The sequence below is a fragment of the Metopolophium dirhodum genome, chromosome 9 (genome assembly GCF_019925205.1).
Source record: "Metopolophium dirhodum isolate CAU chromosome 9, ASM1992520v1, whole genome shotgun sequence".
NCBI lineage: Eukaryota > Metazoa > Arthropoda > Insecta > Hemiptera > Aphididae > Metopolophium > Metopolophium dirhodum.
Window position 1 is genome coordinate 24,081,447 of NC_083568.1, and position 144,179 is coordinate 24,225,625.

General features: G+C 30.7%; 2 protein-coding genes across 6 annotated transcripts in view; one reads left to right on the top strand and one right to left on the bottom strand.

The window, feature by feature from the left end:
• Positions 1-23,796: 23,796 nt before the first annotated feature.
• Positions 23,797-98,227, bottom strand: LOC132951649 (calcium-activated potassium channel slowpoke). Of its 4 annotated transcripts, none has more exons than XM_061023470.1 (28): positions 96,902-98,226; positions 73,877-73,938; positions 73,699-73,795; positions 71,601-71,712; positions 71,290-71,441; positions 70,553-70,720; positions 63,347-63,438; positions 62,020-62,130; positions 61,657-61,762; positions 58,409-58,561; positions 57,715-57,870; positions 53,060-53,244; positions 47,810-47,965; positions 46,923-46,999; positions 45,703-45,759; positions 44,223-44,273; positions 40,636-40,698; positions 39,813-39,842; positions 37,260-37,386; positions 36,854-36,916; positions 35,955-36,126; positions 35,619-35,843; positions 35,293-35,476; positions 33,657-33,907; positions 32,909-33,021; positions 30,561-30,722; positions 27,312-27,405; positions 23,797-26,116 (listed from the first exon to the last, which is right to left on the bottom strand). In XM_061023470.1, the coding sequence occupies exons 1-28, from the start codon at positions 97,244-97,246 to the stop codon at positions 26,030-26,032; spliced, it is 3,651 nt and encodes a 1,216-aa protein (XP_060879453.1). In that variant the 5' UTR covers positions 97,247-98,226; the 3' UTR covers positions 23,797-26,029. The 4 variants fall into 4 exon arrangements, with proteins under 4 accessions (XP_060879453.1, XP_060879456.1, XP_060879455.1 ...); XM_061023473.1 differs by lacking the exons at positions 61,657-61,762; positions 63,347-63,438 and adding exons at positions 59,828-59,933; positions 68,490-68,581 and having other exon boundaries at positions 53,060-53,172; XM_061023472.1 differs by lacking the exons at positions 45,703-45,759; positions 53,060-53,244; positions 61,657-61,762 and adding exons at positions 57,012-57,145; positions 59,828-59,933.
• Positions 98,228-132,477: 34,250 nt separating this feature from the next.
• LOC132952329 (mediator of RNA polymerase II transcription subunit 15) overlaps positions 132,478-144,179 on the top strand; it is a 13,119-nt gene continuing 1,417 nt past the window's right edge. The window contains exons 1-9 of one of the 2 annotated variants that reach the window (XM_061024610.1): positions 132,478-132,926; positions 132,997-133,084; positions 135,341-135,398; positions 135,476-135,535; positions 135,597-135,940; positions 136,826-136,983; positions 141,238-141,314; positions 143,779-143,955; positions 144,046-144,167. In XM_061024610.1, coding sequence (XP_060880593.1) covers positions 132,868-132,926; positions 132,997-133,084; positions 135,341-135,398; positions 135,476-135,535; positions 135,597-135,940; positions 136,826-136,983; positions 141,238-141,314; positions 143,779-143,955; positions 144,046-144,167 — 1,143 coding nt within the window. In that variant the 5' untranslated portion in view covers positions 132,478-132,867. Of the gene's footprint in view, positions 132,927-132,996; positions 133,085-134,794; positions 134,878-135,340; positions 135,399-135,475; positions 135,536-135,596; positions 135,941-136,825; positions 136,984-141,237; positions 141,315-143,778; positions 143,956-144,045; positions 144,168-144,179 lie in introns of those variants that run through there. The other variant, XM_061024611.1, reaches the window with a different exon arrangement.

Genomic DNA, 144,179 nt, shown 5'->3' on the forward strand with positions numbered 1-144,179 from the left:
GAAATATAGTAAGGTAATCATAACTGGTGTGGATTCTCGGTATTTTCAGTCTGAACGTTACTAACATATTCTAAGAAATATTCTATATTTCTGATTAAATTAGTATTGCTATTATAATGGAAACATTAATTTAATTTTTAAACATCATAGTCCACAATATTATACGTCATACTTGTACATCAGTAATAAGTAGGGCAGTGAAGTTGTTGCATTTGCATGTTTTTTGTAAATGCTTATATTTATTGCTGAGTGAGATTAAAATATTTTTCGTTTACCTCTTAATTTAAACAACAAAAAACTATATTGCAATAAACGCGATTTTGGCGATTATTTTAACTATTTTTTATAATTTTTGTTTATATTTAAGATTATATAACTTAATATATGAAATAAAAGTAAGTAAACGTAGCAGTGAACAAATTTCTATATTTGTTGTAATACTTATTATTTAATTAATATTTCTATACAGCGATTTTAATATAGTTATCATATTTCTATGAAGCGATTATCGCATTAAGGTCGCTAAGAAAACGTAAAAAAAATCATTTGCTTCGAATGCAATAATGTAAGCAATATTCATATTTAATTTTTACTATTATTATTTATTAATATGTTTGATTTAATTAATTATAACTAAATTTTTTCTATGCAATTTTTAATATATTTTAATGCAATAAATCAATTTAGTGAGTTTTTTAATGCAATAACTTCACTGCCCTAGTAATAAGTATGTTTTTTTATTATTATTATTTCGAAAACGGAACAGAGTTACTGCTCATTTTACAACAATGATTGTAATATATAATGTTGATGAAAAAAAACTCATTTTGGTTCATTTCTATGTTATATATAATATCGTAAGATACGCATTGATTGTACTTTAGTTATGCAACTTCTCGGAGTTCTTCTATTTCACTCATCACTTTCGTAGGTACCCGCCGTTTTCCCGAATCGAAATTCTCGAATGAACTTTTTCTCGAATAGTATTTTGCCCAAAAATCCGAGAACCCGAAACCTTTTTTCCAGAATGCGTTTTTCCCGACGGTTATTGTTCCCGAAATAAAAAATTTCAAAATTTGATTAATAGCATATTGTCACGGTCCATTACTTCTGATTTTAGAACATACCAAGAGCTACAATTTATTTCTGAGGGCGATCGCGCATAATATTGTTTTCTAAGTAATAAATATTATATTGTTTATTTTATTTTTTAAATGTATTTATTATTTGTATACAACATAGGCAATTGGCCGCTTTATACGTACTTATTATAAATTATCGATTTTTAAATATTTAATTATCACACTATATAATTTTCCTTACGACAATAGTAACACTTATAGCATAATCATATTATTCACATAGTAACGACGATATTCGACGGTCATCAAATAATTGCCATTGATACATGACGGCTGTGTATTATTTTGTTAATTTTAGACACGTTTTTTTTTTTTTTATTGTAAGTAATATAGATGGGCGTTAGGTTTGGTTTATCATAGACAGAATACTACGTGTGCTTTATTTAATCATGAAATACATTTAAGACCCTCGTGACTTTTACTATTATCGGGAACTATACTTTTGGAAAACTTTGGCCGACTAATCTTCAACAGCAAACGTGGTCTCAATACACAATGAAAACCAAGAGGCCTAAGAAAATAATCTTTCGAACAATACAATTTCATTTATATATGGAGACGTCATCTTCTTTGTGTAGGTAGATAATATGTAAAATAGACGATGAATAACATTCGTTAGGGAAACAAACTTAATTCTACTGTGATCTTGAACACGACAACGAGCCAAGAGAGAGAGAGAAATGACGAATCACAAAACACACAGTGAAATTTGGTGGAACAATACAATTTAAAATTTAAGCTACTACGCGCCACCCCTAAAGGCGATATGACTTCCCGGAAAGGAATGATGATTGATGCTAGAAACCTGGGCAGGTCTTCGAAGGATTGGTACAGCATTGCAAGAAAACGTAACTAATCAGCTTTGTAGGCTAAAGGCCAATTTTACAGGGTGGTTAGAGGCCCCCTTTAATGTATAATACATTTCTCTGTTAATATCCATGTACATAATTGGTAAATAAATGATATGGGGCCGGGAGGCTGTATTGTGACAAACAGTCACCCTCCACTTTTTGAATGAGAATAAAATAAAAGATCTATGAATGATTGAAACATGACTTAGGGGAACCAAACACACTTTTTTGCACCACCTATTAGAATCGAAACCAGCGCTTCCACTTCAATTTTATGATGCTCCTTAAAAGGATCTATTGATATCGTAATATTAAAGTTACACTTTAAAGGTTAATCCCGAAACAGCTTATAAAACCAACCAAATGCGGGGCCATTTAGCTGTCTAAAACAGACTGCAGTCTACTACCTAATTATTTTTAATAAATGTTTATTAACTATTTTTAGACACTAAATATTATGAAATGTTGGTTTGCTATTGTTGCAGCTGGTGTGCTGTTGTCTGTACACCTTCTGATAAAACACTGTTTTCTTGGTCCCGACATATACCGATAATAACATTCATGCCAAAAGCACTTGATACGTTTTTGTATAAATTGTTGTTTCCGATAAAAATAGTGAAAAACGGAATAATACTTTTGCATTATTTCCCTTTAGGGAAAAAAAATAATACAATTCTACTGCGAATTCCAACTACTACATTATTATCTATACAAATAGCATGATGGTTGATTTTTCACATACGAATCACATAACATCGTATGGTTGAATTCGTTATTTTGACGTTCGAGTCCACCCATATTTTCTTTTAAATTTAATTATGCATACAATTTTTTTTTGTATAATAATATTAAGTTCGTTTTTAAGTCTTCACGACGGCGTACGTCGGTATCGGAGCATTCATACAAGAGTCCGTATTGTTTCAATTGTATAGCTTTATTGGTTATTCACACGTTCATGTGCAGTCAATTTTAGTAATGGTTATATTTTATATTTTAAGTCAAAGTTCATTTTTTTTTTCACAAATCATTATATTGATACGAGTTAGAACAACCACTTTTTGTACGTTACAGAATTATGATTATGTTATTGTATATTCGATATCCCTTGCGGCATAGAGTATCGACTGTTTGTGGACATTGGTGAAGAATAACGGACGTCAAACATGAAATCAGTACAAATCGATTATAATTTAATATATTGTACAGACATAATAAAAATATAATATAGTAATCTAAACACGTTGACGCGTTGTCAAATACCAATTTGTTGAGTATTTTTTTTTTTTTTATTTACATAAGCCGCAACAGCAAAGGTTATTGGCATTAAAACATTAATATTTTTTAACAAAAAGAAACATTAATAGTGATATGTACAGAGAAATAGAATATGAAAATAACAATAGATAGATACAAAGATAAATAGAAAAATGAGTACATAATAATGAACAGTATGTTTGAGAAATATCTAGGTTATATTAAGTGATATAATCCCGTTAATTTTAAAAAGTTAATTATTTGCTTTATGTTGATAGACTGTGGGCTAAGGGCTTCTTCCAGGTTGTCTGATATGTTGAGGTTAATTCTGATGTCGGCGAATTTACGGCAGTGACATATTATGTGTTCAACCGTGGAGGTTTCACCGCAAGTTTGGCATTGTTCGGGTTCGGATCTGTCCATAAGATGTTTGTGAGTCACCCATGTGTGGCCTATCCGAAGTCTGTTTAATATTACTTCCTGGCGTCTAGGTAATAAGAAGGATGGCCATGGGGAGACTGTGGGCTTTATTTTATTGAGCTTGGTGTGTAGAGTTGACCATAGGATCTGCCATTGGGCTAGAATGTGGTTGTCGATGGTAGTTTTGAGGTCCTGAAAAGTACAGGTGTGGATTTGTCGGGAGAGGTGGGAGGAGATGGCTTCTTTGGCAAAAGTATCGGCCAATTCATTACCTCGGATTCCGACGTGGCTAGGAACCCAACAGAAAATGATGGTCTGTGTATTGGATTTGAGGCGGTGTATCTGGTTGTGGATTTTTCCGGATATACTGTTGGGTTGGTGGATATTTAGGATACTGGTTAAGGTGCTGAGAGAGTCGCTAAAGATCATAATTATTCTATTTTCATATATTATGTCGAGAGCTAGGGAAATCGCAGTTGCTTCGGCTGTAAAGACTGAGCAGAAATCTGGTAGCTTGAACATTTGTTTTGTTTCGTTATATACCACTGCTGCTCCTACACCCAAGTTTGTTTTAGAACCGTCGGTGAAAAACTTAGTATGCTCTTGGTGATTTTCCGAGATTGAAAGAAATTCTTTTCTGTATATGCTGGGCAAAGTATCGGTTTTGGGGAGTGAGGATAATGTGGTGTTTATATTGAAATCCATGATCCACGGGGGAGTGAGGGGACCTTCATGTCTGATAATTCCGGAAATATCAATATTTGTGTTTTGAAGGAGGTTTTCGATACCTTGATGTATGGGGAGGTTGTTTTGTGTACGCCTGGCGGCTAGAAGCATGGCATTCTTTTTCCTTATTAGGCAAATGGGGGGGGGTTTGAGTAATGTTAAGTAGGCTGGGGATTGGGCTCGAACGAAATGCTCCAGAGACTAATCTTAGGCCCGAATTGTGCACTGTTTCGATCATTTTTAAGTTCGAAGAACTCGCATTTATGAAGAGGAAGGACCCATATTCTAGTTTTGAAAGTATGATGGATTTGTATATCATTTTGAGTGAGGACGAATTTGCGCCCCAAGATGTGTGGGCCAACATCTTGAGGATGTTTATTCTTGTTATTGTTGTTTTTCTAAGTTCTTTCAGGTGGGCGCACCAATTATTTCTTGTGTCGAATACGATTCCTAATATTTTTAAAAGTCTTGTGTTGTGTATAGGGGTATTGTTTATTTTTATGTTTAATGTCTGGTATTTTTTTTGAAGGGTGAAAATGATGCTCTGAGATTTTGGGGCGGAGAAACGGTAACCGGATTTTGATGACCATTTTTCTAGAGATAAGAGTGCGTCTTGTAATACGGGTTGTATATTTTGGGTGTTTTTACCGCAGCACCATATGTTTAAGTCATCTGCAAAAAGTGATGATTTCACGGGAAATTTGATTTCTTCACAAAGGTCGTTGATTGCAACTAGAAATAATGAGACGGATAGAGTGGAGCCCTGAGGCACACCGTTTTCTTGTTTGAATACCTGAGAGAGGTGGCCATTGACTTTAACCTGGAAGGTTCTGTCTGATAAAAAGTTTTTAATAAAGTTGAGCATGTTACCTTCGCACAGTATTTTGTGTAGTTTTTGTGTTATGCGTGGACGCCATGTGGTGTCATATGCTTTTGCTAAATCTAGTGCTACTAGGCCTAGGGATTGTTTGGTTTCAAAAGTTTTTATTATATCATTTTGTAGATCATGTAAGTTGTTGTATGTGCTTTTATTTTTGCGAAAACCGTTTTGGTGTGGGGAGAGATAGTTGATTTTTTCAAGGAACCATCTCAATCGTGTGTCTATGATCTTCTCGAGTATTTTGCACATTGTATTTAACAAGGATATTGGTCTATAGCTATTTGAGTCAAATTTATTCTTTTCGGGCTTTAAAATTGGGATAACATAAGCATGTTTCCAAAGCTTAGGGATTTGTCCGTTGTCCCAAATTTTGTTGAATAAGCGAAGCATGAACTGGATTGCTGACAGAGGCAAATTGTGTATGAAGATATATGGAATTTCGTCGGGACCGGGGGAGAGACTGGAACTATTGGTTATGACCCAGTTTAATTCGTTTAAGCTGATTGGGGAGTTTAAATATTTTTGTTCCTGGTCTGTAGGGTTAATGTTGGAATGAAGTTCGTGGGAGTCAATTATGTTGTTCATATTTATAAATGACTCATCATAGTTGGTGTCAGAGCTGTTTGCATAGAAAATATTTCCGATGAGGTTAGCAACCTCGGTCGGGTTGGTGTGAAGGGTGTTATCTTTTATAATGTGGAGTTCTTTTTCCTTGCTGAGACCACGCAAGGATCTGACTTTAGACCAAACTAGGCTTGGGTCGCTTTTGGGTCCTATGGTTGATGTAAACAACTTCCATGAATTTTCTTTGCTTCTTTTTACTAAATAGCGCGTTTTTGCTCGAAGTTGTTTCAGAAGGATATGGTCGTCGATATTGCCTGTTTTTATGAATTTTTTTAATGCTTTGTTCTTGTTTTGGATAGCAAGTTTGATTTCCTGGTTCCACCAGGGAACTTTGGAGTTTTTTGAGTTGGGGTTTGTTTTGCCTACTGATAAGTTAGCTGCAGTTATAATTGTGTTTGTTATGTGAGAGGCATCATTGCTGATATGATCGTCTGGAGGTGGGGGATTTGAATTTAGGTATATTTCAACCATCTGTGAAAAGAGATTCCAATTGGTGTTTTTGAGTTTCCATCTGGGGGGCGATTTATTTAAAGGAGCTTTACTGGTGAATAAGTCAATTTTTATTGGAATGTGGTCACTATCGTAAATTTCAGGTAAGGTTGACCAACTTATACGTTGGGCCAAGGAGGTGCTACACATAGATAAGTCGATCGTAGAGAATTTACCATTGGCTGAATTTAGTCGGGTGGGCTCTCCATTGTTGAGCAGGGTAATGTTGTCCATTTCGGCAATTTTTTCAATTTGTTTCCCTCTGCCATCGGTTATATCAGATCCCCAGTATGCACTGTGACTGTTGAAATCCCCGGTTAGTATGAAGGGGGTTGGAAGTTGATGAATTATGTTTTCAATGTCGGATGCATCAAATTTTTTTCGGTTTGGTATGTAAATATTGCAGAGGGTAATTTTGGTCTCTAGTTGAATGGATATAGCGACCACTTCCAGCGTAGATTGAACTGGTACCCGTGAGCTTGGATATTCTGAACGAGCCAAAATAGCGACCCCTCCACTGGCTCGGAGACAGTCTGTCCTGTTAGTGGTGTAATTGTTAAAGTTATTAATGTTGGGGGTAAAGTTGTCATTAAGGTTCGTTTCTTGGAGACATATAATAGTTGGATTGTGGTTTTGGATGATTATTTTAATGTCATTTAGCTTCTTTACGAAGCCGTTTATATTCCATTGAATTATGTTTATACTCATTATGGGTTTCAATTCTGGGAGGGTGGAGGTGAGGGTGCTGCTTGAAACAGAAGGTTACATAATTTTGTAAGTCTAGCTTTAGTGGTCCGATCCTTTACTTCTTTTTTGACTTCTTCAATTAGGTCCATAAGTACAATATTATCTATATTGGCTTCTTCACATAGTGAGTTTATATTGATCGATTTGTTTGTAAAATTTTCGAGAATATATTTGAACTGGATAAAAGTTATAGGTGTTTCTAGTTTGGAAGTGAAAAACTCCTCTGCTGGTTGTAACGCTATATCTATTTTACTGGCCTCAGTCTGAGTTATTATCAGTGAGTTAGATCTAGAGGCGACTTTTGGTTTTTTTTTATCGGGCTGCGTGATAGGGAAATTACCACTTGAGGCCGTTGGAGAAGTGGGGGACATTGGTGAATTTGTGTCTGATAAAGGTCTCTTTATATGGTTGTAAGTTGGGTTTTCGATTGGAGTTTGGGTTATTATATTACAATTGGAAATATTTTCGTAGTCGGGGGTTATGGTTTCATCTTGTTTTCTTTCATGCTGGTCCGAGTAATTTTGGAGGTTGGTTTCATCAAAAGTTGGAGAATTTGGAGGTTGTACTTCTTCCAGAAAGGAGGTAGGGTGTTCATCAAATGTGATATCTTGATTTGACATCGTTTGGGGCGGTTTGTGTGGTTGTATGAATTGCGGGTTGTCTGGAGATGTGTGTTTTTTGCAAGATGCAGTAGTGTGTCCCACTCCTTTACATAAGAAGCAGATGATCTTGTCGTCAGTGAAAAATATTCGAAACAATGTTTGGTTGTTATTGATGACTAAAGAGCCGGGTAGTTTGTTTAGGTCTTCTTGTTTGATAAACATTTGTCGACGAAAGCTCCGTATGTGTTCGAAGCCTTCAATATTTATTCCGGCTTTTATGTGATTAATTTGAGATACTGGGATTATGTCGATTTTTTTTAACTCATTAAGAATTGTCTGGTTTGGAATAGAGGGGCAAACGTTAGATAGAGTGATTTAGAGGGCCGGGAGGCTGTATTGTGACAAACAGTCACCCTCCACTTTTTGAATGAGAATAAAATAAAAGATCTATGAATGATTGAAACATGACTTAGGGGAACCAAACACACTTTTTTGCACCACCTATTAGAATCGAAACCAGCGCTTCCACTTCAATTTTATGATGCTCCTTAAAAGGATCTATTGATATCGTAATATTAAAGTTACACTTTAAAGGTTAATCCCGAAACAGCTTATAAAACCAACCAAATGCGGGGCCATTTAGCTGTCTAAAACAGACTGCAGTCTACTACCTAATTATTTTTAATAAATGTTTATTAACTATTTTTAGACACTAAATATTATGAAATGTTGGTTTGCTATTGTTGCAGCTGGTGTGCTGTTGTCTGTACACCTTCTGATAAAACACTGTTTTCTTGGTCCCGACATATACCGATAATAACATTCATGCCAAAAGCACTTGATACGTTTTTGTATAAATTGTTGTTTCCGATAAAAATAGTGAAAAACGGAATAATACTTTTGCATTATTTCCCTTTAGGGAAAAAAAATAATACAATTCTACTGCGAATTCCAACTACTACATTATTATCTATACAAATAGCATGATGGTTGATTTTTCACATACGAATCACATAACATCGTATGGTTGAATTCGTTATTTTGACGTTCGAGTCCACCCATATTTTCTTTTAAATTTAATTATGCATACAATTTTTTTTTGTATAATAATATTAAGTTCGTTTTTAAGTCTTCACGACGGCGTACGTCGGTATCGGAGCATTCATACAAGAGTCCGTATTGTTTCAATTGTATAGCTTTATTGGTTATTCACACGTTCATGTGCAGTCAATTTTAGTAATGGTTATATTTTATATTTTAAGTCAAAGTTCATTTTTTTTTTCACAAATCATTATATTGATACGAGTTAGAACAACCACTTTTTGTACGTTACAGAATTATGATTATGTTATTGTATATTCGATATCCCTTGCGGCATAGAGTATCGACTGTTTGTGGACATTGGTGAAGAATAACGGACGTCAAACATGAAATCAGTACAAATCGATTATAATTTAATATATTGTACAGACATAATAAAAATATAATATAGTAATCTAAACACGTTGACGCGTTGTCAAATACCAATTTGTTGAGTATTATCCATCTATATAATATTATCATGCATGTTACCGTCAATGAAGTAATTTATGTAATAACGTAAATGCCTATGATATATGTAATACAGCTATTATAGTAATAATGTAATGATGTGATAATGTAATGTGTAGGTACGTACATTTTTATGAACGAACGAGTTGTTTTTTTTTGTACACAGGCGGATACGTGCCGACTTGCAGTTAGGTTAGGTTTTTTACGCCATGCAAATTTATACACACAATTTTTTTATTATTCATACTATTAAACACATTTTTATTTTTTGTTCTCATTTCGTACCCGAACTTTGTAACGTACCAACAACGCGAGACAAGCAGTTAACTTACTGTACATAGCTCTCTGGTGGCTAAACTATGCTTTTTAATATGTATATATTTATATATCTTACTGTTTACACGACTTTCACTTGGTGAAAATGAAGAAAAAAATTAAAACAAGGCGAGAACTCAAAAAAAAAGTCATTAAAGCAGGGTAGAAACGCGTTTTTCTGCATAAAGACTTGTTGTTAGGGCTGCGTCGGAATTAAGGTTCGGTTTTTTTTATATACTTGAGAGTATAATATACCTATGGAGAGTTCATTGTAAATTTTTAATTAACCGATTGTGTTCCGTTAGTAATTATAATAATCCGACATTATTTTCATCCACTATCCTCGCTCTTAACTCTTGTCATATTCTTTAAATTTAACGTCATTCTCGAAATAATAGCTCCATAAATATTATTTTTATTATTATTTTTGTTTTTTTTTTATCGTCGTCAAGTCTTACAAGACATTCAAGATAAATTAATGATAATTTTGTTATTCGTTGAAAATATTATTATTATCAACATCAAACCAATAACTTTATTTGTTGCAGAACATGTGTTAACCTTCGTCATTATGATTGTTAATTTTCTGTCACTAAACCTTTAGTGGCCTACATATTATTATAATTAATTTAAATTTCATCTAGTGCAAACTGTCTGATACACATAGTATCAGTTTAACTAAGAAATCAGTTAACATAAACAATAATATGAATAACAATTGTTTTTGAGTTATTTCAATTATTTTTTTTGACTAAGTGGTGCATCACATTTATCTAATTTATAAATTTATCGAATCAAATTATGGTTGCAAAATTAACATATTTTTTTACTTGTGTCTTATAAACACTAAGAAGGTAATTATGTATTACAAAATAGTATCAACAATCGTGTATTGTTTATAACTAATAATAAGTACCTATATAGTTGTCAGCAATTTATAATTTGTGGTAATTACATTTTCGCCATAAAATGTTTTGAAAAGTAAATCAAACATAAGCATAATAATCATTATTATACGTACAAAATATAATCATTTGTACATTTTTTTTTACTTAAAAACATTCCATATCGTTTAATATGTCCTGCACTCTTTTATCTGTTAATTTTATGATTTTTATAAAATAAAAACCATTAACCGTTTGCATAGATATTATATAAGATAGCAATGCGTAGAACAACATTTTAAATTAATATTGATTCATTAAATTCAACATTTACAATCGTAAATTAATGTTTAAGACGGTGAACATTACTATTTGAATCATTGCGGACAGGTGAGATGCTGAAAGCATAAACTGAAAATGCCAGTAACTGCCTCTAAATCTTACCAACATTTTATCATTTAACGTTGTATTGTATAATATAATTAAATAAGTATTGGTAAGCTCTAATAGATTAACTGTGACACGTTGGAAATATTGCGGCAAGTTTGCCTTATTTTTTTTTGTCTTATAAACATAAATAATTATAATATTATCATATTTATTATCTGCGTTGTCGAAATCATTTCATCGTCAGGTCGTATATTTTATCAAACTTTGTCATTATAATGAACAGTTACCTAATGTTTCTACTAGAAGAAAGTTGTAGTAATCAAATACATCACAACTTTAGCTTCGGCGCCGAGATGGGATGTTTCAATTTCTTTTCTCGGGGAAGCTCTAAAGATTTCTAAATTTCCTTAGTTGTCGGAATACGATTAAACGTTTTCTCTGTGTTGGCTGTAGAAGAGCTACGGCCTGCGGTCACTTGATGGCAACGTCTCTTTTGACTCACCTGCACATCCACAAATGTTGGTGTACCTGTCGTCATCGGTGGCAGTGGTTTATGAATACTATCCTACCGGGATAGCCGAGTGTACGACTGCTGGACTGGGCTTGCCAGTTGAACTAAAAGTTCCGATTGAGCTACGAGTCCCAAAGTTGGGCTGCAAAGCATCTCGAGTTAAGGTTTGGACTTGACGGTGACGTGGCGAATGTGGGTCTGTGGAAACGCGAGTACATTGCAGCTATTGTCATATCGCAAGGTCAGACCTCTTATTGGAATGTTCTGTTCCAATCACGTGAGATGAATATTATTTATTACTTCTCATGCACACGAAAAATATACTGCAGTTATTTTTTAATTCCATTAATTATAATAGCTTAAACAAAAATATTTTATTTCAAACAATTAGTTAGTTCTAATAATTAAAAATATAATAAACATTAAAACTTTTATCTCAAAACATTTTTAATAATGAAGTAACAACAGAGTTATTATACTATTATATGTATAACTTTAGTAAATATGTTTTTCTTTTGTTTTAAAAAGAAATAATAAAGTATAAACCTAAGCATAATTTCATTGAATTATTCGTTGTATATGTTAACTATTATTTGTAACTTACTACTTAAACTTACTTAGAAATTTCCAATAGTAATAATTATTATGTAAATTCAATATATGTGTTAAATGCATATTGTGTTATAATTTATTCGTATTATTATGATATTAAATTCTAAAAATTATGTATATTATATTATTAATTAATAGAACGATTTGTATGGCTGTATAATATACGTAATATAACATAGTCAACAAATTATATCTATTTTTTAATTATTTAAATGTATATAATATCTTTGATTAGGCACCTAACAATGTTATATTTTTTAGTACAATAATCGTAAATATCAACAATTTCGCCGATGTTTGGTTTTCAACCTAAAATTATGAAAAATCCGTTGGGTTATTTAATATCAGAAGTAATAAATTAAGTAAACAACGTTAAATAATTCGGTTAGTATTAATAACCCCAGAAACACGAGCTATGACCGAAAAAAAAGTTCAAGTTTTAATAAAAGTTATTATTTTAATCAACCGTAATTAAAAATGATTATCTAAAAGCCTTGTCCTATATTATATTCTTAAAATATTTTTGAGCGTTGAAAAACGAAGCACTGAAATGTTATTTCGTCTGGGCCTATGTATATGTATATTATTATAATCCTTACTTTTTTCAATTTATAGAGTATAAGTGAAAATAAAATGGTTCTTCGTAAACATTATTCGTACATCTAAAAGGAAAAAAAAGTAATATTAAGTAGGTCAATTTAATGAACGTCCGTTGTTTCTTTTATTTTCAATCCCATCAACTGTATGTTCCGATTATTATTTCTTAGGTAATCGTATTACTAGCTGTAGGCTCATAATTTCGGATTTTAATCAAACCGCGTGTGGGTAGTAATTGAATGATATAAACAAGTGTTGTTGAATGGGTGTTATGGGTACACAGGTTGTGTAAACAATAAGTAGCTAGTCGAGAATTTTCTTTTTCTATTTGCAAAAATAAATGGCTAGAGTTTTAAATGCAAATTTCATAAGAGAATGAAAACCCGAATTGCAAAATACTCTTGTTTTAAATAATTCGCTTCGGTTCTTGAACAAGGGTATTTGAACAAAAGATCCTAACAATCTTGATTTTCCTCTCGAGGCAGTAAATGACTTTGTACTGGATTTCCAAGCCTTCTTATCGGCACAAAAGAGTTTTCGTCATAAACGACGGAAACAGGAAACTTGAATAATTAATATTCTCCACTGAAATATTAATAGAATATCTCTTCTCCTTTAATTATAAAAAAAGAAAAATCACAACATAGTAAAAGATGATTCAAAATACTGAAAATAGATCATACTGACTCGGTATTGCGATAAAAGACTTCACACGTATAGTAACAGAAATTTACTTACCACGGCCATTTAAAACGTATTTTTTGAACTTTTAACTATTACATTTTCCATGACCTATCATTCGAAATATTAATGTTAATCAACTGAAAGTGCTCTTTCTTTATTAAGGCAATAAACTGTGGAAAGGATTTTTAACGAAAAAAAATATAATATTAATACAGAAAAATATGCGAAATGAAAAAATTATATCACGTTTTTAATTATAAGTAGTGAATTTCCAACTAAGGAAATGAGTTTTGTTTCATTTCAATAATTAAAAAAGGTACCTTAAATATTTAATTTTTGAAGTCCCATAGAAATACAACTCGTTTTTCAAATGAAGTTGAAATAAATTAATTTATGTTTTCGAGAAATTATATAAAATTGTATCCGAGGAAAAAATATTAAGTGTAAATTATAATCAAGGTGTATAAAAATAAAAATACATTTTATCGGATAATTATTTAATTTGAATATTCCATAATTAAAAATATTTGTTAGAACAGTAAAACAAGAATAAAGATACATTTTTAAATTCTCAGAGATGCAATAAATGTATTTGTGAATTTTTTATTTTTGTGTCTGTGACCTGTGTACCCGAATAATTAATAATTTAAGTATAAAAAATACTTAAATCATTATTCGTTAACTTTTTGGGTGGTTTCTGGTAGGAAAATGTAACTAGTTGGTAAGCAAAAACCAAAACTCCCAGTACTTTTCAAAATAATCAGGAAAAACCAAAAAAAGAATTGGTGAAAAACTGCAGAACCAGTTTTATTTTTTTGCTCCACCTCAAATATAGATGACCCATAGAGTCAAAAAATGAGACTTTTTACCGAATATTTATACTAGAATTTTCTTGAAATGATATCAATTTCAAAAGGCTTTAACACGTTTTATGCCTTCTATAGATATTTTGAAATTATTAGTTCTTTTTCGTTTTAACTAGGATAAAATTGTTATTTTTGCATACAAACTCAAAAATTTAATACGAGATTCCTCATAAGTTAATCTCACCGAATATAAAATATTCCGACAGTAGGTACGTTATAGTCACACATTTTATAGCGTTTGAAGTTACAATTTTTAAGGTAATTCATAGGATTCATGACAATTTTCAAATAATGTTGTAGTTATTTATTAATAAAACACCTATGACTTGAAACTATGATACAAGATTTGTCAATTAGTTTATTCAATGAAAATTTAAAAGAAAATTGTAGTTAACTAAACGGTTAAAGTACACATTTTGATGACAATGAATATTCCAACGTATAATAACGATTTAGCATCTACCAATATTAATTATTATTTAGTAATTATTTAAAAACAGTGGCCGTAGATACTTGAAATATTTCAACATAACTCATATTATAATTTTCTTTACTCAGTGAAATTTCCAAAATATTCAGACAAATTATAAGCTATTTATACCCATAGGCATTTGTTTTTTTTTTTAATTGATTTAAAATACAACATAACATTATTTCTATTAAATAATATACTACACATGTATATATTAATTATCCGTAAATATCTGTACCTTAAATACCAACAAAATGGAAGTATTTATTATAGATATGTGTATTACGCTGTAAATAATAATTATATTATCCACGATAACATATATATATATTGCATAATTTGCAGCAGAGGTATTTTTTACGAGTAGGCCATAATTTTTTTTGTGGTAGAATAAAAACCAAGTAAAAAGAGGTAGGGGGATATAAGTTATACGGGGAGTGTGTTGAATGTAATAAGGATAAGATCAAGAGAAAAATAGCGGAAGTGGTCTTTGTGTTGGATGTTGATTTAATAGTATATTAAATTGTTGGAACAAAAAACATAATTGGGGTATAATATGTGTAAATGATTTTTATTCCACTACAAGATATTATTATTGTTTATGATGGGGAATGGAATTTCGTTTTGACTTAGGTGCTAATAAGTGTGGAGTCACTTACCTTGGTTGTCGCAGCAGTGTACTCGTCGATCTGGATGCCTTTGAAGTCGTTTCTACTGTTCGTGGTTCGATACGCACTATTACTACAATATAATATGATTCACTTCTACAGTTACACGTTTGATTTTTATGTGATTTGAGATTTATGTAGCGATATAATTATTGTATTATTATTTTATACTATGATTTATATTTTTATTTTCACTTATTGATTTTTACCCAACACCCCAGTGTTTGTTTATAATGATTTTTTTTAATAATTGGTTGATATACACAATATCTTAGTACTTATTTGTAATGGACACGCATATAATGTTTGTCGGCCGTGGATACAATTTTAGGACGTTTGTTAAGTATATAAATGTTATAATATATTCAGAATATAGACACTTCAAATAATTCCCTCACATACGTTTTCTTTCGAATAGTATCAAGCGATAACTACTATCAATGCTATATTACAACTATATTATAAGTTCAATACTTAGGATTTTGTTGAGTATGTGTCTTTCCTTATGATGTATTTAGAACCCAAATACTTCAAAGAGTTCCCTCACATACGTGTTCCAGTATCGAGCGATGGACCCTATTAGTATTGTATTATAAATATATCATAAATCAGATACACTTGATAGATGGAATTTTGAACTGTTCTCTTTAAAGGAAGACATGCGATAAGATATTGTCTATATCATAAAAAGATTTTGTATAGGTTTAGCATAAATAATGAAACAATTTATTTTGTTTTAAAATATCATAAAATATGAATTTCGAACCAATAAGACCATACGTGGTATTTTAATTTAATACAATATTTAAATTTGATTTTTGAATAAATAATATCGAATGATAGAATGGACATTTGTGTGTGTCTTCGATGTTGAATGGCGTAGGTTTTGTGTACTGCTCCTTGCAGAAAAGCATCGTGCCAGTAGAGGTACACACTGCTCTGATTGTAGAGAAGGAGTGCTCTCGAGATGGACTGGACTCGAGATAGACTGAACGATTTTCCGATGTTACTTTGCCGTTATATAACTGGTTTTGTCCCCTCTTAGATCATCACAGCACAGCATCACGTGTGCTAGCCGCCTGGGCTTAAAGTTTAGATGTTGACGTGCGTCTTACACGCTCGTATTGAAATTTGCACTTTGACGAATATCTATTGTTGTTTATTATTACTGAGGTAAGGACATACTGCTTGTGCTTGTGATTTGCTTAAGAAATGTATGTGTTTGTGATTTTATGTTTTTGTAACTTTGAGTTAAACATATTTACTCATACGTGGTTGTTCTGTGACTCGTTGGTTGACAAGGATTCTTTTGAATGGTATTTAAAGTAAGTTGTGTGTAACATGGCGGGGAATACGATGAAGTAGTTATAAGTTATTAAGTTTGTAAGTTAATATTTTTGACTTTTGATATTTGGTCTGTATGCTTATTTTTTCAATTATTATTTGTGTGTCAATATTATATTAAGTTTTGTGGGTATGTAGAATTGGATGCTGGCTAGGTGATAAGTCTGGAATGTGTAGTTGTTTTAATTGCCTTATTATTGTCGACGATTGCGTCATGTGGTACATATCGGTATCGTTTTTTTCGATATCTACTGTGAAATGGTGATTTCCGTATATGGGCATCATTAATTTGTTGATGGTTGTGAATTATAATATTTTGATATTAATGAAGAGTTCTATTTTTAAATTGCATTCTGATAATCTGCATCCGTTTGTGATTATTGTTTTGGGTATTTTCCTTTTAAGTGGCTGTGAGATGCCGGGGAATGATGCAATCGAATTCCTTCTGGGTGGTCAGAATTTATATTGATTTAAGTTATGTAAATAGTTTATTTTATAATTTTGAATTGCGTTTTTAAATTTTCTACCCCGATGTATGATCGTTATTGGTTCCAAATCATTTTATGTGTTTATTAACGTAGAAGGTAATTTGTTTCTCACTTTTAAAAAGCCTCTAGTTCGTCTTTTTTTGTAGCATTTCTTATAGGTCATAGAAATCATTGTATATAGATAATAATAGACGCATTTCTCCTCCTACGAAACGAATCTTTTTTTACAATCGTCCACTGTACCGGCGACTTTTCAACGCACGGGATGAATATTGTAGGTACATTTCAGCTATAATATATTAAGTGTGTGTGTGTGTGTGTGTGAGTGTGTGTGTTCCCATTATAATAAGAGCTTTTATTTGAAACGGTGAACGTTAAAATATGTAAACAATTTTTACTCAAATATCTAAGCTACACGTTTTTCATTCGTATTGAAATCTGAAATGATAACAATTCTAAGGAAAAAAAATTATAATATAGAAATAATAAATAATTTTTTCTGTGTACCTACCTGGCTACCTACCTATATAATATTTTATATTTTTGTTTAATTGTTATTCGGCAACAACCACTATTGATGTTTCAGTATAATTATATCTATATATGCATAAGTAATAAGTTCTAAATAGTACCCTATACGTAAACTGAATATTTTACCGTAGTTTTTTATTTAAATTATTTATTTATTTCACTGTTTAAATGCATGCTTAATTATTTACAGTGTATTTTTCATGAATTACTTGAATAAAAGAAAAATTATATTTTCAAAAATTATTACATTTTGAATTTAAATGTACAAAACTATTCAAAGTTAAGTTGATGATGACCACACGAGTTCTCTAAACGATGTTTTTTTACATGCCGTTTCGGTGGTCACTGTAGATAATATCCTTAAATTCGAGGAAACCTCTTAAAAGAGGTTCACGCACTCCGCTCAATTTGGATATAAACGCGAATCCCTCGTGAAATTTCGAAAAACTTGCAACTCCAGAATGCGTACACCGCCGCCACGCCGTAGGGGTGTTAAATACAAAGGTCACGGGGACAAGGACGACCACGACTGCTGTCGCGACGAAACGGCAGACGTGTTCAATCATGCCATCGTGCGTAGTCGACCATGGTACCGAAAGTCACTGTGGCCCACCCTGACGAGGAATCGCGCCTCATACCGGAACGCTGGCGGATAAGGGTGTTTGTAACCGACGGCGCCGTCAGCATCCCCGAGAGCTGCTCGCCGGGTGATCCGTCTGGACCGGATATAGGGGGAGACTGTGCGACCCTGGTGTAGTGTGGTTCCGGTCGGGTGCAGTGTACTGCCAGCAGTCGGGTGCGTACGACGGCGACTCGAAAAAGGGGGCGGCGACGACCACCGTAAATCTAATCTGGTCGCGTGGTACGCGCACACAATCGGTCCGCTGCGGCGGAGGAAGCGGCAATATAATAATAATAGTAATAGTAATAAATAGTAATAATAATAATAATAATAATGATAATATAATACGAGAGGGTATTGTAATATAATGCTGCTTTGAAAGTCTTAGACTCGGCTCCGCGATCCATTGTCAGCGAGCCCGCGGCCGTTGACGACTTTACAACGAAATAATAAATCCAACTCTTAGCTTTGTCCCGTATTCGATACGCGTATATATATATTTTCAGTAGAATAATATAATACCGGTACGTTTTCCCACACTATCGGACGATAAAACGACACTAATTTTATTACTATTGCATCGAAACGGTGCCAGTTTTTCTCATACGATACCCAAGCTTACGTATTACCTATGCATTTTATCTATTAGGTTAGTCAATTCGTAGAGACGTTTGTACGTTCATTAATAGGTTTCCAAATTTATAAGCGTTTAGTCTTTGTACCACGAACAAAAAATTGGGTATGGAGTACTAGCAACCCCCCCCCCCCCTCCCATGACGTTGGGTTTTCCGTTATATACAAATATTTACACACTCGTTGGTTTTCTCCAGTTCGATTCGGTTCTTTTTTTTTTTAATCACTCGTCGATAAGAGCCTGCAATATTTTAATGTTTACACACCAAGTAAATAATTATTTCCGATGGTCATTTAATCGGCTTACTAAATTGTACGGGAGAATAAAAATTCGTTTCATAAAAGTGACGTTTGATTTCGATTTTTCCGACGTCGACTTCATATAACTACCGTTTTATTTGGCATCCAAGCGGTTTTGTAAATACGTATAACAATAATGTCGTACTCCCGAAGGTATTTGCACACAGCACTCGATTGTGAAATTCGTTCAATGCGAATTACCAAAAGCTTGATCGATTTCCTGTGTGACACGCGAACAAACACGGCACATAAAACGTGTCAATTTGACCAAAAAAAAAAAAAAAAAGAAAGAAAGAAAAGAAAAGAAAAAAGACATCGATTTCACGTCTGACGAAATTTTATGGGGTGTACGTTAAAAACGGAGTAATAAATGTGAACGTCGGAAATAATAAAATGACAGTCAAATCATCTACAACGTCGCCGTCGAAACGTTTCTAGGGATAATCAATAGTATTTTTATATTTTCGGAATGTTTGTTAATAATATACTTCGCCGCATATTAAATTGGAAATGTTAACCTATCAAGTTCACGTATCAAATTTTTACGGTATCCATATTAAACTATCATAGCTATAGGCTCTCGATGGCCATCATAAATTGAGTTTGAACTAACTGCTTTGCAATGAAATGTGAATGCCGTCGTCCATTATCTAGAATCTAAAAAAATATATAATATAGTTAGTTCCAGAACAAATAAACGACGAGATTTTATACCACACAAAAACATCCCAAAGTAAAATATTACACTATTAAACGAAATTCATCCACTTACAGTAACTGAACCTACTCATAGACATTATCGAGCTAATGAAAAAAAAGTGTTTCTCTCGTCAGCAATCAGTGAAATTAAATTAATTAAATCGGTTTTTCATAGTATAGTATAAAATATTATATTCGTAACAGCATGTTATATTTTTGCTGAGGAGGTTGTCAACACCTTTGATTTCCTCGGTGATAAATTCATATTGTACCGTAAAACAACGATAAATTTAATATAATATTATAATATGCAATTATTAAAAAATATTGTCCTTCAAAAACGTTTTAATTGCTGCATCATATTGTGAGTCCACATAAAAATATAAATTCGGTATTCACATTTAGTACCTATTTTTAAACTGGTCTTATAAGAAATCATTAAAAAAATGTATACATTTAAGAATATTACATTACACCTTACAACGGAACGAAATATAAAAAACGCAAAATAAGGAACAAACGTTCAGAATAATTACGACGAAATTGTTTGAATAGTATTAGAAGTAATTATAAATATTTATTCACAAAATGTAGGAAGTAACATATTATTGTTAATGTGTATTCGTCCAAAAAGTATGGGTTAAAGTATTTTTAAGAACATTTTAAATATAGTAATTATATTTTTATAAAATTGATGAATTATATATCATCACTTCCTTTTGTATACATTTTAATGGGGTACAGGAATGCATTACAATATTCTGTATATAATAAAATTATCTGAAAAATAGTTTAAAGATACTTATATTTATTGTTTTGAATGTTGAATACTTACCTAAAAATCATACACACAAACCAAACTTACTTACAGCAGTTATACAACAAAACAATAATTATGACATTAAAATATTAAACATAATAATATTATTGATCATACTTTAAATTTATTTGTAGATAATATTCTTCATTTATTTGTATTCAACTCTATGGTTTCTATCATAAAATTAAACCCTCGTTACAAGAAAGTGTTACAATAATTAAACAACAACAAAATAATTATATTATATTAAATTAATTTATAGATGGTGCTAAATTGCCTATACAATGCGCCGTGCTAAATAAACACCTGAAATCTGAATACAACAAATTATCACAATAATCAAAATACTAAAGACTACAATATAATATTATTATACTATATTGAACATCTTCACTAACATTATTCTAAAGGTATCATCCAATTATTTTATACAAAACACTTATCACTGGGTTAATCATAATATTATATAAGTAAAGGTAAATATTATATTGTTTTAATTTTCAGTAAAATAGTTATACTAACAACTAACTGCTTATCACGTCAGATTATTAAGTACAAAGCTATTAAGTACAAGGTCACTATCAAGAGAGATAAAGAAACGATTACATACTCACTAATACGCCCAGTCATATTAAACGGATTGGAAACCTGGGCACTAAGAAATTAATCAAATGAACATTTCTTGATCCTATAAAGGAAAATACTACGAAAGATTTTTGGTCCAATAAAAGATGATATTACATGAGAGTGGAGAAAGAGAAAAAATAGAGAATTATAATAAATATATAACGAAAATGACGTCGTAGGGACTATCGAGAAAGGAAGACTGAGAAAAGAAAGAATGGGCAGGCCATGCAATGAGGAGCCAAAACTCTCTACCAAGAACGGTACTTAAACAAAATCCTGTAGGCAAAAGACCCTTGGGAATACCAAAACTGAGGTTGGAAGAAACAGTCAAGAGAGATGTCGAAGAATTGGGAGGCTGGTCAAAACAGGAAGGATTTGACAATGTATAGAGATGGCTGGATAACCCCCCCTCCACCCCCAAAAACATGTAAAATCAGTTAGCTTTAATTTGTATTGGTGATTTATTTAAATTCTATTTTTGAACTTAATATCAACTGTCCAACAATAATTATTATCTAATTTATTCTTACCATTCTTCGACATTTTAATATTTCTATGGCCATTGGCAGTTTTGTTGAAAATCATTCTATTTTAGCAAAATTGGTTTGAAACTCTCAATAGATTTGCATGTATAATAACGATTGATAAGATATTTTAATTTGATCAAAAATCACATTTAATTTTATTGGAATTATATAATTATTAGGTAAAGTTTATGTCAATTCAAAGAAAAATATATTTAACTTTTACAAACAGTTTTCATTATTGTCATTATTTTATCTTCAAAATAGCATAAATTATAAATTACAAAGTATTTAAAACTATATACTTAATTAAAAAAATAATAACAATGAACAGTATTTATAATGTATAATTTTGAAATATAAAACCTTAATATTGGATATTTTAATACCAATAATTACTTATTTTTATCATGTCATAATATTATTTGTCATATTTCTTAGTGTATTAAAATTTCAAATAAAATATAAATAAATAACAACCATAGGCAGTTATTATAATATATCTAAAATCCAAAATGTATGTATGTATATACATTGTACATTTGGAACATTTATATTTGAACGAAATATAAAATTAAATAATGCAAATACCTCGTAATATAGTATTATCATTTACGTCGTCGTAGTACCGCATGGATGAGAAGTAAACATTGCTTTTAAGTTGAAAAACCTAACACAATCAATATGATATTATTTTATATTCTAACAATAATGAACATATAGTATTGTATTATGATTTGGTGTCTGTTTTTTTAAATTTCAAATGTTTACAATAACAATAAACCTCAATTATTATACTCTTCAGACACAACAGTACATAAGTACATTTACTCCATATTGGTCAAATGGAATAAAAAAGAAAAAATACTTTGCGTAGCTTTATTCCGACAGTAAAAACTAAACCCAAACTGTAATTATAGAGTAATGATAAAACTTAAATAATCGAATATTATTTATATTATAATTATTATAATTATCAATATTAAAACTGCAAGAATAAGGGGTCAATGTTTATTGAATTGTATTTTTAAAATGTTTATTACATTTATCAACATTATGTTATTTCTATTGGTAAAATAATGAAAGCTTGAATAGGAAAGTACTTTTATATTTTGCAATTAGCATACAATATGTATTGTATTATATTCTTCTATTTTAATACTCACATATCATAATCTTCACTGTCTGTGAATGTAAGTTGGCTGATCGACGATAACGATTTACAATAATAATAAGTAATCCACGCACAAAAAATATATTACCTAAGTTGGTTTGTAGTAAAACTTTTTTATTTTTCATAATATAGTTGTTTACAGTATACACGTATATAATGTTGTATTCACCATGAACACTTTAATAGATAATAAACTATTTAAAAATTATGAAGATGGCCTATATATTTTCAAAAATATACTCACGTAATTGAAAAAGCATAATATATTTTTATTTTTTTTCAGCAGTCATTTTTTTTTGCATATACAAAAATCAACAAAACAATACTATGCATAGTTTTTAAGTATTTTTATTATTATATAATTTTATTTCAATAGCAATAAACAACAATAATATAACAACAATAATTTCAAACATAACTGATTACAAAAAAAAAAAAAAAAACGATGTCAATTTTTTCAAGCGATATTTTAAATTACTAAAATTCAAAACTTGTCTTTTAAATAAAAAATGTACATAATATTATATTGTAAGGGGATATTTTTTTAACAAAAAGCTCGTCATTATGATTCAAGTATGCAATTTTTTTATAATAATTATTTCAAGAAATAAAACGTCCAATTATTATTAATTTTGTTAAATTTTTTTTGGTTTTTTGTCTATTGCGCGATTAAGGTTTATAAGATTTTAACATGTTTATCCTTAGAAATATTGATTGTCTCAGAAAGCCAATATTATATTTTGTTCGTATTTTTATAGATATAATTTTTTTTTTTTTCGTAATAGTTATTTGTTCATTTTGTATTGCTATTGTTTACACGAAATTGCAATATGTAAAACGCGTCATAACAATAAAAAAAAATATATTTTATAATAACAAGCTCCCCACAAGCCCCCCCAATTCCCCCAATTTTGAATAAATAGAACAGTGATTTTGTAATTTCAACTATAACACTTTAATTTATATACCTATATATACTTTTTTTTTAATGAACTTAATTTTAAGTTCATATAAAAATTGCGTGTAAAAAAACTTTTAGTGCCGTTGTAGTGATTTTTGAAAATATTATTATGGTTTTTAACAAGAATTCATAAACAGCCGCGATTTATGATGGTTATAATTATAATTATAATAATAATAATAATAATAATGATAAAAAATCGTACTAATTTAGTAGATGATAAAAAAAATAATTAAAATTAAGATATAGCTGCTCATGAACGAAATATTTTTTTTCTCAAAAATGATAACTTTCAGACTATTGAAATACAATTATAAATTCGGTAACGCAGTGTATAAAATAATGTTTGAAATCAATAATGTACAGTTATTCAACTTACACGCTAAATTTTTTTTTAACCACTTTACATTTGATATTTACAATTATAAAAAAAAAAACAAATGACAATTTTGTTTTTTATAAATATAAAGAATTTTCTAAAGAACAATGCTGTATATTAGGGTACAGCATATTCCAATATAATTTTTTTTTTATTTTTTCTTTTTTTTTAAATATTTTTTTTTTAATTGGCTCTCCTAAGGTTTTTTTCTCATAATATTTTTTGTATAATACATAGGCGATTATAATTTTAAACTACACTCTTGATAATACTAAAACATTATAGCGTACAACGAGCGTTATACATATTTCTTTTACTTTTGGTGTTCTACATAATACACATTATTATTATAATAACATTTTACGATTACGAGACAATTATATAAACGATAAAGTAGGTAGTTATTTAAGTAAACTATTAAACAACGAGATTTTATACTGTACAGAAAAAGTTACCGACGGGTGTAACGCTAACACGTCGTCCGTTTTCGGTCTAAATCGCAGCGACGAGGCTCGAAAAGTGGGACAGCGCACACGTTGTGGGCAACACGATCGAGTAAAACGGAAAAAATATTGGTGGGAATAAATTGTATACATATCGGGACATGAGGTACGTAAAAAGTGGACGTAAAATTGTTTCTCCAGGCGACGACGGTCATCACGACACTAGAATTCATCGAACCCGCGAATCGAAACGAATGTGTAACCGGACCAGACCGTTAACCTGACCAGGGTAACGAAAATGACGACGACCGCGACGATTGTATCTTCTCCATAGATTGTGTCCTCTCTTTACAAGAAAAATAAATTTTCGAAAACGCGCAAAGCGATTTCTGAACTACTGACCATTCCAACGATACGCGCAGGTAATATTTCGAAACACTCCAAACCCACTCCGAAACACGCACAGACACGCACAGACATTTACAAAAACGCACAGCCACGCACCCATAAGATTACGTGCTTATACCAGATCGTAAAAATTTCACATCGTAGGTTTGACCCTAAGTTATAAAATTTTAACTATCCAGTACACGCACGTACATATTATTATTTGGTGTGTGTGTATGTGTGTATGTGTATGTGCTTGTATGTGTATTTATGTGTGTGTGTGAGTGGGCATAGGTATTTGAATGCGCGAAAGACGTGTATGTGAAATCTTAACACGGCGATTGGGTGGATATGTGTTATAGGATGTGGTTTGGATCGACGATCACGTGCGTACCTAACCGATGTCTGCTGTAGGGGTCAGATGATCAGAACGACTGCATGTAAAACATGTTCTGATGTCGATGAGTCGAAAAGGCTGTGGTAGTCGGCGTGTTGTCGTTAGCGTTGTCGATAAACGGGAGCTTATCGACAACGGAACAAACATCAGCGTTTGCTACAGAAAACGAACACAAGAGACGACACGAAGAAAATCGTCGTAGTGTAGCCACGTTCGGCGGAGGTGGAGGTGCCGGAGGTCGTGAAGGTTGTGGTTGAGGAGGTTGTGGTGGTTGCGGTCGTGGTCGTGGAGGTGTTTGTGGAGGTGGTTGTGGTGATCGTGTTTGTCGTGTGCGATTGCCGCGCAATCGAGCCCGGCCCCATGCGATTTAGATGTACGAATACGGACCGTCTGTGAGAGCGCTACAAAGCAATAGTCAGGAATTGTCGTCTTTGGCACGTCCTCCGTTCCGGCTGGTGGGTTTGTACTCGAGTCCAGGATCGAACTGCATCAGCACGAATACCTGAGACGAATAAACAATAATCATTATTAATAAACGATAAAAAACCGTAAATATATAAAAAAAATCTTGATATTTTACGACGACATCAATGACGTCGCTAAAAATCGAATTCCGAGAGCATCAAATGCCAATGAAAATAATATTAATTTTTTATCGTCACGTAGGTACGAATTTTGATGTTTTTTTTTTCGATTCCACCTGCAGTTAACTGCCAACTGCCGTGCATAATATTACATTACTTCCCATTATTCATTAGTAGTTATACAGGTTGGTACGATTCGATGATAATGATTATAACAATAATATATCCTAATGCGTCTGAGCGCGCCACCGCACCTTATTCGCGGCATAATGATATAACGGCTACCCTCGACATTCAAAACGAATAATCGCTGAACACGCGCCATGCTGCACTTGTGCACGCGGACGCGATGTCGTCTTGGACCGGTGCCAAGTTTCGGGTAAAAGAATACGCTGCGCATCGTTGGAAGCTGTGACCCGGTGCGTACCAGAATAGAACGAGTTCTCGAATCATATTGCCTACGAACGCCGCCGCAGCAGGAGGGATATAAATTTACACGCACCCGCCCGCAACTATTAAATTGTGTGAATCTTAATCGACCGTCAGCGATTGCAGAGACAGAGCGGACCTGTCTGACACAGTCCGTCTGTCCATCGTGGAGAGGTTCGAAAATATAATATGAAACAAATGCGTCGGTTCACGGCGGGGTTTCGATTCGTAGCGGATAACGTGTTCAAGGCACGCGCCGCAATGATAATAAGTATTTTAAATTTTAAATTTTTTTTTGACTACCTACCTACGATTTTATTTTGGAACGACGCTTTATAATAATTCTTGCCAATGTATGCCGACAAAACTTATATATTTTACGACGCGAGTTTCGTCAATGACATAGACTCGAGCGATCGAGAAATTATTATTATTTACCGGGAACATAATATTTTTTTCTCGAAACGATTTCCCACATGAATTTATGATATTATATATTTACAGTTACTAAATAATGTGTGATATAAGTAGAAATAGGACGTTCCGTCGGTTTGTAATAACGGTTGCGCGCTGACTGCTAAGTCGCACCTATGCAGTGTAATTATTGGAATCTTCGTGATTACACACACTAGAAATTAAATAATAAATCGAAAATGACGGTTTTATTAATATGAGAAATGTTACCTGGTCCGTGGGCATCAGCGAGAAATCGTCCGGTGGGTTTGTGATGACGTATCGTTTCGACGACGCGTCGCAAGACGAGCTTCTGTCTCTGAATCTGTAACAACACCGAAGAGATCGGATGAGAATAGCGACGTCCGGTCGCCGACATTAAAACACTCAAAAAAGGGACGACAATCACAAACAGTATAACTTAAGAGTACACCGACACCACAGACATACACACAGACACGCAGTAATGCAAACAGGGAGGAGGAGGGGTGAATTAAAAGGGGTCCGGTCTGAACCGAAAGACGACAATAGGACAATTTAGTATGATATTTTTTGTAATATGCTAGTGATTATTTTATCGAAGAACAATCACTGTTCCGAAAACAGTTAACGATTAAAAAAATATTTTTATTACAAAATGTTAAGTTTTTAAACATTATTAAAAAAATTATATTTTTTATCGTTATCATTGTTTAGTTTTTTTCTTTTTTGAATGAAAACATGCAGCTTTCATTTTTATTCTAAAATAAAATAATTTTTGTCGAACTTTGATTTATATTTTATAAAAATCAAATTTTAGACTAGTAATACTCTTACGATTCTTTTGATTTTTTTAAGTAGTTATTTAAGATGTTGATCAGTGGAGTCAAGTGGTAAAAAGGGTACCACGCAAAATGTTGTTCATCAAAGTTTTAAATACTCATAAAATACTCGCCAAAATTTGATTTTAAAATGACAAAATTCTTTAAATAACTTCGAATTTGTTATTTTGTAATGACTTTAAAATATGTAAAATATTATTTTCAAAAACGTTAAATTTAAAGGTAAAGTTATTTAACTAATAATTTATTGTTCTTCGATAAAATAACCACTCTGTAAAGAACTTAAATTTTTTGTTACACATAAAGTGAAAAAGCATTAAATATACATATATATTCGGCACCAACACCTATTTAAAAAAAGCTGGTTGTTTGTAAAAAAAAAAATTGTGCGTCTTCGAATAATTTCAGACCATTGTCGATTCGGCCCCGACGAACAGATAATATGTTTCGTCTCCTCAACAGCGTAGGTGATCGTGCAATTATGATATCATCAAAACGACAATATTAAAGCAAAAATGATAATAGACTTTTTGTCCACATGCACACGCCCACCACTTCCACGGATGAAATTGCGTCTATACGCTAACGAATACGAACAAGTCGAGTACTCGACAGTTGATCAAAAATCGTGATGATTTCAATCGTAATTTAAAAATCTAAAATCATAGGTCCATTAAATAAATTGTCATCGCGACCACGGTGCCGTAACCATAACTGTATATTGTCCGGGAAAGTTGAGGTACTATTTAGTATGATCCCGAGAAACCAATATCCAATTTTGTTTCTCCAATAAATAAAACGAATGATTTTAAAACGTTGTCATTTATATGTGTGATAATTAGGTTTATCTTTTTCACGTCTTATGACCTATTACTGAAAAATAATGACTGCATAGTATAATATTGAGATAGTACGGTTGTTAAATTACAAAATATGTTTTGGATATTGTGCACTTTGTATTTATATTAATAGTTTTACTATTAAAGTTCATTTATGCGACTCAGTAATTTATAAACTATAGACAATATTATGACCTAAAATCGTATTAGGTACTGAAATTGTTAATATTAATTCAATGTTGAAGTAAGCGACCTTTAATAAGTTTCATCAATCTGTATCAACATATTATTATTAAAATACAAAATATGAACCGAAAAATTGTCTTAAAAAATTATCACACTTTAATCATATTTAATTAATACAAAAAAAAGATCTTTAGTCTGTTAACTAGGCATTGAAATTGTGTTGAATAAATAATTATTATCGATATATTTTAGCTTGGTAATTAGATCGAAATGAACTAATATTGTTCGATATAATATTTTGGTACCATTCTGGAAAGAAGTTTAACGTCTTCTGCACTTTTTCTTGGTCTATTGATTTGATGATAATATTATAATAATAGTTTGACATCTACAAATATTTTATTTATTTTGTGGCTATAATATTTTTGTTTAGTCTTCGTTTTGTTTCAACGTAGTTAATTATAAACTATAACACGGTGCATTGTAATTATTTGAATAACACCTACACGTGTCTTCAACATTATTTTTTATTCGAATAACACATATCCTAGTCTTACAATAAATCATAATTTTATTATTTTACAATAAATATTATTTTAAAACAACATCAAGTCAATTTTTTATTTATTTTTTATCAGGTTTATCATTTTTCGGAATCAAATCATCTCCCGAACAATCTACAATCTCGTAGCTACAGATAACTGCAGATGCGGTCGCGATATCGTTATAAGACGATGGTAGTGGCGTTATGGCATTAATGTTTACCAGTCGCCATGTCACGTGTTCGTGTGCATGTTATAATAAGATGTATGTAATACGATTCGTCTTCTGATCGAGGAAACCAAATAACCATCGTGATATCATACTAAAAGTGGCGACTATGTCAGGTCACCAAATTCGTTTCAAATTTAAAATAAAAGTTTTTAAAATTATTTTTATAGTTGTTCGTAACATTAAGTTATATATTATATTTGTTTTTGTCATTGTTGTGCTAGAAAACCGTCTTAAGTGCAAAATTGGTGAAAATTATATCTTTATTTCGTCGTTTGCCGAAAAAATATTTACACACGTTTTGGAAAAAATCGATTTTAATGAAACTTGCGATTAAATAAATAATATGGAATGTGAACGTTAAATTATAAAATACCATACCTGTGAAATAGGTACATTAAAACTGAACACATTAAATAATTATAAAAATATTTATATCCAATACGTTTTCTTCAACGCGAATCTTTGAATCTTTATAATAATTTTAAACTGAAAATTTTGATACGATCAAATTATTAATAAATAATTTTCAAACTAATTTGTCTGTTTTAAAATATATTTTTTTATTCTATTGTATACCTGCAGCTACTGAACGTTTCTGAAACGTTTTTCCAGCACAGATAACAACTATCGATGGAATCCAAACACTACGTGTCCCATACTCCACCTCACGGCGATTGCAATAATGCAGTAGAAAATTAAATTCGTACGTAGTACGACATAATAATAATGTTATAATATTGTTATGATATCACGATCGTGTGTGTCGGGGACGGATCCGGGACCCCTGTTAATCCGTTTTGCGGTTGTGGCACTTAAAGTTAATAGCAAACTACAAAACATGTATAGTTAGTTGTTCATACCGGTACCTGTATAGACCAATGCACAGCATCCCGTACGACTTGAGGGCAGACACGAACAGGTCGCCGTACTTGCCGGCCTCGCCAAACTGTGCCAGTGGCCCGTCGTACAGCGATATCTGCCCGACCCGGCACCGATCGCGGTTGGCCAAGCTCTCGTCGGTGCTGAAAAACCACGGGCGTTATTAGAACGGTGATGAATGAATATTATCGCGGAGCACCGAGACCACGACGTCGAAATCAACTTATGTAATATTCCATACTTATAACGGATTTGCAGGAGTTTGGATCTTATGGGAACTCACTCTATATATAGGTAAGCGTGTCCTATCGACGGACCTGGATCGGCCACTTACATATCTATGTGATATTTTATTTCACGCTACCATTATCATATTATTTTATGTGTATAAAAGCAACACGCCTTTTCCCTTTCCCATTGCTAAAATGGAGTTTTTTCGAATATTTCGTTTTATAAAATGTAATTTGTAATATGTCAATAATGTCTTTGGAATATTTTACGGGTTAATATTTAATTTCATACTCTATTATAATATCTGCGGGAACGGTTTGAATTGAATTTGTCTTGGGATGTTTAATATATGAATATGACACGGAATACTAGTAATTAGTAAGCTTGTAACAGGAGGGACACGTTTTAAAAGTAATCAGTCGTTTTACGTCAACCATTCAGTCGTCTCATGAGTGAATTTTTTATTTTAATATAATTTGATGTTGTTATATTTTATATTATCTGTTAAAAAATCAAAAAATTAATATTTCTCATTCCGCACAGCTACGTGATCTAGTTTAAGAATCGTAATGATATACTTGTACTTACCATATTTCGGTGTATATTATTATTCATAAAAATATAATTGGGTACATAATTACTATTGCTTTATTTAGGATTTTCTATGATTTTTTTTTACGGGTTTTCAGTAATTTTTCGGATTATTTTTTGTGCTTTTTTAATATTTTATAGAGCTAGAATGTACTCAATACACTAATAATAATATCGTATTCTCACAAACGCTTATCACTAACACTCGATTTTGGTAAAACCATGTCATTAATATTTGAAATTAAATAATAATGACACTATTATATACTTCGGGCATTACATGTGTGTTCTCCAAAAACTAAAAAACATGGTAACTGCCTGCCGACATGCGTTATTTTACCGGCGGTGCGGTACATATAATAATAACCTCTGTCATATTGTAATAGGTCGTTTGCGTGTTTGAACTGCGATACCCACGAACCGTCCCAGGAGTACATTTTAACTCAAAAACTTTACCACGCGCGCTGTTATTATTTATTACACTATAGCGAATGGCCAGGCGCAGGGTTTTGTTAGTTTGATTTGAGATTAAGAAGCTTGTCTAAAATTGAGCCGTAAAAATAAATGGATAACCCGAGCTGAGCGAAAAAGTAGTATCGCCCAGATAACGGGGTACAAAACATGGTTTTGTTTGATTTTTTGTGACGAAAATAATTTATTAAACCCATCATATTTCAATATTTTAAAATAAGCGGCAAGTCCGTTAATTACGTTTTTCAACCGGAAGATAATAAACCATACGTCGCAAAATTAGTAGGCAAGGCGTTAATCCGTAGAAGTTATTTAACCAATTTTACTGACAATCAAGTACCCACATTGAAAGCTGAAATTGTTGCTAACTGAGTTTCTCTGAATAAAAAAAGTAGGTTTAATCGATGATTTAAATATATTATGATATAATTGGGCTAAATATTACACAAATCCGACAGGTAGTTCCAGAGATTACCTCAACCATACGTCTGAATTTTTACGTCTTTATAATAATATATTATATAGGTAGTACTATAAGAAATAATGTAATTATGTTTTTTTTTATTTTGCTACAATTTACCAATATTTCAAGTGAATTTACGGTAGTTTTGATTTTTTATAATGGTAATGCGATGTAGAAAAAATCGTCGATGTATTTTATCATAGGAAAAATATCAAGACTATATGCGTTCGATTTCATGACGGAATCAATAAGAATATTATGACCATCTGAACTCGAACATGTTTGTAGGTATACTACGATTAGATTTTTCGTATGATTTATTTGATGTTTAAAATCATATTATTGATCTCATAATACGTTGACCGGGTGCAGTTACGATTTTTTTGTTTAGCTCGTCAATGATGAAATTACTAAATTACTGTATATTTAAATGGTAGGTACAATATTTTTGTAAATCGAAACGCTTATGATACGTAATCGATGGCTCATCACCCGGGTTGACCATCTGGTCTTTGATTCTCGTATGGATTTTCCACAATTGAATATACTACGTTTACAAAGACTTAAACTAACCTGTAACCACCGCGGAGACCCGCTCCTTCGGCCAAAATTAGTTCGAGTTCGGGCGTCGCACCACCGGTGATCAGCGATCGGATGAGCGTCAACGCGTTTTGATTGAAATACGTCTAAAAACAAAAACAAATTAGTACTTCATACAATATTATATTATTATATTTGCCTTTTTCAAATTATTTTGATGTCACATGCTCATATAACAATCGTTGCTACAAAATCAGACATGGTACGGACAATTCGACTTAATCGTGAAATTGTACAAACACATTTTAAATATTTATACAGATTCTCAAACCAAGTTTATGGTTTATAAATAATGTAATTATTTTTATTTATATCATTATTATTATTATGTTCCTAGTGCCCAACTAAAATTTTATTTCATTTTAAAAAAAAATTGTATCTTTTTTTATCTAGATAAAAAAGTATTTATCTTTATCTTTATATAGATAAATATGAGTTAAGTTATCTTTTATATCTATCTAGATACATTTGAGTTGCATTATCTTTATTTATACATTTTATGGAGTGAGCAGAGAAGGTGAGTGAGAGGTCCTCATCCGGAATCATAATATATTATTTCATTTGGACCACGAAGATGGATATTTATTTTCTAATATAACTTCATCGTTTGATGAAGTTATTTTATATTGTTATTAATAATCAACAAATTATTAATTATTATTTCACTATTATTATACTATGTTATTATGTGTACTATAATATAATATACTATGTCACTTACCGTTGACATGAGCGAGTCCAAGACGCTGACGGCGAAGGCCGTACCACACGCAAACGGCTGGGTGAGGTACAGCTCAGTGTCAGGGTCATCGTCGTCGTCTTGGTCAAGAAACTGCACGTTACTATCGTTGACCAGTTCGGTAATCATGGGAACGTTGGCGCCGTACACCGACCCTCGTCTTTGCAACACAATTGGCCCGCCGGCGCAGTTCAGACCGTCCGGATCGAACTGTTTGGTCACCGCGGTCTCGTCTGCACAAAGTTTCAAAACCAAATCAAATGTTAATGTGTCGTTTTTTATAACACGCGTATAATATAATATTACTATACATTTCATAATTTATGTGTTCAAGGGATATTTTCAAAAATGTATTTCAGAAAAAAAAATTATAAATTGTTCAAAAATATTTAAATACCTACAATATTTAATATAATATAGTATAGGCTTCACATACATAATATTATGTACCCATATGTCATCATACGTATTATTTGATATAGGTATAGTTAAAATTCATCACAAAGCTTTATAGAAGTTCTACATCGAAAATTAACAGGTTTTGTTTTATTTAATAATGATATATTATTTTAAATTCCGTGAGATTTAAAATTCCTCATAATCGAACAAAATGTATGAAATGCAATATAATGGTGACGACATTATTTGACGAATTAAATTCGTTGTTATCACAAACTTGGCCGATATTCTACTAAAAGAATATCCCATAACCAACTCTGATGCAATCTATTAATTTTGATTTTCTTTTATCTTAACAAGAAAGTAAAAATGCGTGGTTGATTTATATTTGTGTAACGAAGAACGACCGTAGTTATATACGATACACAAGAGAAAAGCATACATAGTCAATCGGGATTAATTTGTAAGTGAATTTATTCATGTTCTTTGATATAAAGTCTTAACCTTGAAATTTTACAGAAATGTACGTCAATTAATGTAAGTTAAGAATAGTGTAAATACACGAACAATTATGTAGAATCACGTCGGTTCAAATTGTTATTCGATCCAATCGACATCCCATACATTTTCCAATTAATTTTGTTCGTACGGTAGAAAACTTAAAGTGATGTTACATACAGTTTTCAATTAAACTCGTTCGGCTGGGCTCTATAACTTTATAAAATCGTATTTTATGTTGATCGAGATAAAGTGATGTAGACACAGTCACAGAACTAATTTATGTGGAGAATGCGTACTTGTCTCTAAAACAAATTAGAGTGGATATTCAAACATTTAATTGGAAATCACTTAAAACGAATCCAAATGAACACAACTTTTAGCGATTAAAACTTTGTGAATTTAAATCTAAAATTATAAAATAAAGATTTGATGAAAATTAAAAACTGTTATAGTTTTATTATTTAACCTTTTTAAAGCTCTTCAAAAAGGTTAGAATTGTATGTGAACAACCGATGAGATTTACATTTTAAAAAAATGTTTGCATTTGTTTGAATGTATTTTATAGTAATAGTATACAATAGACACTATAAAGACGGCAACGATAGCATAAAATAATAAATGGCATTTTTTTATGTGAAAAAAATACAGTGTCAGCTGTATTCACTTTTAAACGAATATTTAATGAACGCTTTTATTTTATTATTTTTTTTTTTTTTACCTTGCGTGAGCACTCCAATGGTGTCGTCGAAAGTCATCGCTTTGATGTTCAGCGACGCTAAAATGGCCTCTTTGTCGGCCAACGTGGGGTCGTCATTGCTAGGAACTTTTGCCGACAATATCACACACATATCGCACAGATTTACGTTCACCGCTCGCAAGTCAGCTCGACTCAGTGGTGATCCCTGAAAAAGTTTTTTAAAAAAAAACAATAAATAAAAACTGTCTCATGAGTTACACACTTCCATCGGGCGATATAGTTGATCATGAGATTGTAATTTATATGAAGAAAAAAAATAGTAATAATCTACGGGACGAGAAACGTACGTTGAGCACCGAAATCTTCGGTAAATTCTGTAACATCTTCCACTCTCGGCGGATATAATCCACGGCGCCGACGATCACCACGTGCTTGAGCTCGTGGTAATGGAAATTTGACGCCCGCAGAGGCATAACTAAATTCCTTAGACCAATCAACGGCGAGTCCGGATCGGCGAACAGGCACACCACGACGTGGCCGTTCAATACGGTCATTGCGGCTTGGTTCCTGTCCTGGAAAAAAATTTAAATTTTCGACATTACAACGCACACGTTCGTATGCGGGATAGCTGTGGCTACGACACCCCATTTTCAAACAGCGTACGATTTTACAACATAACTTACCAGGATGCATTCTTCGAGGCTTTTCGCCGAACTCCAATGGAACATGCCGGTGGAGTCGTACTTCATTTCAGTCTTTTCGAAATCAAAGTCTTTCGCCTGGTCGTCGGCGATACCGATTTGAATACCGTTACTATTTATGTTTGTGCCGGCCGATCCTCCTCTGGTCGTCGGTCTTTGATCACACATGGAAATAATTGAAGATTTTTCGATTAATTTAGCCTCAAGCACAAGACACAATGAGCAAGTTTAACAGTAATAATGTCAACATAAAATTTTAATCGATAAGATAATATTGCTGCTACAAAAAAAAAATAATAATAAAAATAATAATGAAATTAATAAAATAATATATAATTTGTATTATATATTTCTTTTTTAATAAAATAAATTACAATCGACGAAATAAACACATTGTGTTGAAAAAATATAATGGATTTAACTAATGTCTAAGGTATGGGTGTAACTATGTTTTTAATTTTTCAAAATTATGAAACAATTTTTTCCAATTATATCAAAATCAAACCCACGTCAATAATTTTATCAAAATTATTCTTTTGCATTAATTAAAAAAAAAATGTCTATGAAGTTTAATCGTGTAAAAATCAATTGACAGTCTTAAAAGGCGAAATTAAGTATCATTTTTGAAAAATAATTCAAATAAACTAAGTGTCAAATATTCAAATTTGTAAGACCCGTTTGCCATGAAGAAGACAATAAATCTAATTAAAATATATTTAAAAAAAAAAATTATCGAGCTACAAACGTAAAATATATCTATAAATTAATCAAATTAATAGTATAAAGCAAACAACAAAGGATTGAAAAAATAACAACATAATATAGAAACAAGCAGGACAAGAGTGGTGGAATAGTATAATAATATTAAGTAGAAAGCGTACAATAATTTTTTAACTTCGTATGCGAGTTGATATCCGGCGTAGCTTCCTTCTTCTTGTTGAGCTCTGCAATATATTCAAGACGACCACGGTCAAACATTTAATTTACACCGAACAAAAAAAGGAGAGAAATATGGAAAACAATCAATAAATAAAAAATAATAATAATAACAAACCACATGACGTGGTTATATTATATGTGTATGATAAAGTATGTGTTAGAGCTCGGATTCGTGTGAGGAATTAATGCAATAGAATTTGTTAAGAATTCGTTAGTGTGAAAACGAAAATTAAAAAGAATAAAAACAAAAAAACAAAAACAAAAAAAGGCCGAATACATCGTTCGTACATTATTGTGATATTAATTCACGTTGTATTGGTTTTTTTTTTAAAAGGCCATGTATCTCACCGGTTGTAGTTTTGGTTGGGCGACCCTTTGTCCGCCGGACGGTTGATTGGCTTCACTTTGTTCACCTGTTTCGCCGCCGACATTATCGAATTAGGCATTGCTGTTGGCGTATTTTTGTTGCCCAACACTGCAAATATAAAGTGAACATAACGTCGTGGAACTCGTGAACGGTTTTATATTTTATTCTCTCTATTTTTGGCGGTTCTCGCTTCTCTTTTGAAACATTTCTTTCTTACCACCTATACCACGCCGTCCTAAATCCCCCTCAAAACTTTTATCCACGGTCCTTAGCTAGATTTTCTCTCTCCACCAAATTCGTATTAACGATGTGCCAAACAAAGACCGTTGGTAAACGTCGAAACAATTCTCTCTCTCGGCCATTGTGCGCCGTTCCCCGGCTAAAACTGTCCGAACTAGAGCCGGTAATTTATCTCTACCCTTAATCTTCTCCGCCGGTTTATCCCATCCCTCGTAATCCTACCACACCACCGCATCCACTAACTACAGCATACGGTCTTACTCGCCAACGGTTCATCTCAAAATACCGTCACCCTATCCCCACGATACAATATCTCATTACGAAGTTCGGATTTCACTTTTTTTCACAATCTCACGCCACCACTGACGCCAGCACATTTTTTGAACCACGCCTTAATATTTGAATATTATATATTATGCACCGTACACCACGGGTTGTTTGCTGTATTAGTATAGTGCTGTTTTCAGCCGAGCAAACTGTGTAATACGCTTTGCCGGGTCCTTTAAAAGTACGCTAAACTACAAACATCTACCATATTAGTAACGGTCAGTAAACTCTTCCGCTTAATGTAGCAAATAATTGTGGGTGGAGGAGAGGGGCCTTATAAGTAATCGATAACACATATCGAGAACATAACAAATTTTTGGCTCCCATCCGGGAAATCTACCGAGGATATAAAATGCTAGGATGACGACGGTATTATTGTTATTAATGAGTTATACAGCCGGTACAGCATATGTTGTTATAATTGCATTTTAATATCCTATACAGTCGATGTGAAACAATGTTAGACGAATTATATTATGGTACGAATCGAATAGCGCAGGTAGCTGTTTTAGAAACAATGTAGTTTAGAATAACGAAACAGCGATTAAACAGTAGTAGCGTTGAAAACATACAGTTCGTGTGGTAACACGTGAGTAAAAATCAAACACCTACTTGTGCAGCTTTTCTCAACGTCGTTCGTATACTCGACGATGGCTTATAACGGACACGAAATGTATCATAAAGTATGTGTAAGTAAAAAAAGTATAACAATAATTATTACGTTTTAACCACGTCGGTCTGCAGCTGTCGTCTAGATTAAATGAGGTAGGCGTGTATATTATCGTACCTATACGAAAAACTAGTGGCTTAGACGTATCAAAACTAACGTCCAGCTTGAATTTTCGCGTAGAATTTTTTCACGTAGAAGTTTTACAACGATAACTTGACATAAAATAGGTAATGAGTAAAAATAATGAGAAGGTAGAATAGAACACCAGCGTAAGAGAGTGAAAGTGAAGGAGTAGATATCGAACGCACGCAAAAGTCAGTTGCAGAAAGGTTTGCAAACGATATCGTCGTCCTGCAGTTTAAAAACCTCCCCGGGTTTGATCAGCTCGACATCGGACTATTTTAAACGAAACGGTCGATGATCACATTATCGCATTTCGATCCTCTTATAATTTTACATGACCGTCATCTCCAGTGGTCGAAGTGGGGTTAAGACAGTAAATTAGGTCATCCATCCACTTATTTTAGAGTCGTTTTCCACCCTTCTATTGATTTCATTTGAATTATGTATCCCTCTTAGATTTTGAAAATGCAGTCGTTTACATAATAGACGGGACTATAATAAACAATGTTGCCTAATATTTTTGTTTTATTAATTAATGATAAGACTTGACACCGAAATTCAGTTGACCGAAATATCCGAAATGTCGCTAATGCTATAGTCTCAGAATGATGATATTATGTACACCAATATAATAAAATGTGATCACTAATCACCGATAACGGTTTTACTGGAGCTTAATATATGAATTCGCAAACGAACTGGATTAGTAATCCCCACTCCTCCCCTTTCCATCACCTTCTAGTTATAATATTCTGATCCACTTCGACCACTGGACGTCTCGTAATGTAATACGACTACATTCATAATAATATAATCATAGGTATCATGATGCAAAACTGCAAACGAACATAATATTCTATTAAACGCGCGCCGGCAATGACCCGCTTAGATGATTTTTGTTGTATCGCGTATTTGGGTATAACGTCCATCGTGTATTTGCTCGTGCGTTTCATTTCAACGATAATTTAATGCGATCTCAAAATGTCGTCGTGTGCATTGGCCCTACCACGCGCTGCGGGTGATCTTTGGTTCGCATTAATGTTATAACTAATAAAATGGTTCATAAACTTTACGATGACGGGCGTTTACTTTTAAACGCACGGCAAAGTGCATTGTGCAAAAGCTTTTGGTTAGGTTATATTATTGTAATTTACAGTGTTCTATGGTGACTTACGTGTTATTTCCTTTTCCTTCCCGACGTCACCTGAGAAAAGGTTGAACAAAAAAAAAATAAAAAGACTATTAAAAAGCGTTAGTATAGAGAGTAAGAATTTTAAGTAGACGTCAAATACACAAAATAAAAACACTTCAAAAAACCAAAACCAAAAATACAAACAAATTTCACGAAAGCGATATTAACAAAACCCAATAATAATAATAATAATAATATAATTATAATATAATATAATTAAGGCCAGCGCACATCAAGCAATCGTAAATATTATGGCTTCGAAAAACAACGTTCTCAAGAGCAATTAAAATTGTAAATAATAAGTATAAAATAGCGAGTGTATAATATTTCGCCATATATTATTATGATGCATAATATTGCACACAACATAATAAACGTATAAATCAATATAGTATAATCTACAAATAAATTAAATAAAATATACAAAAGAAAATAAATTAAAAACAATGTTTAAACAAACGGGAATGTATACATCTTACATTTCACACGGATAGATTGAGATGTAAATATATATGTTTATGGAATCGAATAGATTTAAGTTTTAATCGTGAAAATTGGCAGAAAATCGTATTGTTGTGTCGCATAATGAGAGTTTGTATAGTATATAACATGTGCTTATTTATTTAATTTTTTTTCTTGTGAACAAAAACACGTGTAAGGATGTATATATTGTATATATATTATAATATGAAACAAAGATGGAGGGATGAAGGAACCATCAAGAGTGCCACGTCGAAGACACAATGCACTTAAGACAATATAAAGGCAAAAGCAACAGCAGTTTGTTTTGTTTTTATTGTTGTACCTCTGATATTATGTACTCTCTTTGGAAGAGTTGGTGGAGTTTCCGTGGGGGGAGGATGATCGTCTGAAAGAACATACATTCCAAAATTCACTAACCGACATAATTGATTTTATTTAAAAAAAAATAAAAATAAAATGTATGGATGTTATATTCAAGTATTATAGCTGCATCATTTATTCCCAACAAACACACGCGGACAAATTATTAATCATAGTTTATTTCCATACGTAATTTACACAAAAACCACATAATTTGATCGATGATAAAATTATAAATTACGAACTGATTTTGGATTCGTTATCGAATATTTTGTTTCTTTTTTTATCTGTTGTAGGTATGCATTTATCTTGCTTAAAAACGTAACGTGACGTTTTCAAAGGAGTGAAAAATAAAATATTTAATTATATCAACGAATACTCTTAACTATAATGCAGTAAAATTATATTATTTGTTTAATGTACCTATTTCAAGTATAGTTTAAATGTATAATGAAGTTTATACTAATTTAGTGATTAGTGAACGAAAATTCCAACGGGGAAAATACTCAAAGCTTTGTGTTCATATTATTATGGTTGTACCTCGTCACTATTACTTAATTAGTACTTAATTCACTTTTATCGATTTGAAATATAAAGTTGTCAATATATTTGTTTGAAGATTAAACCCAACTTGAATAAATTGAATTTGTATTACCGTGCAACGAGAACAATATTGAGTTAAGTTTAAAATACGGTGAGCTCGTTATATCCATCGATTTATACAGTTTTACATGTATACTGTACATCTTATTTGCGTATTTTATAACACAGAAAATAATAATATAATGAAATCATCTAATCGCGATTTGTTATTTTGCTATTAATCAATAAGCAATTAATGAACCCAACATTTTCAAAACAAGCTATACGGAATAGTAACGACGACGCACCACAACACAAATATATTACAATTTAGCAGTTCACAAAAAAATTACGATCATCGGTGGATAAACTCGAAAAAAAATTCTGCAGATACAATCATAATACGAAAGCGTACCTATAGTTTTTCACAGTTATCGCCTGATTCACGAAAACACCTTCGATAAAGAATCATAATAATATAATTATTATTAATATCTATTTGCCGGCGCGTTGTCATATCGAGGTCAAGCCAACGCGCGTTCAGTTCTACCCACACCTAAATCTATGGTGTTTTTCCTTTGGTTTTCAATATATTATATATTATTACTAACTTACTTCAAACCATCCAAATATGTTCAAACAAATAATAATAATAAACCAATACCTAGTAATGACAAAACGGAAAAATAAACAGTACTCGAAAAAGACCATGCAACTCTATAATGCGAGGTTAATATCACAATGATATTATGCGTGCATCTTCAGCAGCAAACACGCAAAACCCACGAAACGGTCGCCATAGTTTTATATTATATTTTTATCGTTGTCGAATAATAATAACGATAGTAATAATAGTTATGATAATATCGTATGGTAATTTGTGGTCAAAAAAAAAAAAAAAAGGGTGTGATAATAATCAATCTCCGGATGTAAAAGTTCACCTGCAGAAATCGCGCATTCGTATAATATAACAGGTACCTATATTATGTACTACTACAACTGCACACATCACAATAATATGGACGAGGGCCAAAAACTTTGCCACCGCCGCCGCCGGGGTCTGCGTCCGCATTGTCTGATACACACACACACACACACACACACACACACACACACAAGAAACGGCCTCGACAACTCTGTATTTTATACAGTGTATTTTAACCGCAGCGCGATTTCGATGATGTTTCGACGGCATCCGAAAGTGCCAATAAACGTCGTCGCCGTCGTCGTGTGTGCGTGTGTGCACCTCCACTGCTGCAGAAACGGTGTTGTTCGGAGGAAACCAAAACGTACGCGGATCGGCTCCTCTCGCGTTTCATTCGCGGTTCGGCCGACTAAATATAGGCGTTTAATGTGACATTGGATGCGCGGTTCGCCCACTATAATAATATTATTATGGTGCACCCGTTCCACCGCTAAAGCGTATATTCCGTATATATATTATTATTATATTGTTGTATCGGGCAAACAACCATATATAGGTGCGCTAAATTATTATCACGATACCTATTATAGGTACCGCTATAGCGATGGAAAAAAACCGGCGAGTCTCGATAACTCGAAAACATCGATTAATCGAAACGGTTTTCTCGCCCCTTGCGGAGTGTTCGGGTTATCTACAGTAATTAAAAAAATACACAAGTTGAATGTATCCTTCCCCCCACTCCCCCGAGATTTGAGACATCGAGACCCGACTGTAGTTTCATCGTTTGTTGTTCGCGCGTCGATCGATTGTATTTCTCGGCGACGGCTGACCTGCGGCAGTGTTGTTATAATATAGTATAATAATATACTACGAACGCGGATATGATAACCGTCGGTTATTGTCCCAGTCAAGAGTATCCGTTGGTATCTTATAGTAGGAAAACAAGGATGAAAACAAAGTCAAAGAAGATAACGTCGTGCTTTCACACGTCGTTGCGTACTTTTATAAGACACGTTGAATTTAATACAATTTTCTGAGAACAAATTGTCCGAAAAACACATTATATAATACAATAAATATTAGCGAGAAAGTTGAGTTTGAAAAAATAAAAATAAAAATAAAAAATAAATATAAAACTAACAGATACGAATTATCTATACCGGTCGACCAATAATATAATATAAAAACCAATATTAATCATATTTTATTATAACTTTGAAAATGGTTTTCATTACGTAGGTACCCAAATATTACAAAGCATGCTAACCTAATCGACCTAACTAATATACCTACGGAATAATAGTAATAAACAATGAGCCCAATATGAAAACATGCAACAGCCATCCCAAAACTAACTACGATAGTTGAGTCCAAAAATAAAACTAAAAGAAAAATGATGAATAATTTATCATTTCCGTAAATGATACTTAACTACTCGTGTGAGTATAAAATATGTCAGCCTGATTGCTTATAATAATAACTATATATGTCCTAAGCATTATGTAATGTTTTTTTTTATTGAACAGACATCATAAGTACAACAAAAAAAAAAAAAATTGCTCATTACAATGTATAAAACAATATATTGTGATCGTTATGTTATTATTATTATTTTTTTTTTTTGTTAATACAAATAATACCTACGATAGGTTGTGTTGTATGAAGGTTAACTTGGTATTATTGGTTATTTCAGGTAGAAAGCGTAAAAAGGGAAAAAACAAAAACCACACAAAAGTAAAACGTTCAACAGCACAGAAAATACGAAAGAAAAATAAACCCACTGCCGATTAAAAATCAAGAGGAAAATACATTTTTATAAAATAGATATTATAGATAGATATATAATACATATATCCATATATTGTATACATCAGATACACACATAAATAAATATATATATACCTATATATGTATATATCAAATATATATATATATAAATAAACAATATTTGTTAACTATAGAAAACCAGCTAAAAAATTAATCAAAAAGGCATCAATTCGTAGACAAACAAGAAATTTGATTTAAGGAGAATTTGAACGTACTTGCCCGTCCGACCATTTGTATAGCGCGAACGCCTTTCCGGAATGTCGCCACTGTGTTAAAATTAGAAAAAAAAACAAACAAAAATTGAAAACGTGAAAATTATGGTGTTTTATTGTCATTTATACGCTACTGAAAAACGTTTTATTAGTTTCAGTCCAAATACACACAAAACAATCTCACATTTTTAGTCGTGTTTATATAAAACCGGAAAACCTAGTTTGGTAAATGAATACCTAATTAATTTCTATAATTTTAGTTAAATCGCTAATAATTTAAAAACAAAAAAAAGGAATTAATATTCCAATATTAGAATTAATTGTAATAGACATTCGTACAAGGTACACATACTCACGAACAAGGACCGGAGGTTGATCACAATATTGACTTAATCGATACGTCTTAAAATTTCAAAACATTTATTTTAAACACTCAAATTTATTAGTATTTATAAAAAAATTAAATCTATTATTTAGGAAAAGTTTTCAACTAAAAATCAGATTAATCTTACAATTTTATTACTAATTACCGGTTTGTATAAACAATACAAATATACGATTTTGCTTGTATTATTCACTTTAACAGAATATAATTAGTGATTCAAGTTGCATTATTACGATTTATACAGTTAATTTAGGTATGTTTGGATAAATATAATTTAAATACGTGAACTACAATAGTTAGGTAGGTACTACTTTTTAATAGAAATCTTAATTGAAATAGAAATAGTTATAATATGGACGAAAATGTTAATTTCTCTCGAGTGTTTAAGTTATATACTGTAAATTTGTACCTAATACGGGTTAAACCATTTGTATAATTTTGTTAAATAGGTAAAATCAAAATATATATTACATTTAGAAAAAAAAATATTCTTGGATAAATCAAATAATAAAAACGTGTTATAAAAGCATTATTTATTGATATCTATATTCCGAACAATGGTCATAATATAGTGTAGTTTCACTTGTATACAGATATGATACTAAATTATGCGTATTAAAAATATAGACGTCCTAATGAATTATCTATTTACAAAAGTCTCAATAAAATTCAACGTTAGGTAAGGGAACTAACATTTGGAGAGGTGGAAAATACGTTAAATAAGAATATATTGTAAAATATTAAAATTAACTATAGGTATTACGTATGTATAAAGCACACGATGTATTTTTGGCAATCAATTGATAATAGCCACTTGTTTCAACGGTATCTACTTCCGGACCTTATCTCAACGATTGTTATTACGGCTAACCAAAATTGCACAATATTAATTCAGAACCCAACAGTATTCGTACGGTTACGAAAAAAAAAAAAAAAACAATTACATTATAATATATACGGACGAGACGTTGTAATATTTGGTTAAAACATTATATTAAATTGTTATTGACCAGGTATGTATGGACGTATTCAGGCAAGCGGACTTCAAAAACAAACACATGTAACTTTTTATATTTTTTTTTAAACTTTTATAAGTACCCTCGAAATTATAATTATGTGCCAACATTCCAGTCTCCATCATAATCATACCGACATCTGTAACATGGTGTCTCTCTCTATAATACTCGAACGTAATAGTAATAACAGTTTATGTGAAAAAAAAACATAACCAACATAATATTGTTAACTTTAACATTTTTTCGGGGAATTTTTTATGCGTACAAATCGTATAATATATTTTTACAACTGCAGTATAATATTATTATGTTTTTTTTTTTTTTTAATTTCCGTTCAAAATATTTCGGATATTATCGTATTTTTATTTGATGATAATAATAACATGTATTAAAAATGTAAACAAAAAACTATTACAGGTAGTGTAGTAGTCCTGTTGTTACATTACATGCAGCATATATTATTACATGGCTGTGTAATGGAAGAAAAAAAAATTCTACGATATGTATAAAAATAAATAAAATATAAAGCTGCTTAAGCTCGTAAAACGTGTGATCGTCGTGAGCGGTATTCGTGGTGGACAAAAAAAAAATAAAAATAATAGGTATGTATGTATATGGATTATATTTAATATATTATATACACAACGTACAATATGCATGTATACTATATTATATACATTTATATTGCATATGTATGTAGAATGTAGATGTATTATATATATACATATATCGTTAAACAAAATATAATAATGTGTGTATACATTTCGTTCTACTTTGGAGTGCAAATGGGCAAAAGTGTTTTTGTTTCGTATTGAAAAACAAGTCAATTTAATATGCGCCCGAACTTAAAGTCTTAATACACGCAACAATACTGGTCGTAATTGTATGGGCACGTGGTTCGAATTTATGAATTTAATAAGTTTATAATAATATGTTGCATTGTTCCGGCGCACAGTAAATCGGTCTACAGCGGCGGGGGATGGGTGGGCTAGACAAAAAACAAAAAATAAAAATATGAAAGAATGAAAAAAGATGTGTTTTTTTTGTTTATTCGCAAGGTTGCATTAAAAAATATAAATATATATATGTATACGAATATATATATACATAATAATAATATGGTAGGTATGCGAGTATATAGGTATGACAATAACAATCATTTATGTCACACGAAAATAAAAGAAATAGTACAGACACTTTATACTTAAGTATACATAATATATAGATTTGTCGACCAGTGCATTTGAAGATTCACATACACAATAGGACTGTAAAATGAAAACTATCGCGAATGATACTCACAGTTTTTACACTTGCACTTCTTGATCAGCGTTTCGTCTCTAATTTCTTCGTGACATGCCTTACAGTAATACCAAGCCCTAAACGCACATAAATAATAAAATAATGACAATATTATACTAATTACAAACACGCAGTATTTTAAATAATTATTGTTAACTACTCATATAATTTTTTTTTCAAATTATGTTCTACCACTGTTTAATATTATAATACGCTTTGGGCGTAGTAGGTACTATGTAGATATGCCGCCATTTTGTCAACGAGTAATACAATTAACGCATGTCCGCATGCATTGACAAGACTATATTATACTCTTTAATAATATGAAATTAAAAATTTCTTTTGAAGATTTAATACTACAGAACAAAGTGCATTTTATATGTAATTTTGAAGGACTTCCGTATATTACGATAATGTATAATATCAATGCAGTTGACTCTTGAAATTTGAGACCGGACTTTGAGTACCTAATTTTATTTTTCAATATTTTAATCAACTTGCAACACGAACGCAAGTTTTTATTGTCGTTAATTACTATGATAAAGAAAATTACAAGTAGAAAAATTATTTTTAATTTCCGACTTAATAGTGGACGTTTTTTAAAAGTCTTTATTGATATCTAATTATTTATTAGTAATCATGAGAAACACAAAACACCGAAACCGACGACGCGACGCTTCAACGAATTATTGACATTGGTATTTATTCTTGAAATGTATAATTTTACAAAATATTATGTTCTCTAGCGAGACTGATGATGAGAACTTAAGTGTTCTGACCATGTATACGTGATTTCAAAAACGAACAATGCCAAGTCAATGCACAAAATAATTAGTTACTTTATTAAAATTTTGTAAAATCGACGCCCAACAATGAACCGTGCATACCTTTTGACTTCGTCGGCCGACTGAGCGATGAAGAACCCCTGGGTGCTCGCCTGTATCTTGGAACCTCTGGGGTTTATTGATATCTTGCTGTCCCGTCCGTCCTCGCCTTTTATTTCTATGGCCAACAGCAGAAGTTTCAGCTTCGTGAAGCACAACCTGCACGTTAAGACACGAACTAGCATTAGACGGGTTTTTTTTTTCGGAATCACAAATAATTCTATGTGATTATTAAGTATATATTTTTTTATTTTTTTTTTGTCAGAATATGTGTCGGCTGTTGAAAAATTAAAATGAAAACTTATCATGCGCAAACCACACGAATAGCAAGCACAAAGTACGACGACGATACAAAATATTATGCACCATGCATCCATGCATATTTATAATAAGCGTTCGATAAAAAAAAGAAAATGAATAAGCCATTTTTGTACATGCCGATTAATGTTTTCATCATGGGGTTCTTGACCGATTTCTATACAATTATATTTATAATGATAACTAAAACGTTTATGACATTAATATTATATTATATCCATCGAAATATTAATTTATCTCTCATGCTGGGTTGTCTATAGCTGTTGACCTCACATATACGGAGTTACCCTTCATTAGGGTAGAAAGTCTTATTCGTGACTTGATAAATACATAAGTATATATTATATAATAAATATATAAATATTATAATAAAAAAATTTTTTGGAGGTAATCAGCTAACCCGTTCAAACTATATCGGTGATAAGAATATTAAAAAAAAATGTAAAAAAAACTAACGACGAACGAATTTTATTATAATATAACATATTTATATTAAGTACATCAAATAACTAAATGAATCGTATTATTAATTAGGTATAAGTATACGAGTAATTTAAGTAGCGTGTGGATCAATATGTTTAACGCGACATTATCAATACATATTATATAGAAATCATAATAAATGCAGTTGTTTGTATCGATAAATCTCCGACATTTTTCTTTTTACCTCGATGAATATCAAAAAATATTAATTATTCGATGTGAGTGTGATAAATTATTTCAAATAAAAGCATAGAAAAGTTGTGTGGGAAAATGAATATTTTTACAAAAAAATTAACGCAGTTAAAAAATGGTCAATACTTAAATAAGTAAAATAAAATAACGTTTGGTAACTATAATATTTTTAATTATTATTGCCTATATTTACCACAAGTTTTTAATAATATAAATATTGGTTTATAAAATATCATGTGTACGGCTTGAATAATAATATTGTTTTGGCTAAATATTCTAATGTATATTGTTATCAACTATTTTTTTTTTCACATGCAAATACCGTGCTCAAAATACACGTACACGATATACGTAACATGTATTTAATATTTATAATATGGTATTGAACTTTATTGACACATATATATATAATATAGACATTAAACATACAGGGTAATTCACCAATAATGCTCACCTTCCCCATTTTATCCTTTAACAGCACATAATATATACAATTAATTCTGATTTTTGACATTTTTAAGTATGTCCACTTAAAAACTATATTTCTAGATACTTATGTTTGTATACTATTTAATCGTCTTATCATGTCCAGGGTATAGATGTTTTGTTTTGGGCGAATAAAGATATTATTTAAAGAGCGGCCTGTAACGACGCTTATTCTTATCAAATTACATCCATCCTTATATTTATGTGAATTGTTAGGTGGATTATTTCATTGAAAATGTTGGTACATTTCATTCGATATTCATATGAGTAGGTTTTGAGTAATTACACTTTTTATACCCAGTATAATAATCACTGTGATAGAATGGTTTTACATCAAATATAAAATATTATAATAAGTAATATTTAGTCTAGCACATATTATACTCAGCCAATTATTACAATCATAAAATGTTTATACATTAAAATATACCATATTGACATCGTATTAACAATATATCAATATTAAAGTATCATTGTTTTAAAGTCATCATAGCCAACATATCTCAAAACCTTAATAGGTGGACTATAATATTATCATTAGTAGTAGTTACATAGAGTTAAATAATTGAGAAAAATACAAACTGTACTAATTTCTATTCATAAAAGTAGTTTCATTAAAATAAAAATACAAAAATAATCTCCTTATCGAATCGCAATAAAAAAAGTATGGTTCTCATTTAAACGAATAAAGTTTATATAGACACAGGTCACTATTATACTCATTGAATGGCCTGCTAATTATCAAGAGTTGGAAATTATGGTCTTTGTTTTTTTTTTATTATTAAATAAAGTTATACTGACGTATGTCATCTTAACTTATTGTTGATTAAATACATTTTTTTAACATTTGCAAAATAGATAACAATTAGTAATAAATATTAGTAATAAAAGATACTATCGTCTACGTTTTAAAGTATGTACAAATCAGAAGAAAATTTAAATTTAAATTAAATTAATAATGGTCTTTGTTAATTTTACATACTAAAAATACAAAATCTCAGTTTTTTAATCAATTTAGTATTAAAGAACCAAATTTGGGTGAGCATGCTTGATGAATTACCATATTGTACATAATACAGCCTATATAGAATAAAAATCTAACAAGGCTACTGGCAGCAGAACTACCAACATCATGCTTCGTTACTTCGAGAAGTAAAGAATAAAAAAATTGAAAAATGTTTTAGACTTTTCATAACCTTGTATATTTTACGTTATAATATATATTATTATATATCATATATTATTTTAAGTAACAATTTTCACCACACGCTACTGACACACCGGACGCGGTATTAGCGGTTGGATGCACGGTTCACGAAACAAATATTATTACGTATATAATATTCGAATGGTAAAAGGATAGTTTCCTATCGTGTAGACGATGACTTTTACCACTTGTTTATTTGCGAACAAATAAAACAACAACCGAATATGATGGTACTCGAAAACTACTCGATTTCAAAAAAAAAAACAAAAATAGAAAACAAAATTAATTTTTAAGTTTAGATATTTTTACTACAGATAAAAAGTGGAAAAGTTTAGGTTTATGCTGTTTTGCAGTTTATGGGGCAAAAAATTCACTACTAAATTACTATTATATTACAATGTACAAGTTTTGCTTGGACTCATAGTATGCTCATTTTTGAAGACTCGCTTATTTCTGTTTGGACAAGCTTAAAAAAATTTAAATTATTATTAATTTAATTTATGTAACGTCGTATATGTTAAAATATTATAACTAGGAAATAATTTTAAGTGAAAATAAACGGATACATTTTTTTGTTTTGTTCGGGTAAAATGTCCACTCCCTGAAAGTATCGGTAAGTATTACAATAGGTATAATAATGTATTATTAAAATCATCACATTAAATGTATCATTATCCTACAGTCATGAGTGGTGGGTACGGAAACGACATAATAATATTATGTATGGTTGTAGCGATGAAAGTGGATACAGCCGACATTTTGAAGGCAGGTAGTAAAATGTGTGATAAGGGTGTATGGCGGGGGGAATGGGGAGGGGGGTTGATGGCGAGTTATTTTTCCGGTGAATTATTTACCGACAACCCAACGAAATTCGGAACAAAAGAATATAATATCCAACTACGGGTCTGTGGTGAAATTTTATTTCCACAAATCGTATATTACACATATTATTATTATCGTGTACCTACAATACCTACCCGTGCGTACTTTTAATTGCCACTCATCTATTGTCGTGCTTGCGCATCAGAAGCGTCGGTCTGAGAAACGGTAAAAAAATATGAGTTCCGGTCGCAAGACGAACTTGAAATTATCATTTTAAATATTAACGCTAACGATAACCCGTTAAACCCCAATCACGTCCTCCGGGACGAAGCGGGTCGTATAGTGTATTTTCACGAACGGTGGCGTTCCGAGTGGAAGCCGTAAAAAAAAATGCCGACCAATAGGAATTTCGCGCGTCTTGAAAATTTAAACGAAAAAATAAAAACCACTCGTCCGATCTTTTCAAATGTAGGTGCTTTGCAGTATAAACGCGACCCCAGCGTACGTGCTTGTAACCCCTTTCCCTGTTATTTTACAACCTTATAGGGTACACTATGTCGTCGGTATAGGTACCACATCCGCGTATACGTTTACAGCGTACCGCACTTGGGTACCAAAATATAATGCGAAAAAAGTTTGGTTCGGAACCACGTCAAACCGATACCGCGTCCAATATAATAAATAATATTTAAACTATATGTAATGTATTATATAGTTTAATATAACTAACGTCTAATCCAGTGTTTCCCAATCTATGGGTCGCAATATATTCATCTGACCGGTCGCAGAGGTATTGAAATATTAAATTATATAATTTTACTATATAATATAATATTATAGTACCTATTACAGTGTAATGATACAACATAAGAGTCTAACAGCGGGCCGCCTTAAACCAAACGATTGGGAAACACTGGTCTAACCTACTGAAATAATAATAGTAAATACTATACAACAAAAAAGATATATATTTATAAAATATTATTTTTAATAAATGTTAATATATTATTATGTATTGTTATTATGTTCAGACAAAATAAAAAAACAGCTCTGCGGGGAATGTAAGAGCGTATATTGTATAGAGTAAAATATATGTGTTATGTTATATGTATAATGTATATTGTGGTGATCCAATTAATTACTGAATACATTCGTTCTCCAAGTAAAGTATTGTTATTTTGAAAAATAAAAATAAAATAATTTTAGTAAGTACTATATATATTTTAGAAATAATGATTTTTTAGGATTATTATATTAATAAGCAGAATATATATTTTAATGTTCAAATAATGACAAGTATATTTAGGTGCGTCATGTTAGTAACCGTTTATTTTAAGCGAGGACCGTAATTTTTTCAAGATACCCCTTACCACGTTACTAAACCTATTAATTATTAATGAAAAGAACTTTTGTTCAATATAGTTGAACATCAAGACATTTTAGAATTTAAAAAAAGTTTTATGATTCCTGCAGGTTATAAAATTAAAAATATCAGTGAGTTGTGGTTAAAAAAAAAATTTTAAATCACTACAACAATATTATAATATCTTAAGAAAATGTTTATTTTCATTTTCAAAAAAATTGTCTTTGAAAAATATTGCAGCCAGTTAAATGGATCACAATATTGGATAACGGAAAATATGTTGTGGGAGCTTTGGTGATGTGTGTGTGTGTTGTAAGTGTATGATATAGTGTGTGTGTGTGTGACATGTGTGGGTGTATGTGTGGCACTAGGAGGGACTTACTCGCTGGCCTGCGGAAACGTCATGCCGGTGAATGACGGGGACAGGGTCTCCGTATACATCTCGCAGCCGGTGCCCTGCAGATAGTCGTTCTGCCACGCTTGCGTATCCGGAGACTGAAATACACCAAACTCCACACTCTTCACAGGAACTATACACGGTATCAAACGCTCTATCACATCTCTACTCTACATCACATTCATCGGGTCGCAGACCGAAAATAAAAAAAAATGATAGAAAAAAAACAAACAAACAAAATCAAAATCAAAAAATCGTAGGTATAACAAAAAATAAAAAAAAAAGGTGGAAAACAAAACAAATTATATAGGTAAATCATATCATAACAATAATAATGTAAAGAAAAGGTGTGGGATAAAAACATTTTCCGGAGTTGGGTATGTTAATATATATATTGTAATATATCATTGTATATTATTATTTTATAACCGATGACCAATGACTTTATCCGAATTACATTAATTTTTTTTTTTAATTTTTTGATGGAACGTGAAATTTATATGACTTACATAAATTCAACAATCAGAATTATATTCATAATGGGAATATTGCATCGACCGATTGATTTTGCATATTTTAATCTCATTATTCGAATTTTTATACTTATTTTCGACGTTATTATAGCGGTTTGTCATAGGCCATTAAAATAATATAATTAGTATGAACGTGGGTTTTATAACGTAGGTAAATAATGACTTTCACGAGTCCAAAATAAAAGTTCATAACAGTATTAGACAATTATATATTATTATATTAATGATCATAAAACCGATGCAAAAAAATATCTCTGCACAATCATAATAATATATTGTAATAATATATAACAAACACGTTCGAGTCACGTCGCCATAATATTATTACCATCATGCATTTCACGGAATACACTTGTAATAAAAGTTGAAAAATAATGTTTTCCCGCTTCGACTATCTCACGTCGGAAACTCGGTATCAATATAAAACGTATAAAACACCCACGGGTGGATTCGGAATTTTCCACCGTTGTGTCGGCGTGTCCTTATAAATATAATATCACCGAACGCAATGCCGATGTTGAATTAATATTATTTATTCGGCCGAACGTAAAACGATAGTGTGTTTCTGGCCCAGTAAACCTATCGTTCGTACGGAATTCATGGTTCCGTGGAAAATTGAACGGTTCTTCTGTTTGTGAACGTACTGCTTTCAGTACGAATATATTATAATAATATGAGGTGAGTATAGGTATATGATATCGTTTTATACGCGTCATAAGAATATCGGCAGACGGTGCGATGGATACGGTTGTCAAGGTTTTGTACGTGTAACAAAAGTGAAATAATTATTATAACAAAAAAAAAAACAAACAAACAAATATAAAAGAATAAAAATAAATAATATGAAAAAAAAATTGATATAAAATAAACAAAACCGAGAGGAACTGTCATGTATACGATGTGCTTCGAGTTTTGACTACGATAATATTATAATAATATATACTAAAATCTATAGATACACATATTATATTATCTACACTCTACTGAGTACAATCTATAATGATATATATATTAATATATGTTTTGCGTTATGCCGTTCGATTCGTAAAATACTATTAACATTCAATCGTAGATACCTATATACAACGTATTATATTGTATACACGCGCGCGCGCGTTACATAGACTATTTTGAGTACCTATTATATTATATTGTTTCCCTTTCAGTTTGATCTTGTCGAACCCACACATTTTTTAAGTGATCACGAAAATCCACCATGATAAAAAATAAATAATTTGGACGTGAAACCGTCCACCATATCAGACGTAAAAAATGACAAGCCAACGTACGCGCATACGTGTGGCGTTTACGACGCGCGTACGTACGTGCAATAATAATAATAATAATAATAATAATAATAATAATAATAAAAAATATTATAAGACAACAACAACAACAACAATAATAATAATAATAATAATTTATCATAAATTTGCAAGCTGTATTTTTTTTTTTGAACGACTCGCAAAACAGCAGTGTTTTTTTGCGCATTGCTTTTTTTTTGCAAAACGGGTCCGTTTACCCTGGTTTTTCAGCTGCGTGTCAAGACGAAAAAAAGAGCCAAAAGCGGATCTAACCTTAGGTTATTTTTAGTTATTATATTTTTTTTTGCTCTCGTTCGTATCGCGTACGCAACATCAAAGACATCGTCTTATAAATTTAAAAAAACAAAACAAAAAACGAAAACAACATTCAAAGGGTCTCTACTCAAACACAGAGCCAACCACCCTCATAATATATTATAATGGGTGACAACCACAATATGGACTACACGATGGCCGCTAAGTGCTGCAACGAATCTAGGTGTAAGAATATCCAATCAAATAATACTCGGGTAAATATAATATCTGGCGAAAATAAATCCAAGGTAAAAAAGTATGAGGAAAATATTCACGGGATGGGAGAAGTACCACCTATTTTAAAAATAACAATCCATATTATTATTCATGCTGTTGATTGTAAAAAAAAGTAAAATAAACAATTAATCTGACATATTATGAATGGTTTTTGAAAATTTCTTAATGACATAATATATTATGTAGGTATACCTACTCCTCAATCGCCAATAAACCTTATTTGATACATAACTTGTATTTGTCGTTAAAATGTTATACATCTTTTAGGAAAGTTTTTTTTCTACAGTTATATTTTCCCTGGAAGTTTTTTTCCTCAATTATATTTTTCTTAGACTTTTTTTATCTCTCAGATATATTTCCCCTAATTTTTTTGACTGGATACCTCTGAAATGTAGTTGAGCACACTCACGCGATGCTGACATTTTTCATATAAATCCGAATCGTACAAAGTAATCAGATTCCTCTTCTGTAGTTAACGAAGAGTATTATAATATAGGTAACAACTAACAATTTCGGGTTGATGCAGTTTTCGGATGTATTATTATTTATTAGTGTTTAGTATAGTAGCTTGTTTAATATATTATGTAGTACTTATAGAGGAATATTGTTGTTGTATTAGTAATGTTAACATAATATATTATAATAATTTATAATACTATGTGTATGTGTTATGCACTTTTACACAGTGTTGGGTAAATTACTTTTAAAAAGACATACAATTACATTACTCGTTACATGTTTCATTAAATATAATATTATATTTAACTTTTTTTTTTTTTACGTCACATAAAATTTTTATCATTTAAATGTAGGGCGTCACCTTGGTGTTTTTACCTACCTATTTTTTTTTACTATGTAACACTTAACATTTTGAACAATACAAAAACTGAGAAATTATTTTATTTTTTTTTAATAAATAAAATAAAAATGGAAATATATAATTAACACCTCCCTTCTCACCCTACTTTCCAGGGCTTTGGCCATACCTAATATTATTAAATAACATGGAATATAATCATTATATTATCTCGTTGTAGTTCATGGAAATTCTATTTTAAAAATAATTTCACTACCTGCAGCGATTGCGGTCATTGAAATGCAATTATTACTGCGTCACCTACTAAAAAAGTAATTTATTTTCAGTAAATATAATATTTTTAAATTTCGTTACCCAACACTGCTTGTGCAATACTATTACAGTATTCCGTGATTCAAGTCGAGCCCCTTTGAACGGCAATATAATATAAAATATTATTGAAATATATAGCGATGTTGAACGAACAGTAGTGTTTCATAAAATGTCATAATATGCTGCAGATCGTAGATAAGTCTAATATTAGAGGCGCACGAAAAAATAAAAATGAAAAAATAAAAAAAACACGTGGGCATAACAACAGACTTGAGATGCACAAAATCATGTACAATTTCCGAAGGATAAAAATTTGAAAAAAAAAATTTAAAAAAAATATAAAAAAAAACAACAAAAACAACAACAACAGTATCGGCCGCCGGTACAACATTTTGGACACGTTATTTAAGTCCACTTACTCAGTGGCATGCGCAAACGGCATGCCAATGAATGTCGGGCTCAGCGTTTCGGTATACATCTCCATGCCGGTACCGCGCAGATAGTCGTTCTGCCACGTTTGTATAGCATCCGGTGCCACGACGCACCTCGTGTTCTGCTAACAGACATCGTCTAACACGCTTATTCACCACAACCGATAAATTGGGTTCAATTTTTTTTTTTTTGGTTTTAATATGATTAAAATATATAGGTTTGTTTTTAAAATAGTTGATCACACACGCACAGAAACGTACAAACACACAGGAGAAAAACACTAAAAATACTTAATAGTGTCAGTGCAGGTATATAATATATTATTATTATGTTATTACAACGAATACATAATTTTTTATTATTTTAACAATAATAATGATGATAGGTACGTATAATGCAGGTCGGGACGACAATCGCATGGTTTGAGTCCTCAGAAGTCAGAATTTAACGGATCGAAAACATATTATTGTGGTTACATAATATGATGCACATGAATCGATAACGTGAATGGTAAACGATGCATAATCATAATTACGGCGTTTTCTTTTCCGTTTAGTATTTTTAAAAGAATTTTTTTTTTTTGTTTACGTTTGATTTCGCCTCTCTGGATGGATGTGAGCGCGTGCGCGCGACAAGAGTTAGAGAAGTGTTTTCTAATAAGCTCAAGCGTACTGGTTTAGAATGACTCACCGTTTTGAACGACCTCATGGCGAACAGATTCGCCATCATTGTGGAAAAGCCTGGTGCTAGACAACTCTGCGCAATGAAACCAAGTTTCAACTCTGCTAAGCAGATCACGTCGTCTCCTTGTTTCCAGTCCCACGACGGAATGTTTAGTAAATACGCCTGTCGATCAAATTAAAAACATGATTGTCGAAATGGCACGCATCGACGAAACCCGATGATAGGTACATATTGGGTAAATCATTAAGATCAAAAAATTACCTAACCTCAATAGGACCATGAAAAAAATATATAGTTCGAAAATAAACTGTTTTGACCTCAAAAAAAAAATGTCCACCCACTTCACGAAATCAATATCTGGGCGTCTACTTTCATTTAACAGTGAGCCGAATAGGTTCTGGTTTGATTTTTAGATCCATATAGACATATATTATATTATTATTGTTAATATTATTATGTAAAATATGTAGATATGTTTAACATAAAAATATTTTATCAAAGGTTTACTAAGATTTCGTTTGTTTATATTATAACGATTGAATAAAATAAGTTTTATTTTCTCAATATTTTGATTTTAAACAAAAAATAATTAAAGACATTTCGCGATCCCGTCGGATTTTAATTCCAGCTTATATTTTAAGCGACACGTATCATAATATATTTTAATTCAAAGTAATTGTATTCTGCGACGTATACGCACTTTGTTGTGATACTGCATGAGTTGTATAATGACCCTTATGTCGTCCGAGTAATTTTTGATAGAAATGACCCTCATTATGTTCGCAGCGTCTTCGGCGTCCGGGTCCTGGCAGTACTTGTTTGCCAACACCAGACAGGCATCAGCCTCGTGGACCTGAAACGTCATTACCGGTGTTTTACACTGATCGTCTGGTTCCATGTACATATTATTGTATATAATAGTATACAGATTAAATTAACAGCAACAACATTGTTCGCGTATATCGAATATAGAAATTACTTTTCGTTTAACTTGTGTACGTTAAACACTAAAGCTCATTTTCCAAAATATAGTATAATAATATTATTTAATATTATGATGAGTTCAGCTACAAATATCACACACGCATGCACTAAGTTATTAATATTATTATATACGCACACAAATACACAAAACACATGAATACCATGCTGACGACAATGGACGACCACGATTACGGTAAAATAATAATATGTCTACAGCACTACACGACGCGTATTATTAACATTATTATTATTATTATTATTATTATTACTATTATTATTATTATTATTATTATTATTATTATTATTATCATAATATAGTTCATAACTATAAATATTAAAAAGAAATTTGATTTGTGAACAAGATGCGTTGGTAGAACGTAATTTTACTAAAACGTGTATGAGTAAAGAGTATAATAATATCATAATATACCGCGTGTGAGAGACAATATTTTACACTATGTGTAACGAATACATTATTATAATAATATATTATCATATGTGTACAATTAATAATGCAGCTAACTATGCGATGATTGTATGATTATATTATAATATTATGTATATTGTATAATAATATTATAATATATAATATTCTAATTCAATGTTGATGAAATGAAATGATGCGTTTTATATTTGGGCAGTGAAAATGTCTTATTTTGTCGAGTTCGGTAGGTAAGGTAGTAACGTCCGGTCTGTTGTTGACGGTTGTCGTATATGTTTTTTTTTCTTCTCAATAGAATACAATATATAAAAGCATGCGCCGTTAAAACGAATTTTTGAAAAACATCGTACTTATAAACAAAAACAAAAACGAAAACAAAAAAATCATAAAAAACACAGTCGTCGTTTAGTGTTAAACATTTTTAAACAGTTCGGTTCGTTTGATTATTTCGAGCCACGTGAGCATCGTGTAAAATGTCCGTAAGTTAATAATATATATATACATATACACTTATATACATCGCTTATTATATATATTATGTATAAATATAATGCAAATATAAGTATATATGTAAACATATTTAATATTATGTATATATTTGTTTAAATCACAAAAATCCATCACCAGCGTCATACCAATCCAAAAATTGCAACCGTCATTCAATTTGTGCTAAAGCCATTTATTTGGACATACCTTTACCCTTTGCAAATCAATAGGGTTCATTATAGAACCTTGGAAGAACTCGACAGTGGTAAAATGTCGCTTGAAAAGTCCTTCCAGTTCCAGGTCAGGTGGCTTCCTACGGTTTGGAAAATACCAAAAATAACTAAATTGAAGCACAACTAATACTGACATGTCTTCTATATATTGCACACTGTATCGTAATTATTTATAATATAAAATATCATATAAATCAAGTATCAACAATATAAAATCTATGGTTCAGAAATCCGTTCAAAGTATCTAACTAGTCACTAGGTGGTAAAAATAGGTACAATAATTTAATCAATAAACGGCTATATAAACGCTATATAAGTAATAATATAATTCTTATTATTTCTTTTTTTTTTATTTATGTTATAATAGCAGCCACAAACGAGTTCATATGCTTCTGCCAGTTTGAACCTGCACACATATTATAATATACATCTATATATATATATTATAGGGACAGTGTATGAATTTCAGAAAAAATCACTTCTCCAATACTAAACTACTTTCCTTTTATATATAATATTATATATAGGTGTAAAACAAAAACTTCATCTACCTGGTTCAAATAATAATAATAATAATAATAAAAAAAAACATTACCATCGTCAAGGTCTGTTTAAGTTCCCGTCCTAAGTGTTTAGTATTTGTATTTATATATAAGTATATATATATATGGGTGTATATATATAAATATATAATAAATGACAGCTAAATACATGGTTCAAAGCAAAATACATTAACTCTTTACTGTTTCAACGGCTTTGTTATAGCCTATACTAATATGTAAATACTGTTTGATCAAGAGGCTTAACAAATCTAAATGACGATAATAGTTAATGTTCGGTGTAAATAAATAAAGGATTATTATTTAAAACAAAATTTATGAATAATTATATAATATACGTATCTATATAATATATGCATATATATATTATATATATAAATATTGTACACAAATATACATATATACATATATATTATATATATATTTATTATATAGTGTACATAAATAATATACGAGGTAATTTTTTTTAAAGTAAAACACTAATTTTCTCGAGAATTGCTAACGTTTTTGGAAACAACTTTTATTTAAATAATTTGAAGTCTGCAAAACAATATTTTTTGCTCTATATTTCACCATTATTATCTTTCAATTTCTTTCTTTTTTTAACAACTGCACATATTTTTACTTTTCCATTTTCTGAGAATTTTAATACATACAAATTCAAATTCAAACAAGTAGTTAATAAGTTGTAAGTATTTCGAGTTACGTTGAGTGGAGAAGTGAACCAACAGTTACGAAGGAAAAGCTAAAACACTCAGCTCGTTTGTACTTTAAATACTTAAAAATAATCAACAACTATTTCGAAATTTGATTTTTAACCATCAAAATTCTCAGAAAAATATTCTGATTTGGAATATTATGATATTAGATATTATGCTGTCATTCAAAAGATGGAAATACTTTAAATATGATGACAACTAAAATGTAAAATGTAATTTTTTATCAAAAACGTTGTTTTGTAATGACTTTGAATTGTGTAAAAAAAAACAATTCCAAATCCATTAATAATTTTCAAGAAAAATAGTGTTAAAATTTAAGAAAATCAGTTCGTATATAATATAATACCAATACACAATATATTATAATCTATCTCTAGAACTAATAAGAATTGTTTCTATTTCGTATCAGACTACATGTAGCTGTTATAATAATAATAATAATATTGATCTATGTATGGAAACTGAGCACAAATCGATAAGAAAAAACGTCGACAGTAAGAATCAGGATGAGAGTGGGTATTTACCTTCACCCTCTCTAGATCTACTGCGTTCATCATTGTACCCTGAAAAAACTCGACAGTGGTGTAGTGACGTTTGAGCAGCCCTTCCAATTCTAAATCTGGCTCTTTTCTGCAAATTACACACAACGTCGTACCTAATTTTTCGACTTAAAAACGTTTATATAGGTATTATGGTATATATCATAATGAAATACATGTACATGATCATATATAGTTTGGCAGTAAAGACCTAAAACGTGATTTCAACAGATATATTAATTGTGTCTCGTATTTTTTTTTAACCATCGTTCATTATTGATTATTTATTACTTTGCCATTATAATTGTTTAAATAAATACAATATTATATTGATCTGTTTTGTCGTACCTGTGTAAGAATACCACTTCCACGTCTACGTCCTCTCTGTCTTCGTGTAAAAAATCTTTCAAAAAATGCGACACTGACTCGTAGGTAATGTGTCCGCAAACGACGATGTGCCTGTTTTTATAGGAATAAAATCATATTAATGTATATATTTACATAATTCTAAGAGAAATTATAATAATTATAATAAAAACTGATCAAAATAAAAATAAGATTTAAAAATATTGTATATGCACCGACGAGGGGCACTACGGTCAAATCCTAATAAAACAGTCAGGATGAGACTACGTAAAAATATTATGTATGTAAGCATGATGATTGCTCGGGTGAAGTGCATTTTTGAAAAATAATCAATTAAAAACAGGAAATAACAGGAAATAACTAAATCAAAAAGTACGAGTTTGTTATATTATGTATATATAAATGTATCATGTGTTGTGTGAACTCTACGTTCCGTAGAGTTCACACAGCTTTTGAAAACAAATTATTAATAGTAATATAGTAAATAATAATATGTCAAACTGCTTTAACACGGTTACATTTGTTTATGTAATTTCTGCCTAAAAAAATATAAATAAACATATAAACAATAATAAAGTTATTGATACATTAATTTTTACTATTTTGCCATCGGTATAGACACTACGGATTTAAGCGTGTTTACTGAATATGTTCAAGCTACATAATAATAATAATAATATAATAGTTGGTATATTACAATCAGTGATATTTACATTAATATTAATATTTTTGGTCTAAAAATAGGGTTCAGGCAAAATTAATATTGTTACGTGCAGTTATTTATAAACAACAACAAAAATTAATATACATATACATATTATTATATGTATACGTTATTTTTTCTTCAAATTTAACCTATTCCTTTGCGAATTTGTGTTATTTATGACGTTTCAGCCACACAACAGTTGAATTACATTTAATTTAGCAACTCGGCACGGTAGCTAAAGTTGCATGGTAATCCGTAAACAGTGTATGCATCGTACTTGCATCGTACAATATTCTTATCAGGTACTATCCGTGTATACATATACGTGGATAATGTAAATCGATCATGTATCATATTAAATATTATTAATATCATGTTGTGATGAAAAAGAAGAAAATTATTTTAGAATATAGAAAAACGTGCTTTAGTTTAATTGACGCTGAATATCGTAGGCCTATAAATCCGTAGAAAAATATTGTTCAAAGCTTGAAGCTTAGTAAAAAAAAAAAAATGAAAAAAAAATAAAGTACTTAATATTATTATATAAAGGTGTATAAATGCTAATAATATATATATATATATGTATGGTATGTAAAATATTACCTCCTTCCACGTTCATTCTTCAGGGTTCCTCCGTATTTTGGTCTAGTTCCGATCAGGTCAATTATCTCGGGTATACAACTCGCAAAAATCGCCTAAGGAACCCCAAATCATTCAAGGATAGTTCAAAATTTCAAGAAACATACATGAGAAAATTGCGCCACGTTATAATTATTATTAGAACGTATATTGTTATCACATAACAACCTATTCGATTTTTGTTTATGTGGTGATTGTGTGAATGTTTACATTCGCCTGTGCTAGTGTATATATTATTATGTATTTATGTGTATATGTATATTATATAATAATATGTGTCTGTGTGTGTTTGTGTGATTTTTGACAGCATTAGACGAGTGCACGATGACAGTCAGACTCACACTGAACGAAATGAGAACGGTTAGTCGGAAGCATTTGGGTAGGATCGTTAAAGTTCCGTTCAGTATGCATCTGTTAGTACCAAAATAAAGCCCGTATTTTATAATTATAATTTTATTTTAATGTTTTTAATTTTTTACGATTAAGTATTTTTTTCTTTTTTTTTTTGAGATCATATTGTCAGTTTTTACCGCCAATAATAATACCCTAAAATTATTGTATTTTTGAAATTAAAAAACAAAAATAATAAAAAAAACGTACATTTAAAAAATAATTTTAATTAATTTTTTTTTTAAGGAATAAAACACCTAAAGAGAGCACACCTAAAGAAACGTGGCTTGTTAGCGATCAGCAGTTACACTTTGTTAGGTATTTACGTAAAAACAACTATAATACATCGTAATTTGAAATTATTTCTATACATTTTGATATAATTTCAATAAATTCACGCTTACAAAACCTTACGAAATATTTTAGTCTTGTTAAAAAAAACGGTTACATTCCAAAAAAAATTATTCATGCTTTATTTTTTATTTATTTTTTGTAATAGCTATTCTATCCTAGTTTTTGGTTAGATCATGTGAGTGTATAATTATTATTGTTATGATTTATTCGGAAATCTACCAACGAGCCAATGTTTCTTGGTGTACAAACAAAATAAAATGCAAAAAACAAAATATGAAACACACAACAACTCATAATAATGCACCTGCTATTTTAACATTTTGAGTTTGAAATAATAATAATAATAATAATAATAATAATAAAAAATAAAAATAAAAAATAAAAAAATAAAACTGTGTGGCGGAAAAAACTGTTATCTCATTTTAGGCACCTTACTTTTGTCAGCGTCTTAAAAATACGAAATAAAATATAAAAAATTTAACTACCTTTTGTTACTAGTAAAGCACCTTTGTCCCTGTTTTTCTTTTAAAATCTATCTAGTTATCAAAATGATTACTATTTATTTTTTTCATGACGAAAATAAAATATTTTAAAAATATATATCCGCGCCGAGTTGTTTAAAAACAAAATATAAACTTTCATTTTAATTTTCAGTATCCAAAAAAATATTACAAAAATAATAATAAATAAATAAATAATTAGATAAATAAAATATATATGGTTAGATATTTTCTACATTTTTTCATGGCACGTAATATTCGAAAAAAATTAGATAATAATGCTTAAAAAACAAAAATGTTATTCATGAGGAAAAGTAATATCCTATGACAATAATATATTGATATTATGTATATTATGTTTTTATTACTGACAAAACTAATGAAGCTATTAAGTGCGAATTCTACATGTATTGGGATTGCAAAAAAATAGAAAATAAATAAATAATAATAATAATAATAATAATAATAATAATAATAATATAATAACGAATCTAACATCTAAATTTTAGATATTGTTTACTATATATATATATTCTAAACTATTTTTTTTTCGACTATGTTAGGGAATATTTTGTTCATGCCACCAAGATAACTGATTTGGCTACGATGGTAGATGTCGCGTGATGTTTATGTGACAATGTATTTTCACGGCCTGGCTGAACAACAAACTAATATTATATTTTTAGCTTGAATCTCATATACACGTGACGATTGCACCTACGAGACCACAGATCAACATCTGTTTTTACGCTTGGCCTTCAGAAAATCACATTTTATTCCGAAACGACCGTTACGGCAGCGGCGCGGTGGCAGCCGTCTCGGAAAATCCGTACCGCGCATTTTACTATAATAATAGTAATAATAATTATCATAATAATAATACTAAGTATATAGTTTTAGTAATAGTAATAGTAATAGTAATAATAATAATAATAAAAATAGTTATTGTAATAGTAACATTAGCATTATTGTATTATCCACAGACCACGGAAATAATAAATGAATTTCCGTAGGTTTTAACTAATATTGGTCGCATAATTTTTTTATTTATTGTAATAAAAACAACAATAATAGAAATCAAATAATAACAATTCGCATCGATCGATTGTTTTATTGTCGTAGCAATTATTATTGTTGTAATCATTTTAAAATAGGCAAAGCACGCTCCGAAATATTTAGCAAAGGTATACACACCATAATAATATTATTGTCAAACCGTAACACCTGATAGAGGGCGTAATTTTGGCATCGTAAATGGAAACACCCTCGGGACAACTGAGCCCAACGTTTTTTGCACGATTGTCGTTTTAAAAAAAAAAAAACATAAAATAAAACAAAAAAATACTTGTCCATAAAAATTGTATCGCAGAAATACTCCGTGAAAATACATTGTTTCCATTTTGCGTTATACTCCAAATTTAAAAAAATTATATATATATATATATGTATAAAATTATAATATATTATGTAGCGTTAAGCGAACAAAATGCAATCTAATCGATCGTGAAAGACTAAAGGAAAATATTATTAACCCCATCGAAGCGTATAACAAATGCGGTCCGAGTTATTTCAGAAGATTACTTTTTTTTGTAAAAAACAAATTAAAAAAATAAAAATATAAAATGATAAAATATACTATGGTATATAATATATATTTATATATTATATATAATATATTATGTAATGTACGAAATACGAAAAAAAATAAATAATAGTTTATTGGCGATTCTTGCCTTCGCCTTTCTCGCTTGTACTCCCCACCATATCGCTTCCTGTTGCCAGCGAGCTCGGTGATTTCGGGTATCCAGCTTGCCATCACAGCCTATCACCGTTCGGTTAACAATACAATATTAACATAATATTAAAAAAAACCCCAAACAAAAATAAAAACAAAACAAAACAAAAACCAACAAAAAAGAGAAAAAAAAATAACTAAAATAATAATTTTAAATAAAATAATTTTTTTTTTTAAAAACACTATATAACAAATCGTGTATATATTTTTCTAAGATCGTGTGTGTGAGTGTATTTTATTATTATTTTTTTTTTGCGCCCGTGGTTCGTCCGATTACGTCAAAAACGAAGAAACATATTATCATCTATCGACGTGACCGATGTATTCATAATATATTATTGTTGTAACAGTCGCCAGCTGATGGGATCGACGGAATAACGAGTTGTCCGGCGAATGGCGTCGCCTGCGCTCCGCTCAAAAAAACATTAATATCTTTTAAGCGCAGTCGTGTTAAGTCTTTTTCCCGTTCACATCGTCAGATGATATAGAATTTCGAGAGAGAGAGAGAAAGAGACAGATAGAGGAAACAAAGAGAGACAGTGAGGGTGAGATACGGAAAGAGAGAGAAGAGATAAAGATAGAGAACAATGGATTGGCAAAGAAATAAAGAAGATTATTTCCGACGTAATCGAAAGAACCGATTAATTATTATTATGCGTGTACATAGTAAGTATATCGTATCGGCTAAACGTCAGTTCTACAACTAGTATAATATAGTATAGTATATAGCCAAATAACCATAAAACATTTAACATGAAAACGACATTGCAATCATTCATCAGTGACGTGCCGAAGACGTTTTGTCGTCGGTGTCGCCCCGGCTGGTACGGCGACCGCAGCAAACCCGGTGACCCATTTTTTTTGTTTTTTTTTTTTTTTGTTTAAAAGTTTAAAAGGTTAATCGCACGTGGAGTTATACAATAATACATTTAAACTTTTTTCGTTGAGTATACAGACATAAAGTTAATATATGTTATAAATAATTATCATGTTATTGTTGTATAGAATATATTATATAATATTCGGTGTACATAAAAAAATTGTTTTAATGGTATTAGCGTAGTTAACTTTCTATTAGTGCATCTTACTTAGTAACTTATTTTTCATGAAAACACATAGATGATACTTTCTAGATTTTGCATTACACACAAATTAATATTATGTGTTGTTCAAATCTTATTTTAGTATAAAAAAAATTATAATATTATTATTTATTATATAATAGCAATAATTATTTAATTTAAAAAATAACGTTAAGAATTTCAAATAATATATAACATTGCTCATTGAAACCAATAATAACTAGGTATTTGTAGGTAATACGATTTTATTTTTGTGTTTATGTTCAATAATCAAAGTCACGTTGGAAAACGTGATTCTGATGATCTATATACCTGGACAGAGTAAAAGGTCATTGATGGCTATTATATTATTGTATAGTTATTATCAATAGTTTAATTTAATTGTTTCTAACTATACATAACTATTTACATTATAGCTGCGCATTTCTAAAATCAAATCTCACCAATGATAATAATTTAATTAAGTTTCCCATTACAATTATGTGTTACCTTTTATTGTATATTAATCCACAGTTTGTGTTATTACCTCAATGTTTTATGACCTTCATGTTTAACTATATATGGTACAAATACAAGGTAAATGCAGCAGACAGAAATCATATTGTGAGATAGAAAAATAAAATAAATAGGGCATAACCAAAAGTAAGGAAAAAAATAACATAAAATAAATTACATGCAAACAGAGGTTTTTTTTCATAAAATTAATTGTATATGCAGAAAATGCGGCCGGTAAATAGAAAATAATAAAAACGCCAAGAATAGTTAAAATAATAATTATAATATTGTCAGTTAGTTAAGAAAAGAAAATGAAACAGAAAACATAGTTTTAAAAAAGGGACTTCGTTAAAAATGTAGATCATTAGCAAACGCATCATGATTAAATTAAAAATAAAAATCATATAAAAAAAATCAACTAAATAGGTGGCAGACAAAATTAAAAAAAAAATTATTATGGTTTCCATTTTACGTGTTTATATTGTATATACCTCTTTCCATGTTCATGTCTGAACTCTCCACCATACTTTGATCTAGTTCCTACGAGTTCTATAATTTCTGGTATGCTACTAGCAAATATTGCCTAAGTGATAATAAAACAAAATAGATATAAAAAAAAAATAATAATGAATGTATGATATTATGTATTATAATAATAAATTATGTTAAAATATGTATACATAATATACAATACATAATATCTATAATATGATTAATAATGACAATGTAATGTACAAACTCGTCCAGCATGATATGCAATAATAAAAATATATTTTCAACGGTCATCGTATAACAACAACGTCATTGATATAATATACGTCATTATAGTAGTTATACTAATTATTATGATAAAAAATGATAAATTATTTTAGGTAAGTGAATATAAGTAGATTAATTGTAATAATTTTACAGAACACGTATGAAAATTCTACATAAATAACGTATGCACGCGGTCGACGCACCACACACGTATGTGTGTGTGTTATATATATTTTATTACATATTATTATGTATTATGAGTTTTTGTGGATGAATACAAACAGACGTCATTGAATTCTCCTAAAATATATTGTTCTACTATAATAATTAACAATAAAAATATGATCGAACGAATTCCATGCACTGTAATAATAATAATATGTAACTTCGAAATGTTATAATATTATTTCGGCAACTGCAGTCGTATTCTGCGATAAATGTAATCAAAAATAATTGATTCAGCGCACCATAACCACCCTCGGTATTACAAACGACCCCACAGTCCATGCAAATCCAAAGCTAAACAGCGCGTACATACAAATTTAAACGGATATTATTGTACAGCGAAATAATAGATTAACGATTCGTATACGTTCAATAAGCTGCCAAGCATTTTAGCGATTACCTTGACATATCAATTTTATATATATATAATATAACATATTATAATATATATTATATGACAACAATAAAAAGCACCCAAAAGAAAAAAAAGGCCTCAAGTACATGTAAACGAAGCAAAACTATGTCAATAAATAAAAAAAATACATAACAATATTATTATGTATAAGTTATAAACTATGATTTAATATTGGTCTATTGGTCTGCATTATGAGCTATAACTATAGTGGATATTTATATAGTGAAATAATTTATAATAATAATAAAATATAAAATTGTGTATGACCTTTTACTCCAATTTGTCTCTCAGAGGCAAATACCGTACGGGTGGGGAGGGTTAAACTGGAGCTTTTGTTGATGCTCATAGTTTGTAATGCTAATGTGTGTGTGAAAAAAAATTAACAGCCAGCTTTTTTAGAGCTTTCAAAAAAAAAATAATAATAGTAATAATAAATCTAACTAAAAAATACGTGTATTATAGCGTTTTACCTGCTGAAAGCTTCTGCCACACAAAGATTATTCATTTATTCTTAGTTCAGGTAATAGTTAAATCTTTTAGTACAAATAAATATTATATAATTTTGTATTTAGCGCAAAGTAAAAATAAAATATATTGTTCCCATATTTTTTTTCTTATGATTGTAATGTATTACTTATTGTGCGTAAAAATTCTATAACATACTGTTTAGTGATTTTTATAAAATGAAATGCATCCATTTGTTTGTTGTATTTTTTTTTATTATATTATTATCAATGCTAAATTCGAATATTATTTAAGCGAACTTAGACGAACAGCACTCATGCACCGCCAAAACATATTATAATAAGTGACAACGGTAGATAGTATTATAATTGTTTTTTTTTTTAAATTTTTGTTGTTTAATTTTTTTAGTACATTTTATTTAATTATATTTTATTTTATACTATTTTTGGCAAATATTACGATATTATCGTCCCCGATTGTGTAATAAAGTCATTATTTAACCAAAGAATAACGACCTATTATATATATATATACATATATATATATATTATACGTCCTATATTCACGTGGCACGTGACATTATATTTTACGTGATTCTACTATTACATTTATTTAACACTTAATGTAAACAAGAGGCAAAATATAAGAAATTAAAATATAATGTAATTAAAAAAGAAACATATCACTTACGAGGCCGACGAGTAGGAAAAATACTAGAAAAGTTCTGCCCAAAATAGTCTGGCAAAACACATCTCCGTATCCGACCGTGGACATGGTGACAATCAAAAAGTACACACAAGTCCAGTATGATAAACGTTGTTGGTTTTGGAACTCAAATGGATCTCCCGAGTTTTCCAGCTAAAATATTCCAAACACCATTGTCGGTTTAGTAATATATTTTGGGACGAAGGCCGTATCTAAGAACGAGTTTGATATAGGTACAAGTCCAAGTAAGAGTGCATTTGCACAATTTTTAGTGTCGCATATAGGTACATAACTATAGTTTCGTTGGTAAATCCACAATTCTCGTGGATAAATTCGACATACATCGGGCAATTCAAATTGTGTATATAATTTAAGTTAAATAAATTAATACACACACTACAAATTATTATTATTGTGTTATTCCAATTATTTTACTTCGTTCAAAACGTTATTTTTTGTGTGTGGGCGTAATAAATATACTATGAAAAAAATTGGCAATAAGATGATAATAATATATAGTGTTAAAACATCACAACACTCTTCAAAGATACGACCTTTATTCGACGTTTATTTCAGAGCAAATTGTAACGTCGGACAATAGGTAGACAATTTTATTATAGCTTTCTTGTTGACTTTTATGGGGTGATTAATTATTTTCACAATCAGAAAAAATAAAACAAAAAATAATTAAATTAAATGTTGTTTGAGTAGGTTGTACTTACGAGATGGATGATTCCGGCGGCGGTCAACCACACGGATATAAAAATAGACACGAGTTGAGCAAGTCGAATTGAACTCGACGTTTTTAGAATGTTTAAATATTGCAAAATATCAGGCACTGTCATTAGGCGCAGAGCTCGGAGGAACCTTAGACCTAGAAAAAAAAACGAGCAAATCTATGTTTATTTCGAAGGTCAGAACGATAATATTAAATTATACATATTTTTAATCTAATAGGGTAATAACTAATAAGGTACAATAAAACGGTATATGTTGTTATTATCGTTTTTCTTAAACATCTGATCGCACTTACCGATCCAAGTTCGACCCAAGTATATCGAAAGAAACGACGGTGGAATCGTGAAGTAGTCTACAAACGAGTACATTTCTAACATAAACCATAACTTATCACTGGCGGCTATAAACTATAAACAAAATAGAAAACATTATTTTTTAAAATCTGAAGGTAAATATTATTAAAATTGTGTAAATATAGTTACAATGATATTATGATTATAAATTATATGCGTATAGCTTAATAATATTGTTGTTCTAAATACGTTTACGGTTAAAGTACCTAATGTACAAGAATACATAGTAATATTTATTTTATAACTTTAGGATGCTGTGTATATTGTGATGCATTGCACTTTTTCAGTCTGCAATTAAGTTGTAAATTACTGTGAACTTGATGTAATTGCTTTTATTAAAGCTATTCGCTAGTCCATAATAGACCAGAAAAGACGATAACTTTACTCCAATACGAAAATTTTCTTCACGGGAATACTATTATACAACTTATAAACTCTCATCAGCATTTCATGTTATTTAAATTTTTACTCATTTAAAGAATTTCCTATTATACAATGCATAAATAACGAATTACATTATGCAAATTATTTAAATTTTATAACAGTCATAAAAGCAAACAGGAAATTGCATTGTAATAATTTTTACTATCGTTCAAGATAATATCAATTTAATTTTCGTTTGCTCATTTTCGCATTTATTTAAATTTATCAATCATTATAGAACGTTGATGTGAGTATAAAAAAAATTGCATCCCGTATTCATAAATATTATCCCACGGTATATTTTATGTAATCATACAATGTCATGACTACATTTAATATTTTTTTAAATATCTGTGGACAACAAGTTATCTTCTTATAATAAAAAAAATACAAATTAAGGGGCCCATTGCGACTACTAGATTATAAAGAACATTTTTCTAGACAACATCGTAATATGCATTCAGCTGTTGACCATGTCATTGTATTAGTCGTAAATCATAATTAGTGTGAGATATGCATTCGAGTAAAGTAAACTTAAAGGGTACGATTTTACGCACTTGCACGCATAATTATATGTCAACTTACTATGCTGTGACGAATGAAAAAAAATAGTTTGTAATTCACTTTAGCGGACGGTACTAATAAATTACAATGGTACGTGGCAATGCTTAGCTTTAATGTCTGTTTTAAAAAAATATTTGAATTCTTCATTCTAGTTACTATAGGGAGGAAGGGAGATTTAAGCACATTTTTAAAATTATTTTTAACTAATTACATAATATTTTATCTTAATTTTTTTTTTGATTTTCTAAACCAAATTCATTACAATATATTCAAAGGAAGAAAATAAAAATGTTGTGCGAATATCATGTAAATGTAATAGAAAATTTTAATATTTTTAAGAATTAAAATCGGAATAGTTGTTTCGTACAGTTATTGGAAGTTAGAATGAATGATTTTCACTAAAAAAATATGCTATAGTTACGAGCAGTGTTGGGAATCATCTAGATAAAATTATTTCTTTAATTATCTTATCTAGATAAAAATAATTAAATCATCTAATTATCTCATCTAGATAAATGTAATGGTTATCTGTGGTAATTTATCTAGATAAATAATATAATAATAAGAATATTTTTAAGTACTGAAATAGCCAATAATTTACGAGAACCAAGTAGTGATTCCAAATTCCAATATTATTATAGTTAAAAAAATAAATGTTTACTAAAATATTGTCAGTTTTATTTTGATATTTTATTTTTATTCAAGTTGTATTAAAAATTTAAATTGTATATTATTTTAGTTGAGAAATTACATTAAGGATTTATTGATTATAAATATTATCTAATTAGTAATTACTAATAAATTACATTATGTATAGTATAATTTAAAAAAAATCATCTATTTTTTTATCTAGATAACTGTATGCGGATTTTTACTTTTATCTAGTTAAAAATTTTGATGTTATATTTTATCTTATCTAGATAAATTTTGAATGAATTATTTATTATCTTATTCAGATGATTTTTTGGTTATCTTTTCCCAACACTGGTTACGAGTCTCTCCGAGGAGAAAAATTCAATTATGTAACATTAATTAAGAACAAAAAATACTTACTCTTATAAAATAGTAAACCATAAAAAAAATATTGAACGCTAAATCTACTTGTTGAGTAACATTGTGACTCCACTTTTGGCATCGTTCAACCTCCTCGCTGGAAAAAAAACCGGTATTTAAATGAATGGTTCTTTGGAAACAGCTATAAGTGCATTACAACTTGTGTTGTTAAACTTACTTGGAGGCGTCGATAAAATATATAATTAGAGATGCTATACTTAAAATGAACACAAGCACCACCTGAAAAAATAAAAATACAATACATTAATAACAAGTCTATTTGTACGAAATAATTATACATTTTTACTGCTGATTTCTGGCCTGTATATGACACTCGAGTGTCGAGCCCATTTTATTTTAATTGGATTATCCAAACGGGTATTTTATCAGTAAACGTAATATTATAATTTATTAAAATTAGAATACATAGTGAAAACTAAATTTGTGGAACGGAACTCTGTTACATAATAATATGTAAATTAGTTGGATCCAATATCCGGCACCGGGTCGGCGATCCGATATAAAATCGGACAAGGCATTGAAACCGTATGTTTAATCAAATTTCGTTACTGGATTTGCCTTGTAATTTCCTATATTATTATAATGATAGCGATGATATACCATTCGCCCGATTCCCGCCTAACTTGGGCTCGAAGTCAATATTATATATTCGTATAATCTGATTCAAAAGACGTGTTCAAGGTTCACGTCCGGCGTGTCAAATTGTACCGCGGTTATGGTACATAATAGTGCATTACATTTCGCTGTCTGACGGTGTGTTAAACGAATCGTGAAAAATTCTAACATAGAATTAATATTATAATACAGTAAATAGTACAGGGAGCAACTAGACGAACCAACACATTCGCAGGCGACGCGATCACGACGGGCCGTTCAAATTTTCCGATTTTCCCAAAAACAAATACGCCGACAGACGATTAGGAATTTTTGACTTTTCCAAGCTATTGTGTGCGACAGGTGAGATTCGTTGGTTTGTTTTCGAGTTTGATGAGTAATCTGAAAACGTTTCGTCCCACCACGTGGACAAATTACTGTAATTGCTATAATATTGTAATATATATTATGATGGTCACCGTCACCGTCCATCACGGTGTCGCGCGTTTTATATTCGTAGTCGTCGTATTTTTTTCTGCGACGAGAAAACATCGAAGGACATGTTATAGACAAAAGACATCTGGCCGTAAAAACAAACAAACCAACAAACGCGCATTCTTCCGGTTAAAGACTACACGCGTCTAATTCCAGGGGATGACGCATCGTCGCTGCGAAACACGCCTCGTCGTCGAGCCGTAAAAAGTATAGGCACTGGACAGAAATCCGAATTTTTTATACACCGACCACCGCGAATTCGTATTTTTGATGGTATACCGACGTAAAATGGTCACAAACATATAACAAACACTAGATATCAAATAATTTATAGTCCTTTGAGAAACCCTGTACTTATATAAATACTATAATATTGCCTTCCAATGAACGCTGCGTTGTATAATATGTTATATAAACTTAGATATAAATACGTATTGATTAACCTTCATATTATCATATCAATCGCAAATTGTGAAAAATCATGAAATATGCAAACAACATACTGTGAGAAAAGAAATACTAACTCTATATTTATCTAATTTCCACCATAGGTAATAATAGATTTGAAAAAGTCCATAAAAAAATCAAATTTATGTATAAAATATTATATATGCAACAACACCTAAAAAAAACAAATAATATCCAAAATGTCTGTTACTGAAATAAAATTGTTTTTTTACAGATTGTGCGAATATGATATATATTATATAAACCTAATATAATTAATAGGTACCAACGAATAAATTAAATGCAAACTAAATGCACTACCTACCTATTTAGGTGTAAAATTATGCTAACGTATATCAGCACTATGAATAAGTAGATTGGTATAAATAGTCCAAATATATTTAAACATGCGGTAAACCCACATAAACCTACTCGTGAAATAATGCTATCTATATACGTAAAGTTATAATTGTTGAAAAAATTTCAATTTCATTAACGAAACAAAAAAAGAATTTTTAAACATATAATTTTAATTTTATTGTGCACAGTTACAGATAATATTGTGCATAAAACCGTCCTGTTAATTTCAAACAACGATTTGTTTTCTTCTAATAATTTACAATTTTTCTTCAAATATATATACAATAAGCGTAGTATTATACTTATACATATACCTAAATATGGGTATATTATTATGTAGACGATAATACACATAATATACAATAATATATTATATACCGCAAAGTTCAAGGTAAGCTTGTATATGTAGGTTTACGATGATTTAAATGCACCTCCTCCCACCAACGTATACGTCATATACCGACTGTCGAAAAAATTACATGAGCATTTTTATTATTTTATTTTTTTGATTTACAACGCGAAAAACTACTGCCTTGTGACCACGTGGTGACCGTAATTTCGTTCAAAAAGAAAAAAACTAAATGGATAATAATAAAAAAAAAAGTTTCGGGTACGAGTTATATTTATACAACTACGACCGAGTTTTCTAACACCCCCCCCCCCACCGTTACACCCTTTCGTACGCTACGCAGTAGTTTTCGGGGGACACGACACTGCAGCAATAACCTAATGACCATACTGTACATTCGTTTTTTATATACACATTTTTTTCTTCTTTTTGATAATGACACGTATTATATATTATAAAAAAAATATTCTTTGATGATTCGGCTTGTGCGTTTATTTGTTTTATTTAATTTAGATTTTTTTTTTAGGACCAACCGACGGCTGTCCTAGAGGGCCAAATAGACGCGTTTTCGCCTCGTCGATATTGTATCGCTGCCAAACCCGTACGGCCTAATATAAATTGATTATTTTCAGCCCCCCTCCCGAGCATCTTTCGCTATACCACTCGACCGCAGTGACGACGATATTTTAGTCTCTTAATTTATTTACGGACTGTGGTATTACGATTGAAAAAAAAAAATAAAATACCATTCGACCATTCGACCCCCAATGGTCTGATACAATTGTAATTGACGTCACCGACCGTTTCTGTATTTTTGTTTTATTATTATTATTTTCGTTAGCCTTGCACACCACTCAAATTGCACGCATTACAAAATCGAAATGATAACCACGAACAAAAAAATAGTTATACCTATATATAAAAATAAAAAAACATTCAACATTTTTTAACTGTTAAATTATTATACCCACACAAATGTCTGTTCCGAGGATGAATGAACCAAAGTTTCTAATCTAATGTGTATTATTGCTACAGTAAGTTTAATACAAATTTTTTTTTTCATATTTATTTAAGCGACTGATTAAACAGAATAAACAAACTAGACTGCACCTAGCACCTATTCGCGTACCTTTTGGTGAATATGCGATTAGTGTAATCGTACAATATTATGCAGTAAATCTTATAAAGATAGGTAACTCATACAGTCATACCATATAAGAATAGTATATACGTACAAAGTTTTTTAGAAATAATTATAGTTTACAATTAATTTTATAATAGTACAACTGATTATCAACCGATATAAATTATTAATTTTTTTTTATAAATATCTACAAATTAAAAAAATTGATCAGTAGGTTAGTTAGATCGTAATTAAAACTGAATAAATTTTAATTATTAGTTTTAAACATAAAAGTTAGTCAAAATACAAAAAGGGGTTACCCGTATGCTATTATTACTACAATAATTGGATCGACTAAGTAATTTTAAAAGTTCAATAATATTTTTCTAAATAAAACCCTATCAAAAACGTTTTCAGTGTACTCTTTTAATAGATTTAAATTTATAAAAATGTATTCATTACTAACGTTAATTTAAAATCAGCATAATATTATAGGCACATCCATTATATTATATGAAACTATAAAAGTAATTTTAAATAGATTAGGGTAATAATTTCATAATATTTATATATAATAAAAATATAAAATAAGCATAGTAGGTATACCATATATACCTACATCTCTTTTTTATTAATTTCATAACATTAAAATCACTATCATTATTTACACACCATTGACTAAACGAGAAACCAAGTTGTTTATTAATTACATGTTTTATTATAAAGGTCACTAATTATTATATTATAAGCATAAAAATAAAGCATAGAATACTTTAATAGTTAAAAGCCTAATTAGAAATATGTAAAAGAAGACATTATTAAAATTAAAAATAGAACATAATATGCTTCATTTAACATATTCGGGCAGAAACAAAAATACATAAATACTGTCTTATAATATTAAAAAAGCTTAGCTATATATTATAATATAATATTATTATGGGATATACACCAGGCATGTATTTATAATACGGGTACGTATCTATAATTTCAAATCAACTAATAACTTTCATTTAGCAGAATGATGAACCAAAAACGCTAGCATTAGTGCAGATAATATTCTATTAATCTAATATACCATATTGAAACATACCTAAATGTAAATACAATTTAAAAACGTTTTTATTTTAAATAATAAATGTCTGATTATTATTATTTCACGTTCGAATATAATGTTTTGCAAACATGGAAAACTGTAGACACTTAATATAATAAAATAATACGACGTATGTATGTAATAACATATTATTATTATACACGCATTCGGTGCAATGCAAACAGAGAGAGTTTTAACGCAATAGTGTTTTCTTGTTTCTATGGTGACATGTCTATATAATATATTAATACGGCCATAAACGAAGCATTGCAGCAGTCACAATATAATTCAAATATTATTGTAATAAAATTTGTCTATTTATTTGACGATGCGCTCGTTCATCATCACTAATATTCAATACCTAAATCAAGAGATATACTAAAATAATTATTATAAATTATAATGCGTAGGTACGGCAAATAACTGAATAGTTAAAGATAACAGTGATTACAGGAAGAAGGGAGGGAACAGCTGTGTGGCATTATTTTAATTATTATTCCTACCGTCAACCAGCTGTTAGTCAAATGTAACAAAGCGAATTTCACATCATGTTATTCGTTTTTCATGTTTTATTATTGATTTTTCAATTCATTGTGAAAAGGTTTGTAAAAAATAATAAATCGGTTGAGCGTTTGTCACGCTTTAACCAGCCTTGGCCAATAAAAGTCTCTCGGGAATCGCGTTTTGGGGTAAGTCATTTAGTCGCTTGGGATGGCGCTTTAGAGATATGTGTTGTTACCTTTTTAAGCCCAAAAGTCATTAATCATAGCGCACTAAAAACGATTTCAAACGGACCTCCGTTCATTATGAGTTGGACCGTAAAGTTAACCATATTTCGCGCTTTTTACGATCTCTCAAAAAGTTATATAACACTTTACATACTAAAAGTACGGTTTAATCGTTTATCCCATCTATTTTATCATACATTGTACTTCTGCGGTGATACACGTGTAGGGAAGTTTAATCGTGAATAAATTATAATAATCTAGTTATCCCAAAAACTGTTAAGTATGGAAAAATTAACACAAAAATCGTTGAATATAAAAGCCTCAGAATTCTAAACGATTTTGTTCACATTTAATAACAATCAAATTAGGTAGAGAGCAGTTATAAAAGGATTTTAATTAAAACTCTATCGCAACAGTGACGATCATTGACTTAATTAGATACAGACAATTATTAATTATTACACGACGTCATCAATATACGTTATCCATGCGGAAAGCTAATAAATAATAAACTGATAGTTATATTTACGAAAATAATTGTTTAAATAGTTATGTACATACCTACATTCAGTTTATTATTGTATAATATTTTTAAAGCATCAAAACTGATAAGTCTCATATAATGGCCAGTTATGACTTCAAATAATAGATAAGTAATTGAAATAGAGAAAATGTTGGTGTATACAACTGTAATTATTACTGAAACTAAATTATATGATTTAATATTTACCTCGTTACGGGAAAATTGAGTCGATTTATAACAGAATAACAATCCAAAAAGGATTTCGTCCGACATATTACGAGCGTACGTTTATTGCATGTTTTATCTCAACCTATTCGATATAAACATTAAAAAGTTCAAATCTGAAATCCCTCGCAAATATACAATACACACGTCTAATGCACGTTTTGTAGAGTTGAAATGATTCTCTTTGAAAAATATAATAATAAAATGGAATGGTCCGGTGCATGAACCGGGTATCTCAACTCTTTTCCGAATGTGACTTTTCCATGAAATCGTAACCATGGAGGAAATAACTACAACCAGGTACAACGATCATAATATAAATTCGATTATTATTTTCGGAGTTGTCATAAATGTCGTTAATTATTTTCTATGGGAGTAATTAATGAGATAATAAATGTTCAAATGGTCACCCTGACCAATTTCTAGAAGCGGAGATACCCGGTTCTTGCGCCTTACCCTTCGAATTCGAATTTGCGAGTAGCATAAAATACAACTATATTCTCAAGTCGAAAGGAAAAAAAAGACTAACGAACACTTACCTACGACGGTATTAGGTGCTGTTTGTTAGTTTTTTTATACGAACTACCCAAGAAAAAACGAAGTTATGGGTACGTGTATGTGTATATTGTAATATAAAATGTTATTATTATTTCTATCAGATAAGTAGAGCGTCGCTGTGGTCTAAAAGTGCTAACATGACACGGTGTGCAATTTGCGTACACGAACACTCAGACCATCCATACACGTCGATAGACACATATATTTTATATACACATTACACGCGTGCACACACAAACACATATGAAAAAACACAACTATGTGTCTCGTGAATATTTTATTTTTTATTCATAAAAAAGTTACGATTGCGAGAAAAATATAGCGAAAACCAACACGAAAATTGAACAACGTATAAAGGACAAAATAAAAGATGATATCGTTAACAGAAAAGCGTTGTCGCGGCAACTTTGGCACAACTTTGCCAGCGGTGCATCATCGTTACATGCCCGCCACTAAAACGTCAGTACACGGTCCGTTGTCAGCCGCAGATGCGGCCCGTCGGCGGTTGTTGTGGAATTAAAACCGTACGATAACACGCAGTTATTATTTATTTTTTGTATTGATAATTTAATCATCTGCATTTATTAGGCGAGCTGTAAGTACGTACGCGAAAAAAATGTTTTAATAATATTAATAATAAGCTCCGCGAGTACCTCTAAGCATAAAAAATAAAAACTCGAACGAGATGAAAACACATTGCGATAAATGCATTATAAATAACCCGCGAGTAGGAGGTAGCAGCCCCGTAACGGATCGCGATAAAAAAAAATAAGAAAAATAACGGATTAAGGTTGGCGTGCAATAGCTGCTGATCGCGTGTTTGCCGGAAACAAAAATAAAACAGTTTACCCGACTCGCAGGTTAATTCGGTCTCTTTGACGGCGGTACAACATCAACCACATCCGATGAGATTATTATAATATGATACACGATATTATTTTAATAATATGTACCTACCTATTGTGTATGGACGTGCGTAGCTAAAAGTTTTCAACGATAAGGTGTCAGAAAGTTTCTAATAATAATAAGAGCAACTACAACAAACGTACTCCCACACACAGTTTCCGGAAATGGTACCCGCGACAATAATATTACATAGTTAGGTAGGTATTATTATACTATTATAATATTTGTATCGCGTATTTCGTCGAAAGATTGTCACTCTGGGGTATGATAATATGAAAGGCACTTGGGGGCTCCACGTAGTCGTGTAGATAGTTCTAGGTACACATACATTACTATTATGTGTATAGGAAACGTCGGTTAGGTTAGGTTATCGTATTTCACGATAAACTTTCAACCGAGTCCGGAAGTGGTGAGAAGAAAATGTATTATCACAATGGATGAGGTTGTGCGGTAGGTAGAGCTGTTATATTATATTTTTGTCACACCAAGTTTTCGTAGACGAAAACAATTGGTTGGCTGGCAAATAACCGTGAGCCAACAAAACCAACGAAGATGAGTTTTACAAACTGTACAATATGAACTGTTGTGGATTCAGTGTAGAGTCACCATCGATATATGGTATATATAGTGAGCACCGGAAATGCATCTCGGGCGCAGACGAAAACGTTGCAGGCTTCCTCGTTTCAAGTGTTTACTAGACTATGCTGCAGGGGCAACATTTCGACCAGATCCCGTTTGCAAAGATCAAAATAAAAAATACCTACTATAGTATATGCCTGACCTACTATATACAGCCATGACCATTACAATACTTAAATGTTCAGAATACAATAATTGATAGCGGTAAGTGAAATGTTTAATTTACTACAGATTTCATCATAATATTATATTATTATTAAAACCTTATTTTTAATTTATTTTGGGGAGCCACAGTTTGTCGAACCAGAAGCAAATCTGAAAAATACGACAATCGACCCAAATGTGGATCTTTAAAAATAATAAAACGAGGGCATAAGCTCACTTCCCCCGCACACCCACAGCGCCTGCAGTATTCATCAGAGACAGAGACGTAATATTACCCAAAATCATTATTAGTCAACACGACGCGTCACGGTGCACGTGGGTGGCCGACAATCAGTAGTTGCGTGTATATATGTAGTATTTCAAATGGGAGAGAACCTTGAAAAATAAACTCAATTTTTTAAGGCTCGAAACCATTACTTACACGACATGATCAATGTTTAACAACTGCACGTGTGTGTGTTCCAATAGGTACGCCGTTATTGTTTTGCAGAGTAATTTGTGGCAATTCAAGATGCACAATATAAGCCGCAGTGGCATTCGAATCCTATTATGACTGGGTTATTGCGTATCGAATCGCCTAATGTCAATCGCTAGTACATGCGATTAGTGGTGAAATCAATACACGTGTCGATGAAATCGACCTCGGTTATCCTACAAAATTACCCTAGATCGTTATCAAGGTTTTTGCTCCTTCGTTTACCAACGAAATAAAAAAAAAAAATTGTTTCCTAAATATTTACACATTAGGCGAACGTCCTGCAGGGAAGACATTGGAAAGGGCGTTGCCGGGCGGTGAACGTGCTGGTGCCTTTACCAAAAACTAACCTACATATGCCTAAATATCACATAATAATATGCTGGACTGTTTGACCAAGTACGATTGTGGTCGTCTAAGAGACCTACAAAATATTATATTATTATGTATTTATCAATCGACTAACCGAGTGCGTTAATTAAAAATCACAATACTTATCATCAACCTACAGATATAAAAATACTTAATATTTAGATAAGAAAAACGATAATTACGTCCTTACCATGAAAAAATGTAAACAATTTAATGAATACCATAAGGTATTAAATAATAATAATTATGATAATATTTAAAATAAGATATTTCTGTACTATACACATAAACGCTGTCCAAAAAAAATACAGTCTTGGCACACATTTCTCATAGTATATAGAAACAAATTTAAAACAAATCGAAGTTTTGAAATTGTTGACACACACTACGAAATGGAATTCATTATTTAATCAATTTGTTTATAAACACCTACCTACCCACATAAAAGTGGCAAAAGCCGAAACGGAAATGATTGGAAAATGTTAAAATTATTAGTGCACGTGAAACTTTCCGAACGAACTTGCCCCGGATACCTAATACGTGATCGATTATTTTCTTCCAAGATAAACTTTGGACGAATATTTAGCTTGTTAATAATAGGTGTATTCTATTTTTCGAAAAACCAAAAATACACATAGGTGTACTGTACTTAGAACATTTTGTTATAGCGCTCTTGAAATGTGTTTATTATACACGCTATTCTTATATTATGATGAACCCGTCTTACAAGTTACAATTAGTAACAATTCTAAACGAAAAATAATTATTACGGTAAATGTTTCGAGAACCGTATTAAAATGTATTGTATATTGGTTCTGGTCGAAATAAAATTAGTAATTTGATCTCTAGCGCAAAACGGCCATGGCTTGTCGTACACGCTGTCTGCGTAGCTACAATGGGAAAATGGAAACGCTCGTCATAATAACAATACCATATACGATAATGATAATAATATAATCTAATAGAAGTGATGCGCCTTTATATCATACACCACGCGTACCTATTATGTACATCCCAGCGGTGGCTTGACCACGATAAAACGAAATGTTAAAAACCCGTGGCAAGACACTTCTGCAACAATAATACCGCGTACAGATAAATCGGGGTGGCGAAACGAGCGTACCTATAATACCTCTGTAACGACCCGATAAAACGCTCACCTACGATGACAATAATATTAGACGCGGGACGTCATTGACTCGGAATCGTCGCTTCTAACAACGCGAAATTGCGAGTCGCGTGTACCTAATAGCTAGACGTAGTCTTACGTCTTGGGATGCACCTGCGCGGTTGATTTGAATTTCTAGTGAGGTTTTTCCGTTTTCGCAAATATTTATCCTCCGCGAAATAACGGGGGGAAATAAATAAAATAAAACCCGAACATCGCGACGGCAACGTTCGGTACGGGTATAGTGTCAATTCGGTATATAAACCTCGTGGCAGTGGTTCGTACATAAATAACCACCGCACGATATTATTATTAGATTTGTTTACCTGGAAACGCACACCCACGTGGAATGCGAACGATTCGTAACAGTAGTTTATTGCGATATTAATTTATCAACGGGGTTACGCCGAGTTCATTAAATAACGTGACTGCACGAAGCGAAGTCATTTCTGCGAGACTTGGCAATGTCGCGTTCTTCGCGACTGCATAATTCCGTAAAACCATAGTAGGTAGGTGATAATATTATAATAATATTTCGACTTCGGTTAATGTAATCAAAGAGATTTCGGAGCCGGTGCTTTCGTCCGTAGTTCTTAACGTAATTTTTTATACTTCATACGTTCTAGATGTCATTGTGCAGCTAAATTACTTATTATAATCATTTACGATATTATCATTTTATGATTTTGCGCAGATAATTTTTGACTGATGAGCCGCATTTGTTTTTCGATGTTTGCATAAAAAAATTGAGTTGTAGAGTAAATAAAACGTATTTTTTAACGTGAAACAAAACTATATAATAGGTACTATCGTAATATTGATATTTAGAACATAAAATATGATCTGAGAGATTAATGTTTGTAAATGACAACACTATTTACTATGCCATAATGAATCGTGTAGGTATACGGGTTCACGTTTAATACAGACAATAGTAAGGTTAGGGCGTAACATCTTGAATAAAAAAAATAGGTTATAGAAAATATTTTTCATAAAGTACAAACTTGAAAGTTTAATACATTTTGGTTGTTGAAATTCTTATAAAACAGTAATAATTGTCAGTTAAATATAGAACGGCCATACGGCACATAACAGAAGAAACATAAACGATGATAATGATGACTCAAAATGATAGTACGTATAAACCCGGGAGCCAAGAAAGACACAAAAAGTATCTCATAAAAAGTTAAATCCTAAAAGTTGATATACGTGGAAAGTATCAAAGTATCAACATTTATTATAATGTACCTACGAAATAATGCGCATCTACAAAAATATAGATACTAATCACATTGACGGACGGAGTTTTCTCGGATTCCGAATAGATTTGGTGGATTTTGAGACGTAAAGTTTTTAATACTGTCAAGTGCTGCACGACTTAAGCACCATCAATATAATATTTTATTAAGAATAATACGAATAACAAAATTGTTTTTTTCAGTTTCCCGGCCGTTCGATGTTCCTTGATGTTTGCAACCACGGTATATGACATCGTCATCGATCATCTTGACGTCGAGGGTATAGGTATACGGAGCGCGTTTCGGTGTAGGGGAGGTCTAGGAATGAAAACAAATCACGTAGGTACCTTCAAGGCTTCAACAATATTTTATTATATCAATCAATTGGCACTCGTTGGCGTACGCGATGGACGGGTTTAGGACGTATGGTATACGGTGGCAGCAGGAAGGTACCTACCTCCTAACCCTGGTCCTAATAGATAATACACACGACCATCAGTCGTGGTTTGCCAATGCGAAACCGACCGATCGAGCGATTTTCCACGTTTGATTAATAGCCCCCAAATAACCACGACAAGAAAATTAATTATGGTAATTCGTCATAATCAACGTTGACAGCGCTGTCGGGTGTTTTTTTTCAATTAGTTTATTATAAATTATACCTAACATTATATTATTATATGCGATATAAGAAACAGTAATGCGATAGCAAAATATTATTACACTGCGTGCGGGGAACGAAGAAAATGTTATATAACTTCGAAGTGATTGAATGCTCGAAATGGGAGTCACCGTTTTATTTTCGACTAAAAACAACTTCAATCTTTTCGGCCGCTACATCTTCATCAGCCACAAAAAAAACGGAGATATTATGGTCCCAATACTCCCAATGTTTGCTAAAATTTTGCATTGAACTTACATTATAGACCTCTCGATGGCTAGGTACGTATAACTTTGATAAACTTTCACAACATATTATATTTTATTTATTTTTTTTTTATTATTTATTATATTTTCATATTGTTTTTTTTTTTATTATTTTTTTATTATATTATATTTTATGAAGTTTAAAACTACAATACATTAATTGGTACGTGATTTAATTACGAACTACCGTTCTGATATATTGCAATTTGCAATGCATTCAATATTTTATAATTTATTATGTATGTCCGTTTACTCACATTTTAAATTAAATACTAACTTTAGTTTCGTAGCTGTATATTTACGTACATAGGTAACTATATTAGGTAGGTACTCATTTACCTACCTAAATTCATGGGAATTACACTAAAAGTATCAACAAAATAATATGTAAAAATGGTTATATATAATATATGCGATCTATATTAATATAGAGAACTATAATTGTGCCCTATATTTCTTTTCTCTCTGACCCAAATGAAGCATGGCAAAATTACATTCAGCATGAACCAATCTTGAGTTGTTAGCATTAATATTATATAGTTATATATTAGAGAAAATTGACCTATTATCAAACTATAAGTTGAGAAAACTAACCGTGTTTGACGTTTGTATGTTTTTACTATATTTTGATATTGTTTTGTGATATATTATTATTATAAATTTTTAAATTTTATTATTAAAAATAATCATAACTTGCATAAAAATTGAAATATCGTAAAAATAGCCACCGTTCAAACACAGATAATGTTCTTGACTTTAAGTTTGAAGATATTATATATCAATTATTCGCTCATATTTATAAAACCATTAATAAAGCAATGGTTTTGATCAACTCAAATTCGCTACGATAACATGAGGCCGCGGGGTCAGTGAGAGAGAGAGAAAACGAAAATAATAGCCATCTTAAATTTTTTCAATATAAAATGGACAAGAACTTTTAGAAACAACACCATCTTTATTTCCTTATTCATTTTCATTCGGAAAGGTTTTGTGTACGAGAAAAAGGAAAAGGTTATTTTTCGGGTGAAGTTCCGCTCAGATAGAAACGTCCTCGGCGTTCCACGACCCGCCCTCTCCCCACAACGTACTTCATAAAATCAAACGCACGGTGTGCGTATAAGGGTATTATAGTTTTAAAGCTTCCGTCTTTGTGTGTTATAAAATATAATAATGGACATTCCGTGTCAAGCGGTGATTTTGTTTTGTTTTGCGCATTATATTTACGTGTCATAGGCGGGGGTGCGCGTGTGGTGGCGCTGGTGGTTATTTGTTTTCCGGTCGAACGCTCTTTAGCGGCGTTTGCTCGATTACGCTGTTAGGGGTCGAAAAGGGTACCATCCCGCTCAAACAGAAATCGTCCAGAGAGGAGAGGACGTACGGTTAAATTTAGTTTTTGATCTACAGAAAAATTTGGAAAACGTGGATTACTGCATGCATTATTTATATACGGAGCCCACTACATTGTGTAGCTAAGCCCTAAAGATGTGTAGTGAATTTTGTCCGTTTGGTTAAAGATGTAAAATTATGGTTTCATTAATTTTTAGTTATTAACCATGTCCACATATTATAGAGCACCTGTTTAATTTTTGATAAACTGGTCATTGATTATCACCACGATGATATTATTATCATTTAATAAAAAAATATTTACACAACATGGTAATATTATGCTTGGGCTAAGAAAGTATTTTATAGGCGAAGTGAAAAGAATATCGTGAAAGATTTATTAAAATGTGGTTATTCTGTGCAGCCATTATACTATGGACCTGAAACAAATTTGAATTTCCGGTCTACCTGTGTCCCGGGCCTTTAAAATCCCAGTAACCCGGACATGGATGGAGTGCGAAGAGGGGTTTCTCGGTCGAGCCAAAATAAAAACCGCCCAAAAAGACGTTTAATCGATAAGTCCAATATACGACGGGCAGGGGACGAACGGATACGACCTTATTGTCGTTTTCTTCGTGGGCCACAAAAAAAAAACAACTTAGGTACACACGCGTTATACGCCATAAAAGGGTCACGACGACGTTCCACGGCGGTACGTCTATCTCTATTATCATATTATATTATATATTGTTATACATAGTGTCATCGTCGTTCATTCGACGGGCACCCCATGGAATTTGTTCTTTAACACATACACACAAACACACGACCGGGGACACATATTATACAACTGCAGGTATAATGCACACTGGTATGCGACGATTTGCAAACTGGATGAGGGGGGGAAATAAAAATAAACGTACAACGGGCGCTCACGACTCGGCAGAGGCCGCTAAAAAACCGATCGATCGATTCGAGCGCGCGGGGGTGGTGCCCCGCCCCACCGGCCAAACTACCCCTCACAACTGGAACAAGTGTAACCTACATTCAGAGTGCGCACACGCACGCCCGCGCATCTGTGTGTATATGTATGTATGCCAATGTGGGCATGTGTGTGTGCGTGGGCGAATGTGTGGGGATTATGTAAAACCAAATGCGGTACTTAAACATGACAGCCTTCGAGCGCGTGTAACTTCCCTGAGACGTGTTCCCACTACCCCCCTCCCCCCAACCCCACTACAACTAACCCCACCGTTCTCCTAATCCTCTCCTCCTGCTCCGAGTCTTTTCATCCATGGCCAATCGACGTCGTTCGATTTGTATTTTTAATTTCTTCCCCTCGCCGCCCATACCCCTTTATACTCCTAATCCTGTTGGTAAGACGGACGGCTGGTAGGAAAGACCCGTCGTCGTCAAATGATAACAGACACATTTTCGTCGGATCTATCACACACACGTTGCATTTTTTTCGTCACAACGGCGTGTTTCATCGATTTAGAATTTTTATGGAAATACAGAAGACGCTCTCATCCGTTGTCGTATTTATATATAATATATTATGTTTTTTTTCCATCGTATTTTATGTATATTATATATACGTGTGTGTGTGTTTTTCCCTCTACGCTCTCGCATTTTATTATTATTTGTTTCAGACACTCCCCTCGAAATAGCGATTTCACTCCATTTATATAAACATAATATACTGCGCGTCGGTATTATATTATAAATTATTGTATTGTTCTCCGTTTTTATTAAATTTAAACCTTTCAACGCGTATTTTGTTCTACAAATTATTAACACGATGGAAAATTCAAAATTTGAATTTAAAACATTTGCAATCTCTAATGTGTATCAATTTTCGAGTTGGAATCACCGTGAACACATACCTATAATTATAACACTGATATTGCAAAGAAATAGATGACCTTCGGTAACGTAAATATGAAGCATTTAAAAAGTAATCAAGCGTCGTTTTGAGTTTATATTATAATATTATACCTTGTTGGAGATTCTTTACACAAACCATAATGTGTAAGTACCTATAGTAAAAATGTTGGGAAGTTAAATTTTCTATGCACGTTGATGAAATCTTTTTTTTTTTAATAAAAGAGAGAAATAAAACGAACGTTAATTTTAGTACATAATAAACAGCACAATATATATTGAGCAAAATGGGTACAATAACATTGAATAATTATATTTGATAACCAAGCATTTATAACATAAACTACTATAAAGTGGAAAGGAAATTAATTATTATATACACGAACATAGCGTTGATATTTTCACGAATAAATAATATACCTGCAAAAAGTAATGATTTTTTAGTTCACTATTCCACACAATAAAAATAACCATAACGACATAATACATTGCAATAATATTCGATTTTGTAACTTAATATCTTTCGAGTGATGGGTAATAAGTCGAACTTTGCAGAGTACATAGAAACTAGATTTCAAAGCCGACTTTACAAAATCTACATTTCAATTGATCAACGGGATCTTACAAGCGATTCAGATATACGTCTGGTCTTCAGTTACGTGTGTGGGTCGTTAGAAAAAAAAAAATCACAAACTACAACCACATTTTGATGATGAAGTCGAAACCGTGTTATAAATATTGCGTAAAAATTGAATGCGCTTCATCGCACCGTATGATAAAATACTCTAGAATAAACCGGAGGTCTTATATACGCCACTTAAGTGTCTTTTAAAAAATACTCCAGATGATGACGTCGCTCCGGGGTTGAAATCATTAAACCGTTTGTTCGTGAACAATGGATACCTGTACGAGTTACATTTAAATGTACGCGGGGATTTTCACTACAACGGCTGCCAAACAAACGATTGTGACGAATGCGTTGTTGGAATCTGTTTGGAGTTTTTTTTTTTTCTTTCAAGAGGTCATCTGTTGTGGTCCGTCCTATCTCTCGTACATACCTAAGTGCGCACCAGTAGTTATACCATGTCGCTCCCGCGCTTCTCGTAATATCATTAAACTGGAAAATATATTTTGTCACATTTGTTTCCCAGATAACAGAAAACGACTTGCTACTCTCCGAGATAATGACATTGTTAAGCCAAAACACCGCATTGTTCGTAGTATAAACAACTTGTGATTTCAACCTTAACACTCTGCACTATTGAGTAAAAAAAATGTATGATGATGAACACCAATTTTATAATAGTAAATAGGTAATATGTAATTTAGCCTTTAGGTATTACGTAGTTATGTACATTGTTATATTATTTTTCAAATTATAGTGTTTCCCCGTATTCGAAATCGATTAGAGACATGTATTTATTTTAAGTAGTTAATAGTTAAGTTGTTTTTTTACACTATCACGCGATAGTATATTTCACAAAAACAAACAAAACGAAATCTTTACATCGGTAATTTGGCCTAGTTTACATGTAGATATCTATTTTTTGGTCAATAATTAATTGTTATTTAATTATTTATTGCTTAACCCATTCACTGTGTAGTATAAAATTTCATGTTTGCGATACAGCTTGCAATTATGATTTATAAATTGATAACCATTAGTAAGTTTTGCTGTACTAAAAAAAACTTACAAATAGAGTTTTATCATTCTGTGCACGATAGATGTTTTGCAGTTGCCAAGTTACGATTGTAGGTTGTTATTTTGGTATACAGACAACAAAAATAAATATTCAATATTCAATCGACCGTTCATGACAACATTATTCATACATACGCCCCAAGTCAATTAATCATCTGCTAATGGTTATTCAATATTGTATTGTTTCGAGAAGAGGTTGAATCTAATAAAACATTAATATAATAATGTTGGTACCCAAGATGGGCACGTATGACGTGGGATCATGAAATATTAGATTTCCACACATAATTGTACATCAAGTCATCAACAGAATACGGAATCGTTTTAAATCAAAAACGTTCTTGATAATGTTTATAAAATAATATTATGTTAATAAAAGAAATAAAATATTTAAAGCGCGATTTATATTTAAGAACTATTGTGTTATTATGTATTAATTATTTAGAACTCATCTTACTAATTAATTATTAAAAGTTAGTAAAAACATTGTTTTTAGTAACATAATTTTAAAAATGTTCAATGTTATATAAAACGTGAATATTATGATAAACAATTATAATATTTTTCTATAATTTTCGATATCTTGAATAATATATTTTATGTCTATAGTAACATGATGTACGTAGTTTTTTTTAAAGCACATTTTTATTATTATTTTTTAATATGGATTCTTGAATTATATTTGTTTATAATGAAGATTGATTGTATTGTATTTATAATTGAACTATTTTATTTTCTGGCAAGTATACCTAGCTAGAATGACTTAAACATTTTACGAAAAAAAACGAATTAACTCCCGTGTCAGTGAGTGCGATTTTAAAATACTTAGTTAATATTTTGTTACATTATAACATCATTCTGTTCGTAAGAACTAATAGAAGTATTTTTAATCATTATTTATGTTTAATTTATAGATTGCGATAATAAATCCATTAAATAAGATTTGCATATTATGTATTATAGAATACTAACTCAATTTCATCAAGTTTTAGTATTTAAAGAATAAATTGAAATTTCTTAGTAAATTTCGATATTTGTACGACATACTAAAAAATGATATCTTGTAACTAATTTAAAAACCATTAAAAATAAGCAAAATGTTCATTTAAAATATTTTGTAACATATATTATTATATATATTAATGTCTAATGTATATAGCTAAAATTAAAAGAGACAATTCTAAAAATAAAATCACAGCATGAAAAATGTCTAAGCACCTTGAATTTTGGATATGCGCCGAGAACTTTATAATTATTGTTTTTAATCCAGCATCAACCATAAGATAAATTTTCTTCGATCGAAAACTTTTAAAATCATCTTCGTACAGAACATTATAATATTGTAAACATTTCGACTCATATCGATATTATACCTAACGGCTAACGTCCATTACATTATTACGCTCTAATGCTCTATATTATAATATTACGCTAACTTGCATTGGAAATTGGAATGTCAAAAGTGAAAAATATTGCAAGCTGTCACTACGTTATTAAACGATACTTGCATTGTTGATAAAGTATTGGTCAAATACCGACTTCGACCTACGATAATATTATAAAGATTTATAATAATGAGCAAAAATACAATAGGATAATAATTACGATGGTAATATTCTAATATAACGAGAAAATGATAATAATATTATACGCGTAATGGTGTTAGCGGTTTATAAACCACAATAATAATTGCGGTCTACGGACATGTTTTATGGTATCTTGCCGAGTCGGTAGGTATTGTGTTAATGTGTCTGTTATTACGCGATAATAGTCGCGTATAATAATAGATCTTGATTTATTTCCAGTCATAAAGTACGTGGGTAGTTCAACGAGAATGAAGTTTGAATAATACCGCACAGTACACGATTTTCGCAAACATAATAATTACGCGCGTTTTGCTCGTTGAAACGTATCGGATACAATTTGAAATTAAACGACCGTGTACCTAGGTAAATGTGTACACTGCACAGGTAGGTACATGCATATTAATGTGTAGAACTTGTATTATTGTAGCAAACGGTTAATTAATCGAACCTTTCATGAAACATTAATACCGGAATGGCGTTTTTAACTGTTCATTATCATTCCGCTGAATGGCTATAGTGCGAATAACTGCCGCGCTATAGGATGAAAAAAATTGCTCACTTTGAATGAATTTAATTTTTTTTTTTAAAAAAAGGTTAATCGATAGGGGGTCCGCCATTCAGAAAATTATATAATATTATTCAAATAGAATCTTTTATTTTTCGTCGTACCTTTTATTTTTATTGAGCCGTAAAATACGATTCTCCATTCATCGAAAGCGCACAAAGAAAACTCATAAATTCAAACCGACGGCTGTGAAAATATAACATATAAAACACCGTACCAATATCATCAACTACGGAACCCGTATGGTCGAAAAAAACATATTTTATTATCCATACCGAACTAATTTATCAACACTTAACGTACTACAAAAACTTAATTTATATTACATTATATCTTATTTTATGTTTGATAATAGGTACTTAGATTATTTGGAACCACTTTTTTTTTTTTTTGGAAAAATTTAGAAAAGGTCTATTTGAAAAAGTAACTTTTACACACCATAATATTGTATATAATATTACTATCAATGATCACATTATTTTATTGTGTATGTACCTATACTATTAATATTTTAGGACAAACGAATAGATATTTGAGAATTGAATAATTAACGTGGTAAAGATTCACTATTTAAGAAGACTTTAATAAAGTATTTAAAAATCCATAGGAATATAATATAATATAATAATATATGACTAGTGTATTGATTTTAAAATCATTATAATATTAATGCTTGGTTTCATAAAAAGAATTTCATCTGAGTTCAATATGTGTAGTTCTTTAAAAGCGCTTTATTGTGAATTTGTACGATCCCACCTCGAATACGGTGTAGTGATCTGGGACCCTCAGAACTTACGTGACTCTTGCCAAATCGAGCGTGTTCAGCGTAAATTCTTAAAATATGCTTCTTTTGTACTGCATATTGACTGCCTTCCACACGATTATACACCAGTTTAGTGAAATTAAATTTGGAGACGTTGAGTGCTAGAAGAATAAAGACTAACTTGGCTTTCTTATTGAAACTCTTGAGTGGGGAAGTTGACGCTCCAGATTTGTTAGAGAGAATTAATTTTTATGTTCCCGGTGCTAATTTGCGCGACTTTTCTCCTTTCCGGGTCCCGTTTTGTGCGAAAAATTATTTATATGATGAACCCATTTTGCGTATGATGATATTTGCTAATGGATCCATTTATAGATTACATCCAAACAACTTCTTGTGTCTAATTATTTTGTATTATATTATTATCTGTTCAATATTATGTATGTAATAGTGTATTATTATTATTAATTATTAATGTTATATAAATGTCAAGGGCCTATCCCGTTTACTATTATAATAAATAAATGAATAAATATTATTTATAAGTGATAAATTAGGTCATTTAAGAATATGAAGTTTAATCATCATTATCTGTAAATTTTTATAGTCGAAAAACAAACGATATAAATTATAATTGTCATTTGCCAATGCTGATTAAACAACTCCATATTATACCCATATTATATTATAATACAACCGTTTGTCGTATCGAATAAGTTACCTTCTGATTGTTATTCTTATACATTTTATAGTGATAAAAATCACGAGTTTGTTAAAGTTTTTAACTTGGATTACTTAACAGTATTGTTAAAATTGTTTTATGACTCAAGTTCTTAATTTATATTATAATATGCTATAGATTATTCGTTTATAAGTCATCAGACTAACCACTTAATATTTTTTCGTACGAGCTACTAATATGAATATTATTATGGTACATAGTCGAATAGCGTTTTGATTAACAAAACACATAATAATAATATAAAACCAGCTGGCGGCTACCTACTTTTAATAGTTGGAAAAGTTGAAAATATAATAATATTATTATCTTTTGTGTTGTGTATTATAATGTTGTTATACTTTATAAAGATAAATACAATTAAAAGTTTCGACAGTCCTAAAACACAAACACTATACATTTAATTTTTGGCGGCGGTTAAATTGTGTGTGTGTGTTCGAGTAACTACGTTGTGCAGTTATAACTCAACTTTTGCGCTCATTCTCGGAACCAAAACTTTTATAAGCAGCCACGAATTCGTCGAAAAAACAAAGCAGTGCAAAAAAAAAAATCCCGGGAAAGTGATACGGAATTACTTTAAACACGTTAGCCGAGATATCTGCACGCGACCTATTACGTTTTATTTTACCGTATTCGGCAGTGGGTTATAATATTATGGTTGTCTCGTCAAAAAAAAAAAAATATACATAACACAATATAATAATATTATATTTAGTAGCAATAATAATACATATTTTGTCGGCACCGTACGTCATAATACATCACTAAATAATAATAATTTTACCTCTTGTATAATTTCAACATAACACACACACACACACACACACACACAATACTTTGCGTACTCGTGACGAACGGTGTATTATAATAAAATATTATATTGTGATTGTTTAATCGCGTTTTATTATAAATTGTACGCATTGCGTTCGCGATACGTACGAGACACCGTTCTGTCACAATTATTATTACCGTCACGTGGTACAGACCGTCACCGCGAGTTTTATTTGAATAAAAAACCTTGTCCCGTCGTAGTACGCCATTTTTCACGAGTTGCGATTATAGTCCCTTTTCGTAACCAAACACGTTGCCCTCGGTTGACGGGACCGTGTTACGGGTCACGGCCGTTAAAAAAACGGATTGAGTGTGGACACGGGGGAGGGTTAAAGGTTGTAAATGATTGTGTATTATATACGTATGGATGCGGACATGTTGCAACCTTTTTGTGGCGCACCTCGTTTTCCGCGCGGGCGCCGATGGAAAATTCGGTTTTCTCGAGTGCGAGCGGACCAAAATATGTTCAGCTCGTAATCTGTACGAGCGTTGTCTGCAGAATGTGGGGGGGGGGGGAGGCGCTATTATGACCAAGGCGAAATCGAGGATTATGACCAATACATATTTTGTACACGCACTTTTATAGTTTTTTCATTCTAACCTCTTTAATGACTTACGATTTACAATATGTCAACATAGAACGGACTGTAATTGCATCCCTCGAGATTTTGATAACCTGGCACGACTATAATATTGTATAAAACGTTTTACACGGAAACCATACTCGGCAACACAATATTATATTTTGGCACATTGACATGTTCATCGATAAATTAATAATTAATATTGTAGTATTCATCCATATGATATCTTTCCCTCAAGCTCATTGCGATAGCGCCGAGGAGAGAACGGCAGAGTGAAATAATAACATTAACCTTATTCGAATATACGAGCATTTATTGCAATTATTGCATTGGTAACATTAATTATGGCACAACGATAACGATGACATCGCTGTGCCCATTACACGATCTGCGTTTAGAGGTATTCGCGACACGTGGTTTTCCCTCCAGAACTCGATTTGCGTGGTCAACTTCTCGGTACAATAACCATTGTAAAAGCCATCTTCACACAACCACTCAAAAACAGAACAACATCAGTCGTACTTTTACTCTACTAAGTCGTATACACCTCCTATATACATCATCGTGAACATCATACAGATATCATATTATCATTAGTACCTACCTATATATTATAGTTACATTTCGAAATAAACTATACAGGTATATAAGTATACAGAACACCTATATCATTTATGGGTTAGGTTGTAGGTGTGCGACTATACAAGGGACAGCGTAATATTATATTATAAATGTCGTTGTAACTATGACTATAATATGATGAAGACGATGATAATGATATAATGACAATGATTTATTATTATGTAACGATGCTCACCAATATCCGCCCGGTAGTGGTCTGTCCGGATATCAGTTCGCCCGCCCAGTCTTTGGCCTCTGTCATGAACGTTCCCTCGAACTCCTGTTTGCCCTGCCGCTTCGGCTCCTTCTTGGGCTCGCTGTTCGGGCAACCGGGCGCCGCGAGCTCGGCGGGCTGCTTGCGCGTGAACAGGAACGCGAAGAACCGCCATAGGAGCACGATCAGCAGCCCGGCGAGAAACGTGAACACGCTGGACAGCAGGAAGCACCACCACTTGCGGTCTTGCAGGCACTCGGTCTTCGGCGGCATCGTCGTCGCCTGCACCGGGCATAGCTGCGCGCAGCATTGCCTTTCCGGAAGCATTGTACCTCGCCGGGGCCGTCCGATCCGGAAACATCAAATACCACGGTGTGGCCAACGTCTCGTCGTCGCCGCGTACCACACGGGAGGTATCTGGCCGGCGCGCGCGATGTTACCTCGCGGCCATGGCCAGTCGGTGGTCCCGGTGTTGTCGGCGATGCGGGTGTTGCTGCTGCAGCGACTTGATCAGCAGGCAGACGTGACGGGACGCGGGCGGCGGCCGGCCGCGCGACTTGACGCGCGCCGTGCGTGCCAATGAGCCCTGTGCCCCTATATAGTGACCGATTGTTGCAGTGCGTGCCTGGTCCGGTGACGGTGACTCGCGACGAAACAAAAACTTCCGCTGCAGTTGTCGTCGTATAATATCTTGTTATGTTCTTACGTAGCAAACACCTCGTTGGACTTGTAAATTACTTAAGTTCGCGCGTGCACATGCACGTCCGTTAATGTATGTATATACTATACAGGAATTGTGTACGTAACAGGAAATACTATATTATAATATAATATTATTGTATTACGCGTGTTTTAAAGTTATTTTGTGTGTGTGTAAAATTAAAAAAAAATTTTTTTTTCTCCGTACTATACAAAATATGATATCGTGCAGATGTAGTTACGATATTATTATCATAAATAGTGTCCGGCGTCGAGCGGGCGGACGGTCACACACTCGCACACACACACACACACATCACACACACGCACACACACACGCACACACACACACGCACACACACACGCACGCACACACGGTGTATTCTGCGCGCGACACCGTCGATGGGTAACGAGCGACTGCCACGGATCGGCTGCTTGTCCCCGGAACTTGCATGTATGTAAGCCTCCGGCCGCCCGCCCACCGCCAGCCATCGCGCGCCTTCCCGCCGCCGCGCGCGCGCGTAAGAAAACCGACAACCGTGCGACAACGGCGGCGGCCGCGGCGGTGGCGCGCGCGCGGGTCGCTTTTGTGTGTGCAGTCACACGGGCCGCGCGCCGCCGGGATCAATACTGACCTCTAATACCGGACCGGCGCGCACGCTCGCTCGCTGCTCGCTGTCTCGCCCGCCCCTTGTGTGCGCCAGCGGTGGCGTCGGCTGTACGGGCCCCTTGACGGGGCGACGACGGCAGCCTCGGCGTTTGCGCTACACGTTTGGCCCGTGTACGCGTATATCTCGTTTTTTTTTTGTCTTCCCACACCCGATAATCTGTAGCGAAACCTCCCCTGACAGACGCCACCTCTGAATAGCGGACGAAATTTCAGCGACCGACCGTAAGACTGCGGGTATGTAGAGGTTTCATTCTGTATTATATCTACATAATATATGGTTATATGTTAAGCGTGCTCAGAGAATTTAATAATTGTAGGTATATTATAATAACGGTACAATCGCGACTACCTTCCCCCCCTGCCACCACCTTTAGAAGACTCGTATTTTTACAATGACGGTCGACGGTCGTGCATTATCGCCGTGGACGTCATTTAAGCACAGGAAATTGACGACCCGTCGCGAAAATTCCTATAAATCCTACGTACTGCAAATTATACGGTGACGGCCTTGATCGCGGCGTGCGGTACACCGTCGTACGCGTTCAGGTGAGTCGTTTTCGAGTGTGGGGAGGGAATGTTGGGCGGTCGTGTGCGTATGTAGGGTAGTGGGATGATAACGGTCGTGTCTATGTGTGAGTGCTACCAGGTCGTAGGAGTGGGTCGGCCCGGTGGGGGAGGGGTGGGGGTGGGTGTTCTACTACGTCGTATTATAGTATAGTCGCCGTCGCCGCCGATGCCCGGGCAAATCGTTTCGGGGTCACGGAGAGGCGCTCCAGCGACGGCGGCGGCGTTCCAGTTCCGCCCTCGCCGCCGCGCATTTGGGTTTTCCGCGTGGTTCAATAGGCTGGACGCGTTCCTGCACAGGGCACGGGGAAGACGAGGCGGACGGTGGCTGCCGGTTGTGTGCGAAAAAGGGCGGCCTCTCGGGGCAGCGGCGTAGAGTCGGTTGGATTGTGTGAGAGTGTGGGTGCGTGCGTGTGTGCGTGTGTGTTGAGTTTGACGGGGTGGGTGGGTAGGGTTCAGGGGACGGGTATACTTTTGCTGCTGGACGCGGTGGTGCAGACGACGGTGGGGCCCTCGCTATGATACCGCGAGCTGGTGTACGGTGGCGGGGACAATTGGATTTTCACTCTCAAAGTTCACGCGCGCGTTTATTATATATTATACGCCACGCCGAAACGATATCGTCCGGTCTGGTCTCTATATCTATATACATGCATTCTATGATATATTATGTATATCATATACGCACGTATACGAGCGGATGGGATTTCTTTTTACGTTTTGGCATATTATTTATATATCTATATCAATATATTTCTTTTTACTTTCAGTGCGACGGCTATAGTGACGACGAAGGCGACGCGCGTGCATATCCCGAGAGGGACAACTGCAACACGAGCGCGTACCGTATAATAAAGGTGTAGCATAATAATATCATTGTATTATATATGCCGGTATCGTGGGTGGATATAATATACACATCATACTATACTATGTATGGGTATATTAATAATACGCCCGCCACGGTGTGACGACTGCACGCGAATAACATTATAACTGCACTAAACCTACACTGTAGCGACTATACGTCGTGTTATATCCATATAGATATAAATACATGCACGGCACGACTACACCGCCATTAATATGTTTATATAAGTATAATATGTAGTGTATATAAGTAATGCACCCACACAGATGCGAAAATACGCGATATCGGGGTCGGTGCTGGCGGGGTATAAAATAATTCCATAAATGTTATGATAACGACCCAGTGTTTCGGGGCCGACCCACATTCGCGAAGTGATTTCGTCGGCGAAACGGCGTTCTCGCCGCGGCCACAGTTGAGCATATTATATATGTGTATATGTATATACATGGACTTTCTGCAAGAGTGAAAAAAATAAAACTACAGAGTTTTCAACTATACTCGCGAATCGTGCAATGTATGTGCGTCGGGTGTGTGTTTATGTATATTGTATACGGATTTTCCACTCTAATAAATGCATTTTATGCGTTCCGTATTACACATCCTATAAACGACAACGAGAAAATGAAAAATTGTCTAATAACACGTCGATAAACATCCCTTCAATGCATTGTTGACGATTTATTTAGCCCATATCAGATTTAAAGAGTTACAGTGGGAAGATAACAAAAATATTTTCTACCTATCGATTGGTTAGCGCTGAAAACATTACTTCAGTATATTTATGAATTAATTCCTACATCATATGAGCAATAAGGATTTATTGAATAACTGATCTAATAAATATAACATAATCTTATAGGGGTTGATCGTGGTTACAGTACGATGATCAAAGTTTATTCAAGAAGATTATTATTTTAATCTATACATTTAAACTATACCTACTATAAAATTAAATTTATAACATAAAAAAAATGTTATTTCGTTATTCTAATCTTTTCATTTTACGACGTTATTAGTTATTTTTATCGAAATTAATTTAAAAATCTGTAAACATTAAACAATATATGCATAGTTTAAAATGTTCAACGATATTGTTTTTGAATACAGCTTTCTTTAAACATGCTTAGCATGGCAAAAATTTAAATTAGATGCGTACAAGTATGCAGTAAATTGAATTTGTTTTCAACTGAAACTTCAATAGCTCTTCTCTTTTGTGACAAAAAATCCTTTATCAAAATTAATTGAAGTGGAATTGGTAATAAAATAATTACTCATACCTAATATAATTATTAATTATGTACTATATTATATTATACATGTATAATCAGATTTACCCACAAATAAAATATAAAAGAGACTTCAGTTGTAAAATTGTTGAACTTAAATAATACAACACGTGCCTGATTTGATTAAAAATAAAGAGGTTAGGTTAGGTTTTCAAGTATATTATCTTACATACAATAATAAATCTTTAAATAATTATAAACATTTAATATGAAAGATAATATTATAGTCATATAATATGAATAATTAATGTAAATTATATGTGACGCTTATTTCCAACCTGCCATAACGTTATAATCGATAAAAATAAATATTATGTCACCATCATAATATTTTTCCAATTATTATTTTAACTATCTAAAATAATATGACATAATAACCACAACATTTAACATATTCAATGAAAATCTATATTAAATCTAATACAGCTTCACGCGTTTAACTAGTAATTATGTATAGGTAGGTTAGGTAGTAAGTATGTATAGGTACCAAAAATTATTATTTAATTCACGTAATAAAAATATTGACTGTTTAATGGCGGTTCAAATATATTATGATTAATGAATGTTGTAATTTAAACTAAGTGTTGAAAATGGAAAATACTAAAGGGAGTCGTTGCCAGTTTTCCCACAATTTCATAACAATTTAAAATTATATTTTATATTTTAGTTGCCATCTTAATGATAATAATTATTCACAAATCCACGGCCCGATACCTATTTAGAGGAGAGGGAGTGGGTTACGGTGTATTATATCAATAATAATAATGACTTTCATGACTTTCAAAAACTCTCATTGATATGTCAAATTTTGATATTATTTTATTTTTTTATTTGAAGGATAGGAACTTTTTTCAGGTCAGATGAAAGCCCGAATTTTAATTTTACTTTAAATAGTAGAAAAAAATATGTTTAAAAAACAACAAATATTGTGCATTATTTAAATGTATATTTTAACTTTATAATTATAATTTTGAAATTTGAGTATAGATCCAACCAACGAAATGTTCTATTTTTTATGTAAAAAAAATTAACAAAATCTGACTATTCTACAGGGCGTGATAGTTTTTCCAGTGAGACATGTTTTTGTATTAAAAACACACCGGCTCCGACGCCTTTAAAGACATATTGTAATTGTTATAATGTATTATAATTTTTGATAGGAAAAATATAAAATACTTTACCATAATAGATTTAACCAGCATTAAGTAAACTATTTGTACCTGTTGTATTTATCGATTTTATGTTCGTTATCTTGTTTTATTTTTAAAATTAGTTTATTTTTATGTTGTTCTATAACAATCCTGCACAATGGTGTGACCACAAACACACTCGAGAAAATACATTTTCAGACACTACACCAGTGCACTTCAATGAAGAACTAACGTTAACTCTCTTTTATGGACCTAGGTGATAATAATTCCTACCTATGAAGCGGATATTACTTTTACTATACTAAAAAAAGTCTTTATGACAGCTAATTGATTGCTGATTTCATACGTATCTTGGGATACTTTCTATGATTAAAAAACAATGTAATAACCGTCGATTTTATTAAACGGCAACGGATTTCAGTAGAAATATAATATTACGATATATATATTTTATACATCTATTTGTTAAAATACCAATAAAGTAATGTTTTATTGTCGTTATTTAATTTTGAAAAAGAGAAGTTACCAAATGTAGAAAGAAAAAAACGGAATTATATTTTGCGCTTGTTTGTTCACCGTTATTGTTATCTGATTAGTTTCACGATAAGATCTTGCGACAGTGACGATATGTTATATGAATAAGACCGACAACGCCCAAAATTGTCCAGCTTGATATAATATTATTACACCACACAGTTCTCAACAATACAATAATTACAAGTCAGTAATACAATTTACAATGGATTCCAGAAATTAACAATTTATTGATGCTTGTAATTTGTTTGTGAAATAATAATATAGTATTTAATGCGATTAATCATGATATGATACAAACATTTTAAATTACTACATATTATTATTTAATACTTACGTTAATTTATCCGTGTTATAACAACGTACATAATTAAAGTACACGATAACCGTTAAATAGGATTGTTCGGACTTTATTATTTTGTTTTTCATCCAGCATAAATGCGCATGTTGCAGCTGGTGAAATGTTGTTATTAAAACACCCAAACTCGTTTAATAACTAAATAGAAAACAATATAGTTACGGGTTAAACCTTTAAATAAATAATTCGTTCATCAAATATTTAGACATCATTACGCACTTTATGAAACAGTTATTTTTAGTCGGTTAAGACAAAACAATTGAAAAGCAAATTTCAAACGCAATGGGTTAAAAATTGGGTTTAATTTTGTTTATTGTTAAAATAAAATTATAATATTATGTCCAAATCGATTTTGCATTTTATCAATACTTCATTTTTTCATCTACAATTATCAAAACTTGTTTTTGAAATCATATTTATACACCAATATTCTTTAACTGTAATAAATATATTAAATCTAAATGCAAGTAAAGTTTTTTTTATTTATTGATCAAATACAGCTAGAACAGTTAAGGCCATTAGTTTTATCTTAATTTTATTTAGGTAACGTTAATGTATGATTTTATTATTTTTATTTTTTTAATATACCGATTTATAGCATTCAAACATTAGAGTAGAATGCACGTATAATTTATTATTAGTAAATTTAAATTCATATTATTTTGGTGTAATTGTATAATATTACTTTCTTAAAATTATTATATTTTGAAGATAAATAAAACGTTATTATAACAGATGAATATTATATTATACGTCTAGGTGTAGTTAACCATATAATCAAATTAATCATTGTATACTTACTATTGTGTAACATATACCTAGTATTTTTGATAGTATTATAAACATTAACACAGTCATGTTTTAATATTTTTTACTTTTAGTTCTTTTAATTTAAACCTTAGGGCATTGGACAATGGTATTTACAATTAGCATACTAAACAACTCAAATATACTATGTTTAATTTTATTCATATTTTACGAATAATTATCAAATTTGTATATCTGCATTTTAGTTCATTTTTATTGTTTATAATACATATTCTTATATTTTAATAGGCAGTAAAAACACTATTGATTTTTCAATGCGGCTTTTTTTTTTATTATTTGTAAATATTTTTTAATGCCACAAAAGTTTTATAAATCATCTCTATTGATCCAAAATTTGACACAGATGATAGGTACTCCATGAAAATAGTGATAAAATTTTGTTTAAAGTGAAATTCATCAGTAGGTTTGTTATTTTTTTGAAATTCAACACCATGATCTAACAAAGACAACTAAAGGTATAAAAATATTGTATAATGTTTAGATAAAATTGAATTTGAATTTTAAAATTTTCAGATTGATCATAATTGTACAAAAGTTGGAAATTTATACAAAAGGAGAGAAGTCAGACATTTTGGTTATTCCAATTTGAAATGGTTATTATTTTCAAGGTGTATATATCAGGTTTACTTTTTTTATTTATATTGTTATTTTTACTCATTATAACTTATAAAACAATATTATTGTTTACTATAATAACACATTGTAATATTATTGTTAAAATATAATATTTCCATGATAAAATTACCTATAATGAAGTTAAATTAACTAGCTATTATTAGTTAAGATAATCTTCGGTGGTGAATATTATGGTATACTTTAGAAAACGTATTTGTAAATCTGAAAATTTTAAAATTATGTCAAACTTATATTACCTATAAAAAGGCGCTTGTCAATGGTCGGAAAAACGGATTACAGCTGATACATCATATAAGCGATATAGATGAATAATTTGTTTACGTGTAAGGAGAATTTCAAATTACCCATTTTGACACGAATTATGCCTAAACCTAATCTCAAAATGACAGCTCGGCCGCATTTTGATATCGCAGCGTATAAAAAGGTTTATGACCCATAAATAGGATAACTTATAATATGTGTGTAGCTGTAAGCTTTATTGGACAGAATTCGCTTTCCAAAAATGTGCTAACCTAAATATAGGACAATTAATGGTAAAATCCAAGCACTAATATCAAAAAGAGTTTAAAAACTAGGAAAAATAAAATACAATACAACGGTTAAACGGTATAAATAATTGTATAATATTTACAACATTGTAAAAACACAACTTAAATTTTGCAATTATTATGGTGTACAGTTCACACAAATTTTAAATAATAATACGATTCGAACAGTTTTATTAAAACAAATGCATTGTTATATAGTAGTAAATGGTAATGAATGTTTTAAAAACAATTATAGAAATTGATTAAAATTTAATTTAACTTAGTGATAGGAGAATAACACAGTTTGTGGATGTGACCGGTATCAATTAACTTAATTAAGATATTGACAGATACTAATGCTTACTAATGTACCGTAATACATTATTTATAAGTGATAACAAGAATGTATTTCAATGAAATTAATGGATTCACAAACATAGATTGACTGCAATTTGTTATTTGTGTTTTTGTTTACGGCATTTTACGTTAATTTCTATATAGTATGCACTAGTTATACACTAAACTTGAGGTGAGTTTTGTCGTGAAATTCACATTTGTTTCAATAAAATTAGTTTAAATTTTCACTAAGTGATTATTACCTGCCACTGCTATGAAAACACTAAGTGAGATTTGGGTACCTGCAGAGGTTTTAAGACGTGACACATATAATCCTCCACACTACTTTATAATTCAAATTCAACATATTCAACAACAAATGTACAAATAAAATCCTTAAGAAACTGAAATAATAAATTAATAATATTTTATTTAATATTATCATTCCCTTAACGGGGTTAAACGGGGTTTAATGCAAAAACTTACCATGTTAAATTTATTATTATTTTTATTTTACGGTCTTCTACTACTAGATCATGTACAGTATATTTTCTGCGATAAAATATATATATTTTTAGATTCTGAGCGAAGCGATGAATGTATTGATTTTACAATGATGTGTGTTTTTTTTTTTATTTTTTATTTATTTTTAATTTTTTTATTTTTGTGTCTGTCATCACTTTTAGGACAGTAAAAGTGCTTGGATTTCTTTCAACAGTAACTTTTCTGATAGGAAAGTGAATCTAGTTGGTACTTTGGGGGATCAAAAGTAAAAATTTCCCAGTAGTTTTCAAAAGCGACGTGAAAAACAAAAGAAAAATTAAGGAAAAACGAGAATTTTTACGCAAAATCTGTTTTCGAGAAAATCGATTTTGGTTTTTGGTGTAACTCTAAAACAAATGACCGTAGGGACATGAAATTTTGACTGAATGTTTATATTAGCATTTTCTATACACCATAAAATTTTGAAAATATTTTGACTCTTTTTGAGCTGTTTACGGACATTGTCAGTCTTCAATTTTTTTAGTTTTTTTTTTCTATAAATATCAATAAAATTTTATCTGTTGAGTAAAAAAGCTTGCAAATTTAATAGAAGGCTCCTAGGTTATTGTTTCATAGGCAGATGAAAAAAATTAAAAATCCTTAGTCACAGTTTTTATTTATAAGCATTTAAAGTTCAAATTTTGACTAAATACGAAAAAATCACGAAAATTAGCAAATTATTTTGAGTTGAGAATTCATAAAAATTTTTCTTTTTAAATCTAAGATTTGAAAATTTTATATAAGATTACTCATAAGTTTGCCTACCTTTATCAAAAAAAAATTGTCTACAAGAAACTTAAATTAAATTTTTATGAGCGTCTGAAATTTATATTTTTACAACATTTGATATTCACTTGATTTCTCATGTAACAATTTTCTTATTTTATTGTAATTGAAAAACGAACGACTTTAGATACTTATATTAGCATTTTCTATACACCATAAAATTTTGAAAATATTTTAACTCTTTTTGAGCAGTTTACGGACATTGTCAGTTTTCAATTTTTATCAAATTTATTAATTATTTTGTAGTTAAAAATGTATAAAATGTTTAACTTTTATGGCTAAGGATTGAAAATTTAAAACAAGGCTCCACGTAAATAGGTTATATATAAATTACTTTATTCACAATAATATCATCAAATATACTTGGTAATATCATAGGCTGACTGACCGTTTTCGCTCAGAATCGTTTTTCTTATACAATGATATTATATCATTGAATTCAAATTTAACACCATCCATTACAGTGACCCACTTGTAACCTACTGTACAGCAGAGCGACATCCACTTATCCACCTTTTTTTAATTTATAAGTACAGAAGGAAATCATTTAGGATGCGCATTCCCATTTTTTCTTTAATACAGAATTTTTAGCTGATTCAAATTTTGATTTTTGAAATTATGGAATAGTCAAGGTCTATACTCTATATCAAGAAGCAGCATTGTTTACAGTTAATTGTCGAACAGATTTTTTTCTTTAAACGTTGATCCATCTAAATCAAAATTCAAACGAGTAGCTTCTACATTTTTATAATGTATACAGTGTGATTACCAAGCATGCTACCCCTATTGTTTCCTTTAATAATGAATTTATTAAAAATTCTGATTTTTGGAATTTTAAAATATACTCAAACACCATTTTTTTAAATGAAAACTTCACTTTTTTACTGTAAGCTTTTTAGTGGATAATTTTTTTGAAAATATTGATCTACCCAATTCAAAATTCGATTTAGTAGTTTCTTAGTTATTAAAATGTTTGTTTCAAGGATAATACCTAGTCCTTAACAATGGTTTTACATAAATATAAAATAGACTTAAAATTGGATCTAGTATTTATTATACTTGGGCCATTTTTACAAATTATTAATATTGATAGACTAATTTCAATTTCTACAATTTTCAAATCACCATGGTGCACCATAGCCCCCATATCTTATAACCCGTTACCATGGACCTTTTATCCTTAAATCACAAAGTTAAATAACTCAAAAATTACTCATACGAATTTTGATTTTGATACATAAAAAATTTTAGAAGATTACTACTAAATAGTGGTGTTATAAGAAAAACAGACATTTGTATATCCCCACAGGACACTCCTTAAGTAGTTCAAAAAATCTCAAGAATTTTATAAATGGTCTTAAAATGTATTGAAAAAAATATTTTAAAAAATCAGATTTTAAATAACTGCATTATTGAAGAAGAAAAAGGTGGTGAGCATGCATGGTGAATTACTCTGTATACTATGATAAATGATAATGTTATTAACAATTGTTTTAGCAAGGTATAAAATAAATTTAATATTTAATATAGTACTTATTAGATTCAGACCTTGTTTACAAATTATGAAATCTTAATAGATTGTTATGGATTACTTTAGTTAGCAAATCATCATAGCTCCCATATCTCCCAAATCTATTATCTTCAGTAGTTTAATACAGTCTTAAATAATTCAAAAGCTATTCGCTAGAATTTTCATTTAGTTACCAACATAAATATTTTTAAAAATGTCTTCCGCTTAACAAGTTACTGGAAAAACGGTGATTTTCATTTAAAAAATTAAAAGCTTATACCATCACAGGTTTATGATTAGAATATGATTCTTAAGTATACCTTTTCATATTAAATCAATACAATATTTTAATCTATTCATTAATAAAGGTAAACTGGGGTGTGCATGCTTGATGAATCACTGGATAAAAGGTATTGTTTCAAATACAATATAATATAGGTACCTACTGTATAATGGAAAAATTATAAAAGAGAAATATTTCATATAATTCATGAGGATTGAATAAATTTAAACTAATATAATATATTATATACGTCATGCTATGTAGATGGTAAAAAAAATTAAATAATAATAATATTATTGTTATTTCTTTTGGAATATTTTCCATATTTAGGAAGTTGATAATTTAAATACCGTTGGCCATTTTAGGACCCCAGCACAATCGAAAAAAAGTTTACTGATTTTGTTATAAAATTTTTTATACATTGTAATCAGTGTTGGGAATCATCTAGATAATTTTATAGATAAAATTATTTCTTTAATTATCTTATCTAGATAATAATAATTAAATCATCTAATTATCTCATCTAGATAAATGTAATGGTTATCTGTGGTAATTTATCTAGATAAATAATATAATAATAAGAATATTTTTTTAATTTTTTTTTATTAGATTTTAAGGCTTTGACGACTGAGGTCATTAGCCTGTAAGGTTGGTAGGGTTGGTGCAGTAGGGTTGGGACTGTTGGTACGGTCGGTTAGGAACACGTGTATGTGTGACAAGGTTTTTGAGCACAACGAACCCGGATGGTCACCCATCCGAGAACTAGTGGCAGCGGCCGTTGCTTACTCTTAATCACGTCGCGTAATTGATTTCAGCCACTGCGCCGCGCCGAGTCACAAGAATATTTTTAAATACTGAAATAGCCAATAATTTACGAAAACAGAGTAGTGATTCCAAATTCCAATATTATTATAGTTAAAAAAAGAAATGTTTACTGAAATATTGTCAATTTTATTTTTTTATTTTATTTTTATTCAAGTTGTATTAAAAATTTAAATTATTGTATATTATTTTAGTTTAGGAATAACATTAAGGATTTATTAATTAATAAATATTATCTAATTATTATTAGGTACTAATAAATTACATTATGTATAATATAATCTTAAAAAAATTATCTATTTTTTTATCTAGATAAATGTATGTGTATTTTATCTTATCTAGATACATTTTGAATGAATTATCTGTTATCTTATCCAGATGATTTTATGGTTATCTTTTCCCAACATTGATTGTAATATAGGTATATTAAATTCATATAGCAGGTTCATAAATCGTAATTTACCGTTAAATATGATATAAATAATATGTAATAATATTGCACTATCAAATCGTGATTATGTTTTCTTTTTATTTATGTGCGAATAATGAGTACAATAATTTTATTATAATTTCATATAACCGAAAAAATCAGCAATTATTATCCATAGCATTGTAATGCTTTTTTGACATATTTTTAAACCTTTAACAGCTGTTGGCATTATTCTATTTTTTTATTTAAGAAAAACGTCGTTATCATTATCAAAATGTAATTTTATTGTCATAACAAATTATAATGTTCAGGACTCAAGTAATTTTACATGAACAATATTTAACAAAATTTATTACATAAAGTAATCATAGTATCATTGTATGTTTGATGTTAAATATGTGGAAATTCCACTACTCTTTACTGAAGTTATAGTATGTGGTTAAGTTAAAACTCCAAAGAGAGTGTTTTTGAACAAATCTTATGAGATACTGTTTATCTACTAAAAATATACACTGCAGTTTAGTTTGTGATTAAATATAATAATATGTTAATTTTTTCGTGTTATGTATTCCGTTTAAAGGTATAATATTGTGAAAGAAAATATTTCAGTTATTTATCATATTAAAAAAAAATTCAAAATATTACAAACTTTATTGAAGATTGTTATCTTTGGTTTTTTCCTGATTGCTTACATATACATACTTAAATGACAATATTATAGAATTTACTTAAAAATAAATTATTTATTTGTAAAAAAATAAAACATTTGATTAGATATTTAGTATTCTAATCCATGATTTACTGAAACACTAATATATAGTAAACATATTATGATATTACCAGGTTTCAAATATTAATCTTGTTAATTATACATTGAAATCACGACAAACGATAAATATTTAAATTATGCAGTTGCATATTATACTATATCGTCGAATAATATTAATAATATTATAAATGTTACACAGTATTTAATCATACAATTTTTCTCTGTCAATTTCACGTGCTGGAAACTTAGCGTTGAGAGTGTGGGTTAAAAGCTTTTTGCTTTGAAACGGATAACTAATTCGGCGTGTAATCGCATACAAGAGCATACCATATATTAGCATTAGACAAGCTTGTATAAATTAACCCAAAAGTTTAAATTTCTCTTGTTTGTTTGTGATGTAATATTTTATTACGAAACATTGTCGACAAAGTTTGCACTAAATTTGAAAAAAATGTTTATTTGTACTTTCAGGGATTCCATACATCATTCCCGTTGGCGTATTAAATGACAGATTTAGAGTGACCGAGTAACCAAGTTGTATGTTATAGCCTTAGTATCATCCTTATACTATAATAGATTATCATTATTTTTAACGAGCGATGTTCAACAGCGAATTGGAGGGTAGGTATCTTCTAAGTTTTTAATTCAGTGCAAGCATGACATCGATCGAAAACTTTGATGTATATTTTAAACATGACATATTATTATTATGTACTCTTCGAGTCTAGTCTGATGAAATAGCTGAAAATAAACACACAGCCGTTATGTACCTAAATTGCCTATCTATAGTGCCGTCCTATAATAATATTGTTATCGAAAAACATACCTTATAGAATTATGTAACAGAGGTGCCACACAAATTATTGGGCAACTACTTTGGAGTGGTCATCGTAAATTTAATTAATTATAACGAATTAGTTACTAACTCGTTGAAAATTCGATTTTCATAAGATTTATGTCTAAATACTGTTAAAAATATTTTGCTTCAAAATATAAAAACAATATATGGTCAAGATTTCATTCAGAAAAGTAAAAACACTTAAAACATTAAAATTAATTAAATAAAAATATTTTTTTTTGAAAATTAATTTTTTTAGAAACTAAAATTAAATTATGTAAACAAATATTTTAAAAATATTACTTTTTTTTAATATAAGTTTAGACACTTGAATGAATTTATTGTTAAAATTTTTTTAATATATTAAAAATTATAATATTTATTACCCTATAATATTTAAAGAACATGATAATTTCATTCAAACAACATTTTACTTTTTGAAACAATCACAAAGTAATTTTTTTAATATATTTTAAAATTATTATATTTACAGTTCACGTATATTATGAGTTTTATAAAATAAAATGATTATTGGATTTGTTTTTTATCTCTTTTAAGTAAATTTATTTGATCAATAAATTTAAAAAATAAAATACAATTTTAAATGGACAAGGAATATGGATCAAATAAATTAAATTAAAGTAGTTGACTAAAGCTGATTAATATTCAGGATAATTCGATCAGTATTATTTATAATTGTATAATTATAAAATGTAACCTCTGTAATATACTAATAGTTAATACTATTGATTCCTAAGTAATACATTTTCAACCAAATAAAATATTAAAATATTTATAATAATACATAATAAACGATAGGTACTTTGTGCATAATGTATTTTGACATACATTTGTTTTTATGAAGTAGCTCAGTATACTAAAATTTAAAAAAAATTATATTATATAATAATTATAAAATATCTTTAAATTGCTTATGTTTGAAATGATGTTTTAAATATTGTATTACCTATCCAGTTTCTGGTATAATATAATCGTTCGTTATAGATAAAAATATAATATGGCATTGAAAACTTTGCAATAAAAAGTAAACTTTATAATCGAAAAAATAATCATAATAAGTAATTGGTACCTAAGTAGTAAGTCAGCATTGAAACTATTTATTTACATTTTCCCGATAGCTCTTTATATATATTATAGTATACTCGTGAAGTCATGAATTACGATAATTGGATATTTCTACCAGCCAACCATAATATCCATTGAACTTCATTCTAAATTTCTACGTTTTATTTCAGAGTTTTGTTCAGTATTTACCACTCCAAATTCTCACCAACGTGCAACGGGTCGACCAATAATACTATATTATATATCATGGTCGAAAACATAAAATGTTGGTGATTATGGTAGTTCTCGTTCACTCACTCGGCTCATCACATACCAAATAAACGAGCGTTGCACCGTAATCCACAGTCCATACTGAACGATATTATATTACCTATTATAATGACAATTTATAAAATATTACGTCACTACAATTAAATGTGTCTGTGACGGTTTTTCCAATTTTCCGAAATTCTAAACAATTTAAAAATTATATTTTATATTTCAGTTACTACTTTAATGTTAATACTTTTCCAATAATCGTTACGTATTTAGGGGCTGTGTGGTGTATTATATCAACGAAAAAAACTCGAGGAAAAACTCTCACGGCATCGGATTTCGTTAATTTTTTTTTTTATTCAAAGGAATTGAAAATTGTTCAGGTCGAATCAAAGGTTGAAATTTTATTTTACTTTAAATAGTGGTAGAAAATACGTTTAAAAAATAACAAATATTGTGCATTATTCAAATGCAAATTTTAACTTCTATAATATAATTTTGAAAATCGGGCTTTGATCCGGCCTGAAAAATGTTCTCTTCTTTTAATCAAAAAAAATTAACGAAATCTGACTATTCTACATAGCGCGAGGATGGTTTAAACGCAAATAAGTGAAGAATTGTTGTTGTTAGTTATTATAGTGAAATAAAGTTTTGAACTAGTACATTAAATAACAACATTACTCTTTTCTCTATAAAATACTTTGCCTTTAATTTGTCTATAGGCAGTATTGTTATTTTTACATTGACTTATCAACTATATAGGTCGTTATTTGTACTTTGAATCCATTTATGTTTGAAATAACTCATAATAAGATTTAGATAATGTATAATGTATAATTGATTTTGAAAGTTTCGTTAAGTGGGGATTAAATGTTTATCCTTTCTTTGTTTTTGCACGGGATAAGGAAAGTTTCAAAACTTAATTAAATCAAATAATTATAAGTGTTCCTTAAAAACTATTAATTTGTTAAAAGTTTGACATGACAAAAATCCCTGGAAAAGATTAAACACACGCACGCAAAAATGTTTGGTCTAACACCGCTTTCGAACAATAAACATGTTAGGAATTAATTTTGATTCAATTAATTTTGGTCTTCCTTGTTAACAACTGAAATTTAGGTAAAAAAAAAAAATCGTATAAAATATTTCACAATATCCTGACTGTATGACACAGTATATTTGATGTAAGAGATAGGATAGTATTTTTACACTTTACCGGAGATCGTTATTATATTCTATAGCACAGTAAATATACATATTAATTAAAATATATTGTATTGAAGTAAACTCGTGACTTGTGATTTGTTTTACATTTTTTTAATCATGCAACTGGCAAAGCAATGAATGGCAAATTTAATTTCTTACAAAGGATAGAAACTTTTCAAATTAATCAACATTTCATTGATAAACTTTTTTCGTTTCATTAAATTGCATTAACTTTTTGTATTTTTTATACGTAATGCACGTAGGTACCTCCTATACATAATATATATTATCTTTTTACATAAATCTTGTATAAAACTAGCATTATAACGCCGTATATTTACCTTTGAATATTTCAATTATTTTAGAAAGTTTATACTATTTCTATTCACACAAGATCATTGGAAATGTGTTCATTTTTTTATTGTATTGTAACATTTCGTAAACATATCGGTGGACGAAAAAAAACTTCTCTCGAAACTTTTTTGCACCTAATCGCGTGTAAAAGACTTGGCACGTGAATATTATTCGAGTGAGGTTGGACGCCAAGTAAACAAGTGTAGGTACACCAATATACTACGTATATTATACTTTTCTAAAGTATGGAAACAAATATTGCCAAAACAAAATAACAAAGTACAGTTTTACGTCATCTTATTTACATCATACAGACATACAATCCATCAAAATGATTTATGAATTATCATAAAAATCGTTGTTTTTTCTAGTTTAAATAAAACTTACCTATCCAACAATGTTTTTATCACAAGCATAATATTAAATTTATATTTTTCAGGAGTAGGTAGATAGTTCATTTTACGTTATAATTAAATCATATTACATAAAATGTTTATTATTTAATATTAAAATGTAATCTAATTGGCAGATGCCACATGAGTGCAAAGTAGAACATTAAAATAAGTACAAATTTATTATTACCCGGTAATATTTTATAATTTCCAGAGATTCAATCAAACAATTGAATTTAATAATATATTTTATGAGGAACTTTGAATAATCTATAATAGCTATAATAACTTAAGTCAAGAAACCAAATCCAAACTATATCTATAAGTACATGCTCATTAACCTTTGAATATTCTAGTCACATAATACAATGGTAAAATATTTATAAGACATTATTTTTATTGTTATTTCAAAAATAAAAAACATCCACAAGACAAATAGTGAATCCATAATGATAGAAAATGAACAACAGCTAGATAACAGTATTAACACTACTGATTACTAAATACATGTCTGCATAATATATAATGCTAAAAATGTAAGAACATTAGAATAGCTACTGAATGAGCATTAGGTAATTTGATATACTTAATATTTTACTATTTTCAGTTGTTATTTTTATGCTTTCAAATTTTAACTTGCAAAAAACTCAAACATTTAAATTTTAAATAATCATTTCATAAAATCTAATATATAAAAATTTGATGTTTCAGTTATTTTGGTTATTGCAATAGGCATTATTCGCCTCAGCCTATTTAAAAATAAATTAAAACATTTAATAATATTTATTTATACATTAATTATTTATACGATAATATTACTTATAGTTATAGTGTCTCTCAACTACTTTTGGTGAAAGTGGTGCAACTAGGACCTTAAATCTATACATCTGCAAGGCATCGGTTTTTGTATCATACGTATTTTTAACAAACATCTTATATTATTATAATACTTACTGTTATGATATGCTCACACACCATTATAATAAATAAACTAAAATCTTACAGAATAATAAATAACGACCAGACTGTCGTTCGTAGAAATCGGTCATCCCCAATAAAACTATTGTCAGCGACAAAAAGGTCTTTGCCGCCGAAGAGAAATCTAGTTCGGGGAAATACGTAAACCTTTGATAAAACCACCTACCACTCTCTGGTTGGCATATCCGTGTCGTCCCTTGAACCAGTGCATGAGCACCAGCCACCAAGTAACAACCTCTCAAGTTTCAAAAAACCGATTTCATCGAGCGACAAGTGGACTCCTTGTTCGAGTAATAATCAGTGCGTTCTTTAATTCAATTTGTGTATTTGAAGTATTACTTTGTGTCAATGTGTCACCTAAAACTTCTACAACATAATCTAAAAACAACTGCGAATCAGGTAAGGCATTTAATATAATATTTTATATTGATTGCAGTCCCGCGGTGGAAGTCGTTCGCTACGCACGCACTTCGTTCGTTCCCTTATCGCAATTAGTGCCACAATGCTGTATTTTTCCGAGTGTCTGTTTTTCTCTTTTCTCGGTCAGAACACTGTTTTATTCTCACACTCACTTGTGTTTTGTGTTTAAATCTAGTTTCTAGTTCAGTTTAACGCACACGTATAACACTTGCATCTAAAATAACTAAAAAAAAAAAAAAAACCTTCGATCGTTGATCACGTCGTCGACGCGTACGCGCGTTGCCTTATCTCGGGTTTGCTACACTCGTTAGCTTGATTGCCAATTATGCCAAATTCAAATCTAACTAAAAATAAAAACATCACTAATTACAAAAATGATAAATCTATAAAATCCTCAATTAAACACACTACAATACCTATAAATCACGTACAAACGAAAATGAACGAATGTCTTCAATGAATGTCTTCAATGGACACAAATACGAACACCTCAGATACTGGCTGGACAACTCAAACAAACAAACGTAATCTCTCCAGTTCATCAAATTCAACATCCAATCCTTCATCTCCCACTGCACCAAATCAGAATAAAAAAAATAAAATTTTCGCCACACCCAACCGCTTTTAATCACTTGCTCAAGATGAACCTTCTCAAAAACAGTCAAATGAGGCTAATCCTCAGGATAGTGTCAAAACTGACGAAGTCGATGAAGTCTTCAAACCCCCTCCTCCAATCTTTATTAAAAACGTGATAGATTTCCCTGCCCTTTGCTCAGCTCTAATCGAAGAAATAGGCGTCGATAACTTTATCTGCAAGTCATCAAATGATAGTTTAAAAATTCAAACGTCAAGCCCAGTGGCATACAGAGCCCTTGTTCATTACCTCAAAGCAGAAGAAGCTGAGTTCCATACTTACCAGTTAAAAGAAGACAAACCACTTAGAGTAGTTATCCACAACCTTCACCCCTCCACACCACTAGACTTAATCAAAGATGAACTTCAAGTTCTACATAGAGTGAACAAAAATCGCCTCTGTTTTTGGTCGACCTCAAACCAACACATAGGTCAAAAGAAATATTTCAACTGACCTCTTTTCTCCACACAAAAATCAAAATCGAAGAACCGCACAAACCAAAAATAATAAGTCAATGTTATAACTGTCAACAATACGGGCACACCAAAGCTTATTATGGTTACCAACCCAGATGTGTTTGATGCGGAGACGTTCATCTGTCACCTGACTGTCCCAATTCACGCGACGCCCCTCCAAAATGCGCCCTCTGCTCTGGCAATCATCCTGTCAAATATCGACGTCTTCCATAAATTAAAATTCTTTCTGCCCCAGGTCCACTATCAGTTAATAAAAATTGTTCTTCATGCCCTTCAGAAGGTGAATACATTTTATACACTTCAGGTATTTCTAAAGTTATAAGATCGTTCGGTGCTTCAGGTACGGCTTGTATATTATTTCGTTTTATTCGTACTTGTTTTTTTAATGCATAATTAGATTGAATTGCTCCTTAAAAAAAAATTATAACATAATAATTAATAGGGACCATAATTTAATCTATAATAATATTATGATGTTAAAGGCGAAATAATGCGAAATAAAGTAAAAATAATATTAATATTACGACTTATTTAATTAATAATTTAAAGTTACAACCTGAGCTACCGTATTCGATAATATAATCAGTAATAATATTTATATTTATAATATATATTTTTTTTTTTTTTTGTCTTTTTACGGGCCATTTAGGACCATTGCCGCAACAACCACTTGCCTCCATCTATCTCTATCTTAGTAGTATATATATATATATATATTGTAGGTAGTATATTATAATTACACCTACTTTAGCTGCTTCTGATAATCCGGCCAGACATTCATTTATGACATTTGATGTGGATTCCGTGGTTTCAACTGCACGTCGTTTTATACGGTTAACTGCTATATTTCCTTCGATTTTTGGTGCTTCAGAATCATGAGTATGTTCATTTATTGATTTTATTATTTCAATATTGTCTACCGTTGTGTGTACCCGAGCTTTGCATTCATTTTTGTTTCGGCAACGCCAAAAACGACGTTCTTCATCACTACTTAATGCATCAAATAAATACATATAACCATTGTTCACTAAAACATCTCGTTCTTTCGTGGATTCAATTAATTTTGACATTATAAATAAATATTAATTAATTTAATAATTTAATAAAATTCACTACCTGTATAAAAAATTTAAATGTATATAAAAAGTAAAAACTCACTATTTGTGTGAAATATTTATGCTGTATCTAGCTAGGAATATTAAAGGACAAGAAATAATGAAATAATAAACTTATCGCACGGCAGACAAGAAACGACAACGGGTACAAATCATTCAAAACGTAGATAATCGATCTAATCGATAGTATACGTTTTGACTGGTCAACTGGTTAATTTTAACTTTAGTTAAAAACCCATAGGGCACAAGTACAGCAGAGTAATATAAACTTATCATTAAATTTCAACAAAACGTATACAATAATTACTATCAAAAAATAAAAATAAAAAATATACTTATAATGGTAAATTAGTTAATATAATAACCTGAGGCATTTACGCCAAAACGGCTTCACGTCAAAATGGCTTCATGCCAAAACGGCTACGCCAAAACGGCCACGCCAAAATGTCCCATTCCGCTCGTCTGTAATGCTAACACTGAATACCACTCCTCCACTCTGGCAAGGCCCCCCAAAGCTTTTCAATCGTACTACAGACCACAAATAATTTCACGACCTCGTAAACGAAGAAATTAAATTAAATATTAAATTAAAAACCTCAGCTGATATTGATTCAGCCGTAAATAGTCTAACTACCATTATACAGTCAGCTGCCTGGTCAGCAACAAACTATGTTACAAATCCACTGATACATCTTCCAGAGATCATTCGAACCAAAATAGTCGAAAAACGCAAGGCCAGAGCGTTATGTCAACGCACGTGCCTCCCCTCACATAAACATGTCTATAATCATCTAGCTAACCCTAAAAAAAATGCTAATAAAATTAAAACTAAGGATTTCGAAAGTCATCTCATCAATCTCTCACCCAAAGACGGCTCTCTCTGGAGGTCCACAAAACAAGCACTCAATTACAAAACTCAGAACCTTCCAATAAAAAAATCTGATGGATCTCTGGCTTCCTCTGACTCAGAAAAAGCCGAACTGTTTAAAGCGCATATTTCGGCCACATTTCAGCCCCATCCAAACTTTTTAATGCTAATAATATGAATACGGTAGAAACCTTCTTGATTCCCCCCTTCCACTTACTCTTCCAGTCAAACCCTTCTCACCAAACGATGTAAAATATTCTCTACTGCACTATTCATTGAAAAAATCTCCTGGCTACGACCTAATAACTTCTGAAGTCGCTAGAGGCCTTCCAAACAGAGCCATTATCCACTTAACTCACATTTTCAACGCAACACTAAGACTCTCCTATTTTCCTCTAGTCTGGAAATTTTCTACAATTATAATGTTCCCTAAGCCTAATAAACCTCCGGACCTAATAACTTCCTTCAGACCCATCAGCTTCCTGCCTCTTTTTGCCAACATTTTAGAAAGGCTAATCCTTAAACGCATTTCTCCTATAATTACCGAAGAACATATACTCCCTGACACCCAATTCGGTTTTCGCACCTTACACTCGACTACACATCAACTTCACAGATTGGTCGATGCAATATCCTACTCTTTGGAAAAAAAGTTATACTGCAAATGTGCATTTCTGGACATATCTCAGGCCTTCGATCGGGTCTGGCACGATGGCTTATTATTTAAACTTAAAAGCTTTCTCCCTCCAACCTACTACCGAATCATCAAATCTTACCTCTCAAATAGACATTTTCAAATTCGTTCTGGTTCTGACCTCTCTGACATAGCTTCCATTAACACTGGTGTGCCTCAAGGAGGCATTCTCTCTCCTATTCTCTACAAAATTTAAGCGCCAGACCAGCCCAACTCTCCCTTCACATCTGTGGCCGATTACGCGGATGATAAGGCTTTAATCTCAATCCACGCTGACCCTTTCATTGCCTCTGAAAATTTACAAAATCACATATACTCGATGGAAAACTGGTTTACAAATTGGCACTTTAAAGTTAATCCAAACAAATCAATACATACAACCTTTACTCTCCGACTTGCCCCTTGCCCCAGCGTCACCTTATACGGAACCCCAATCACCTCCTCATAAAAAGTCAAGTACCTGGGCCTCACATTCGACCAAAGACTAACCTGGGCCTCTCACATCAAATCCAAAAGCCTGACTTTAAATAACCGACTAAGAATGCTAAAAACTCTGCTTCATAATAATAAACACTCCTCTCTAAATGTCAAACTGCTCATCTATAAATCCCTGCTTAAACCTATCTGGCTCTACGGGATTTAGCTTTGGGGAAACGCAAAAAAGTCGAACCTAAATAAATTCAAACGTTCCAAAATATCGCCATAAGGAAACTCTCGAATGCCTCTCCTTATGTGTCAAATCTCTCACTCCACACAGATCTAAATCTAAAAACGCTTAACGGAGAATCCAAGGCCTACTACAAACGATTTCACACCAAAACAAACTATCACAAAAATCCTCTAATCAAGAACCTAGCGTCTCTTACCATACCCGGAAACTCCCCAAGGCGCCTAAAGCGTAAGTGGTGCCGAGATCTTTTAATTAACCAACATAATTAACTAACATGTAAACTCTCCTTTTGTAAGTGTCACCAATGGGTGGCTTCTTTCTTTAATTTTATCATGACATACTTTACTCTGAGCCTATATGCTTATTGTGTCATCTGGTACAGATTGTATATTAATTATTTAAAATTAAAATAAATAAAAATAAAAAAAGGTGGATAAGTGGATGTCGCTCTGCTGTACGGTAGGTTACAAGTGGGTCACTGTAATGGATGGTGTTAAATTTGAATTCAATGATATAATATCATTGTATAAGAAAAACGATTCTGAGCGAAAACGTTCAGTCAGCCTATGATTTTACCAAGTATATTTGATGATATTATTGTGAATAAAGTAATTTATATATAATCTATTTACGTGGAGCCTTGTTTTAAATTTTCAATCCTTAGCCATAAAAGTTAAAAATTTATAAATTTTAACCACAAAATAATTAATAAATTATAAATTTGATAAATGTTGTCAAAATTTGAACTTTAAATGCTTATAAAAAAAAAATTGTGCCTATGTATTTTTAATATTTTTCAAATGCTATTAGAACGATATATCAGGAGCCTTATATTAAATTTTCACGCTTTTTACCTAACAAATAAAAATGTATTGATATTTATAGAAAAAAAAACTAAAAAAATTCAAAACTGACAATGTCCGTAAACAGCTCAAAAAGAGTCAAAATATTTTGTAAATTTTATGGTGTATAGAAAATGCTAATATAAACATTCAGTCAAAATTTCATGTCCCGACGGTTATTTGTTTTAGAGTTACACCAAAAACCAAAATCGATTTTCTCGAAAACAGATTTTGCGTAAAAATTCCCGTTTTTCCTTAATTTTTCTTTTGTTTTTCACGTCGCTTGTGAAAACTACTGGGAAATTTTTACTTTTGACCCCCCAAAGTACCAACAAGATTCACTTTCCTATCAGAAAAGTTACTATTGAAGAAAATCCAAGCACTTTTACTGTCCTAAAAGGTGATGACAGACACAAAAATAAAATATAAAATAAAAAATAAAAAAAAAACACACATCATTGTAAAATCAATCGCTTCGCTCAGAATCTAAAATATTGATTGCAGTTAATACATCATATGTGTTTTTTACATACAATTGTATTGTACGGTGTATTTGATCTAATTCTCGAATACACGATCTCGAGAGGCTTCCGAACACCTGGAGGAAGGTAATAGCGTAATTTTACTATTTGAACATGGGATTTTAATATAACTATCGACAGGAGTCGTTTTTATACTTATCTTATTTCTACGTATTACACTACCTAATTAATTTCAACGACACAAAACATAATAATATTTCATTATGGCTATTTACAGTATAACATTATTATTAAATACTATGATTAGGTAAGTATACGTTTTGTAAGAGAATTCTGTTACAAATAAAATACACATTTTCAACAGTCAACTTAGTAGCATACCCAGGATTTTGCTTTGGGGGGAGGCTGATAATTTATAATATAGGGGAGGCTTAACTAGAAACCCTCATTAGTTCTGTAATGCTGATGCTGTGTGTATAATATAACATTTTAGACTTTTGCAGCCGCACCTATTCATACAAATAACAATTTTAATACATGGCTGCATCTTACATAAATACGTAATACGTTCACAGAACACTGAAAGCATTTCAGTGTTCATTCTTCTGCAGCTATTTTCCTGCAATTTTGGGGGACTTCTATTTGCGTCATGCGCCTGATGGAAGACGGGCCTTTAAAAATATATTTGAATTGGGAATTATTCAAAACCGTAATTTCAACAAAAGTTGAATACTCGAATGCTTATTGTACGATATCTATAATTATCAATATAATTAGTACTAAACTACCAAATCGATCGGTTTTGGCTATGTATGTAATAGCTACAGCATATAACATAAAACCATAATATAAATCACAATATACTGAAATAATATTTAAATAATCTGTGTATTTTTTTTTCGTATGGAATCTTAATATACCACGAATAGGTAAATAACATTAAATCATTCAGATTTATTATAATGAGATAAAAAATAATTATCGTTATGCAATCGTATAAACATCGTTTTCAAAACCAAAATTTGGAATGAAAACTAACGACAGTTTATTATATAGATTTTTAATGGAACAAATATGTTATTTTCAATGAAATATTCTAACTATTGCACAATTTGCTAATGACATTTTTATGTAAATTGTTTAATTATTAATAAAAGTATAAGCTGTCGCTTAAAAATGAATTATAATAATATGCAAAAAATGTAATTCTCTCCGAGTGTGAACAGCTGACAATTTAGGAAATAAACATTTTATTGACGATGAAAAAATTAAAAAAAGTTAATATTAATTCGATCATCGTTGTGTAGAAAACAGATTAAATACACTCAAAACTAGAGATTGTAATCAAATTCAAATTTTGCTTTAGAATTAATCCATTTTAAAGTATATTTATTATGTACTTCCGTTAAAAATGTAAGCCACATATTATAATGAAAAAATATGATAATACTATGATAATACTGTATTAGTATACAGTGAAACCTCTGAATAGCGGACACTCTTGGTCACCAACATTTTGTCCGTTTTTCGGAGGTGTCCGTTATTCAGAGGGGATAAATTTTTGAAATTTATTTGTATAATAATGTACTATGTATTTACATATTATATGTAATGTTTTTACTTATTATTTATTGTAAGTTATTACATTTTTATATTTTTACAAATTACATATTATTATTTAAAGTATATTTTTACAATTAAAATCAAAAATTATTATTTATTATTTATTATTACATTTTTATATTAATTTTACGAATTACATATTATTATTTATCTAAAATGTCAATTTTTTCGCGAAGCGACAACCGTTTTCGTTTTAACGTAGTCATCGCGTCGAAAACCGTCACTAACTGACATACTTTTGTCATAACTCATAACACATAATCGCTTCACCGATAACCGAATTTGTCATAATCGTATCGTCCCATAACGAGTTTGTTATCGTAATTATGTTACATTATTACAAGAGTGCATACGAATGTGAATACGTATTACAGATAGGCAAAGGTGGGCATTAACTTGTTAAAAAGTTAAAGTTAAGTTAAAAAGTTAATTTTCTTTTAACTTTTTAACTTAACTAGTTACTTTTGGCTTTTCATTAACTTAACTGTTAACTTACTAAATTTCTTTCTTAATTAACGTGAAATTAACGAGTTAATTTTTCATTTTAAGAAGTAAGTTAAGTTAATTTATTTTGTTTTTAATTTTATAATATTTCACTGTTCCAGTCTATTTCGTTTTCATGTCAAAAATATGTATCGTAAATTGTTTAAAGTTAAAAATGTATATCATTCGAATCTAACTTATATGGAAAATGAAAATACTGTATGAAGTATTAACACTATATCCTACAATTTAGTTTTGGGTTGGAAAAAAATTAAGTAGGCTAGCGTTGTATAAACAAATTAACTTTTTTTTAACTTAATAAAAAGTTAACAAAAAGTGTGTATTAACTTTTAACTTAATTGAGTTAACCTAGAGTTAAATTAACTCTTAACTTTTAACTTTTTGTTATTGGTGCATATTAACTTAACTTAACTGAGTTAAAAAAAATCATTAACTTGCCCAGCCTTGCAGATAGGCATATTACAGATTGTATTTTCAAATAATGATTAGGGATTTACCATTGTTTTAAAAATTCCCTAATAAAATAATGTCCGTTATTCAGAGAGTCCGCTATTTGGAGGTTTTCCTATTGAAAAGTAGTGGTGGGGGTTTCACTGTACTATTATAAATTAAACCTAAATACCGTTAAAACAATAACTGTCATCATTAGCATAATAATTATAATATGAGACGTAGTTATAAGCAGTGTGTGACCTACCTATACTTACCTGCTCGTTTTAATAAGCAAACTTAATAAATTTAATCCACAGTTTCATAAGTTATAGAATCTAAAATTGATATTCCTAATAAAGCATACTACTATTTTTGTAAAGTATTTAATTTTTTGTTTTTTATTCAATACAAACAAATAAATATCAACATTTTCATAAGACACTCGAAGTATAAACTATTATTTTATTCTTGGCATTATGATATAATACTATATAAAAATTCTCAATTTCATAACACTATATATTATTTTTATGTTTACTACTAGTTATATAAAAAAAAAATGTCTATAAGGGGTATTCTACAGATAAAAAAATCTTTGGTTTGCATATTTTTATTTAATAAAAAAATTCCTCACAGTTGTCTAGTACTCTAGTGTAAAACAAATATAGATTCAAAGAAGTTACCGCATTTTTTTCAGTGAGTAAGGTACTAAATAAAATCAGACAAATATTTATATTTTGAAACAAAATTAACATCAGCCAGACTACAAACTATGATTATTGTCTTGTAACTGAATACTTTAAACTTAAATAGAACAATACTCCAGAAATTATGTACCTGCCTAATAATCTAATAATAATGTTAGGTACTTAATAACAGATCTTATAGAGACTGAAAATTAAACTCTACTAGGTACTCATGTGAAACTATTAATAAAATCACTATCTATTGTCTGATTTAAAAGTCTGAATAGCCTAAGGTGAACAGTTGAATTGTAAAATTTTATAATTTGTTAAATAATTATAGCGTCATTTATAATTCATCTTAGGGCACGTCACCCTAAATATATTATTCCAAAAGAAATACATACAACATCGTAAAACAAAAAAATGTTAACTATTTCTTACCATGTGCATTAATTAAAAATAGTAATTTAAAATAATTACTAACTAAAATAATGTATGTAATTGTACGCTTCTTTACTATAGGTAAAATGTATTATAATATAACTTATATTATTGTGTCAGTCTGTTGCAATTTTCGTTAACAATGATAGACATTAGATAAATCAATCGAATTATTGATTTTTATCCATTTTAGAGTTTTTTTTCCTATGAACGATATATTTAGAATATTATACGAATAACAATATGAAATTTTTGTTTTTATCTACCCGATATACACATTAGTACTTACATATGTGTAACGTAAGCAGGATGTACAATCGTCTCTAATAAATTGTTTTATTGTCGCTATATCAAGTGAACAAATGTATTGCGTATAATATACTATATATATGTATAAATATTTTATATACAGGGTGCAGGGTCACAGGGTTTTTTCGTTTTCCGGTAAGACTTACGCGATGAAACGGGATAACATATGGTCTCCTACCCTGTATTCCTTAATATTATAATATATTATGTTATAGAGCAGCTGACACGGTATTTTATCCCCCTCACTTTGTATTTCGCTTATCCCACACATATTATTATCATCGTTAAAGCTATTAGTTTTCTAGGCGGGCTTAATTCATGCACGATGTCACAATATGTAAGATATACCATACGAACACTGTCATATTATGCTTTTTAAAATTTACAAATGACTGTCACATGCTCACGCCCCACACACGGACACGTTGTAAAAGTGTTTGTACTTTGTAGTATACGATATATTATTATTGTTATGAGAGTTCTAGCTATATTGATCGGTAACCGACCGTGTCTTTGAGGAGCCACTTGCAAAATGATCAGTTTGTTGTATTTTTTTTTTAATAAAAAATTAATGTTGATCATTTGGAAAGATAAAAATGAATATTGTTTTTACTCTTTACACGTCATTATATTTTTAAACATTTAATATTTTTAAATGCCCAATAACTATTCGAGAGTCGAGACAGTTGGACTTCGCCTGTAATCTAATTTCAAATGAATAACGTGCCTATATTTTATTTTAAGAATATGCTGGATTATTATTATAAGTACATCATTTTATGAATTAATTAAATCGTCCCCTAACTGCTTAAAGTAATAAAACTAGCAGCTGTAATGTTTCATACATAATCTTTTAGGCGCAGTGTTCTGTATTTCATAAACCAGCACTTATATAATTATCATGAGCATAACTATCGCGTGTTATTACTTGGATGTGTTTAGAAATGCCGATTCATTGAGTTTACTGCATTTTTTTGAGGCAGTGCAAAATTATTATAAAATAATAATATTACTAGCTAATTGTACTAGTTTTTTGAACAGTGTTCTATAAAATAAAAGTTTTGTTTAGAACCACAAAAGTTAGTATGCACCTACTTTTTTACATAACTACAGTTACATGTTTAGCTTGATATTTTAATTATTATAAATTTCTTTTAACTTTAATAATGTTTTAGAATAAAGTATGCTAGTATGCACATCATAGATATTTAAACATTGAAACTATAATTATTTTACGTTGTACCTAGCGTCCTAGCTAGATACATAATATAAAAATATTAGGAATTAAATTAATACATAATATACATCTATTGCATGCTTTATTTTTAACTAATTATTTATTTTTAGTAGACTTTATTAGGCGTTAATCAACCAATTAAATAAAATTATTATTATTAATATCAATGTTTTTTTCGTTTTTAGTATTTATATTGCAATTCAGATCCGCTCAGTTATTACTTATTTTTCTTTAATACTATACAAATATTATCGACCTTTTGACAGCCTCGAGGTTAAGTTACTGAATATACTTGATTGTGCTTCAAAAGGTACTAGGTATACATTATACATAATAATATATGAATAATGAATATACTTAATACTTATTTATTTTACGGTTAAATTGCACATAATATTTAAAAAAACATCTCAAGAGTCGGTAATAAATAAGTAAAGGGCAAGTATATATTTTATTCAACCCATTTCAATTTTAAACAAACTCCAGACAAGTAAGTATACCTACGCAAATAACACATAATATATAATCAGCTGGTTATGATTAATCAAACTCTAAAATAAAATATTTTTCTACTGATAAGTGTACGTATATGTATCGGTAGGTTTATGTATTATGTATTTTAATTTTTATGTATATGTACCTACCTAAACCTGCATAATATGACTTGTTAGTAGGTAGGTATTTTATTAATATTATAAAATATTTGAAGTTACACAAATTGTATTTTAATTTATATCTGCCGAGATGAAAAAGGTGAAATAAGTAATTACATACCTAATAAAGTAATTGTTAGCAAATTTCAAGCTTTTAATAGGACAGGTAGGTAACAATTTTATGTAGACACTGTTTGTTTGAGTACTTAACTGTATTTGGAAATATAACTGCAATGATGTTACTTTAGAGTTAAATTTGGAATAATTCAGTAATTTCGTTATTTTTTTAATCAGAAAATGTAAAATTAATTTCAAAAATTTGAAATGTCAATGATTCTATATTATTATCGTGAGTGTTTTAGAAAATTTGTTCCATGTAGAATAATTTTGAACATGTACAATTGTTTGGTATTATAAATTGGTTTCACCCTATAAAGTTTGATAGTAATTAGGTAGGTACTTAAATCTTATAATATAGGTAGGCAGTCAGTCAACAACACTTAATTATGCTTTAGGTACCTAGATAGGTACCTATTTGCATACTCCTACAAATATAACATTTGATGGCATCGCCTATAAAGTGTGTTCACCAAACTCGAGTAGTATATATTTTATACTATTCTCTGAGAATATTAAGTACCTACGACCTACCTAATGAAAATTTTCGCTATACTGCAGAATAGTAAATAATAACCAAGCGAGAATTGGAAAATACACAAAAATGTGTTACCAACATGACAACATTCAACTACTTACATTTATACAGATTAAACATCAAATAAACTTATTTTACTGTTATTCTTATAATATGTTGATACCTATGTGTGTTACCGGGTTGGTGGTTTTTATACAAAACCACACAACTTGCTGACTACTCTATTCTCATGCGTACATATTATAATAATTTTTAATTCTTTCTAAATGCGTTAATTTATTAAGACGCTGCATGGTTCAGTTTGAATTATGAGTGAAAAATTGGAGTAAAGAGTTTGCTAGTTTTGTTCGAACGAAAAATGTTGTCAAGGAAAAAAATGTACAAACCTCTGTGCGTTCACAAGATAATATATTATATATATTATATGTGTATATACATTACACTATATAGTAGTATACGCGTATAACTCTCTTTTCGTTTTCGTCAGACTTTTATATAACATCTTACATTTTAAGGATAAGACGGATAAATTAAAACATAAATCGCAGAAAAAGTTTCGTAAGGAGTTTTAGTCGTCAACATTTTTCATTCGCTACACAGATACGTATAAATATCTGTAAGTTTGCGGACCTCGCATTTAATGGCTTTTGTACCTATACATCGAATAATCGATTACATCACAGTATCACACACACACATTATACATTTATATACCAATGTGTAGGTACCAATAGGTTAGTGTTATACACATATAATGAAAAAACGTTTATGTATTTTTAATCAAATTTAAAAATTATACAAAAATTTGTATTTACTAAAAGCTAATAAAAAAAAATACAAAATACAAAAATTACACGGATCATGGGGTGTGGTATTTTTATTAAGAAAAGTTAAAGCCGACAGAAATAATGGAAATTGTTTTTATATTATTTAAAATAGGTACCTATAAGTACTATATAATATATATTACCTATATTAAATATATTTTGCCATCGATCACGTGGTTATTAACATTACCTGATGAAGGGGATATAGGCGTTATAGCGGATACCTGTCCGGGGGTCAAGCTTTTCAAAATCACTTTAAGTTTTATAGTACCTATATAGTATGTATACATATTTATGTATTTTTATTATATACAAAATCATATGTATTATTATTAATATTTTAAAATACAATATGCCCGGGGAGAAATATCTGAAACGAGCCTGGTTATTAGCCAATACAAATTGTACACAATATTTAAATTTATAATATTTAAGTAGATCACATTAAAATATAAGTGGACGGTATCCTATTTCCTCTATAAAATGTATTTGGCTGTTTACCTATTGACAATAAATTAAATGTTTGTTTGTCGGCGCGAGGATTGTTTGTACATAGGTATTGTTTTCGCCTTCCACCTATATGTGATTATGTGTGATATTGTCGGCATTTAAGGAGTATAATGTGTAAGTAACATGTTTGACAGTAAAATACCTATTCGATATTTCCCATAAATTGGGTATAAATATAGGTGGATCTTCCACCTATATCCGATTGTGGTTTATATTATAACATTTATAACTTACTTTATGTTTTCTGAGCATTTTGTATCATGATTGCTTGAATATGTCTATAGGTAAGTTTGTTATTTTGTATACAAAGTATAATATAATTTACATCAAACCGTTAATTTCGGCATTTGATAGTATTATTGAATCTATAATGGAATTTCGTAGATCGAAGTCCTATGTAAAAATTAAAGGGAATGATATTATAAGTAGTCTGTGGCATTTCCCCTTCTACGTTTCCATTTATGTCAAAAACTAATAATTAAAAATGCAATCATCGAGATAAGATATAGGTAAAATAAAAATTCAAGTGTGGGAGTTAATGAAGAAAATAAAAAACGTAGAACACTAGAGACTAGAGCGCAGTCGCTTGTGCGGTCACAGATAAAATCAACTAACGCAAAACGGACTTTATCGAAGAAATGAGAAATATTGCGTTCCTGATATTATTTAGTTAGGTATAATAATACATTTTGTATGCATTACTATAGCCTGACGTCGTGTCGTATGAATTTCGAACGAAGCTGTAAGGGTTACTGCATATGGTCCATATGACCATATATTATGGTACTAACTCCTAAGTATATTCGGACCCCCACCCTCTTGAAGTGTTGTCAAAACCATTAGGTACCTACTTTCAGACGACAGACCATAATATAGTATTACCTATACCTCGAGTCTCGGACCTATACTCTTTACTCCATATAGTGTTCTTTTCTATGAGGCAGACGATAGGTACATGCAGTGGTGTTTAGTTAGCATTTATCTATACCTAACAATAAAATATTTTTCGATATATAAAAAAGTAGGTACCTAAGCCATATAATAGGTAATATCTTTGTTTATAAATACTAGTAGTATTCATAATCAATGGTAGTATATTACAATATTATTATGTTGTAAGAAATACGGTTGTCTACTCTGCGGTAAACGAAAAACAAAATTAATTATACATATTATTATTATTTGATTGAACACTGCAGTCTACATTACAGCAATACGAGTAAGTATACGGCATCGTTAAATCTACATAATATAAATATTAAATAACAATAAATTATATAAGTCTACATTAATCTTTCTGAATTATCACCTCGTATACCTCGTATTATTATACTGTGTAGGTACTAGGTAGGTACCAGGTACCTAAGTCAAATATAATGTATTATTGGTATCGTCATTGAAACAATAATTGGGGTTCTTTAGTGTGCACAAGCCCCGCAGCACCTTATCCGCTTAATATGCAGTTACCTATGTAATATTTTGTGGTTGGTTATGAATTCTCGATTTATAATATAATATAATAATATGTATAAATCAATAATAATATCATGTTCAGTAGCTGGTGCAGAGCCAGCTTTTTTAATATTAAATCTTTGATTATAAATATAAAATATTATTAGGTATTGTATTAGCATTTCATAATCAACGATTATAGTAATGTTTGGGAATTGCGAATCGAGGGGTGCCGTGGAAGGGGTAGGGTGACGAGGTGTTGAAGTTGCCCTTCGTGTGATCCGTGATAGGTATTAACTCAAAAAATAGGGCCCTTCAGCAAACCTAGTTGCCAAGTCACCATATTATTGAAAAATATAGTGTTTAGTGGTGTCGGTTGGCTCGGAGATCTAAAAACAGTGAAAACTAAATTAGAAAACGTACACGGCAGCGTTGTCTAACGTCTCGAACGAGTAGCGGTGGCTGGTAGGCGGGCGGGTGCCGGTTGTTGTTCGCACACACGTACAGTACAAAACGTCGCTGGAAGATAGCACTGTTGTTAACATCCAGACCATGGATTAGAAACATTCTAGACCACGGTTGTAGATATATCTACAACCGTGTTTCTAGACCAGAACAATTTTTATGATAAAAAACGATAAATCCACGGACCATGATATAATGGACTGGGAACGAGCAGATTATCAGTGGCCTCGAATGTATGTTCAAGAGGCAAATGCGGGGGGTTGCATCCATAATAAATTGAGTGTTTACAACGCCATCTGTATAAAACACGGACTTAGTACAAAATGTGACGCTAAATAAAACCACTGGTAGCGCTGAAAACATTCAATTATGGGTGTTGATGATAACAGAGGAACCTTTTGCGGGCCGTCCCCCGTCACCCGCCCGCCTTGTCATCTCAAGTCCGTGGATAAATCTGATAATAGTTAATATTATATTCATAGATAATTCCTATTCTTATAATATTATCTATGGCCTATACCAGTTCCATATGGGGCCGTGTGCTTTTTTGGGGAAGAGAGAACGTAAAGAGAGAAAGACGATATGGGGCTTTTTAAAGTTATGTGCAAAACTATTTTATTAAATAATAATGATAACAATATGATAGTCAGTTATATTTAGATATTTGCCAGTTTATATTTTGATTGTTGTGCCACTTGTGCCTGGAAAATTACTCTAAACTTTGTTAAATATTTAAAATATTTATTATTATTTATCAATTATCATATCAATATTTGCCCCATATAACCTTAAAAATAGTATCACTAAAGTTTCATGTGATAAGTTCTTATGTCCTATCCATTCTTATATTATCTATGATTATATTTTGTTTACCAGTGTTAGCATAATATACTATAGAAGATTAGATTTAATTATTAATTATTTTATTTGGTGTTAGTTATCATTTTAAAGCGTTTGTTTTTGTTAACGCTCGTTTAGTGTTAACTAAATATTTTTACCTACCAGTGAGTTGTGGTTATAAAAGTTTAAGAGTATCGTTTGCCAATAAATTAGTGTTGACACTTGACAGTATAATATTGTTGCTATTAAAAAATATTATTTCTTTTGTAACTCTTCAATTAGCTTGAAAACAGACGGTTTACATAGACTTATCAATCAAAAATTCAACAGCTTTCGTACCGCAGTACAGTGTCCAACTACAATTCAATATTAAGTACATTTAAAATACTACAACAGCAGTCATGAGCGACGACGATATTTGGCGTACTTCGAGTTTTCGACACAATGTGGTCAATAAAATGTACGTGCATTACTATGAATTACTGAAAATTTGTGATATCTCTCAAACTATTATGTGTTTGTATTTTTAGTGATGAAGCTATTGCTCAATCAGGAATGCCCACATCAAAGAACAGTTTAGAAATGGAGAATCATGTATTCTTGAAAGCCAAAAGTAAAGTAAGTACCTACCTAATGCATTTTCTAATTCAATCATAGCCAATTTTAGGTATTTACGTGAACGATACATTAAAATAGTTGAATTATAACAATAAACGGGTGTCTTGAACATATTTATATTAATGATTATATTTTGGATCCACGATATTGTAGCTACTTAACATTTGGTATTGGTGGCTCTATACACATTAAACAAAAACTCATTTGTCTGTTTTTCGTGGTTTCAAGATTTTACTGTACTTAAATTAATAAAAATTAAGTACATCATTACTTATTTGACTACTGGATATTATTACACGATATTAATCATTATTGCCAATATAAATCATAGATATTTATTTAAACTTTTATATGGCTGTGTATTTAAATAAATTGTTAATAAAATATATGTTAATTGCGTATGTTGTAAATTAGTTTCACGCACTGTTTTAATCAACAATATTTTATCTTATATCATACGTAAATACAGAGTGATAAAACACATTTTCTGTTTCCTTTATGTCAGCTATATAGAAAAACATTTACCTACACAAGGGGTTGGCAATCTGCGGCCCTCGAGCTGCATGTAGCCCTCATTGTAATTTTATGTGGCCCGCGAGAAAAATTTAAACTTTATATAAAAATGTATAAACTAAGATAGTATGGCCTGATAACTGTGGATTAAAACTTTGTTTGTCTGTAGACACCTTGTTGAATTAATAAATCTAACAGTTATGAAATTAAATAAACTATTTGATATGACTATACCTACATTTTTGTTTAAAATAAAATTAGCTATATTCAAATTATAACCAGTGAACATTTTTATATTTTTTGGCTCTTGCTATCAAATGGGTTGCCGACCCACAATTAAATTTCCGCTTTGACTACAGGGGTGTTTTAATATTATAATAGTGTAAAAATGTAGTTTTTATTATCAGCCTATAGTGCTCAACTTGATAATATGTTGTATGCCAATAAAGTGGATAAGTCAATGTTACAGTAAAGTAAAATTGTTGTTCAATTATCACAAATCATGAGTGAAATATTTTGTATTCTGAAAAACCACAATTTCAAATATTTAAATAACTTTTAAAAATCTTAATTCTAGTATAAAATTTTTATGCGACTGTAGATAAAATACATTTAAATCAGTGCTCTTATAGTCTTATTTACGATGGTAAACTCTTACATGGTGTATTGCCAACAACAGACATATTTTGCCGAGATTTTGTTTAATAACTGTATTGTTTCTCAAAATGCATGTGGTCAGAGTGCTATGTAATCATTGGCACATTATTAATATAATAATATAATAATTATTTCATTTATAATTCATTATATTTCATTATTAATAGTACATTTGTTTAGTTTAGTATTTTGTAAATTTTCCCATGTGCAACTAATAAACTGTTGTTATATTATATTATATGAATGTTAAAATATAGGTAATAGTTTAGAATTTAGATAGTAGGTTCGGGCATTTTTTTATCATAAAACTAATGATATAGTCCTATTGAAGAGTATTATCTTTTTATATAATCATATTATATTCTAATGATTTTGTGCGTACACGTGTTCATCAATAACTGATAATAAAATGTAGTACCTATATTTTATTCTTTAGTTTTAATTTTCAAAACATTTATGTATTAAACCAATTTGTATTGATGTGGTGTGTTCATTTATAACTAAATAATATTATTTTTATTTAGTATTAACTTAGTCATTTATACCTACTTAATTTTAGTTTGTAATTTTTAACAATATATTCTGAACATTTTTATTAAATATTTACATTTATGAAAGACTAGGTATTTAGTAATTTCAACATTGTCTATACTTATTTACTCCTAAAAATTCCATGTCAAATTGACAATTTTTAGTTTTTCAATATACATATGTATTTGTATAATATTATTAATATACTAGTTATATGTATTAACATAATATATAGTATATAATATGTTTTTGGTCTCACACAATGACTATAAAAAATATTAGATAATTTAATTTTTAATCGTTATTCATGTCTTTTATTTCTTATTATTATGGTTAGTTATTATTATCATAATTATTAATCTTAGTTCTTGCCATACATTCCTTAAAAATGACCGTAATCTATTACACTGTCATTTTTTTCAATACCATTCCATTTGATACCAAATATTAAATTAAAAATGAACTATTGCTTTATATTCTATGTTGAGATATTTAAATATATGTGTTCTTTTTTAGTTTCTTATAATAAATTGTATATATTTTTTTATGTTATAGGATGAGTACTTAAGTTTTGTTGCACGTTTATTGTTACATGTAGGTGGAAGAGATATGAGTAAGTATTATAACATTAGGTTACTATTATTTCTAATTGAAAAGCATATTATTTACAGTTATTTCTTTATTTTATAGGAGGTGGTAACCAAATGATGAATATGAACCAAAACCCTGGTCCTGTAAATGCAACAACATGTAAGAAGTTAAAATTAAATATAATCAAATAACTATTGTATACATTTTATATTAATTTCAGTGTTGCAGACATTAAACAATCGACCACAAACTCAAAATAAATTACCTGGTCAAATGACAATGGGGCCTGGTCAAATGAATCAAGGTCCACCATTGAGACCTAGTGGACCCATGGGTCAAGGACAAATGATGCAGAATCCTAATGCAGGTCCTATGGGCAATCAAATGGGTCAAGGGCCTCCTATGCCTATGTCTTCAGTCATGGGTGGTCCACCAATGCCGGGTATGCCTGTTCAAATTCCTGTACAGGGTATGCCTGTACAAGGTATGCCAGTACAGGGTATGCCTGGGGTTGTTCCGGGTAATATGCCATCAAATAATATGGGTCGAATGCAACCAAGAAAAGTAATAATGTATTTTAATTTAAATATATCACCATGTATTATCATTTGTTAAAATACTAAAAATATATAAATAAATATTCAATTGTTGTAATAAAAAAAATTTTAAGTTCCAATAATATATATGACCCTCTGAATTTAAATTTTATTTTGTTAAGGGTATAGACAGTTACATTTTACTAGCACTACTACTAAGTTTTTATTTTACTACAATTATTATTATATTTTAAATATATGTTACGGCTCAATTTTTAAAAGTTTGAAACAAAATTCCAAGTTGAAATTTAAGTTCATAAACATTTAAGAAAATATGATTCTGACAAAATATTATTCAGTTAAAAAAACAGTTCCAACACCGTGGGTTTCCGATAGAGCATTTTCCCGCAATAATAGTGTTTCAAACCAATAATTTTCTAACTTTTTAGTTGCCCCTATTATTATCTTTCAATTTAGTATTTTTAATTATGCAATAAATAAACTTGCTTGAAAGAAGTTATAAATATCTTTTATTTTAATTTTAAGTAGCATCTAAAGAATATTTTATATAATATAAAGTCTAGAATGGTTATAACTCATAAAATGGTGATTAGGTTACCAAGTAAGCTCCCAAATACTGTTCTTATTTTATTATTTTTTTAATTATAAGAGCATGTATTTGTAGACTATAGTTAATTAATATTTTCTAGTGTTATTGGAATATGTTTGAGAGATTTTTGTTTGATGATTCATTTTTCTTAAAACACTAAAAAAATTATGATTTACAATTTACAAATGTTATAATTACAACCCACCAATTTGTATACGCCAATCTTATTGAGTGACATATTAATGACATCATTAATATTTGTTGATGACTGATGTTTAATATTATTTATTGTATTTCAACTAGATGCCTGTTGGCCCAGAAAATGTGATGATGATTCCTAATCAGCCAGTAGTTGGAGGTTATCCAGCAGGACCACCAAGGTCTGTAGCAAATAATCAATTTCTTAGCCACAACAGTCCTTCATCGCCTCAACAATCTCCTGTTAATGTTCTTCCGTCTGGGTAAATATTAACATTTTAATGAAATGCAATGTTCTTTAATGGCTAACACTTACTGTTAAAGAGCTATAATAGTCCAAATTAGGGCTTTCGGTTTGGTACATGTATTGATACTCACGTGTACAGTGTACACGTAGTCCTTACCTTAAATTATAAAATATATGAACACCCGTGAATTTAATTACACGTGTTTTTAAAGTCTGTGTACGTATGTATTAAAAATTCATATACTTGTGTATTTAAATTCCCCATGTAATTAAGGTTCAGAATTTTTTTTTTTATAAAATGTATATTTTTCATATTCTTTTGGTCCTGTATTATATGAAAAAAAATATATTAAAATTTCAAAAACTAAATATAGATGTAATTATTTATGTATCTTATTAATAAAGGGTTGGTTGTTTCTGGTCATGACGACAAACTTATGTAAATTGAGAGGAAGATCGCATTTGCAATTCTGAAAAAACAGATTAGATACACCAAGCGTTGGCAAAAATGATAGCTGTAAATTAAATGCCCCTATCTTTTTGTTCAAGCGAAAGTTTTAAACAATTTATGGCTACTGTTAAACCTAATTATAAAATTTGCAAAAAAGGAGCAATAAAATGAAGATTGAAAGCGTTAAGATCATTAATAATAAAAATAATACAGAAAAACTTGGGAGATTCTAAAAGTATAGCATGTATATCTGATTGTTGGTCATCACTCATCATTATCTCAACATAGCTATATTACACTTACTATTCATATAATTGATGAATGATGATTAATGGTGTCCGAAGTCGTATACACTTACAACACACGCAATGGAGGAATCACATACTGCTGTAAATCTTGCTCATCAGTTAGAAAATATATTTGATAAATAAGAAATTAGAGGGAAAATGATGACAGATAATGCGAAAAATGCAGCAAATTTATTGACGGACATCTCTGAAACATACAATTTAACGTGCGCTGCTCATAGTATTCAACTCGCGGTCAATAATGGATTACGACAAGATGGAATCGATACACTAATTCAGTTAAGTAGTAAAATGGTTGGGCATTTTAAGCATTCAAATGTAGCTAAACAAGCTTTAACAAAAATGCAAGACGAGCTGGGATTAACCCAACAACCTCTAATACAAAGTTGTAAAACAAGATGGAATTCAGTTTATAAGATGTTAGATCGTCTTTATGCTAATAGATGTGCTGTGACAAAATATGTCTTAGCTGATCATAATACAACAAATGTAGCAATAGCGAAAAAGTTGGAAATTACATGACTAGACAAAAATTGAAAATCTGGTAATCTTATTAAAACCATTACAAGTTGTTACAACCATTTTTTGTGCCGAAAAGCATTCACCGGTATCAATAGTTAGACCACTTCTTTCAAAAGTGATTCAAAATCACTTAAAAATAAATAAAGATGATAGTTAAATTGTTATAATTATCAAACAGACTGTGGTATCGCAACTTAGAGAATTTTTAAGCTTAGTAATTCAATAAACATCGTATCTCCAAGACAAGTTTCATCATTTTTTGATTTGAGGTATAAAGAATTGAAACACGAAGAAATCAAAACATTCGTTCAAAAGTCAAAAGTTTACTGGTTGAAATGAATACTCTGGAAAACAGAGTGAAATTAACGTTGTTTTCCAAAAGAATAAGGGTGTACTTGAATTTCTATATGGCGATGAAGTTCATGATATCAATGATGCTTCGACATAATATCATTATTACCTAGCAGAACCACAACTGAGGTTCTATTTTGATCCATTTGAATGGTGGAAGTCACATGAAAAAAAAATATCCTTTAGTAGCTGAATTAGCAAAGAAATATTGGTCGATACCAGCGACATCTGTAAGTTCAAAACAAATTTTTTCATCTGCTGGGAATGTGGTTACGCCCAAAAAGAACTGTTTAGTACCAGAAAATGTCAATCTACTAGTGTTTTTGTATCAAAATTGTGAATTATTGTTATAGAACATTTAATGGACACTTCTTTCATAATTATACATTTTCTGTGATTAATTATTTTATATTTTTTCTTTATCATTACTCATTTATAATTAACTTATCGTAAAAAAAAATTCTCTAAAAAAATGCAGTTGTATTTATAGTTAAAGAAATTATTTTATTGATTTTCTGTTTTTGTCTAACACACGCATGGTACAGTATTTTAGACGTTTTTTTTGCCAAACATACCAATTATCTAATAAAGTGATAAGAATTCTGAAAATAGATTTGAATTTGTCATCAAGTCTACTTGAAACCATAGATAATATAATTCTTATATTATCTATGCTTGAAACGGACTTTCCCACATTTTTGATATTATCCCCCAAATTCCTAAAAATGTCATATTAAAAAAAAGTATTTAAGGAAAGTCAATTTCAAGTAGACTTGACGAAAAATTGAAATCTGTTTTCAGAATTTTTATTGCTTCATTATATCAATTGGTATGTTTGGCAAAACACATCTAAAATACTATGTCACGCATGTGTTAGACAAAAACAGAAAATTACGGTATCAAATCCCATTAAGAGGATGTCAGCGAACTATTTGTTTTCTCTCTCTAGCCCACGCACAACATAGACAAAATGCATTTGCGCAGAATCGTTTTTTTCTATGTTTTTAAGTAATCTTAGAGTAAAATAACTCATTACAAAAAAGATAGAGAATAATATTTTTGAGGGAATGACATATCGATTTCTCTAAATATTGTTTCGAAACAATTTGAACATGATTTAAATTTACAACATTTTTTTGTTTATTTTGATAGTTGAATACAAAGTGAAATAACAATAAAATATAAAATCGGTATGTGATTTTACTCTGAAATTACTTAAAAACATAGAAAAAACGATTCTGCGCAAATGCGTTTTGTCTATGTTGCGGTGGGTCAGAGAGAGAAAACAAATAGTGTGCTAACATCCTCTTAAGTTTAAGTCAATCAGACTGTGTGCTTGCTACATAATTTAAAAACATAGTTTTCAAACACTTGGCAAAACAGTTTTCAGATGAGTATTTAGAAGATTAGACACATGACATTCCGGTAAATGTAGCCCAAATGGCAAGTCTGCTTGACCCTGGATTCAAAAATTTAAAATTTGAATCTTCAGAGCAAATTGAATCCCGTATTCAATCAATTGTTCGTTCAAAAATATTATCTGTGAATAACATTTTGACAACCGCAGACAACAATACCCAAATAATAAAACAAACTATGTTAGCCGAGCTAATGGGGCAATCCTCTGAAGATTATGAAGATGAATTTACTTGCTATTTGTCAGAACCTCAAATTACTCACAATGAGAATCCATGTTTGTGATGGAAAGCATGTGAAATTGTTTATCTTACAATATCAGTTTTAGCAAAATACTTAGTCTGAATGCGTATTTTCCACAACTAGTAATATTATTATAATACCCAAGTAAAACGGGGCACCTTATCTTTTGTCAGCACTCAGCTTTAGTATTTTTGAAAAACCATCTTATATTAATTATATAACTATAAAATTGACAAATTTATTATTATTATATAATATTTATATTAACAAGTGTAATTAATACATTTTTTTTTTTTTTTATGGTTTACTGTTAGTTTTACAAACTGATAACAACTATTATATTTTATTTATTTATGGATTATTATTCTGATATTTTATGAGTTGTGTTATTCATTTGACATTTCATATTATATTATACTCTATTCAAAATAAGAAAGGTATTGGGTGGCCAACTTGTGCATATGGACGTGGCTTCCTTCCGAAGGCCTTACCAGGTTGACTTGGTGGAAGCATCTAAAGACTTACACCGGTACCTTTCTTATTCTGAATAGAGTATATAACTCATCCTGTAGTAAAATTGAATTTCATGTCAAATTACATGTCGTACCACATTTGATGTTTATTTGATGAATTTGATACAAATAATAAATTACCAGTTAGTTTTTAATCGTATGAATATTATTTATTTATTAATTTGTTAATTTATTACAGAATAACGTTTAGTTTTAATGAAAGTATCATTAGTAATACACAAAACTATCACAAGCCAAAGTTCCGAAATCCAGATTTTTCACGTCACTTAAATGTAGTATACATTTTTATGATGTATGTTTTTTTTATTTAGTTATACTTAGACATGTTTTATACTTAAGACCTTTAATTGTTAAATCATTCTGTTTATTAATATAAATTTGTATAATTTTAATAATATTTAAAATGATTTTTGATTCAAAACTATTTATGATATTATATATTTTAGTAATCAAATGATCGGTTCACCAAGTGGTCCTCAACTAACTCCTGGTGGCCAAATGAGTGGGCCTATTAGATCAATTGGTATGTCTATTTAAATTAAAGCAGTTAAATGTGTACATTTAGTTGAACAAGATACATTAATTTTGTGCAAATCCATTATGAGGTACAATTCTTAAACTGAACTACATAATAAATTAAATGTTAAAAGCTAGTATTTTAAGATCACATAGCACTATGCGATATTAATATATTTTATAGAAAGTTTAATAATCATGTTTAAAAAAAGGTGGGTAAGTGGATGTCGCTCTGCTAACAGCAGGTTACAAGTGGGTCACTGTAATGGATGGTGTTAAATTTGAATTCAATGATATAATATCCTTGCATAAGAACAACGATTCTGATTGAAAATGGTCAGTCAGCCTATGATATTACCAAGTATATTTGATGATATTATTGTGAATAAAGTAATTTATATATTTACCTATTTACGTGGTCCCTTCTTTTAAATTTTCAATCCTTAGCTATAAAAGTTGAACATTTTATAAATTCTTAACTACAAAATAATTATTAAATTTTGACAAAATTTAAACTTTAAAAGCTTATAAAAAAAAACTGTGCCTATGTATTTTTAATATTTTTCAACTGCTATTGTAATAATATATCAGGAGCCTGGCATAAGAATTTTCACGCTTTTTTACCCAATAAATAAAATTTTATTGATATTTATAGAAAAAAAACTAAGAAAATTGAAAACTGACAATGTCCGTGAACCGCTCAAAAAGAGTCAAATTATTTTCAAATTTGTATGATGTATAGAAAATGCTAATTTAAACATTCAGTGAAATTGTCAAGTATCTACAGTCATTCGTTTTTTAATTACAATAAAATAAGAAAAACATGCAAGAAATCGAGTGAATATCAAATGTTGTAAAAATATGAATTTCAAACGCTCATAAAAGTTTTATTTGATTTGCTTGTAGACATTTTTTTTTTTTAAAAGGTAGATAAACTTATGGATAATCTTGTATTACATTTTCAAATCTTAGATTTAAGAAGTGCTTGGAGAAGAAATTGGGGTCCAAAGCTGTTAGTTGTGATGCGCGAAAACTAATTATTCTCTCGTGGAATCTTGGCCGTATTTAAGGGGGGGGGGGCAATGGGGACATTTTCCACGGGCAGCCAATTTTTGACACATTTAGGCGTCCAGGCGCCGGTACCTATATACTATATAAATAAAATTTTTTTTTTGGTAAGAATTTGTTTGATTACCTATACTTTGACTTTTTGCATTGCATGACTATAATACGGCCATTTGGCCTCATTTACTCATTTTGTTAATCAATGATAACTAGGGTTGACGGTATTTTCAGTATACCGGTATTTTAAAATTATTTTGGTAAACGGTATATCGTAAAAAAACGACGAACTGTTTCGGTATACCTAAATACCGATATGGTACGGTATACCGAAATAATAAACACAATTTAACTAGTATCGATATTTTTTACTTTTATTGTTTCACATTATATACTTAATTATATCCTATAATATATAATATTGCCATTGATACTAGAAAACAGCTTTAAAACCGTTCGTTTGGTTTTTACGGTATACCGTTTACCAAAATAATTTTAAAATACCGGTATACCGAAAATACCGTCAGCCCTAACCGTACCATATCAGTATTTAGGTGTACCGAAACATTTTGGTTTTCCGGTATACCGTTTCAAACCGGTATTGAAATCAATACCGTAATAGCGAAAATTATTTTCAATACTGTCAGCCCTAATGATAACTATTAAGTTTGTAATTTTGTTTATAGATTACATTTGTATGTTATTATACATTTTAACAATAATTAAAATAATGTATCATCGTGCAATTTTGATAAATTAAAAACTACAGCTAAACAATCCAAAAATGGATTAATTTTTTTTTCGTGGTGGGTAGGCGTACAAATATTGTTGACCCAGGGCGCAAAAAGTATAAATACTACGGCCCTGCGTGGAATAGACTGGAGTTGGAGTATAGATATATCGGATAGATTAATACTATACTTTTCTCAATTAGCATCCATAAATATTAATTAAGTGCCCTAACTGTTTTCCATCTGTAGATCAGTCCATTGGCATAGTTTGGTATAATTATCTGTTGGGGCTATCTAAATAGGACTAGAAAATTATAAAAACATTTAAAACGCGAAAGTAAACACCATGAGGGGGCTATAAAAGTTTCTGTGGGGGCTGTAGCCCTCATGCATACTACGTCCATGGATCAGTCACATAACAAGATACTGAAGTTGAAAATCCAATCATTATTTCGACTACTTATCGTATACACAGACACACACAAAAAAAAAAAAACACATCATTGTAAAATCAATACATTCATCGTTTCACTCAGAATTTAAAATAGTTATTTTAGATGTTGAACTATTTATTTTAAATGTTCTTCTTAAAAATTTTCAATAATGGTTTATATAACTTTGATACATATACAATATGTATATGCTATTTATAACCACGTGTGTGAATTAATTTTTTAGGTAATGTGCCATCGCCAGGTAATTCTGTTCCATCTTTAAATACTCCTATGAACCCTTCTTCTAATGCTGGCCCAAGTCCTCTGGCTCAAGAAGACATTGCATATAGAGAAAAAGTAAGGCAACTAAGCAAGTACATTGAACCTTTACGAAAAATGATTGCACATATAGGGAATGAAGGTAAAATAATGTTTAATCATTTTATTCTTACATTAACTGCTGTCATTAATTTTAATATTATATTTTTATTATAATAATCAATATCTATAGACGTTGAGAAATTAAGCAAGATGAAAAAGCTTTTAGAAATACTGTCAACTCCCACCCAACGGATGCCTCTAGAAACTTTGTTGAAATGTGAAACTGCTTTGGAAAGATTAGATTTAAGCAGAGTAATTACTTTT

Excerpts from the sequence above, each read along its gene's own strand:
- LOC132951649 (XM_061023470.1), bottom strand. The coding sequence starts at position 97,246 with ATGCTTCCGGAAAGGCAATGCTGCGCGCAGCTATGCCCGGTGCAGGCG. Across the intron at positions 58,562-61,656 it reads TAGATCTAGAGAGGGTGAAG|GTCCACGAGGCTGATGCCTG; the intron begins GTAAATACCCAC and ends ATGACGTTTCAG. Across the intron at positions 57,871-58,408 it reads TCATGCAGTATCACAACAAA|GCGTATTTACTAAACATTCC; the intron begins GTGCGTATACGT and ends TTTGATCGACAG.